At 37.9% G+C, this 144,179-nt stretch overlaps 1 protein-coding gene and 1 long non-coding RNA gene across 2 annotated transcripts; both read right to left on the bottom strand.

Moving 5' to 3' along the window:
* Nucleotides 1–72,589: 72,589 nt before the first annotated feature.
* On the bottom strand, nucleotides 72,590–98,130 carry LOC148130596 (uncharacterized). Its single transcript, XR_015749931.1, has 3 exons — nucleotides 97,277–98,130; nucleotides 77,065–96,912; nucleotides 72,590–76,494 (listed from the first exon to the last, which is right to left on the bottom strand). It is a non-coding gene; the product is annotated as an uncharacterized LOC148130596 (long non-coding RNA).
* A 212-nt stretch (nucleotides 98,131–98,342) lies between these two features.
* On the bottom strand, nucleotides 98,343–142,400 carry RBM26 (RNA binding motif protein 26). The gene is made up of 22 exons (XM_026681321.2): nucleotides 141,938–142,400; nucleotides 134,946–135,064; nucleotides 132,349–132,485; nucleotides 130,981–131,069; nucleotides 129,878–130,095; nucleotides 128,811–129,071; nucleotides 127,234–127,473; nucleotides 124,522–124,659; nucleotides 122,705–122,845; nucleotides 121,643–121,751; nucleotides 120,370–120,529; nucleotides 118,955–119,119; nucleotides 117,963–118,094; nucleotides 116,960–117,031; nucleotides 115,306–115,434; nucleotides 113,978–114,052; nucleotides 112,545–112,712; nucleotides 111,222–111,326; nucleotides 110,118–110,327; nucleotides 109,135–109,221; nucleotides 102,028–102,141; nucleotides 98,343–99,272 (listed from the first exon to the last, which is right to left on the bottom strand). Exons 1-22 carry the CDS (start codon nucleotides 142,006–142,008, stop codon nucleotides 99,183–99,185), a joined length of 3,030 nt encoding a protein of 1,009 aa, XP_026537106.1. The 5' UTR covers nucleotides 142,009–142,400; the 3' UTR covers nucleotides 98,343–99,182.
* Between the last annotated feature and the right edge of the window lie 1,779 nt (nucleotides 142,401–144,179).

Here is a 144,179-nt window from a genome sequence, read left to right as displayed (position 1 = left end):
TTTTTAACACAAATAAGTCCTCAACTTACAATAGTATGTTTACTGGCCATTCGAAGTTACAACGGCAGTGAAAAATGTGAGTTATGACCATTTTCACACTTATGACTGCTGCAGCATCCCCGTGCTCATGGGATTTACATGCAGATGCTTGGTAACTGGCTCCTATTTACGACGGTCGGAGCCTCCCGGGGTCACATGATCCCCTTTTGCGACCTTCTGATGAGACAGATTCGCTTAAGGACCATGTTGCTGACTTAACTTTTGCAGCAATTCCCTTAACAAATGCAGCAAGAAAAGTCGTAAGATGCGGCAAAACTCACTTAGCAAATTTCTCACTTAGCAACCGACATTTGGGGTTCAATTGTAGTCATAAGTCAAGGACTACCTGTATATAATAAACAGAGGTTGGGTCAGTTTGATTGCTAGATAAATAGACTTCCACCTTAGGGAGATTTTTATGTAGTATAGTATTTGCATCAAGCATAGATGGGAATGTTTATAAGTTATCCTCTTTTTTTGTATATATGCTTTTAAATTTTTTATTATTGGTATCTGATGGCTGTTAGGTGTTTTTTCTTTCTTTCCTTTATTTTGTACTAGCAGGGGACCCGTGCTTCACTATGAAACTATGTGATCGGGAAAGTTTTTGGGGAGGAAAATAAGGGGGGGGGATTCTGCCTCTGCCTACCAGCATCCATCAGTATCCATCTGGATAGCATCCTGTCAGTGTGTGAGAGAGTTCAGGGCTGTCTGGAAACTGAAACAGTATTTGCTGTGTGAGCAAGAAGGAGACAGCAAGGAGTCCGGGCGTGGCTTAGCTCAACTGCAGTTGGAAGAGATTTCTTTTCAGGTGGGGAGGGGGAGTAGAACTCCTTAGAATCAGAGCGTGTTAATAATAATATAGGAAATACTAGTGCTCTGATGGTCATTTCAAAAAAAATCCTTTCTTATTGAGCACCTACAAGCCAAGAGGTGTACATTTCAAGTTCGTAGGCTTTACGGTTCTGGAGATTTTGTGAAGACAGGTGAGTGCTTTTTCGCTTTTATATGTATAGATTTTAACTTTGAGGGGGAAAATAAAACAAAATTCTTCATAAAATTTCTTTTACCAGAATGTTTCATTCCTCCCAAAGGCTGAGCGTAGCACAATAACATAAAAATACTTTAGTTAGTATAATTTTGTATAACATACTCTGTGTCATATGAAAAAAATAAAGTGCCTCACAAGTCCAGTTTCCCTCATAGTAACAGCTCAAGCTCAGCCTTTTCCATAAGATTTTCTTGCAATCGATAATAAATCAGAGCAGGGGAGAAGAAGACTTCTCATGTTTGTAGCTATGTGTGGTGACAAGGTCTGTCTACAGCTACCAGGATTTTCAAGGATGCCCAATTGACATTTGAAAAGATATTTCAGTAACCACTATTTGGTTTCTGTATTACTAATTCAGCATTTGCCTGGATAACAGAATTGGAAGGGACCTTGTAGGGCATCTAGTCCAACCCCTTGCTCAAGCAGGAAACCCTGGCCTATACCTTTTCAGACAAATGGTTGTCCAATCTTTTTTAAAAATTCCAGTTGTTGCTGAACCCACCACTTCTGGAGGTAAGTGGTTCCCCTGATGGATTATTTTGTCAGGAAAGTTCTCCTTAGTTCTAAGTTGCTTCTCTCCTTGATTAGTTTCCATCCATTGCTTTTTATTCTTCCTTAATGTATTTTGGAGAATAGGTTGACCTCCTTCTTCTTTGTATCACCAACTGTACAATACTTTGCTTTTTAAGTGGATGTATATTGAAACATTTCAGCACCATGTATAAATCTAAACACAGTTAAAGTTTTAAAATGGCTTCATGTCATTTCTGGACATTTCCTCCTGCTCTCCAACGCATAGACAGATGTTCATAGTTGAAATACTCCACAAGCCTGTAAAAGGCTGCAAAAAAAATCAAAATTAAATATTTTGTTGTTGTTGTTCATGTTCTTGTTGTTAGAAACTTCAGACATAAAACTGAACTGCTGTTTCCACTGGTCTGGACAGAGTTTTTGAGTTTCTGTAACTTGTTTCTCTGATAGCCCTTCCAGCAAAATAGAGTTCATTTCTCCCCTTTCAACTCTCTGTCTTCTATATTTTATTTCATGTGTCCATTGAGGCAATGGAAGATAAAGCTATCTGCTTTCACTTGTAGCAGAGAGCTGTATGGAACCAGTTCACCTGTCTGTCATTCCTCATTAAATTCTTACCCTCTTCATTCATATTCTGATCTTTGCAAATGAACGTTTGCTTAATAAATGTTTCCAAGACTAACACTGCCGAGTGAAGATCCCACGCAGCAGTAAATTATTAACTCAGTCACAGGAGGGGCGCCATATATGACTTTTCAGAATGAGTTATTATGTGGATCATCATGTAATTATGAATTTTTCAAGCCATGATCGAGGAAAATTGAATATTTAATATTTTATGGACATATTCTGTACTGAGGATATCTTTCAAAATTTTATGATAATTTGGAAGTCAGTGAAAAGCAGAACAAAAGTTACAAAATAATTACAACATTGGAATATTTAATCATCACGACCGGGGTTGGCCATTTCTCAAATTGTACAGCAGAATTAAGGTTATGAACTTTTAAGCATGAGCTAGTCAAATGCCTGGGAGGTATATAATCTGTGTATTAAAATTATAAGGATGTGTTGAGTATTTAAGAAGCTGGCATTTATTTAATGGTATGAAGTCAGATGCACACAATTTGTGTGTGTGCATTTATGATTATGGAGTTTTTTTGTTGATCCCTTCTGAATATTTTTTTAAGCCCACTTGGGATGAACTACTTTCAGAAGAACTAGCTGCAATATATTGAACAACCAAAACAATAAAATAAAGAATCTGAGAAGGATTTTGTGCATGATGTTGAAACAACAATAAAATTGCAATTAATTCATGTATGAGAAAGATCGCATTATATTTTATGCTGATTAATATTTCACACAAATATATCCATTGCTTTTCTAGCCTTGGTAGAATTACAAAGAAGATATACTGGATCAGATTTTCCCCCTCTTTAATGTTAGAAAATAGTTTCAGTTGGGACTTCAATTTTTCAAGCTTTACTAATTAAGGAAAAACAAATTTTGCTGTGAACTTTGTGTGGCATCAAGGGTATCTAGCCAGTAAACACTCAGCTCTAATCTAATCTAATCCAACTACCCCAAAATTTAGGGATTACAGGGTCATTTTAAAAATGCCTATATAATGCTGGAAAATATTCAGATTTGTATCAAAAATGATACAAAAATGTTTAAAAACATGTCCATCAAATGTTGGAAATGTAATCAAACTCCAGGTACATATAATCACATGTGGTGGACGTATCCAAAAGCAAAAAAAATATATTGGATGAAAGCACATACATGGTTAGAAAAAATGTTAAGGCAGCACATATAAGCCAGAACTATTTTTATTAGGCATAATACCAGAAAAATACAATAAAGGGAATGTCTATTTAATATTATTATTATATGTTTTGACAGCAGCAACAATTGTATTTGCACAATACTGGAAACATCTACAGAAGAAGATATAATTTAAAAATAATAATAGACTGTGCAGAAATGGGTAGACTAAGCCTGAAGATAAAAGAAAAAGAAGACACAGAGTATTTTCAAACTTGGGACTTGTTTTATCAATTGTTAGATAATAGAGGTAGAAACTAGCATTATTATGTAAGCAAATTGACCCAGATAGTGTGCTGTTCACTAAGCACTTACTGTATATAAAGAGAAAATATATAAATAAATGGGGGGGGGGGAGATTTGTATCTTTGTCTCCCTGTAATGTTGTACACCTATTTTATTACAGTTTATTATTTATTATCATATATATATACATACATACATACATACACATACATACATTAATATATATATTATTATATTATTATATATCAGATAGTGGAAGTTATTTTTAATAACCTAAATTAATGTTGCATTGGAGGTAATTGTAACATATGGGTTATCTCAGTGGTCCCCAACCTTTCCGGTGGACCAATGAGGGGGGAGGGGGCCTGTGTGAGTGGGGGCAGGCGAGTTGTGCATGCATGTTTATCCACTGCTTATGTGGCCTGGTTCCAAACAGGCTGCAGCCTGGTGGTGGGCCACAGATCGGGGGTTGAGGAGTGCTGGGTTATCTGGAAGCATGAGGTAAAAATCTACCTCAGTCGACTGGAAAAAAAAATGAAATGCAGCACCACTGAACTTATTCAAAGAAAATTCAGGGAAAAGAAAAAAATATCTGAGGGAAAGAAAAGCTGTAATTTTAACTAATTGTAATGTCTTATTTCCTAGACCAGAAGACTCTTGTCATCTTACAGGAGGATACTATTATCCATTTTAGATGGGATTTGTTATCTTAGATAGGTGTGGTATGTGGTTAAGAAGTTGTATTAGAACTGAGTAAATCCAGGTTCAAACCATCCCTCCACCATGGAAGCTCAGTAGTGACTGCTAAACAGTTCTCTCAGTCCTTATTGTATTGTTGGTGTGGACCAAACAACAGAAGAAGGAGGACTATGTATTCCCATTTCAGCTTCTGAAAGAAAGTAGGGTATCAATCAAACCAAGACAAGAATGGTCCTAAAAGATTCCCTGGAACATGATTGAAGATGAACAAAAAAGTGTCTGGATTAAGTACGGTGATCTACCAAGAACATTTTGAAACATATGGTTCAAACCTATGTAAACATGATCAAATTGATTTTAAATATGGCCTCTAAAGTATAGCTTAATTAAAATTTAATTAGCTTGCCCTATGCCTACAATTCTGCACAAACAAATATTCATTTTTTATTTAATCGTTCATTCATCAATCATATTTCTAAACCACCCATCTCTTGGAAAGAGGGGCTCTTTAATATACTGTTTCTCAGTTCAAATCCTAACATGGCTCTGAATGTCTTTAATACACTAGACATTACAAGAGAGCCTGTCTGTCAACTGATGTCATCGGTCATTCAACGACAGAGATAATCTATGCAAGAGTAGCCTTATTTTTTCCCCAAAGCCTCCTTTCCCCTCCCCTGCCCCATATTCCTTTCTTTTCTCATGAATCTGTTAAATTATAATCTTGATATATTCAGGAATTTGCATTTCTTGAGAATTATTGCCTCTCTCAGCTGGCTGAAATGAATGCTCTGCAGTGTATTCAAGATACGTTATAATTACTTACATATGTATTGTCTGGAATATTCAACTTACTTCCCAAGGATATATTTCAGTTCCAAGTCTCCAGTCTTCCTAAATGTGGATGGAAGCAGAGGCTGAATCAACCAGATGTATTCATTGTCTCCTCGCAAGATGGGTAATTTTCTTTTGCCCATTGGGTACCCATTGCACGCACAGTGTGGATTACGCACATGTAATTTAAATTGATTAATTCATTAAAAAAATGATTAATTTGGCATACGCTCCTCATTTTCAAGTCTCCTAATGATTCAGGAGCGCCATTCTTATTAAGCTGAAGTTATCGAAATGCATCAGATGGCTGTACATATTGCAAAGTGTTACTAGTCCTGGCTTCTCTTGTTGTTAATTGGTACAGTGATAACTCTTAAAGGCTTAAAATAAATCAGTTGTGCACGACACATTTGTAGCTTTATTCTCCGGGAAGTAATATTTTACAATAATAAGAGATATCCCCCCTTTTCCATCAACAGTGGTGTTTCTATCTGGCAGAGAGAGGCAGCCACAATCCCATGATTGCACCTCCTGAATCTCTTGGCTGTTCTTTGTTGTGTGATAGAGCTACGTCTCCTATTACATATAGCCCAAACTTTCTCCTTCAGAGCCTGTTCTTTATACACAGCTTCTCTACCTTCAGGTTCTCTTCCTCTTGTTTTGGGGCTGTATTAAGGAACTTTGCTGTGTAGAATTGTAGTCTGCCATGGATTGTATGATGGGGAGGGTGGATAGGAGAGAAGAGGTTTCAAGGGAAACATTTCACTGTATCTCCATGAGACAAGGATTCAAAGTCAACCAACTGGGAACGAAATGCAATTGCATACCAACTTACACTCAAAATGTCCATTTGAGAAATGACTTCTTTAAATTTGATTGGACGTAGATGGGGCAGCAATGGGAGGCATCTAAGAGGAGAAAAAAATAGACTTGGGGATTTGGGCGTGAGGGCTTCAGTTCTGGCTTTGCATGACTGTACTTCATTTGACTTCTAGTAAACTATACCTATATCAACTAATGGAGTCAAGGATCATTTTTACTGAGAGGTTCAAGCTAAGGCAGGTCTGACAGCTATGCCCTTACCTTTTTTATTCTTGAAGAAAATATGGGACAAATGTATGTTTGGAGAGAACCCAGTAGAATATCCATCTCTGCTCAGGTTTCATTCATAAATTCCATGCCCTGATAAGCACTGTGTCAACCCTGAAGTGAACCTGGCTGAAGCCATCTTGGAAGCTTCCGGGTGCCACACAACAGTGGGAGGGGAGAAATAGTTAGATGAGGTTTTGTAGCCAAAACAATACAGTTTTCCTGTGGGAACCAAGGACATTCTCACAGGTGTCTGGCCAGAGGAGGAGCAAGTAACCAAGCGGCCGGCCAGCACATGGATTGGACAGCGTGACCAGTGACCTGGAGATGGGGGGAGAGCAAACTTTTACTTTTAGTTAGGTGAAAGCATTGCATGGTTGCAATGCAATTTGCGTCACCATTCCTGCTAATGAAGGAACTGACAGCTATCTGATATGGGCATTATTTCCTGAAATGCAATAAAGTTCTAATTTCTAGCTATGTTTGTCCTCATCTGTTTGGGAGTCCATAGTAGGTGCCCTTGTTTCAACTCATCTTCTGGCTCCTCAGACCCCACTTCCCTATAAAGATTCACCCATCATGCCAAGCAACTGAAAATAACATTCAAACCATGGCGCTTTGGTTGAGCTATTGATAAGCAATTTGTATAATTTGGATACAGGCTGTTTTATATTTTATTTTTCAATATATTTTTGATTATTCATTAGAGGGAAAAGCACTGGCTCTTTCAGATGCAGAACTGGGCTGTTCAAGTAGCTAACTAAATTGAAGAGGTCTCTGAAGGAAAGAAGGAAAGGCTGGGAATATGATAAGAAGACAGTAAACCACTTAGTGTTCCAGGTTTCCAGAATGCATTACTTTAATGAACAGTTTGGTTGCCAGCAACCGTACGGCAGCCTAGACTCCAATTTGAGAATCTGTGGGAATTTGTAACATATGTTGTTCATAATATCAAATATGGGGGGAAAGAACATGACCATCCCAGAAGTGCTATGAAGTTGCATTTTGTTAGATCATCCAAAATTGCATGGTGTGTTTAAGAGTACAAGAAATGTGAAGGAAGATCTGACCAAAAGAAAGGTATCTGGATAGTCCAGGGCAACCAGATTGTTATGGGAACCTCCATTGCAGAATGTGACCTCAGAACTTCTATCAAGGATTTCATATTGGAAATAATATATAGCATGTATGACTCATGCCCACTGATAGCTTTATCCTCCAGGTATCACCTATAAACACATCCAAGATACCACATTCCAAGCTAACAATGCAGTACTGCAAATTGTATAAATGAGTAACCTTTTATCTATCCTGAATTTCCCAATGCTTTAATGGAAGATCCCAGGTTCTAGAACTATAATACATTGCCCATATATGTTAAACATAGCATGTGTGTATTATAAATAAATATTATGCAATGATAGCTAGATGAAAGTTAGCTAGCCAGCCTGATAGCGAGCTTACCTAGCTAGCCAGATAGGTAGGTAGGTAGGTAGGTAGATAGATAGATAGATAGATAGATAGATAGATAGATAGATAGATAGATAGATAGATAGATAATCATCTAGCTAACTTCCTAGCTAGTTCACTCATTCTTGCTGTTGTGTGAGAAGCACCGAGACATTTCTGGGTTAAAGAATTAGCTGGTTGCTCAGGAGATGCCCAGTTGAAAGCTCCTTTCATGTCCCTGTTAAGTTGCCCACTGAAGTGGTACCCATCCATTACATTTAATGCAACTGATTAGTATCTTTCTAAATGAGGCATCTCCAACAAACCTACAACATTATTCAGAGAAATATATTCCTTAAATGAAACTTAGATGATACCCAAGGAAAGATGATACATGATTTATAAATAGTTAATATCAAGGCCCAAATTCTAATGCCACTTAAGAGATGGATGCAAGACACTTATATGAAAACCACCATGTAACAAATAAGAATATAATAGATAAATCTCCCTAAAAGACTTACTTTGTTATATATACACTCCTGTCTTATGATTGGTAGTGACACCTCGCCTGTCATGCCACAAAATATTCCACACAAATGTGAAAATTAGTCCTGTTAGATCAGAAGGCTTAGTTCAATAAATAATTTCACTGGTACAAGTGTCAGTAAAACTAGAAGGGCTATCAAACATATTTTAAATTGCATATTTGTTGGCCGTTGTTTTTGTCTATCAGATAAATATTAATATTTAGAAGTACAGCTATATTAACACAAGATCCCCAGACAGCACTAATCTATTTATTAATTTGAAACTTTAGGAACTTTTCTGTTTTAAGGCTGTCAGTTACTATATTCCCTTCCCTTATGGGTAAGGAAAATGATAATAGCTACCAGTTTGATAGGGTAGATAAAGATACCTTTATTTCTCTCCCTGGTCTCATTCACCCCCACATCTATGCATCTTCTCACTATATTTCATATTGTAGTGAAAACCCGGTCTTTTTCCATTCTTCGATGTGTTGCTGTGAAAATGTAAAAACTGAATAAAAAGAGGAAAGGTTTTAGAGAACATTTTCTCTTGTTTGAATTTGGCATTTATTGTAAGCTTGGTAAGATGGCTTTTCGCTATTCAAAGATTACTCCACACTCCACAGGCTAGAAGTAGTTTCCAGCCTCATATATATGTTACTCCTTAGAAAGTTGAACATGTTCCATAGTCTCATGCGGATTGGTTCCAGTTAGAACACATGAACATGATTTATTTTTATAACATACCTATTAGTGGCTTAGGTAAAAGTATTTGAAGTGGCATACAAGTTCTGCTCCAACATGTATAGTGTCCCAAGTGTAGCACCATAGAATAACTTCTTGGAATTACACCTGGAATATTGCATCCAGTTTTGGTCACCAAGATATAAAAATGATGTTGAAACTCTAGAAAGAGTGCAGAGAAGAGCAACCAAGATGATTAGGGGATTGGAGGCTAAAATGTATGAAGAACAGTTGCAGGAACTGAGTATGTCTAGTCTAATGAAAAGAAGGACTAGGGGTGACATGATAGAAGTGTTCCAATATCTCAGGGGCTGCTACAAAGAAGAGGGAGTCAAGCTATTCTCCAAAGCACCTGAAAGCAGGAAAAGAATCAATGGGTAGAAACTAATCAAGGAGAGAAGCAACCTAGAACTAAGGAGAAATTTCCTGGGTTAGAAAATTAATCAGTGGAACAGCGTGCCTCCAGAAGTTATGAATGCTCCAACACTGGAAGTTTTTAAGAAGAGATTGGATAGCCATTTGTCTGAAATGGTAAGGGCGGGTCGAACGGGTATCCCCAAAGGGTATCCTGGGGGTAAGGGGCCACGCCGCTCCCCCCCCCCCCCCCCCCCCCCCCCCTCCCCTCCCGCCGCTGCTGCTGGGACGGACAGGACACAAAGAGAAGGGAGGGGGAGCCGGCCTGTCCTCCCCTCCCCCACCGGCTCTTCCCCCCGCCTCATCTCTCTCGTCCCTTCGCCCTCCACCAGCCCAGGAAGAACTGCTTAAAGAAGCCGGGGGTGGCTTTTCCTGTGGCGCGCCTCCGGCGCCGTCCCCACCCCGCCAACGTCACCGTGCCCTTCCCTGCCCCCCTCTTAGAAACAGCCCTTTCCCCGACTCCAACACCGACTGTTTCCTGTTTGAGCATTGAGTTGCAGTAAAAGATCACCAAAGTCCCTTCCAACTTCTGTTATTCTTTTATAGAATTATGAAAGAAAGGAAAAGAGTATATTTAAAATTAGCTGGTTGCTTCTTTTTTACAAGATGGCTCTAGGCAGATTCATACTTCAAGTAGATCCACTGAAATCCCTAGGACTTTCAACTTAACCATTCTTATTGAGTGTGATGAAATGTGGGTGTAATCCAACAGGTGCAGCTGAGGCTGAGAAAAAATGAAATAAGGTCATCAATCTTCCAGATCAGCTTTGAAACACGAGTGGGGTGGAAGCTAAACCTATTTTATATATCAATCCCAGAACCTTTTTTCATACTAGAATGCAACAGGATATGTAAAGATTACAACACAATGTCTCAACTAACATTTTGTAGAAAGGTAAATGCATTGATCGTTGCAATAGCATCATATTAGTTAACTTGCTGATGTTGCTCTTATAAGATGAGCTTGTAACATTCTCATTGGATAATTTCTGAGTTGATTCCAATATCCAGTTTATTACCAAATACTAATTAGTTGCACCATGTGAGCAGAAGGCATCAAATGCTACCTACATCTGAACTACCTATTTTCAGTTCACAAATCAGACAGAAACAAATGTTTGGCCCCAGCTGGGTAACATGTCCCATTTAGAATTCTTTCTCTCTTCTTTGTTCTTTGATGTTCTGCAAATGAGTTTTAGAACTCCACTCTTCACACAATTCAATTTTACAAGCCCATTATCCAAGATATAATGTGGAGGTTAAATATATCAGGGCAGCCATTATGTGAAAATAATTAACAGTAATGAATAATGCACTAATTCCACTGATGAGGGATGGTTATATGTGTAATGAAGTGTTGGAGCAGCCCTGACAAATGAAATTAAAATATTTAAACATGGTTTTATGATATTACTTGGCTCATATAATTTCCTTTACCTACAATGAGCCCCTTCGATTATTGTCATTATCTTGGCAGTTCAGAAGGATGAAATAGTGGAGGTTAATGCGACAGCGATTAGTCACAAGGAAAATCCATCAGTGAGAATAGAACAAGAGTAAGGGAAAGGTCTCAAGACTTCCTCATTTCAAACATGAGAAGAATGATATCATCAACATCACTTCAATATTAAATGGCTGGAATTATCTTGTCACTCATTTACAGCCTCCAAAGAACTACTTATTTGTACCTGCGAAAGAAAGGTCAGCCATTCTTAATCATCAATAAAAAAACAAGCTGATGGATTTCAGCTATAAATAATACCGACAAGGCAGTCCACCAGGGGACCAAAAAGATGTTGAGACTCTAGAAAGAGTGCAGAGAAGAGCAACAAAGATGATTTGGGGACTGGAGGCTAAAACATATGAAGAATGGTTGCTGGAACTGGGTAGGTCTAGTTTGATGAAAAGAAGGACTAGGGATGAGATGATAGCAGTGTTCCAATATCTCAGGGGCTGCCCCAAAGAAGAGGGAGTCAAGCTATTCTCCAAAGCACCTGAGGGCAGGACAAGAAGCAATGGGTGGAAACTAATCAAGGAGAGAAGCAACCTAGAACTAAGGAGAAATTTCCTGACAGAACAATTAATCAGTGGAACAACTTGCCTCCAGAAGTTATACATGCTCTTAACACTGGAAGTTTAAGAAGAAAGTCAAAAGCACTTGTTCACTAGAAATAATTCAAGATTTTGAGGAGGTTTTTTTGTTTGATCTTGATTGAGAATGTTTATCTTTATCTGAAGTGCTTGTGCTTTATCCTCTACATTTTTTATTTAAAATGTTTTCATTCCATTTTAGCAATATTTTCCTTTAAATCATCTATTTTACAGCTCTTCTGACCTATAGAGTTAAGATTTTTTTTTAATAGGAAAACATACTTAGAGGAAAGTCTTACATTTGCTGCAGCAATGCTACACATATTTATTTTTATCTAGTATTTGATAAATTTTAATTGTCTTCTGACTTGTTTGATTCAAAATCAAAATGTTACATGTGACACCTTGAAAGAAAGTTACCTTGGAGAAAAGAAGGTAATAGAGAGATGTGAATGAATGAATGAATGAATGAATGAACGAACGAATGAACGAACAAACAAACAAATGAAATCATCTTCTTTATTTTCCAGGCTGCCAGGGAAAAGCATTGAAATGTATGAAGATTGCATCTCAGATGTGAAAATGAAGCCAGATTTGATGTTCTGCAAAATCTTTTACTCATTTGGATAACTGGAAATTCCTACTGTCAATTCATGTATGGCAATAAATAAAACACATGGTTTTTCTGGCATCTAGGATTAGATTATTAGATTACATGATCCCTTTCATGGATTGCCCCTGTGACTATGTAGGACAGATGGGAAGGAAACTAACCACCAGATTGCAAGAACACAAGCAAGCGGTCAAATAAGGAGACCCAAACTTATTGGTAGCCTCACATTCCAATGAACAAGGACACACATTCAGTTTCACAACTACTAAGATTGTTGGCTGAGCAAGTACAAAAATACCAGGAAAATGATTGAAGTCTGCAAAATGGGCCCCTTGTCAGTCAATAGGAGGGCTGATTTACCACCAGTTTATTGGGTATTTAGGAGCCGAGGTCTTGGCAGCACACAAGGAAACAACAGCCAATTGCCAGCTATCGACACATCAACCAACCAATAGGAAGGCACCACATAAATATGACTCATAGAATAGCCCAAAGTACATATTCCAGTAGACAGAAGTAGAGACTCCAGCATGAGTCTGAATGCTCAGAAGAGTAAACCTTTAGTCCTGGTGACTGACTCAGATTGGATTTTGCAACATTATCCTGGGAAATGTATATTCACCTTCATTTGTGAGGATTAGATCAAACCACGTGGTGATTTATTTCCTTCCATCACGGCATGGATATTTTTAAAAAAAATGCAGAAAAGGATATAAATACTTCTCTATCCCTTTCTGTCATCATCATCATCAATCATAGGACTTTCTCAACCAGACTTCAGTCGAACTGGATTAAAAGAAAATTAGACAAATGAAATCGGGAAGAGATTTCCCAAGACTTTTCTGGAGGTAGAAGAGGACAGAAATCTACATTAGCTATTTTCATATGCCAAATCATGAAAGTAAAATAAAAATTGGACTCATTCAGCTACTAGCCAACTGTTGTCTGGTCTCCTTGCCAGGTAAAGATCAATTAAGAAACATGCATGTCTGCTAGAACAGTTAACTACATTACATTTCCAGAGTTGTTCAGCTTGTACCACAGGAGTTAACTAATAGCAGTTTTCACTCTGCTACAAATACATAAGAAAATCTCAAATACATCTACAGCTCTCCATTCAAAATTGCCTTGTCTGAACAATAAGTTCACCTGTAAAATATCACTGACCAGGCTGAGCCCAAGAGAGGAATCAAATGCGTCATCAGTCATGAGTCCCTTTGCGCTCATAAGAGACCAGCCCAGCACGAATTCTTTATCTACCACTTAAATGCTTTGCCTGTTAGTAGTTCAGATTCTTGTAGAGAGCTTAAGCTTATAATAAATCTTTATACCCATTTGAACTGCCTGGCTCCCCTGATTTTCCTGGCGTTTGACAATAACCTGACTTTTTAAGAAGACACAAACAGTTTAAATGCAACAGCATAATTGCACTGGATAACCAGAGCAGTGGGCACAATCATTCAACAATTTATTTTGGTGGTTCTGATATACAATGATACGCAGAGATGGTATTCAGCAGGTTCTGACCAGTTCTGAAGAACCGGTAGCGGAAATTTTGAGTAGTTTGGAGAACCGGCAAATAACACCTCTAACTGGCCCCGCCCCCATCTATTCTCTGCCTCCCAAGTCCCAGCTGTTCAGCTGGGTCTTCTTTGGTTGCCCTGCACAGGAGAATGGAGCTGGAAAGCAGGTTAGTGGGGTGGGGAGGGAATGAGATTTTGCAGTAACCTTCCCCTGAAGTGCGGTGAAATGGAGATTTTACAGTATCCTTCCCCTGCCATGCCCACCAAGCCACGCCCACCAACAGTGATGGGATTCAAATAATTTAACAACTGGTCCTCTGCCCTAATGATTTCTTCCAACAACCAGTTCACCAAACTGCTCAGAAACTTCACAACCGGTTCTCCCGAACTTGTGCGAACCGGCTGAATCCCTCCACTGCACACCAAGCCACGCCCACCAAGCCACACCCACAGAACTGGTAGTAAAAAAATTTGAATCCCACTACCGATTATACCATGGTATTTTCCCCTGGAAAATATTTCAATCACCCAAATGAATAGCAACTAATTGTTGACTCTTATCAGTCTACCCAACCAGTGAGAAACAGAGCATCTAGATTGACCTTTAAATCTGCAATCATTTTATACTTCCTTCCTTAAGTACCAATGGGAATGTAGTTTATTCCTGGAAAGTAAGTTAGAAAATTGCATTATATGTTATTAAGTTGGATGCCTATCAATTTCATTCACTTAAATGATCTGAGAATTTGCTCCATTTTGTCGAGTTCTTTAAAATTGTTAGTGAATATGAATAAATACACTTTTCTTCACTTTACTTGTAATAAATGGAATGCCTCGTAATAAATCCTTACATTTAAAAATCATTTCTGACAAATTACTCCAATAAAATCAATGAGTGTCAGGCTCAGCTGGAGAAACAAATAAATTACAAACTATTGACGAGTTGGGGTAGATGTAATTGTCATTAAGGCAGAAAATGACACGTAGCTATTTAGGCTAAAGAAGAAATAGAAAGCCAGAACATCTGAGCTGAAAACAAAAATGTGACAACATTTCCTTAACTTGGGAGCAGTCAGTTTGGATATAGCTCGTACTTTTCCCTTAATGTATTTTATACATAAATCTGATTTGTATCTAATAGTTGATTAACATTTAGTACATTTCTTATATTCCAATACTTCCCAAGTTTCTCCAATTAAAATAAGCAAATAAGACATGAATGCTTAAAGGAACAGAGTGATATCTTTTGGGGTGAGCATTTCTTATTTTACTCAATGTGGTCTTGCTTTCAAACAACTTTCTTTGCATGGTCACATGGTATAAAATGTTTGAAAGGATTCTTCATTGAACTCTCACCAAAGGCTATGGCTAGAACCTTTCGAATTATATTGTTGGAGAAGACTCTTGAGTGCTCCTTGAAGATCAGATCAGTCAATCCTAAAGGAGCTGAAGCTCAAATATTCTAGCCATCAAATGAGAAGAGAGGACTCCTTGGAAAAGAGTCTGACATCGGGAAAGATGGAAGGCAAAAAGGAGAAGGGAATGGCAGACAATGATTTGGTTAGATAATGTTATAGATACAATGAACATAAATTTAGGCAAACTCTGGGAGACAGTGGAAGCTAGTGGGGGGACTGGTGTACTTTGTTCCATGATGTTGCAAAGTGTCAGACACAATTTAGTGACTGAACAACAAAGTTGAAAAATATCTGCTTGGAAAAATGTATAGCTTTTTCAGCTAAGTAAACAACAGTTTGCGCTCCAAAGGTGCTTTTTCAAGAGGCAACTGGACTTTCTGTTTTTTCTTTGGAAAGGTTTCGCTTCTCATCCAAGAAGCTTCTACAGAGCTGAAGAAGCTTCTTGAATGAGAAGCAAAACGTCTTCAAAGAAAAACCAGAAAGTCCAGTTGCCTCTTGAAAAAGCACCTTTCAGACAACCATCACCCGGATGACAGAGAATATCCATAAACAGTTTGGCCCCTTTCAAAATTCACTATGAAGACTCTAATGTGTGAATCTAATGAAATAGAGCAGTGCTTTTCAAAGTAGGAAACTTTAAGATGTTGTGGTGACTTCATTTTTCAAAATTCCCCAGAAAAGATGCTGCTTGGGGATTTCTGGAATTGAAGTCCATATATCTAAAAGCTGCTTACTTTCAAATTAGAACTGGAAATTAAGGGAAGTGTCTGAGTTTCTTGGCCTCTTAAATTTTCTCAGAAAAGTTTCCTGCAGAAGTATGAAAAGGAGCAAAGCTCAAATTTGAGAATGTTCTATGGGGTTGAGTAGCCTCTGGTCCTCTTGTTGAGAGATTCTTCTTCAAACTTGTTGAATCAACCAGATAGCCCTCACGGTACAGCACAATTACTAAAAATTCAATAGATGTTGTCTTTATCTAATACAATTACATGCTCAACACATACTGCGAGAGGTATTATGAAGAAATGATTATTATTGATTCCCTACCTTCAGCTAAACAAATGTTTTCCAATATAACTAATTCATATTATTGGTTTGATTTCTCAGGAGTAACGCTAAGTGTTTATTACCATGAAGTTGAAGGCAAGTTTGGTAGAAACTAGAATGATGACTTCTAAAAGTTGGCATACTGGTTCCAGAGAGACCTTCATAATAATAATTTTAAAAAGACTAAAGCACCAAACTATGTATACAAATAATACTTTTCTAGAAGCCCATTTTTATGATACCTTGGCTCTCTAAGCAGCCTTTTGCATAAAAACCACTTCTCCCTTTCTCTCTCTTGCTCTCTAATTCTCTCTTCCAATAACTAAATGTGACTTTTCATTAGAGCAGCCGTTTGGATGGGTTTCCACCCCCGGCTTGAAAGATGGTGAAACTAGCAAGCAGCCCAGAAAACCTGCTGCTGCCATTACCTTGATTAAGGCACAAAACGTTAAAAGCAAATTACTGCAAAAGTATGAAACAATTTGCCCTTAATGTTTCAAGTCATATCTGTAAAAAATATGACTTAAATATAGTTTTATTAATAATACATATTTTAATTAAACGGCTTGAGGTGCATCTTGCAGGGGGAAAAAATTGAATCTTTACTGGATTTCACATACTAGTGTGATTCATGGGCTGTAAATATGCAAAGCATTATGCCCATAAGGCAATCAAATTGAAGAGCTGATATGCAAGTTTTTTAGCCAAAAGAATGAAATTGGAGAGGATAAAAATAAAGACTGCCAGATTAGGAAATGCTTCACATTTCACTATTCCATTTCAGAGGGTGCCTCTCCCTTCCTGTAGGCAAGAATTGTCTCTGGTAATCTTTGGAAGCTATTGAGTAAGCATTTATTATTGCTTTCCATCCTCTCGTTGCAGAAGGCTCTCTGGTATCTGTACTTATGTAAAAGGACAATATCACAGAAGTGAGGCATAAAACCCTAGGAAAAGAATTATCATATCACTATTGCTTAGCATGGAATGCTTTTGCTGCAGCAGTAAGGCAGTGAGGCACTCTGGATCTGCTGATTCTTTAACAGAATTTGTGTTTGGTTTCTGGGAAACATTGGGAAGGAAGGAAGGAAGGAAGGAAGGAAGGAAGGAAGGAAGGAAGGAAGGAAGGAAGGAAGGAAGGGGGAGGGAGGGAGGGAGGGAGGGAGGGAGGGAGGAAAGGGAGGGAGGGAAGAAAAGGGAGGGAGGGAGGAGGGAAGGAAAAGGAAGGGAGGGAGGAAAAGGGAGGGAGGAAGGAAGGAAGGAAAAGGGAGGGAGGGAGGGGGAGGGAGGGAGGAAGGAAGGAAGAAAGGAAAAAGAAAGGGAGGGAGGGAGAAGAAGGGAGGGAGGGAGGAAGGAAGGAAAAGGAAGGGAGGGAGGGAGGGAAGAAGGAAGGAAAAGGGAGGGAGGGAGGGAGGGGAGAAGGAAGGAGGGAAGGGAGGAAGAAAAAGGAAGGGAGGGAGGGAGGAAAAGGATGAGAAGGAGAGAGGGGAGAAGGAAGGAGGGAAAGAAGGAAGGAAGGAAAAGGAAGGAAAAGGGAGGGAAGAGGGTCAGTAGAAGGGAGAGAGGGAGGGAGGAAAAGGAAGGGAGGGAGGAAAAGGAAGGGAGGGAGGAAGGCTCTTTCTTGAAAATTTGTTTTTGTAGTTTTAAGTCAAATAATTGCCTAATCATTTAAAAAGCCAAACCATATTTTATTCCCAAGTCTCAACATAATGCAACAGAAGTGGCAACAGAAGCTAACATATATCTCAAATTGATTAAGAATATTTCATGAAAAGTAGTGGAAATATTATCTACCAGGTGTTTTTTGGAAAAAACCATGACCACAACCGTAAATAATCAGAAGTAGAAAAGGGCAGAAGTATACATCTCTTCTACAAGAGGTATCATCCATGGGTCTTATTGGAAAAGCCAGCCCAAAGCATTCCATAAACCAGAGGTGGTATTCAGCAGGTTCTGATCAGTTCTGGAGAACCGGTAGCGGAAATTTTGAGTAGTTCCGAGAACCGGCAAATACCACCTCTGACTGGAGATTTTACAGTATCCTTCCCCTGCCACACCCACCAAGCCATGCCCATGGAACCGGTAGTAAAAAAATTGAATCCCACCACTGCCATAAACCCTTTTAGTATGATAAGATAACAGAAAACAAATCCTACTGGAATATCCACAAAGAACTGGTGGGACCATAAAATAGACAAAGGAAGAGAAAATAAAGAAGCTAAAGTAGTCCGGAACACACAACACTCCAGGCTTAACAACTGTTGTTAAGGCAGTGGTACCTTTTTATCTACTCACATTTGCATGCTTTTTGAACTGCTAGGTTTGTAGGAGCTAGGGTGAGTGCAGGAGCTCACCCCATGAGCCACGGTGGTGCTGTGGTTAGAGTGCAGTACTGCAGGCTACTTCTGCTGACTGCCAACTGCCTGCAATTTGACAATTCAAATCTCACCAGGCTCAAGGTTGACTCAGCATTCCATCCTTCCAAGGTCAGTAAAATTGTTGGAGACAATACGCTGATTCTGTAACTACTTAGAGAGGGCTGTAAAGCACTGTAAAACAGTATATAATCTAAGGGCTATTGCTATTGCTATTATGTGGCACTTGAGTCTTCAACCTGGGATGCCAGCTTTCCAGCCAATAGTGTCGTAACCACAGAGCCACCACTCTACCTCACTTGGACACCTGTAAAAATAAAAATGAACCTTACCAACGCACTTCAAAAAGTCTATCGGTACTTCCTCAACCTTAGAGAGTTATCTGAAGTCCTGCTTAAAGGGGGCTTGCTCCCCTTTCAGCATATTACTCCCAATTTTGTGCCTGAGTACAAAACTAGGGTCTTGGGTATGCCCTTTGGGGAAATTTAGCATAAATCAATAGCCCCTTCAGCAGAAATTGGCCGAGTATTACATCCCAATCATCAAATTTACAGCAAGTTTACAGGCAGGTTATTAGCTACCCAAATCAAGTGCATGTTTTAAATAATGCATAGCAATCTGATCGAGATGAGCAGGTTTTTGAATAGATACCATTTGTTTGTGTCATAGAAAAACCAGGTTCCATCAACTAAATGTCTTTTTCCCCCCCATTTAAATTTAATATGTGTTTAATTTCAGAGTGAATTGTGATCAATGTACCCAAATGAGTTTTAAATGTTTAGATATGGCTATTTCTTGGGATGGGGAAGGAGGACAACCAGCCTGAAATATCACTAATGCACTTTTAAACATACCCTTTTAAGTCTAAAATACAAAATAATAAAACTTAACTATAATATATAATATGTAGACTTTGATGAGAAGGAGCACGGGATCGGGAATCTATTTGTACTAATCCTCACCTATAATTTCCACTTTACTATGCATTTTCCTTATTGAATGACTTTCTGTCTCAATAGATAGTTTAGATTTTTTAATATTGTTACATCGAGAGATAAACACTTTGGTACATATTGGAGAGTAATAAATTGTGTTGAGCATTGATAAACTAACGCAATTACCCACAAGGTCACAGAGTCAGCTAATTTAGAAATATCAGTAGCAAGATTTTGAGTGGTTCCCCAGAGAACTGTGTCCACTTTATTAAAGCAGGAGGGTGAGGAGAAAATGCTACATTAGGATTGATCTTTTGATCTAATTGTGCAACTCTGCCATGCCTTCTTTGGCCAGAAAATGCTTTGTAAGCAAAGGAACTACAGCTCAGCTAATGGAGGAGCATCCCTTACATGCTAAAGGGATTCTGGGAAGCAAAAAAAAAAAAAGAGTGGTGATTTTGCACAATTTTATGTTCTTTGTTACCGATGGGAAGGATTAGTGCTGCACAATTCATCTTCCTATTCAACGTTCGTCCAGTCAACTCTCTGTGAACAATCTCAAATAACTAAATTTTGCCTTGACGTTTAGGTTAACTTTTAAAAGCTTAGAATGGCCACAACCTCCAGAATAAATTTATTAACTTTGATATAGAAATATTTCACTATTTTTGCAGTTGAGCATACTTTGTGTGCTAGCTGGTAGCCAAGTACCAGAAGATTCCTCTCTGATGAACTAGCATCTGAGTGAGTTGTATTATAAAACCTTTGGTGGCTGGACACCCAAAAACCAGTACAACTGGCCCAGCCTGTTAAAATAAGTAGGGAGAGTTGTTATATATGTGACACTATCTTTTATTGTTAATTGTTAATTTCTCTTTGGTTTAAATTGTTCAGTTTTTGTTCTATATCAGGGGTGTCAAACTCACAGCCTGATGCCGGATGCATCACGTGCTGGCCATGCCCACACCCAGTTTAGTGAAGGGGGAAAAAGTCACAATACATCACATGACGATGCTGTGACGATGAGAGTTTGACACCCCTGTTCTATATAAACCACTGAGATTAATAATGTACTTAATAAGAATAACAATCATAACAATAGTTATTGTAATAGTACTTAGACTTATATACCACAGGAAAAAAATAACAAATAATCCGAGTTGGAAGGGACATTGTAGGTCATCTAGTCCAACCCCCTGCCCAAGCAGGAGACCCTACACCACTTCTGACAGATGAGAGTCCAATCTCTTCTTGAAAGTCCCAACTGATGGTGCTTCCACAACTTCCAAGGGCAAGGTGTTCCATTGGCTGATTGTTCTCACTGCCAGAAAGTTTCTCCTTATTTCCAGGTTGAATCTCTCCTTGTTCAGTTTCCATCCATTATTCCTTGTCTGGCCTACAGCACTTTAGAAAATAGATTGACCTCTTCCTCTCTGTGGCAGCCCCTCAAATATTAGAACAGTGTTATCATGTCTCCCCTGGTCCTTCTCTTCATTAGACTAGCCATGCCCAGTTCCTATAACCATTCTTCGTATGTTTTAGTCTCCAGTCCACTAATCATCCTGGTTGCTCTTCTCCGTACTTTTTCTAGAGTCTCAACATCTTTTCTATAGTGTGGTGACCAAAATTGGATGCAGTACTCTAGGTGTGGTCTTACTAAGGCTTTGCAGAGTGGTATTAGTACCTCACTTGATGTTGATTATATCCCTCTGTTAATGCAACTATTAGCTTTTTTGGCTGCTGCTACACACTGCTGGCTCATATTTATCTGGTTGTCCACTAAGACTCCAAGATCCCTCTCACAGTTATTGCTATTGAGCCTGGTTTCACTCCACAGTGCTGTACAGCACACTCTGAGTAGTTTACAAAATGGAAGCTTTATTTGCATATGGCCTCCAACATTATAGCACTTAGACTTATATACCACTTCACAGTGCTTTACAGCCCTCTCTAAACATTAAAGCCAGTTTGTATTTTGTACCAACGGCAAACTGCCGAACCCCCTGGCTCTGGAGTTAACCTTAACAAATGGCTCTGTCATGTCCCTGTCAGAATCTGACTCAGAGGAGGAAGCCAAACAGCTGACAGGAAGTGTGGCTCCATTGGCTGTGGAAGAAATTGGGGAAGGGCAAAGTCTGGCTGGGCAGAGCAGGGAAGAGGTAGAACAAGGGAGAAGGCGTTCAGAAGAAGACCCAGGCCCACCCCCTCTTCATCCTAGGACATACAGGGAGGAACAGAGAAGAGAGCAACATGGGTTGCATGGCTTACGTGGGAGGAAAGGGCCCTGATTCCCTTCATTAGCTGCAGCTGGGAACAGTGTATAAAAAAAGGCAAGCTGTGTGCAGCAAGGTGTTAGGAGCAAATGTGAATTTATCTTGTATCATCGTGGCTTATCTGTGTTCCTGGTGTTTTCCCAACTGTATGAGTTTTGCCGTACTTTCAAGTCTAAAATTCCTTCTCCTGCCCCATCAAGCTAATTACTTGAGTTTGGTTTGTTTGGATTTTATGTTACAGTTTGTGTGTACCTTGTTTTGGACCTTGTTGATGATCCAAACTCTGTCAAGGACTTTGGAGTACTCATCTCTAATGATTTAAGTGCTAGAGCCCACTGTAACTACATAGCCAAAAAGGTGTTAAGAGTTGTTAACCTAATCTTACGTAGCTTTTTCTCTGGTAATATCACACTAATAACTAGAGCATACAAAACATTTGCTAGACCAATGCTCAAATACAGTTCATCAGTCTGGAACCCACATTATGCATCTGATATTAACACAGTTGAGAAAGTCCAGAAATATTTCACAAGAAGAGTTCTCCACTCCTCTACTTGTTGCAGAATACCTTATGCCACCAGACTTGAAATTCTAGACCTAGAAAACCTAGAACTACGCCGCCTCCGGTCTGATCTAAGTATAGTATATAAAATCATACATTGCAATGTCCTGCCTGTCAATGAATACTTCAGCTTCAACCATAACAATACAAGAGCAAACAATAGATACAAACTCAAGGTTAATCGCACTAAACTTGATTGCAGGAAATACGACTTCAGCAACAGAGTGATCAATGTCTGGAATATTCTACCTGATTCTGTGGTTTCTTCCCCAACCCCCAAAAACCTTAGACTGTCTTCTGTTGACCTCACCCCTTTCTTAAGAGGTCTGTAGGGGGGCGTGCATAAGTGCGCCAATGTGCCTACCGTCCCTGTCCTATTGTTTCTTTTATTTTTTTATTTTTCTTATATGTATCCATGTATTCATAACTATGTTTTTACTTATACCTATTATCTTGTAAGCAATTGACAAACCAAATAAAATAAATAAAAATAAAATGAATTTTCTACAGTTAGAGGCTGTTCCTGGACATTGGGGGCAAAGTTGGAGATAATAAAGGGACTCTTATTGCTTATTTGACTGTGTTGCCTTTGTGCCATGCCCCGGGTCATCACAGCTCTTGCAGTATTCATCTTGCAGATGAAGTAGAAGTTCACTAACTCCAGTGCAAGACTACTCAACATTGGGGAGACAGGGTGGCATAGATTCCAGATCAGCACAAATTACAGTACTGCATATGGCAAACTCTAATTTGGAATTTACAGTATGAATGCACGTATGAAAGAATGAAATATATCTACTGCTTCAGGCCCAATAAACTTTAATGACAATATAATAATATATGAAGTCCAAAACAGCTGTGAGAGCTACTGTCACAATACTTTGACAGAACAATTTGGACACAGATGGCTCTTAGTGTCAGTAGACATCCATATATATAAATTCTGTTAGGAAACAGAATCCTTCAGATTGCCATATTACTTACATAAGGAATTCTATATTTAGGGATGCAAAACTCCAACCTGGTAAGTAAAGAGATACAGAGACGCTAACTCATTCTTTCAAATCATTAAAGAGCATTACACGCTTTAAGGATAAAATATTAAGCGCAAAAACATTAAGAAAAAGTGCAATTACCTTTAATTAAAGTAGCAGATAAGCCTCGTTTGCATGTAGACGATTAAAGAATTAAATTAGATTATAAATTACTTCAATGGTTTCTTTTATTTCCCCTTTCCTGCCTTACTTTCAACTTTATTGTGTTACATTTGACATCACCTTCAAATAACTTCCAGGAACATACTGCTTCTATCTCACTTGCTCTGTTAGCAATAGCTGTGTAGGTATCACTATGGATCTATTCGTAAGGACAGTAGAGTCCACTGTGGTGCTTGACCACTGAAAATGGATGGAAGGAGAAATTGAGACTTGGGAGCTAAATGTCTTTTGCTTGAGTAGAAAGAAGCTATGAAGTGCTACAAGTTCTAAATGGGAGTATGCTATACACCATTCTATTTTCTCTTTCGGATGTTATCTAGTATGAAAGTTATGCTGGATATATTGTCGTGGAATGCCATTTCACATATTTTACTGATAAAGGAAAATATTTGAAGCTCAGGGTTGATAGCAAGGTTTCTTGCTTCTCTCTGAGCTTGGTTGTTTTCTTGCAGACGTTTCATTATCAAACTAGGTAACATCATCAATGCTAGTATGATGATGATGGAACCTAGTTTGGGTAATAAAACATCTCCAAGAAAACAACCAAGCTCAGAGAGCACCAAAGACCCTTCAATTCATATTTTAAACAACACTGCATATGATAGGTATCAAATGTAGGTATTCAAGGCAGTCAGATAAGCTGCATCATCAACAATATTCAAGCAAAAAAAATGGCATATCTATTAATAAATGCTTTCAAATTTTAAAGTTTATTTATTTATATAATATATAAATATATATTATATAATATATAATAATATACAATAGGATTTTATATTTGACTGTTAGATGGTTGACATGTACATCATATGCAATGCTATTTATTTTTAGCTCTAACTGTAAGAGATGGATATTGTGTGTGATCAAACAAAAGTAATAATCTAGTTTCTTTCTATTCTATCTCCAAATAATATCTAATACTATATATTAGACACTACACATCTTATATATAGTAATACTGCATCAGCATTTGGATGAGCCTCATGATTGCCACTCTATGGTGCCTTTTTCTCTTTCAATCAAATATAAAATTGCTATTCTCCTATGGTAAAATGCACTTCATGTTTTAGAAGATGAGTAAGAAATAGACAAACTGTTTAAAATCAGAGAGGAAAGTGTTGGAAGAAATATCCAGGTCCAGTTCCAAGCTGAGAGAAAGGCACTGGAAATAAAATGGAGGCTGAAGGCTTATTGGAAAGAAAGGTTCCCTTTATTGATGAAGTAGAACCATTAACCACATGTGGTTCTGGGCAACTGACAAAATGGAGTTTAGAGTGGGTGGGTTTTCATATCTTCTGGATTCCTATGGGGGCCATGTAGGGATCATGTAGGGGTCATAGCTGGCTCTATAGGCAAAAGAGGAATTCCAAATCTTAGGTGTTTGTCTGAGCTAATTTTGTCAACCTTTTGTTTGTTGTTTATCTGGAGTTTCCATCTGACCCAGTCTTTCTGAACGGATTACCAAATTTACATTTGTAAAAGCTTGCCTCCTCAGTTTCTGCTTGGGGCAGGGAAACTGGGGCTGGTTTCTGCCTCCCTTAATATTTTTTTAAATTTCTCCTTTAGGGGAAATACCGTATTTTTCGGTGTATAAAATGCACTTTCCCCCCCTCAAAAGTGGGTGGAAATGTCTGTGCATGTTTTATAGTGAATGTTGCCAAATCCCTGCCCACCCTCCGGCCCCCACCCTTCAGCCTCTACCTCCCAGCAATTTGCCTTCTTGCAGCAAATGGCAAACAGCCTGGTCAGTTTCAGCACAGCCTGATTTAGCACAAACAGCTGATTGCTGGTTGGATCTGCCTTCCAACTATCAGCTGTTTCAGGCTGCAGGGATCACCATCGCCTGTTCCTGCCACCGCACATCCCATTTTTGGCCTCCGCATCCCCATCACCTGTAATGGGCCGAAAATGGGGTATGCATTGGCGGCAATCAGCGAGGATCCCTGCAACCTGAAACAGCTGGTCGTCAGGAGGCAGATCCATCCAGCAATCAGCTGCTTGTGCTAAATCAGGCTGTGTTGAAGCTGAACCCGGCTGTTTGCTGTTTGCTGTTTGCTGCAAAGAGGCAAATTGCTGGGAGGCAGAGGCAGGTTTTTTTTTTTCTTGTTTTCCTCCCCAAAAACTAGGTGCGTCTTATACTTCGGAGTCCAAAAAATATGGTATTTTATTCTACCTTTTTAATATTTCCCAAAATATTCCATTATTCTGGGGTGGGGCTTCCTACAAAAGAGACAGAGACAGAGACAGAGACAGAGACAGAGACAGAGAGAGCGGGAGGGAGGGAGGGAGGGAGAAAGAGAGAGAGAGAGAGAGAGAGAGAGAGAGAGAGAGAGAGAGAGAGAGAGAGAACTAGAAATTGCCATGTTGTGACACATATTTTCATCAGAACAGCCTCCCTTCAGCTTCCTCAATAAATACTTTTTTGTTGTTACAAAATTTTCAAATAAAGTCTCCATTTACATGTGTTAATTAGAATGATTTATTCTAAATGGGTTAATTATAACTGCATTTGCATTTTAAGTGATTAGTTTTACAAGATTTGCCGACTTCCCATTGTAGACGCTGTTAGTCTCATTAGGATTTCAAGCGTTCTCCCATATGGGCATGGCAATTAATCTATTAAACCCCACTGACTCATCCAGTTTAGATAATTTTATACACATGCATGCAACCTCCTACCCCACCAAGTGGTGTTGTTGATGCCCATAATTTAATAAGTAGGGGGATTTTCCTATAGCCTTATGATTACAATGGAAATAGAATCCTTTGTTCCTCTTTTCCAAACTCCGCTTAATTCCTGACTCGTGATATCAATAACCTGAAATAAGTAGATTGCTTTGCTTAGATTTTAGAAACCAAGGAAGAATTAAGAATGATCATTCTAAAAGTAAAGCAGGAGAGTGAAAGGAGGGACTTCCTCTGAACATTAAGAAAATAAATATGATGTCTCCTGGAAATTGAGACAAATTTAAAGTAAAGAACAAGATGACAGTTGTTGTTGGCAAGTATAGCTTTGTAGGCTTCAGATGGGTACCGAGATTCAAAGAACAATAACCCTGGGCAAAGAAATTCAAAGCTTAGCACAAAAGATCATGACATTTCAGTTAAAACAAAAGTTAGAGTAGCAATAGCAATAGCACTTAGATTTATATACCACTTTACAGTGCTTTACAGCCCTCTCTAAGCTGTTTACAGAGTCGGCCTCTTGCCCCCAACAATCTGGATCCTCATTTTACCCACCTCGGAAGGATGGAAGACTGAGTCAACCTTGAGCCTGGTGGGATTGAGGGAATCAAACTCCTGGCAATGTGAACAAAGTTAGCCAGCAATACTGCATTCTAACCACAACACCATCATGCAGTGGTCCACTCAATGGCCTTCCCTGTGGTGATGGACACATACAAAGTATGAACTCTCCATAAGACAGGGAAATGTTTGAGTCTTTTGAACTGTGGTGCTGCAGGTGCTGTGTCACATTCCATGGACAGCCAAACAGTGATGATACCTGAAGACAAATTAATAGGTGATTTCCCCATGTAGCTTTAGTATGGGGGAGAAAGCCAGGCCCTTATTGACATTGAAAAGCCCAGAAACTACTTGACAGTTACTTCCTGACAGTTAGAACAATTAACCAGTGGAACAACCAACAGTGGAAGTTTTTAAAAAGATGTTGGATAACCATTTGTCTGAAGTGGTGTAGTAGGGTTTCCTGCCTAGGCAGGGGGTTGGACTAGAAGACCTCCAAGGTCCCTTCCAACTTTGTTATTCTATTCTATTCTATTCTATTCTATTCTATTCTATTCTATTCTATTCTATTCTATTCTATTCTATTCTATTCTATTCTATTCTATTTATTTCAGTAGATCCAGAATGGTAGAACTCAAGCACAGTGCAAAGTCGTATTATGTTCAATTGTACTGAATGCTACTAGAGATCTCACAGGGAGTTGACCACATTTATGGAAGTCTCTCTGCAGATTTTCAACATCTTCTTATGATTTATTTAGGATGGCAGGTCATAAAATGGGATTGTCCTCTCTTTCAAGGTTGGTGGAGTCAACAGAAGCAATATATATGTACCATGTGTTGTACTCAAGCTATAGTGCCTTCCCTGGCATGTGTAAGCTAAAAGAAGCAATGATCTAAATTGCAAGAGGCTGAACTCATATCGTAGAAGACCCTGCCTAGTTGCTAAATGGCTGAAACTCATGCTATTTTTTATCACCTTTACACCCTAGTTCAGAATTTAATAATCCAGTTTTCTCATTTGCTTCTCATCTGGGCTAGCCCAAGATATATTTCTGCCCAACACAGAGCAGCAAAAATAATTCCACCACCATCAAGTCCAGTAACTTAGTACACAAGGTCAACCAAATTCATTTCTTGCTGACATATAATCAACCTCCAGTCTTTTCAAGCATAGAGGAATGCCATAATAACTTAACAACTTGCTGCTTTTCCAAACAGGACTCAGTTGTCTCACTCAGTCTAATGTTGACCCATCTTGAACTCCATTATGAATTTCCTGTTGCTTTTATTAGGACTCCTATATCCAGGTTGCAGGTAAATGTTTCTATATTTCTTCCTTGCCACTGACCTGTCATCTGGATCTTTGCTGATATGGGAGCCTTCATAGTGTTAAAATGGTGTCTATAACTTGCTTGTGAACATCCAGAGCAGTCCGCGGGCCAAATGCATCATGTGCAGGCCACACCCACCCCGGCTCTGCAAAGGCAAAAAAACCCCATTGTGATACATCACATGATGTCACGTAATGCAAATGAGTTTGACACCTGTGATCCAGAGTGTTCTCATTGGCCCATTCCTATGTTTTGGCTGATTAGGATGGGATGGGATGGGATGGGATGGGATAGGATAGGATAGGATAGGATAGAATAGAATAGAATAGAATAGAATAGAATAGAATAGAATAGAATAGAATAGAATAGAATAGAATAGAATAGAATAGAATAGAATTCTTTATTGACCAAGTGTGATTGGACACACAAGGAATTTGTCTTGGTGCAAATGCTCTCAGTGTACATAAAAGAAAAGATACATTCATCAAGAGTTAGGAATCATCAGGTACAACACTTAATGATAGTCATAGGGTACAATAAGCAATCAAATCACACTAAGAAACACTCAATATAAATCGTAAGGATACAAGCGACAAAGTTATAGTCATACAGTCACAAGTGGGAGGGGATGGATGATAAGGAGGGATGAGAGGATTAATAGTAACAGTAGTGCAAACTTTGTAAATAGTTGGACAGTGTTGAGGGAATTATTTGTTTAGCAGAGTGATAGCTTTCGGGAAAAACTGTCCTTGTGTCTAGTTGTTCTGGTGTGCAGTGCTCTATAGCGTCGTTTTGAGGGTAGGAGTTGAAACAGTTTATGTCTGGGATGTGAGGGGTCTGTAAATATTTTCACAGCCCTCTTTTTGACTCATGCAGTATACAGGTCCTGGATGGAAGGCAAGTTGGTAGTAATTGTTTTTTGGTATTCAGCTTTGTTCGGGTATTTTCCCACATCATTATAGTTGTGCTTTTAAAGTTGTAGCAACGTTTCGGCAGAATCTCATCTGCCATCAGATGATATGAACACAATACAGAAGCCTGATGATATATATACATACACACACATTTCTGATATATATACATACACACACACACACACACACACACACACACACACACACACACACTTATATATATATAAGTGATATATATGCTCTTATATATACACTTATATATACACAATATATACATTTATAAGCGCCTTTCACCAAGTACTGTATTTTTCCATCTATAAGGCTCCCCCATGTATAGGATGCCCAACCCCCACTTTTCTTACCCAAAATTCAGAAATCAATATTTTAAAACATTAAATAGAAGACAGAGATAAGGTATTGGCAGTCTCGCAATCGCGGTTCTCCTCTCAGCCCTCCCCCTCCCCAGTGTATAAGATGCCCCTCCATTTTTAGATAAATATTTTTAAGAAAACGTATCGTCTTATACATGGAAAAATACAGTGATCACTTTAGTTCAGGTGACACTTTTGCTATAAGAAAAGAAGAAATCCTAAAGATGAACAGGAGAGATAATCCAAGCAGGTGAGCCTAACTACATATCACGCGGTCCCAATTTATAGACAATTATTAAGGGTGGAAACTATTATCATTTTTAAAGGTTAATAAAAACAGAGCCTACTGTTCTGAACTATTTGCACCCCGTTAATTAACTCTTGTTTTGAAGGCTGTGGGGAGCTAATTAATGGAGAAGGAACAAAAAAGCAAAGATGCAAAGAATTTGCAAAGCTGGGCAGCTGACGTTTGTCTTGTGAAATAATTGGGTTTTTTTCCTCTCTTTTATTTGTTTTATTTCAGCAAATTTAAATATTATAGTTTCTATATAGAAAAGAAATATAGGGATTCTCTATCCTTTCATATTTCCCTTCCCTCAAAAATGAGGGACCTGACCAAACAATGTTCATTAATCCTCAAAATTCCCTTGGAAAAATGTGGCTTCGTACAAAAAAATATTTGCAGGGAAAGGCATGAAATGGCACCACCACAGTTGAGAAATGATTGAAATCATTTATGGTGGACATGTGCAAAGCAAAACAAAAAAATTGGAATATGATTCATATTTTAATACAGAAAATTTTGAAAATGGAGATAAAGATGAAACCAAAATTCTTTCTTTTGGGCCTATTGGAAAAAGCCCTGGAGAAAAAAAATATAGAATTTTGTTACTATATATGTTGACAGCAGCAAGACTATTGAATGCACAAAAATGGAAGGACACTTCGATTCCTACTGTGGATGAATGGTTGCAGAAGTTGATGGAATTGGCTGAAATGGCAAAACTGACTATTTTGATTAAAGAAAAGAATATAAGTACTTTTGTTTCCACATGGAGACCGCTTCTGGACTTTGTGCTTGAAGTGGAAAAGAATGAAACTTTCATTTTGGGTTTTATCAATTAGGTTGATAGATCTTTATATAAATGGCTTGTTTATATTATTATGGAAAAGCAAAAAGTTGTGATCTGATGTTAATGCCTTATTCCAGTGGGCGGGGACCACTGGTGGTCCATGAGAAAATTTTGGTGGTCCGCAGAGAAATGTCACCCCCAAAGCAATCCCCAAAGCAATTAATCCAGGCTGTGTGGGAACCAAGGCTGCTCCGCCCACATGGCCCGTGGGAACACAAGGCTTGCATCACTTGCATTGCAAACAACATGAGGTAGTGATGGGAGGGTGGAAAGGGCGGAGGGAGGCAACTTGCCCCACATGCCTGGCCTGGCCACCAGGCTACTTCTTTCCGCTTCTATCTTCTTCTGCTTTTGGCTGCATGCAAGGAAAGCAGCAAAAGTCTCTCTTTCTCTCCTCTAAACTCTGCCAGAAATGAGTCTTTGGGATCCTGCAAGTCTTTCTGCCCCAAGAGGCTGCGCCGGCAAAGATTCATTTCTGGGGAGTTTGGGGGAGAGAAAGAAAGACTTCTGCTGCTTCTGCTGCTTTCCTTGCATGAAGCCAAAAGTCTCTCTCTCTCTCTCTCTCTCTCTCTCTCTCCCCCTGAGAATGGAGCTGGAGACGGTATCCTGTGATCCCAAAAAAAGAATGATTGAAAATGGGGTGGAGAATTTGGGGGGAAATGGAAAAAATGGGGTGGGGAATTTTCCTGCAGACTTTTTTCCTGCAGCCACTATCAGTCAAAATTCATATTAGTTGTCTGTGGGATTTAAAATTATGAGTTTGATGGTCCCTGAGGCCCAAAAGGTTGGTGACCCCTGCCTTATTCTACTGCAACAGAGAGAGTCGGAAGTCAATATTTTTTAATTTTTTTTCTTATCCTCCCTCACCTCTTTTCCCCTTTCTTTCTCCCCACCGTTTTCCTATTTACTTTCTTTCTTACTTTTTTTTAGAAAATCATTTATTTATTTTTTAAATACATTTTATTAAACATTTTCCAACAGTTTAAAAACATATTTACATTTTGAACAATGTTACAATATCATCAACATTCAGTATTAATTACTAAGTTATTTTTATGTCTATAGTCTAACCAGATATACCAGGCATCCCAGAACAGATAGTACTCCATTTCATTTCTATCTTTTAACTCTAGAGTCGGCCTGTCCATCTCTGCACAGTCCAGAATCTTTCTTATCACTGTTCCCTCAGATGGTATATTTTCCTGTTTCCAGTACCGTGCATACACAATCCTGGCTGACACTGCTGAGAGTGTTAGTTTATAGTTTTTCCCCCACATTTTTCCCAGTACTCTAATTAAATATTATATCCCAAATTTTTCACCCAAGCTATCATTGTTTCTTTTACAATTTCTTCTTCTTTTTAGTTTTCCTATTTACTTTTGTATTTTGTGTATTATTTTATTTTATAACCCAATAAAAATGTTAAATGAGAGAAATGGTTGAAAAGAATAACATTCTCTAACAGTTTCTTTTGGTCATCCTTAATCACCAGATACCTCTGAAAAGAGCAGCTGTCATATTCCAGCTAGCATTGTGCCAAAACAACCTCTTCCAAGTAAGCTATTGGAAGAGTTGTGCCCAATTTAATCAAAAGAAGTAATTTTAGTAATCAAATGTCCTTTTTTCTCTCTTTCCCCATGGACTAGTCACTAGTGCAATGTCTTCAAGGAGACAGCCTGACACAAGTCACTATAGAATTTGGATCAGAGAATGAGATTGAGATCAGACTTTAGGGAGATTTGCATGTGATGGCTTTGCTTGGTGACATCAATCTTGACATTCCCAGTTGCAGTCATTAAGCAGTCTACTGGGTTGTTAAGCAGATGAAAGATAACAGATAACAGATAATTAGAGTTGGAAGGGGCCTTGTAGATCATCTAGTCCAACCCCCTGCCCAAGCGGGAGACCCTACACCATTTCTGACAAATGGCTTGCCAAAAGAAAATCTCAGCTCTGTGTGGAGCTGAGTTTCCCTCCCAGAAGGCGGCCCTTTCACTTACCTTTTAGCCCCTTGAGATCATCAAGCAAAGCCATTACATGGTATATCCCTTAACTATGCTTCACTCCATGACTGAGATTCAAATCCCAATAATGATTGTAAGTTGAGGACTACTTGTACCAACTCTCTCTATTCTAGCAGGCAACCCTTTTAGCTCTTTCCCTCTCACCAGGCAATGCTTTTAATCCCCTTTCAGCTCCAAGATTCCCTCCGGGTAGGCAGCCCTTTCAACTCCCAATTTCAGCTCTGAGATTGTTTTCTAGCAGGCAGCCCTTTCCCCTTTCAGCTCCAAGATTTCCGCTTAGCAAGCTGCCCTTTTGTATTCAAGAGCTGCCCACCAAGTGGAAATCTCAGCTCTGCAAGTTTACAGTGTCCCTGGCAGGCAGATCTTTCAGCCAGTCCCCAAGACATTACAAAGAGTTCTCTCAGCAAGTGGCACCAGTTTGCAAACTTCCCTGCTGGCTTCCCCATTGATGTTCTGGGGAAGTCAGCAGAGAAGAATGCAAATGGCAATCACATGATCATAGGACATTTGGTAACCATTTGCATGGAGAGATTGCCAAACATCAAGTCCATCAAGTACCCTTTTCTGAGGCCATCGTAAATCCAGAATGTCAATAAACAAGCAATTGTAAGTCAAGGGGGACTACTCTCTCTCTCTCTCTCTCTCTCTTTCTCTCTCTCTCTCTCTCCCTCCCTCCCTCCCCCCTCTCTCTGTTAACCATTGTACATGACATTGATTCTCAGATATCTACACCCATCATAAAGGTAGACTCATGACTTGGTAGCCTATTCAGATATTACCTGAGTGACAAGTTTTCCATCTTACCACATAGTTCTATTTTTTTTTTTTTTTATTCCTCCAAATAATACACATTGAATGCTTGGTTGTCTCATAAAATTTGACAAGGATTATTTTGTAATTGTGGATATATCTGGGTACAAATCATCCTCTAGCTGATGAAAGGAAATAGGCTGCTGACTTCATTAAACAATAAACAATGAAGTAAAATAAATGCAGGGGAAGGGGAGCCATGATTTAATTTCAAATTAATTCTCATCATTACTTGCTTGGATAAAAATTGTGATTTTTTTAAAAAAGTGTTAGAAATTGCTGCCTGGAGAGAGCTTGGGTTGGGTTAATCATTTAATATATATATATTTTCCCTCTTGAGGGAATTTTAAATTACAATTATTTTAATCCATATTTCTGCTGTTTGCTTAGAATTGTAAATAATAATATAATATTTTAAATTGCTTCCTAGCAAACTGATTGATACAGAGATTGTGTTTAGTTCTCTGCCTCTTCCATGAAATATTTAAATACAGTGATTCAAAGTTTAAGGAACCTATAGATTATAATGGACTTTAGATATTTCATTTTAGAAAATACACTTTGATCCAGGAATATTAAAGAGTTTTCTTAGGGAACCAACAATTGCATCACACTTATACCAGAAGCACCATTGATATTACTGTTGCCCAAGGGACACCCAGTCGGGGACTCCTTTCATATCCACAGTAGGAGCTAAAGCAGGGGTGGGATTCTACTGGTTTGGACTGGTTCGCACGAACTGGATGTTAAAGTTACAGCTGGTTCAACAAACCAGTATTTCAACAGACTGCCTGGCCCCGCCCTTCCCCTCCCAGGAGTCTCAACGTGGCCCATTTTCAATGGAGGCTCTGGGGGGGAGGAAAACGGGCCTTTTGGAAGTCCAGAAATGGGCATGTTTCCAGATTTCGGAAGGCTTCCAGAGCCCGAAGGAGGCCATTTTCGCCCTCCCAGAGGCCCGGGGGAGGCCTCTGGACCCGTGAGAGAGTGAATGCCTTCCCAGAAAAACCAGAAGTGGCAAAATGGGCCTATTTCTGGCTTCCGGTGGGCCTCCAGCGGCCTGGAGAGGCTGTTTTTGCCCGCCCAGAGGCCCAGGGGAGGCCTCTGGACCTTTGGGAACATAAAAATGGCCTCCCCTGGGCTCTGGAGGTCCACTGGAAGCCCAAAACAGGAAGTTTCAGTAGGCCCTGCCCACCATGGCCCCGCTCACCCAGCAACCAGGCAGCAAACCAGTTGCTGGGATTTTTGAATCCCAGCCCTGGATGGGAGCTCACCCCATCCCACAGCAGCACTTGGGTTAGCAGCCTTTCTAACCTCCAATTTAGTGTTGTAACCAAGCAAGCCACCATGCTCCTAACCAATAATGTTGCCACAGGAGATGTAACCACATCCATTGCTATGTTTTCTTTTTAATTACTTGAGGAAAAAGCTTTCATTAGAAGAAATTATAACTATGAGGAATTTAAAATAAACTGAAGTACATTTCCTGGCCAGTTACTCTATTACATTCATTAGCTTTACAATGCTATTATAATAATCCAAAATTATAAAATCCTTAGCGGATTCAAAAATCTATATTTACTGTGATTGCAAACCAGGCAGTCCATTTTAAGAGATCCATGAAGAATGAGGTAAAGATACCCTTAAGTCAAGCATGACTCAAAGAAAAAAGCAATGGCAAACCACTTCCATCTTGTTGCTAAGACTTAGTTGGATATGACACTGTGATCACCAAGAGTAGAACTTGTCTCAAAGAAGTCTATCTTTTTCTCAAGAAAAAATATATTCCAGGGTATTTATCTGTTCTATTTTCATGCTTTTTCCTGTGTTTCTGGTGTTTGAAAGAAAAAGATCCTTCAAAGCATCTTACTCCCTATTTTTCTATTGCTGTACAAAGATAGGGAATATTCTTATTTGTCAGAATAGATTTTGTGAAGAGATTTAGACTGATCTCTCTCTCTCTCTGATCGGTGGTGGATAATTAAAATAATTATCTTTTAAAACATTGTACGACAGGATAAAATTAGATTAACTTTGTGTACTACTAGCTCTGCTTTGGGACAGATTGAACTCTGGCCGGTTAACTGAAGACATCCATTAACTCTTTTTGGGGAATTCTGTTTATGCATTGCCCCATAACACTCCAATTGACCCAGTCAAATATATTATGGGAAATGCACTCTGTGTATGAAATATGTGGTTAGGTACAGTACTGGCCCAGAAATCAGGGGATCGTGAGTTCTAGTCCTACCTTAGAAATACCAGAAAGAAAAGTGTTTGGAGTAACAAAGACTAACAATGGAATTTAGAGACAAAGAAGAGTCAATATATTATAATGTCTGGGATGCCTGGTATGAATGGTTTAAGAATAAAAAGAAATCAAAATGGCAATTAGGTATAGAATAAGAAACTATGTAAATACTTATATCTATATTCATATATATCTATATTTATATATTGTTGAAATTGTATAATGAAAGAAATGTATATATAGAAAGATGATAAGGAAATGTAAAAGATGTCTTAATGTTGATATAATGATGTATAAAGTTTTATTTTATGTTTTTAAATTTTGAAAACTAAATAAAATTTACTAAAAAATTTTAAAAAGTGTTTGGAGTATAAGGAGAAAGCATGCCAAGCTATGCATGAATGGTTTTTAAGGAGAGCTTTGAAAATAATTAAGTACAATGTTTAATTTTTTTCTTTTAATGACCTCTGAACAGATGATTTGCAAGTATAGAAAATTATGGAGAAGTATATTGAATGGGTGCAAACTGGATTGGTACAAGCTGAATTTTCTTTTTACATCATGTCTTATCTCCTTTGGCTTATAGTTTCTAATTCTTTTTCCTTGACTTTGTGTGACTTTATTTCCTTCAAAAGAGCACTGTGCTTTTTCCAGTATTTGAGGGGCTGCCACAAAGTGTGGGGGAAATCAACCTATTTTCCAAAGTACCAGAAGTCAAGACAAGAAACAATGGATGGAAACTAACCAAAGAGAGAAATAACCTAGAACTAAGGAGAAATTTCCTAACGGTGAGAACAATTAACCAAGGGAATGGGTTGCCTTCAGAAGTTGTGGGTGCTCCATCACTAGAGGTTTTTAGGAAGCAACTTGTCTGAAATGGAATAGACTCTCCTGCCCAAGCAAACAGTTGCACTAGAAGACTTCCAAGGTCTCTTCCAACTCTGTCATTTTATGTCTGTGTCAAACAATTAATTGCATTTTCCTAAATGTGCCCTTTCAAGAGGCAACTGGACTTTCTCCTTTTTCTTTGAAGAAAAACCAGAAAGTCCAACTTGCCTCTTGAAAAAGCACCTTGACCTGGATGATTGACAATCTCCATAGACCATTAATTATATTCATCATATCTGCTCTGTAGAGATACATAGCTGGCAGCAAACAATCTCAGAACAATTCAATAGCCATCAGCACATACTATTAACAACGAGATTTGTATTTTTCCGTGTTCTTTGCTACGATAAAAATTAAGAATAGCCGTTTCTTGTTTGCAGTATGTTCATATAGAATTATATTCCATCTAGTGTTCTACAAGGCATGACATGCACACCTAAAGAAAAGAAGTCCCAATTTTCCAACCGCTGTTGGTGTAAATGGATGAATATTAATTCTAGCACTGTCTTTTACACGTGTCACAGTAAACACCAAATAAAATCAATGAGATGTATGGAAGTAATGAAAAGATAGCCTTGTTCTCCCCAGGGAAGTTCCCATCATGAAGCCACTGGGATGTTCTTAGACTTAAATTTCATATAGGAATTGATTGGGAAGGAAAATTTAAAATTACCAATTGATTTTAATCACTTTAACTGAGTTAGTTTTTATGAATATGTATGGTTACGAGACGGTGCAAATGCCAGTTTCGGAATAATGCCATCAATGATAACTCAGTTTTTCTTTTGTGATACAAGGACAGGAGGATTTCACTTTGATACCGCTGTGGAATTTTGGGGAACACAATCTCATTTTTGCCCGGTCTCAAATCAGGGTGGGCCTTTCTGCCATTGCTTCCCTCACAAATATTCTCACCCCCGCAAAATAGGAGGCATGCTGTGAGGGTTCCAAGTAATAGACCTATACCAAGCAAAACTCCAAGGCAGAGTGAAAACCGACTCTGAAGGTTCCCATGGTTTTCACCTAATTAAAAGTGAAAGTTTTTCCCTCAAACCCAAACATTCAGTCACATGGTCCAATCAAGGCACTGCCTGGTGGCCTGGCAGGTGACCTGGTGACCTCCAGGCAGGTGTGTAAAACGTCCTTGGTCCCCAAGAGAAATTATTTTGTTTTGACTACACAGCCCCAACTATCTCTAATCCCTCCTTCCCTATCCCTCAGCTCCAGTCAGTGGTGGGATTCAAAAAAATTTTACTACCGGTTCTGTGGCCGTGGCTTGATGGGTGTGGCAGGGGAAGGATATTGTAAAATCTCCAGTCAGAGGTGGTATTTGCCAGTTCTCCAAACTACTCAAAATGTCCGCTACCGGTTCTCCAGAACTGGTCAGAACCTGCTGAATACCACCCCTGGCTCCAGCGTGGCACCACTAAATCTCCAAGATGGCTTCAGCCAGGCCAGCTTCAGGGTTGACACGTGCATTGTAATAGGCAGCAAGGAATGCGATGGCAGGTAGCATAATTCCCAGATTCCCAGGTAAGAAAGTAGTTACAGCAATAAGGAAAACTGAAGATTTAGAGGACATGGTCCTCGATGTATGACCACAATTTCTGTTGCTAAGCAGGATGGGTGTCAAATGAGCTTTCCCTCATTTTATGACTTTTCTTGCCTCAGTTGTTAAGGTGGTAATGCTGCTGTTAAGGGCTTCCCTGTTGATTTTGCTTGTCGGAAGGTTGCCAAAGGTGATCACATCACTCCGAGACAACACAACTGTCATAAGTACATGCCAGTTGCCAAGCATCTGAATTTTGATCACATGACTATGGTGATACCGCAGTGATTGTTTAGTGTGAAAAGGGATCATAAGTCACTTTTTTCAATGCCATTTTAACTTTGAAAGGTTACTGAACAAACGGTTGTAAGTCAAGGAATATCTGTATATAGAAAATGAGGTGAGGTATAAAATGAAGATATATTTAGTTGTCATTTAAGAGGCAGCAATCAATTGATGATGTTGAATTTGCTTGTCAGGGATAAAGGGGAAAGTTTCTTTTTCCTTACTATCATTTTAGGGAGGGATTTTTCCCTCTACATATTGTAGGTGTGTAGGTCTGTTCATATAAATATATTTTATCATATATATATATCATATATATCATATATATATATAAAATATATATATAAAATATAAAATATATATATAAAAAGTCTGACTCACAGACGGACACAATACAGAAGCCTGATGATGGCAGATGAGATTCTGCTGAAACGTTGCTACAACTTTAAAAGAACAACTACAATGACGTGGGAAAATACCGAACCAAGCCGAACACCATACATGTAAGTACCCTGAAAACTTAAGAAAACATATATATATATATATATATATATATATGGTATGTATGCAGGTCTTAGGATTCTTTGCTAGCTTTGTCTGTTTAATATAATTTTTAATAACATTATTAATGGGGGGGAAAAGAAATTAGCAGTAGCAAATCACAGTTGTCAGTAGAATACTCCACACTGTTATCTCAGCCAGCCCCAGCTCTCTAGCAGATATGAATTTAGTGTCAAATACTCTTTCATAATAAAACTCCCTAGGGGATCCTAATATCAGTGCTTATTACTCTTTCACATAAAGATAAAACTAGCCAAGTTCTTATTTGCCTCTTCAAGCTACTACAACAAAAATAAAAATTGGTAAGAAAGAAATCTGGTTAGAGATCAGATGGCAAGTCTTGTGCAAAATCTCAATCAATCAATCAATCAATCAATCAGAATAGAGCTGGAAGGCACCTTAGTGGTCTTCTAGTCTAACCCTCTTCACAAGAAGGAGACTTATACAATTTGAGACAGGTATCCTCTAATCTCTTCTCAAAAACCTCCAGCGAGAAGCACCCACAATTTTTGAAGGCAAGCTATTTCACTGGTTAATTGTCCTCACTGTTATGAAGTTTCTCTTCAATTCCAGGTTGCTTCTTCCCTTGATTAGTTTCCATCCATTGTTTCTTGTCTTGCCTTCTGGTGCTTTGGAAAATAAGTTGACCCCCTCTTCTTTGTGGCAGCCCCTCAAATACTGCAACACTGCTATCGTGTCCAGTGGTGGGATTCAGCCAGTTCGCACCAATTTGGGAGAACTGGTTGTTAACTTTCTGAGTAGTTTGGTGAACTCGTTTTTGGAAGAAATCATTAGGGCAGAGAACCAGTTCTTAAAATATTTGAATCCCACCACTGATCATGTCACCTCCTAGTCCTTTTTTTCTCTAGACTAGCCATATCCAGTTCTGCAACTGTTCTTCCTGTTTTAGTCTCCAGGCCTTTAATCATCCTAGTTGCTCTTCTCATTTATATTTATCTCATTTATCACCAGATTGTCCAAGACTTGAAAAGAATGCAAACAGTTTCAAATTCCTACTTTTCCTCCTCAGAAGCATTAAAAGGGGGGAAAGTGAGAGCGCCATTTTTTTTCCTCCTCAATTTGCAAAAGCTGCTGCAACAGGAATATATGAAAAACACAATCCCTCCCCTGTTCCTGTTGCATTCAAGAGTTAAGTTATTCTTGAGCATGACAGGGTGGTTGGGGGAGGTGGTGATTCAGTCAGACAAATTAAATATATTGGAGGGGACAAATTGAGGATTTTTTTTTCCTTGAGCCAACTTCAGTCCAATGGGATTAGAAATCGCTGAGATATTAAATCTCGAAAAGGGGATTTATAATACAAATGCTGACAGAACTTTAATTATAGCCAGTAGCACTACGGTGTACTTTAATGTTCCATGTTTTCATAAGGGCATATTCCAAAACTAGAAGAGAGAGCGAGATTAAATTGCTTTTAAACTAACTTCAAGCCATCAGACTAACTCAAAAGTCCTAAATACCTGCATTTTAGGATTTTTTCTAAGCAGGAAAGCACCAAAATCTTTCTTTTTATTCATGGATAAAGTTGAGTGGGGTGATGACTGCTCTGACACTGAACTACTCAGTGAGTTCTATCGCTTTGCAAATAGGAGTGTTTGAAACACAACTTCTTTAGGCAGCTTTGCTTGGAAGGCAGCAAGAGAAACAGGATCTTGTGGTGGGACTGTACTTGAGATTGTGTGCTTAACAAGAGGCTGTTGTATATTGTGTATACCAGTGTTTTCAAACTTGGCAACTTGAAGAGTATGGAAAACCACTTTGCATAAGAAAAAAACTAACATTTCTTTCTCAGGCTAATCGCTTGCATGTGGGGGATAGAATTGAGAATTGAGAGTAGAGTTTTCCACAGGATATGTTTTTTAAGAAAGTCAAGATGGCAGCCATGACAGCATAATCAAGCATTTAACAGTGTTGGTTATCACCTAAAACATGGGTATTCAAACTTGACAGGTTTAAGGCTGTCAACTCCCAGAATTCCTCCTCCAGTCATGTTAGCTCAGGAATTCTGGGAGTTGAAGTCCACAAGTCTTAAAGCTGTCAAGTTTGAATACCCCTGTTTGTAAATTTGCCAAGTTTGAAGACCCTTGACTTAAAAAGACCTTTAGGGATTGGTTATTGGGGAACTGCCTGTTTCCAGTTGATTTTGTTCATCTGGTGAAATCAGACCGAACATACTGTAGATCCAGTGAATTAAGTCTGTCCTCTGGTATGATCTCCCTCAGAGATCTGGATGGCTTCCACGCTGGTGATATTTAAGAAACTTTAGGAGAAGACTTTAGGAGCAAGCTGATACCTGAGCTCCTAAATGGCACCTATTTATGCATTTGTCCTTGGGCCGTTCATGATTTCTATTTTTTATTTTATTATTTATTATATTTTAACTTCTGCTACTTTTTCATTGTAATCCTCCCAGTCTTTGGGAGTTGGATGGCTTGTAAATGGTATGTTTTTTCTCCTGTTTGGTTGTGTTCAATTCTTGGAGACTGCTTAGACAATCCCCTGTAATTTTCTTGGCAAAGTTTTTCACAAGTGGTTTGCACCATTGCCTCCTTCCTGAGGCTGAAAGAAAGTGATTGGTCCGAGGTCACCCAGCTGGTTTTGTGCCTAAGAAATAGAACTCATGTCTGATGCCTCAGCCTCTAGACTCGTGATGGCAAACCTATGGCACGCATGCCAGAACTGGCACACAGAGCCATCTCTGCCAGCATGCGAGCCGTTGGCCCAGCTCAGTTCTACTGCGTATGCATGTGCACCTCCCGCCAGCCAGCTTATTTTCAGGTATCTGCCGCATATGCAGGAGATGTGTGTGCATGCACAGGGAGCAGAGGGAGTGCAAAGGAGTCACATGCGCATGCGCAGGGGTGGGGGAGCATGGAAGGTCACACGCATGTGCAGGAAGTGGGGAGCATGAGGGGGTCACGTGTGCATGCACAGGGGGTGGGGAGCACGGGGGGTCGTGCGCGCATGCACAGGGGGTAGGGGGAGTGCGGGGGGTATTCCATGCATTGCATTATGAATGCAGGCACGCCTACACACTTTCGGCATGCGATGACAAAAAGGTTAGCCATCACTGCTCTAGACCAAAGTGGCTCATCACACCAAATTGTATGTGCAATAAGATCTTGTGAAATGAAAATCACGATGACCTCTCTATCAATTCTTTGTTATGCCACTATTAATGATCAACTTTTGGGTTTCTGATCTTCTTGCTAATTATTCTTCCTTTGTAATGCAGACCTGGTTAATCCTTCAAAACAGAAGCTGTTCTATGTCTGTTCTTCTGTTCTGACCCATCTTTTCCAACAAATCAAACACAATCCAAAAGGAACAGAAACCTTGTAATGCTTTTGCAAAATAATTAGCTGTGATAAGCACAAGCCTTGCCAAACTGTGCGAGACTTGCCAAAAGATAACAGCCAAGAAATAATTTGCAATGCAAGAAGGTTCAAATACAAATTCAGGATACTGGAATGTCCATGAGGCTGGAGTTTCAAAACGTCTTTGTCTTCTGCAAAGTACGTTCGTTTCACAGCTGGCTTTTATCTTCTTGAAGGAGGGTCCATTACCCTGCAGCCTTACTCCCAACTCGCTTGTGCTGTTGTAGCTGCTCTTTCCTAGAAGCAATCCTGCATGCACGCACACTTGGCACAGGCTCCTCAGGAACCTCCTCATCGCTGCTGCCAGCCCCCACAATCTCTGAAGGCAGCAGTCCCCTTCCTAATGGTCCTGGCCCCTCATCTGAGTCCTCTCTCTCCTCAGCCACCCGCACCTGCTGCTGGCAAACCACAACACCTTCTGATGGAAAAACATTCTCCAGAAAACAGAAAATCGGACCATACTTACTGAAAGACAAATCCAATCCATCAGCCAGAAGTCTGCATCAATGGAACAAATCAGTTCAAAATGACTAACTGAATGAAAGGATGATAACTTAGATTTAGCAAACTGTCAATCTGGGTAAGCAAAGATAGTCTACAAGATGTTTCAAAGTTGCTGTAAGTTTGCCATGTGAAGCACTACGAATGTTTTTATTTTCCTCTCACTATACGATTTTTACAGATTGCAATCAGTAGCCACCACCCAACAGCACACTCAGATTACAGCACAGGGCTTAAAGCACTAAAACCTCCTCTTAATTTCCATCGATTCACTTTGCATATATCAAAGAACATTTTACGACACAACGTTGTGCTGATGTAGGTACAAGAAAGGCACTAAGCATAATGTATAGGCTATAGCAAGTGATTTATTGAACCGACTGGTAAGTATAAAAAAAAACAAGCAAAGGGCTAATCTGATTTATGGTTCTAATTTTGTTTGGTCACAGTTGTTACTTGCCATTTTTTTGTAGAACGGAGGAATTATCATGAACAATAAACTTCAAGGAATCATTACCTCTGGCATTTGTAAGTGTGCTTAAGTTGCATACTTAATTACAAAAAACAAAGATGTATTATTTTCACCCATTTTTATCCTTCCGCTGAAGACCAGACAATCACAGGGTATTTAAATATCCATTATTTAAAGGATAATATACAAAATTGCAATGTTTAGTCAATTAATCAGTTGGGTTAAATGATTGAGATTGCAATTCTATAACTTCTTATCAGAATTTGTTCCCCTGCTAAGTAGGGGAGTCCAGTTTGGGAAGGAAGGAAGGAAGGAAGGAAGCAAGGAAGGAAGGAAGGAAGGAAGGAAGGAAGGAAGGAAGGAAGGAAGGAAGGAAGGAAGGAAGGAGGGAGGGAGGGAGGGAGGGAGGGAGGAAGGAAGGAAGGAAGGAAGGAAGGAAGGAAGGAAGGAAGGAAGGAAGGAAGGAAGGAAGGAAGGAAACAATATAACTATTAATATATGGAAGAATTATAATGAAGTCCAACAGAACACCTTTCCTTTCTCTATTCTCCTGCTGGACTGAGAATGCAGAACCTTTATCCATTACTTAGTCATCATTCAGTATTAGTTTTATTCCAATCCCAACCCAACTTGAAACTTATTTCACAGGTTCTTTTATGAAGTGAAACTTTCTTAGAAATAAAACACAATGGGAATGTTGCACATACTAAGGACAAGATGAGAAGGTGCCTTATATTCTCACAGATCTTGTATCAAGAATTCTGGTGTAGGAACAAAGGTCCCTAATTTTCATTCTATTAATAGTAAGTTCAAACTAGCTGATATAGAAAACAAAACATAGAAAGGATCCAAGACAATCTTATTCCAAAAGCATCCTTCATTATGGAGTTTTAAAAAACAATACGAAGGAGAATGTCTTTTGACCACATAGCTTAGGAAACCCAAATGAATTTGGAGAATTTATCAATTTAACCACTCCAATTATTTCTTCAACTAATACTATCTTCAAACAACCCAAATAATGGCAATAACTGACTATGTTATAGCTAAAAGGAGGTGAAGGAGCTCAGTTGTAGCCTCATGGACATAGTAAAGTTCTCTGTGGAATGTATCAGGAACTGCTGATATGTAGATTCCAAATGATCTTAAGCACATGCCTACCATTTTCAAGGAGATACACCAGAAAATTCAAAAATCCAAGAAAACACTACTCCAGTTTAATGAAAGACCCACAATCAATAATAGCCCAATCAAGAAAGTACCAACTTAGACCATCAACAGCCTAATCAAGGAACCAACAAGAACACTCCCACTAACACTGACAGGGCAAGTCACTGGTATATAAACAGAGAACAAAACTCATTCCCTTCTAACACTGATGATAGATAGAATACCTTTATTGTCATTGCATTCCACAAATACAATGAAATTTGAAAGCTACTCCGGCACAGTGCCCCAAACACCACATCACAATCACACTAGTTTTAAAAATAATAATAATAATAATAATAATAATAATAATAATAATAATAATAATAATAATAATAATAATAATAATAATAGGACTAAATCACAAATGCAGTGTTTGATTCAAGACAATTACTGCCTTGGAAAAGAAACTGTTTCTCAATCTATTAGTCCTCATTTTAAGACACCTATAACGCCTCCCTGATTGTAACAGATCGAAATATAAATGTCCAGGATGAGAACGGTCTGTGGAGATTTTTAGTGCTCTAGAGAGGAGTCTGGTAATGATGTTACCTAGTTGGGTAATGAAAACATCTGCAGGAAAACAACCAAGCTCAGAGAGCACCAAGGGCTGCATGATTACTCATAATTATATGTAATTCCATTTAAGCAGTTCTGAATGTCTTCTAACCTGTTTACAAAATACAATTTTGAAATGTAGAAATAACAAGAAACGAGAAAAAGGAAGGGCAAAGTCTGAAAGTTCTAACCATAATAAAAGCCACATGCACCTTAAGCACATTTCAATAATACATCTATTTCTCAGTGCTCTTCAGAATAGCCCCATTCATCACGTTAAGCAAAAAAGGACAAAGGATGTTATTTCAAGGACAATCGTCAACAAGAAGTATGGTTACAGAATCCTTGAAGATGGCATTCTTTGGCAGAAGGGCTCTTACTATGTCTTCTCTCTTTTATTTTATTCGATGGACAAGCAGAAAGTCCTAATAATATCCAGGACTTAAGTAAGGCTTTAAATGTTCAGCCAGGAGCTGGAATGACACCCAGAATCTAAAATAGCCAATGCAACTCCCTCAATGCACTCAATACCTATCAGAGCACTGCATGCTTAACCAACTTCAGCTTTCTATTAATCTTCAGTTAATCTCCATGCACAGAGAGTTGCAATAATTCATATATAAGGTGACAAGGGCAGGGATTATCATTAGCAAAGCCTTCTATTCCAGAAATAGTTTCAACTGATATAATGCATGCAATTCAGAGGTGGTATTCAGCAGGTTCTGACCAGTTCTGGAGAACTGGCAGTGGAACTTTTGAGTAGTTTGGAGAATCGGCAAATCCCACCTCTGACTGGCCCCGCCCCGCTCTATTCGCTGCCTCCCGAGTCCCAGCTGATCGGCTGGGTTTTCTTTGGCTGCCCTGCACAGGAAAATGGAGCTGGAAAACATGTTAGTGGGGTGGGGAGAGAATGGGATTTTGCAGTAACCTTTCCCCAGGACTGGGGAGGGTTTGGGGATTTTGCAGTGTCCTTCCTCTGCCATGCCCATCAAGCCACACCCACCAAGCCACACCACGCTCACCATGTCACGCCCACAGAACCGGTAGTAAAAAATTTTTGAATCCCAACACTGATGCAATTGTACCAAAGCCCATCTTGATAATAGCCATTACCTGTTGCTGTAGCAGGAGCCACAAGCCCAGAGAATTTCCAGGTTGTGAACGAGATGCGTTTAGAGAGCTTCATCCTGCCCACAGCGAATGGTAGACTGTCTTTCCCCAAAACCATTTAAGAACTGGAAAACTAGTAGAACACAATGTCTCTCGTGTTCAGCTCTTCCAGCTAGCCTTGAAGAAAGGCTGTTGGTATTGATGACTGTTGGTAGATCCAGTGGTGGGATGCAACTGGTTTAACAACCAGTCCTGAGAGAGTGCACACACAGCGTTCAAAGACAGCCATTGGAAACTCAACTGCTTACTTTTTAGGGCAGCCCCGGTAAGCAGAACAGCTGAGGCACGGAAATCAGCTGTGCCGTGTGAATCAAGTGAGCCAGAAAGAAAGAAATATAGGACAAGATAGAGCGGGTGTGTGTGTGTGTGTGAGTGGACGTGGTCAGCTGATGATCAGAACTACCAGTTTGCTAGAACCAGTCCGAACCAGCAGCATCCCACCAAAAGTTGCACTTTCCCTGTTCCAATCCCAACACCAGTCATTCGTACGAGCAAACAATGCACTATTCATGCTTGAACCATAACAGAATCAAGATAAATAGCTTCTTCTGGAGCTTTTTTTTTTTTTTTTTACAAAAGTAGCTACACCACCTTCTCAATAACCATCTCTAAGAAGAGCTGTTCTGAACAGTTATCTAGATTCTAGAGAGGAATCAAGCAATGGTTTCTTAAACCATTACTTTCTTCAAAACAACCCCTTGCTTAAGGATGCATTAATGATCTCTCGTACTCATTATTAGCAGTCATTTCTAGACTTATACATTAATATGGAATAATTTTGAAATTATTTGGAAAAAATGTTTTGGAGTTTGTAGGAATGTAGTAAAAGCTTATCTTGAAAGCAGATTGTTTCAGGTTTTTCTGAAGACATGAAAAATTATGCAGTTGCATTAATTAGACTTCCTTCTTCCCTCCCTCCCTTCCTCTTTCTTCTTTCTTTCTTTCTTTCTTTTTTTCTTTCTTTCTTTCTTTCTTTCTTTCTTTCTTTCTTTCTTTCTTTCTTTCTTTCTTTCTTTCTTTCTTTCTTTCTTTCTTTCTTTCCAATTGTTACACTACTATTTCTCTCTTTTCTCCTCTTAATAACTGAAAACTAACAGGAAAAATTGTAGAAAGGAAGAAACAGGCACATTGTCTGAAAAGTAAATGTATTCTGGGCTTTCCATAAAGTTTCATGATTGAACTTTATCTGTTGCACAATAAGGGGCCAGTTCAGTCTTGAGGATTCATTTTAGTTGGTGCGGATATGGCTGTCCCTTAATTTTTTAATTACATTCTGTATGATTTGTTTTCTTGAAGTATTGCTTATAAATAAGTAATATTAATCATTAAAGAGGAGAACTAATAAAAACAGTTTAAAAGTTTACGATGCCAAGAAACATAATCAATGGTTCACTGTCTGTTACCAAAAAGTCAATATAAGAGCAAAGAGATATCAATGGCAAAGCGACAAATATAGGCAGATGGTCCTGTTAAACCATTCATGGTTGACATAGTCAAACCCAGTAGGAAAGTCAGAGTACTCTAAACATCTTTAAAAAAAATTCTGATTAATCAAACTAAGTACAGACAGCAGGTTGAAATTATATTACAAGCAGTGCAGCCATCCTCTTGTTTTGCCTTTCATTTAAAATAATTGCAAATAATGAGAGAGAACCAATATTAACCTCAATTTTGGGGCATGGCAAAGGACTGAATACCTAAAGATTCACTCTCTCACCATGTTTATGCTATCCCCATCTCAAACCTGTCACTTATTCTGTAACCAGGTGGCCAAGTGGTTAATTTTTCTTAAACACTCTGGAAGAAGGAGTGATTCTTGATGAATGTACCTTTTCTTTTATGTACACTGAGAGCATTTGCACCAAGACAAATTCCTTGTGTGTCCAATCACGCTTGGCCAATAAAGAATTCTATTCTATTCTATTCTATTCTATTCTATTCTATTCTATTCTATTCTATTCTATTCTATTCCATTCCATTCCATTCCATTCCATTTCTATTCTATTCTATTCTATTGTATTCTATTCTATTCCATTCCATTCCATTTCTTATTCTATTCTATTCTATTCTATTCTATTCTATTCTATTCTATTCTATTCTATTCTATTCTACAGAGGCTTAGAAATCCTACTTTTTAAACACTGCTCTCCCAAGAGCAAAATTGCCCAACACCTTGTGTTCTGTCTCTAAGGAAGCATTTTGGGAATGGGAAATCAGGAAAACTGATCCCTTATCTGCCTCGAAGAAATAATATCCTTTCCATTCCAAAGGATAAAAAGAAGAAGAAAGATGCCCCCGAAAAACTGCTCTTAATTTACTCTACACTATTTATCATTTATAGCATTTTCCTTACAGTGCGTTGAAATGCAAACTCATTCAGTAAACAAGCAATATATTTTTCTTTCTCGTACACTTGTTTACTATGAGAATTGGATGTTTGTAGTCATGGGGTGGTGCAAAGCTATTAAAAAATGAATCTGGCACCCCAACAGAAGTTTATATTGTATATTTCATCCTTTTATGGTTCAGCCGTGAGATATCTAGGCCCCTTTAGAGTATTTTGAGAGGTTTTTTTGTTTTGTTTTTGCTTTTCATTGTCTCAATTCAGCTCTGATAGAATTACAGCTGCTTATCGACGCAGCCATCTGGAGGGAACCTTTAGAAGTTCCCCCTCCCCTCACAATTGCACTCTTTTCATTGTGAGTTTTTAAAAGGTTTTCTAGGTTTTGTTTAAGTTGAATTTCTAAGACTGGATCAAGTTGCATTTCTCAGCAGGCTTATTGATGTAAGCATTGGTCATAACACTAAGATGGAGGATAAAATGCAATAAAACAACATCACAATGAAATAAAAATAATAATACAGATAATCGAGTGCTGTCCTGTTTACACACAGACACAGACACACACACACACACACACACTCACCAAGAGCCAGCACCAGTTCAACCCCAGTAAGTTCCACAGGAAAAGGCAAGTCCACCAGACAAACCATTTGTCCATAGGCAAAGGCAAGGCAAGGCAAAGCAAAACCATACAGCAGGGGCAAGTCCACAAGCAAAGGCAAATCCACAGGCAAGAGGCAAGGCCACAAGGCAAAGCAAGGCAAAGGGAAATCCACAAGGCAGGGGCAAGACCACAAGGCAAGGGAGGGCAAGTCCACAAGACAAAGGCAAGTCCACAGGCAAAGGCAAAGACAAGGCAAGGCAAGGTAAGACCACAAGGCAAGGCAAGGCAAGGCAAGGCCACAAGGCAAGGCAAGGCAAGGCAAGGCCACAAGGCAAGGCAAGGCAAGGGAAAGGCAAGTCCACAAAACAAAGGCAAGTCCACAGGCAAAGGCAAAGACAAGGCAAGGCAAGGCAAGGCCACAAGGCAAGGCAAGGCAAGGCCACAAGGCAAGGCAAGGGAAAGGCAAATCCACAAGACAAAGACAAGTCCACAGGCAAAGGCAAAGACAAGGCAAAGCAATGCAACGCCTCAAGGCAAGGCAAGGCAAGGCAAGGCCAAAAGGCAAGGCAAGGCAAGGCCACAAGGCAAGGCAAGGCAAGGCCACAAGGCAAGGCAAGGCAAGGCAAGGCAAGGCCACAAGGCTAGGCAAGGGAAAGGCAAGTCCACAAGACAAAGGCAAGTTCACAGGAAAAGGAAATGACAAGGCAAGGCAAGGCAAGGCCAGGCAAGGCAAGGCAAGGCAAGGCAATGCAAGGCCACAAGGCAAGGCAAGGGAAAGGCAAGGCCACAAGACAAAGGCAAGTCCACAGGCAAAAGGCAAAGACAAGGCAAGGCCACAAGGCAAGGCAAGGCAAGGCAAGGCAAGGCAAGGCCACAAGGCAAGGCAAGGCCACAAGGCAAGGCAAGGCAAAGGCAAGGCTACAAGACAAAGGCAAGTCCACAGGAAAAGGAAAAGACAAGGCAAGGCAATGCAAGGCCACAAGGCAAGGCAAGGCAAGGCCACAAGGAAGGCAAGGCCACAAGGCAAGGCAAGGGAAAGGCAAGGCTACAAGACAAAGGCAAGGCCACAAGGCAAGGCAAAGACAAGGCAAGGCAGGGCAAAGGGAAATCCACAGGGCAGGGGCAAGGCCACAGTTAAAGAGATATGATCCAAAAAGTCCAAGGAAAAAGACAAATACTAAAAGGGGTCTACCCCGCCCCTCAAAAAAATCCATTACAAAAAAAAGCTAGATGAATAGGTCACTCATCACCTTAGAACAAAATTAGCTGTCACCGCTAAACTAAATAGGGGGTATCTCTTATTTTGAATGTGTAAAGAATTGCACATGAACAGGGGTGCAATGGCTCAGTAGTGAAAGATGCTGAGCTTGTCAGCTTGTCAGCCAGGGTTCGAGATGTGAGCTCTGTGCAATGGGGCGAGCTCCCATTCCCTGCCCCAGCTCCTACCCACCTAGCAATTCAAAAGCATGCAAATGCGAGCGGATAAATAGATACCACTTCTGTAGAAAAGTAACAGCATTCCATGTGCCTTGGCATATAGTCATGCTGGCTACATGGCCCTGAAAAATGTCTTTGGACAACACTGGCCCCAAGGAATGGAGATGGGCCCCGTACCTTAGAGCTGGACATGACTGGACAGAGGAACATTTGCTTTTATAGTAAACATGACCTGAATTTGTACAACGAGGTCATGTTTAATTTTGTACCACGCAACAGTTTCTTTACTTAAGGACCCCTTGAAAGATACAATTGAATCAAGGTGGCTTAGATTTTTGCACACAGCTGTAAACGTTTCCCTGAAGTTGACCTTAATTCAAGGAGCAGAGAGAAAGAATGAGCCCATTAAAAAAAAAAAACAGTTTCATGTCACAGGAGGATGCGGAAGGGTTTTCTCTTCTGCATTTTTCCCTGCAGAAAACGTTCAGTATCCACAGGGAAACAAACTAATGTAGAAAGAGCGATGGGCTTGTTTCATCAACCAACCCATATACGCATATTTTAATACATTGGGTTTTCTCTCTCCACCCCTTCTTTTATAATGCCATTCCAAGTTTCCAAGTCTGTGGCGCTGTCAGGAAAAATTAATTTTAACATTGGCACAGAAGACTGACTCAATCCTTTTGCTTTAATTTACTTCTCTGCTAAGAGCTGAGATCGGATGTACCGCAGCAGAGGGAAAGGACAGCTGTACGCTATATTGTAGAAAATGACAGTGCTAAATTAATCATGCCCTATCTGGAATTTGAATTCTTTCGGAGATGCTCAAGACTGTATAAAAAATTTAGTGGTGAACAGTGAAAGCAGGCAAAAGAAAGCTTCAGAAGGCACTTTTCAATGGGCTTTCCTTTTTTTCCCCGTAATTTATATGCCAGCCACTTCCTCGGTTTATTTCCAAAGTCAATTTTTTCTTTCTTTCCATAATTCATTTTTTATTTCAATTTCTCTTACTGTGGCTGCTAATTGTCATTATAAAAACTTCATTTGTTGAGAAACGCTTCTCTGGGAATTTCTTTAAATCTTTTTTTCTCTTTATTCCATTCAGATAAAATGATATTGAACTCAACAAGAGAGAAATGATGTATTAATGGACAATGTGGCCATACCAAAAAAAAAAAAAAAAATTCTATCAATGTTATTCCAATTAATAGAAAGGAAGTGGTCAACTCCCTAGTGAAAATAGATGAATATCTGAAGAAACAAAATTTATCGAAGATTACAGAGGAATGGAGAGAGATTATTAATGGACTTCTAACAACAAGAAAAGTTTTTGAAGCTATTGAAAAAGATTAAACTAGGAAAGGTGCATGGACCACATGGATTTTCAGATTCTTATTTTAAATGTTTTCAGAATGAATGTTTACAATCTTTACAAACACAATGAGCTCAATCCTACAAGGAGGAAAAATGCCAGAGAGATAGAAGTAAAGACCAAGATTGCATTAAAACCTAAAGAGGAGCAAGATATAGGCTGTAGGCTGATATCATTATTAAATAATGACTACAAACTATTCACAACGATTCCAGATGACAGACTGAAAATAATTTGTCAAAGATTTATTCATGAGGATCAATGTGGGTTTTTACGTAAAAGACAGTTAAGGGACAATGCTAGAAACATGTTATACATTTTAGAATATTGGGAACAACATAATGCACAAAAAATAGCTTGATTTTCTTGGATAAAGAGAAGACCTTTGACAATTTGAACTGGGTTTCTTTGTTCAAGGTTTTGAAAGTTATGAATTTCGAAAAGAAGTTTATAAAATGGAGAAAATCAATTTACACTTCACAGAAAGCACAAATAATTGTTGATGGAGATCTAATAAAACCCTGGGAGATACAAAAAGGAACAAGATAAGGTGCCAACTCTCTCCCTTCTTGTTTATTTTGGTTTTTGAAATACTGAACAGATTATGGATGTAAAAATTTTAAAAAGAAACTTTTAATTTAAGGGCTCTTGCAGATAACTTGGTGTTTGTTCTGGAAGATGCTTTAAATCACATTGAAATATTAATTTAAAAAAATTAAAACAATTTTGTTCATTAGCATGTTTTCAGATTAGTAAACAGAAGACAGATGTGTTAACAAACCATGAAACTAGAAAATCAAACAGAATTGATGATTACAACAGGTTTTAAGATTGAGTAAATAAAATATCTAGGTATTAATACAGCAAGTATGTATTATATGTTATTTCAAAATAAATATGAAATAAAGTTTAAAAAGTTTTGTTAGGTTGGGAGAAATTACAACTTTGATTGCTGGGAAGAATTTCTGTGATAAAAATGAATGTTTGCCTAGAATGTTTTGTTTCAGTTTGTTTTGACAACTGATCTGGGGCATTTTAACATGTTTGGTGGATGTGTAAAAAAGCTAGAAAATTTTGGATTCAAATACACACAGATTCAGAGGATACTAAAAAAATAATCTTCAATTGAGATTAGGGGTTTTCTTTGGGGATTGATGGACAAAAGTTGTGGTACTTTGTTTTTGTACATGAAAAGTGCACCGAGATTATTTTTATACAAAGAGATGGAAAGACTCTGCATTGCTGTGATGGAGTAATGCTTGGTGAGGGAGATGGAAACTGCTGAGATATTAAACTAAAAAAAGGCAGGCAGGCAAGCAGGCAGGCAGGCAGGCAGGGAGGCAGGAAGGCAGGAAGGCAGGGGAGGCAGGAAGGAAGGAAGGAAGGAAGGAAGGAAGGAAGGAAGGAAGGAAGGAAGGAAGGAAGGAAGGAAGGAAACAAAGAAAGAAAGAAAGAAAGAAAGAAAGAAAGAAAGAAAGAAAGAAAGAAAGAAAGAAAGAAAGAAAGAAAGAAAGAAAGAAAGAAAGAAAGAAAGAAAGAAAGAAAGAAAGAAAGAAAGAAAGAAAGAAAGAAAGAAAGAAGGAAGGAAGGAAGGAAGGAAGGAAGGAAGGAAGGAAGGAAGGAGGAAGAAAAAGGAGGGAGGGATGGAGAGAGAGAGCAAGAATGAGAGAGAGAGAGAGAGAGAGAGAGAGAGAGAGAGAGAGAGAGAGGAAAGAAGGAGAAAGGGAGGAAGGGAGAGAGGGTGGGAGAGAGGAGAGAAAGAAAGAAAGAAAGAAAGAAAGAAAGAAAGAAAGAAAGAAAGAAAGAAAGAAAGAAAGAAAGAAAGAAAGAAAGAAAGAAAGAACAACCCCATGGCCAGGGAGATTCTCAGTCATCCAGATGACTGCAAGGAATATAAATCCTTCCCTTGCTCACCATTCCGTCAGAACTGAAGAAGCTTCTTGGATAAGAAGTGAAATGTCTTCAAGGAAAAAACAAGGAAGTCTAATTGCCTTTTGAAAAAGCACCTTTGGGATAGCCATATTTCACCACTCTAAATTAGGACCAAGAATATATACAGGGAGCTATAATGATCAAATTTTGACAACTTATGTTTTTTAAAAGAAAGATGGTTTAAAGTGGATAATGATAATAACCAGGATGAGCCCAAGGGAGGAGGGAGGTAAAACACATCATAAGTCACGAGTCCCTGCGTGCCTGCAACAGATCCTGCTCATTTTCTGCTCATTTCTCTTGACTGTTAGAAGCTCAGGTTTTGTAGAGAAGCTTGCCAATAAATCTTTATACTCATTCAAACTTACTCTCTCGATTTCCCTGGTGCTTGACAGATACCAATCTCCCAGGACACAAACATGCCCCGCAAAGACAACAAGAATGTAACATTAACCTTCCAGCCCATATGTGTTCTATGGAGGTGCAGGGAGTTTTAGCGCCGTACTTGTTTAGGACATCAGTTTGGAGAAACCTTCCTTAAGCCATCACCCTATTCAGATGAGACAGATACAAACTTTGCCAAATCGTCAGTAATTAAAAATAAGACTGATCTAAAGGAGGAAGAGAGATGTATATTTACCATTGTACATAAATGGCGAGGAGGTGGAGACCGTTGGTAGTTTTAAATTTCTGGGCACTTATATCTCGGAGGACCTCTCATGGACTATGAATGCTAACATGCTTATGAAGAAGGCACAGAAAAGGCTGTGCTTCCTGAGAATAGAATAGAATGGAATGGAATGGAATGGAATGGAATAGAATAGAATAGAATAGAATAGAATAGAATAGAATAGAATAGAATAGAATAGAATAGAATAGAATAGAATAGAATAGAATTCTTTTATTGGCCAAGTGTGGTTGGACACACAAGGAATTTGTCTTGGTGCAAATGCTCTCAGTATACATAAAAGAAAATTTGCATTCGTCAAGAGTCAAGAATCATGAGGTACAACACTTAATGATAGTTATAGGGTACAATAAGCAATTAAATCATACTAGGAACCAGTCAGTAGTGGTATTTGACCGGTTCTGCCCGGTTCTGGAGAGCCGGTAGTGGCGATGAGCAGCGGAGACCAAACCGGTTCTCTCCACTGCTCTGTGTTTGGCCCACCAGCCCACCCAGCCTCCCATACTCACTTTTATGGCCAGAATTCAAAGCACAGCTGCTTTGCATGGCACAGAATAATGCTGCGCGGCGGCAGCTGCTGCAGCGACCGGCATCGTGCAGGCTTGCAGGAGGCGAGTTAGAACGCCTCCACGTCTGCGCAAATGCCTCTGCGACTGCGCAAAGTGGCGCGCGCGTGCACAAAGTGTGTGCACGTGTGCAAAGCGTGCCCACCAAGCCACGCCCACTGAACCGGAGGCAACTTTATTTGAATACCACCACTGGAAACAGTCAATATAAATCATAAGGATACAAGCGACAAAGTTACAGTCATACAGTCACAAGTGGGAGGGGATGGGTGATAAGGAGTGATGAGAATGCTCAGGAAGGTATAAATCTATCTCAGCATCTACTTCTGTCCTACTACCACAGCGCCATTGAGAGTGTCCTGACATACGGCATTCTTGCATGGTACGGGAGCAGCTCTGTAGCAGACAAAAAGGCTCTACAGGGAGTCATTCAAACTGCCCAGAATATCATCGGGCTCCAGCTACCAGCCCTGGATGACATCTTCACCTCTCGCTGTTTGAGGAAGTTGCACAGTATTCTCAGAGACTCTTCCCATCCTGCTTACAATCTTTGTGAACTGTTGCCTTCTGGCAGAAGATACAGAACAATTAAAACTCGGACCACACATTTTCTGAACAGTTTTTTATCCCAGAGCTATAATTGCACAACAATAAACTTAAGGACCACCATCAGTGAGTGTTGGACAGTATTACTTGGTCTGTTGTGTGGATGCTTGTGTGTTTTTAGGAGGTGGGGAATTTTGGTGGTGAGGTGTTTGGGGATTGTCATGTATTTGTGCATGTTGGGTTTGGTCTCTGGGTGTTATGTGAATTTCGTTGTATGTATACTGTGTATATATGTACAATGACAATAAAGAATTCAAATTCAAAAGGATCTAAGCTTTGAGACCTTTGCAGCTAATACCCAGACAGAGAGAATGAAGTCATGAGTTTGTTTTTTTGCATTCTCGCCTTTCTCTTCCTCATCTTCTCATCTTTCCTACTTGTCATGAGTAAAACATGGGCAGCTACGTGCCTCTTCATTTCAACTTGTCATACTCAAGCTGGATGCTGACACTCCTATTGGTATCTGATGATTTATCACTCGTTTGTACTTTATGATTTATGATCTATGACATCACTTTTTTTGTTTGTACGTACACTGAGAGCTTATGCACCGGAGACGAATTGCTTGTGTGTCCAATCACACTTGACCAAAGAAAAATATTCCTATTCCTTTTTTTTTTAAATTCAGTCCCCTACATTTAGTATTGGAAACAGAGCTGGAGATAATTCCCCATTACATTGCTTTGCTGTTTTATCACTTTTTCATGCAATAGTCTTCCGCATCAGCTGCGTAAGGTGAATGGGAAGAGATGTGAATTATCCCCATTAGTGGCTTACTGCTGATAGTCAACTGCAGTTTGAATTAATCAGTGCATGCTTGGCTGCAGCAACAAGCCCAGGGAAGACACAAATGTGCAAATTTGCACTCCTGATATACCGCTGTCCTCTCTGCAAGAGATTTCAGATCAGAGCCAGGTTTCCACAATGCCACAAAGTTGGTGACCATAAACTTACCTTTTCACTGGCAGGCAGCCAAGAAGAAAAAAAACAGCGCTACAGTTTGGAACCGAAACTCTCCTCAAAATTTCACCTGAATTTTAACTGGCTGGGATGTTGGTGATATAAAAAGCACAACTAGAATTGCATGAGTGATGCAGATTTTTAAAAGAAAATAAGACGGGTTCGGTGCTCATCTATAAAGGTTTTTAAAAAACCAATCCTGTTATAGGTAAAGCTAAATGTTTCCTTTCTCCAGTTGCTTCCAACTCTAGAGGCCGGTCCTCATCTCCATTTTGGGGACAAGGGAGCCAGCATTGTCCAAAGACATCTCCGTGGTCATATGGCCAACATAGTCATGGTGGCACAGTGGTTAGAATGGCAGTATTGTAAGTTAATTCTGCCAACTGCCAACAGTTTGATTCTCACTGGCTCAAGGTTGACTCAGCCTTCTGTCCTTCCAAGGTCAGTAAAATGAGGACCCAGATTGTTGAAGATAATATTTTGACTCTGTGAACTGCTTAGAAAGGGCTGAAAATCACTGTGAAGTGTCTAAGTGCTATTGCTATACATATACCGCAAGGCACACAAAATGCTGTTACCTTCCCACTATTTATCTACTCACATTTGCATGCTTTCCAACTGCTAGGTGGACAGGAGCTGAGACAAGTAACAGGAGCTCACCCTGTCCCACGCCTTTCAGGTTTTGAATCCTGTCTGTCAGCTTTCCAGCTAACAAGCTCAGCAACTTTAACCTTGAGTTACCGTGTTTCCTCCCCACCCCGTTTACTGTTAGATCTATTCAGAACTTTAGCCACTGTTCGCTGCATGAAACATATATGTTATGACTTGAGACAGGTGTTAACTGACTTTTCCTTTCAAGTATTCCTTAGGAAAAACATATCTACACCAGTCAGATTGAGTCTCCCGATACCCTACCTAGCTGTGATGACCCAGGGCATGACACAAAGGCAACACAGTCAGATAATCAATAAAAGTCCCTTTAATAACTCCAACTTTGCCCCAATAACCAGGTTACCTTCTGGCTGGAGAAAAACTCTCCCAGGAACAGCATTTAACTGCAGGGAATCAAGTCCAAAACATGGTCAACAAAAACTGTAACTATGTCCAATCAAGGCAAAATGAAGTAATTTGTCCGACAGGGCAGGAGCAAAAATTCCAGACATGAAGGCATGGCAATAATTCAACATGGTTGGGAAGACGCCAGAAACACAGATAAGCAAAGACAACACAGGATAAAGTCACGTTTGCTCCCAGCAGTTACCACAGTCAGCATTCAGTTCTTTTAAACTTTCATTCCCAGGTGTGGCTAATGAAGGGAATCAGGGCCCTTTCCTCCCCCATAAGCCACGCAACCCATGTTGCTCTCTTCTCTGTTCCTCCCTGTGTGCCCTAGGATGAAGAGGGGGTGGGCCTGGGCCTTCCTCTGAATTCCCTCTCCCTTGTTCTATCTCTTCCCTGTTCTGCCCAGCTGGACATTGCCCTTCCCCTGCCTCCTCCACAGCCAACGGAGCCACGCTCCCACTCCTTGCCAGATGTTTGTCTTCCTTCTCGGATTCAGACTCTGATGGGGCATGACACTAGCCTGTTGTATTCTGGGCAGTAATGACAGTTTCTAGAACTCAAAGGATACACATAAGACAAAGTCCACAAGATTTACAGCTGATCCATGACTTACAACCATTCGTTTAGTGATTGTTCAAAATTACTGTGGCACTGAAAAAAAATGACTTCTAACTGGTTTTCACATTTACAACCATTGCAGCATCCCCATGGTCATGTGATCAAATTTTCGGATGCTCGGCAACTGGCATGGTATTTATGACATTTGCAGTATCCCGGGGTTGTGTAATGACTATCTGCAACCTTCGCAACTGATTTCCATTTCCATCCAGCAGTCAACAGGGAAAACTGGATTCACTTAGCAGCTACCTGATTCTTTTAACAACTGCATGATTCACAACAACTGTAGCAAAAAAAAAAGACGCAAAAAGGAGGCACAACTCAAGGGGTTGGACTAGAAGACCTCCAAGGTCCCTCCCAACTCTGTTATTCTGTTATTCAGAAGGCAGTACTCTGCACGTGTCTAGAAGGTAAACTGGGTAACAATCCTGTATTTTGTTTATTGTTTTTTTACATTTTGTTTTAAGGATTGGTGCCAAGCATTCAGCAATCTATTTAGCATAGCAAACTGTTTCTTAGCATATAAGAAAATCAAGAAAGGCCAATTCAAAAATAGGAAAGCAGATTTTCATAGCTCTTACCGAACTGCGTTGCTTTTCATTTGATTGTTGGTTAACTTTCCTTTTAATGGGCAGCGGCAGCTGCATTCCAAGGAATGACGATTCTGACTTTTTATAGCCTACATCCCTGATTTTGTGTATTGCATGGTCTCCCGTGTTACCAAGCAAGCAGAACAGCCTCTCGCTACACTGAGTTACGTGTGAGTTTCTGTGTGATATGGAGACTCACAGTATTTGATTGACAGATGTTAAATGTGGATGGCAGCAAAAAAATAAAACAAAGTCTGCGGTTATCCCACCATTTTCTATATTCAATCTAATGCTTATGCTTTTGTTTTTGCTAAAAAAATTAAGTAATTGCTACATTTTTAAAAAATGGGACATGGAAAGATGCAAGCAGTCTTATTTATAATAATCCATTTCAAAATATATGTCTGTCTATCTGTCTGTTTGTCCATTCGTCTGTCCGTCTGTCCATCCATCCATCCATCTACTGTATCTATTTATTTATCTATCTCCATCTATCTATCTCCATCCACCCATCTATCTACTGTATCTATTTATTTATATCTATCTATCTATCTATCTATCTATCTATCTATCTATCTATCTACCTACCTACCTACCTATCTATCTCCATCCATCCATCCTACTCTATTACATATCATACATATCTATCCATCTATTTTTAAACTGAAATGCAGGATATAATCCAATTAGTGCACAGGTTAGACATTCTGCTTTTTTATTTTAAAACAAAAATGTAGTATGGTACAGCATAGCGTTTGAAATAGGTTATCATAATGAAAATTTGGATAGGTAGAAAATCGCATCTACTTATTCAAAGACGGGTATAATATGATTTCATATGCTGTATATTTTACTTCCCATTTCTTATCAACCCGAGAGGGGAAATCAAATGTTGTTGATCAACCTGCAACATTTTGTATCTCCTTAATATCATCCTTCTGCTTAGGATTCTATCTCCTTCTGCCAATACCATTTCCTTCAATGCAGCTCTCAAGAGTAAATGAAATGATCACTTCAGATGTTCTTTCCCCAAACGCTGAAGCATGTTGAGACTCTACAAAGAGTACAGAGAAGAGCAACAAAGATGATTAGGGTGCTGGAGGTTAAAACATATGAAGGCTGCAAGAACTGAGTATGTCTAGTCTAGTAAAAAGAAGGATTATGGGTGACATGACAGCAGTATCCCAATATCTGAGGAGCTGTCACAAAGAAGAGGGGGTCAAGCTATTCTCCAAAGCACCTGAGGGTAGGACAAGAAGCAATGGATGAAAACCAATCCAACCTAGAACTAAGGAGAAATTTCCTGACAGGAGAACAATTAATCCCTGGAATGGCTTATCTTCAGAAGTAGTGGGTGTTCCAACACTGGAGGTTTATAAGAAGAGACTGGACAGCCATTTGTCAGGAATGGTATAGGATTTTCCTGCTTGAGGAGGGGCTTGGATTAGAAGACATCCAAAGTTCCTTCTAACTCTGTTATTCTATTATTCAGAAAAGAGCACTCTGCACATGTCTAGAAGGGAAGCCCAGTTTAAAGCTTCATTAAAAACTCTACAAACTTTAAGGGAATGGTGTTCTGACCAAGGCTTCCAAAACCGTAATTATGCACATGCTTATTTTAAAAACAAGTCTGCTTTTATTGCAATGCTGGGAATTATTTTCATTCCCAGCCAGTAATGAATCTCAAACAATCCCTCAAGATAAGCACCTACCTTTCTTTCCTGTGAAGTGCTGTCAATAACAGAAGTGTCAAATGAACTAGAAAAAAAACAACAACTGAAGTACAAAGAGCTTCAAGAATGAACCTGAACCAAATGAATGACTTTGCTTCCTGCAAAAGTTTCATCATCTTGGCCTGTCCTTTATACCTTATGGGAGGGGCAATCACCTCCCAGCCTTACTCCCGAGTCGCCCCTTTTGTCTCAGCTGCTCTTGCCTTCTAGCAGCTGTGCGCACATGCGCTCTGGGAACAGGCTCCCCTGGGTCCTCTGCCTTGCTGCTGCCAGACTCCAGAGGCTCCGGAGGCAGCACCCCACTCCCAGATGGTCCTGGCCCCATCTCTGCATCAGATGCAGGATCCTTGTCTGAGTCCTCTCCAGACTCCCTGACTGGTCCCCGTTCTTCCCCATTGTCCGATTCCGCTGCCATTTGTGCTGACGAACCACAACACTTGGTGTTATTCTGCACATGAGAACAGAGGGAAATATTTCCATCTGTCACAACACTGTCAAACTGTCCCTTTTGAAATAGTTGATTGGAACGGGGAGACAAAAAATCAGAACAGGAGACAGTTACAATCACAAAAATATAATTCCAATCAATCAAAACAGGTAGTATGTAGCTTATTTAGCCATATGCTACCTATGTCTTAGGATCCTGAATTTAGAATCATATACAAAGTTTATTACAAAGGAATGGGCTGAAAAAGAGCATTCTGACATCCTGATTGATATGGTTAGGAAGTCGGATAAAGGAATCTGAGACCAAGAATTGATTTCTCCCCTCTGTTCTGATTCCAGGGTCTTGGCCAGCAAATAGTATGCTTACAGATGAATTAATAATGTCTCTACAGTTCAATTATAAAGGAGGTAGCAAATTGTAATTGGACAAGCTGTTGTATACAACCTTGTGCTTTAGATGAGTATCCAGAAGGAAAAGTAAAATTTGGTCAACAGACATAGGTCAATTTATTAGGGAGCAATATTGAGCTACAACACAAGATGGAAGTTTGTAGTGGGGAGTCAAATGTATAATACTGAATATTCAATATTACTTTTTCACATTTACATTAAAAAGGAATGTTTCCATAAAGATATATGCCCTGTATCTTACATTTTTCTCCACTCCTATCTGATAATAACATGAGAGAACAGCAGAATATATATATACCCATATTTGTGGGGGGGGGAAATTCTCTGATGGGTTTTACGTTCAAAGGCTTAAAAAGAACTTGGTATTTTAATTGCTGGCTTTATTGATTCCTTATGCACAATGCTATAGCAATTGATGTTATTCATGACGCAGAGGTTAATTAGATACTAAGTAGGTGGTTCATTAAATACAATTTTGTTTGTACTGGGAAATGCAAGGTGTAAACCCTAGGCTTCAAAATCTGTGACCATAATGTACTTGATGTGCAGTGAGAGAATAGAATAGAATAGAATAGAATAGAATAGAATAGAATAGAATAGAATAGAATAGAATAGAATAGAATAGAATAGAATAGAATAGAATAGAATAGGACAGGACAGAACAGAACAGAAAAGACTAGACTAGACTAGACTAGACTAGACTAGACTAGAATAGAATAGAATAGAATAGAATAGAATAGAATAGAATAGAATACTTTATTTGTCTAAATGTGATTAGACACACAAGGAATTTGTCTTTGGTGCAGAATCTCCATTATAATAATACCAATAAGGGGGACAATAAAAAAGATAAGAAGGATAATAATAATACTACAGATGCACTATCTGGGTAAATATACAAATTTACCCAGATAGTATGTCTGTAGTATTATTATTATTACAATAGACATTAAACTGTACTGTGAGAATTAGGTGTTCAGCACGAGGGGGGGAAAAACTGTCCTTGTGTCTAGTTGTTTTGGCATGTAATGCCCTACTGGGGTGTCCCAAGGGTGGTGGTGGAGTTGTAACAGTTTATGTCCAAGATGTGAGGGGTCTGTTGAAATATTCTCAGCCTTCCTTTTGACTCGCGCAATACACAGGTCTTCTACGGAAGGCAGGCTGGTTGCAATTGTTTTTTCTGCAGTTGTAACTATTCCTTGGAATCTATATTGAACTGCATGTATATAATTCAGTTTTGGATCCAAGTAAATAAGAATGAAATATTTGATTAGGAGAGGAACATTCCTGAAGAAATATGTTCCATGGATTTCCATTTGGAGATCAGCTAAATTCCACCTTGCCATGAAATATATTTTTTTAGGAAAGCACAGGAGGGAATCCAAATGTTTTAAGCCATAATCATATTTCTGTGCTACAGTAACGGGCGCGTGGCAATGCCAATCATTGGGCAAGAGTGCCGGGAAAGATGTGAGCTGGAAAAGCATCATCGACAATAATAACAACAGAAATGTACATTGTGGATATATAACCATGGCTTTGTTCACTAACAAGAGGCTTTTTAATTATACATGGACTCCACAAACAAGTGAGTTGAGAGAATGTTCAATTCACCAAGGCCTCCTTCCCTACGCTTGGGGCTCCTGGTTCGAAGCATTTCTGCTGCTATTGAAACAGCTGTGCTGTTTCTGATTTGGTCATGGATAGTTTTAATGGTGGCATAAAATGAAGGTGGGGGGAGAGGGAAAGGAGGGATTGTTATCCTGCCAAATTCACACAGTGCAACTAGCCAAGCTCAGCATCTATAGCACATCCGATAAAAAGTCCACTTCAGTTGGCACCTGCCGGTTACTGTTATGAGTTTGGCCAGTAAATAAAAAGCTTTGATGCAACGACAAGGAGAAGACTTAGTAATGCCATAGAAGGAAGAGTGGGCATTTCTAGGAGGAAGAGAGAGATGTAGGGAAATGTATCTCCAAATACTGAAGGTGGCCAATCTAGGAGCGTAGGCTGATCTAGGGTACGGTCAGAAACTAGATCGGTCCCTCAGGAAGATGATTCTGTCTGAAAGTCAACGTTTCTGTTGTGGCCTGTTGGCCACTAGCTCCTCTGAATCAGAGGAGGAAGAGGTGTTGGAGTCAGGGTCAGCATCAGGGCAACCTGGGAGCTCTGAGGGGGAAGAGGAGGGAATGGAGTTGGCAGAGAGAGAGAGACAGAGGTGGAGCCTGGGCCATCCATCAGCCCTCAAATGGAGAGTCAACAGCCCTCAGGTCTGGAGGTGGCTGATGAAGAGGAGGAGGAACAGCTGGGTCCAGTGCTGGATGCACGTCTGTGCAGAAGGCAGAGGAAAGGAGAGCAGTGGAAATCTATGGGCCAATCCAGGGAAAGGAAGAGCCACTGCTGCTAGCGAGGCGCCACCCTAGCTCTGGGGATAAAAGGCAGCAGGCAGAGATGAATAGGTGTGGCAGACAACTATTCATCTTCCAGCCGGCTAGACTTGTTATCCTGCAAAAGAAACTTTTTGTTTCTTTTGCCTGCATTCCTAATAAAGGCATCTTTTCAGTTCGTGTCAGAAGGTTTGTTGTGTTTTGGGGACTGGAGAAGAAAACATACAATGAATGGTTGCAGAAACTGGGCATGGAGAGTCTAGCGAAGAGAAGGACCAGGGGAGAGACATGATAGCAGTCTTCCAAGCTGTTTCCTAAAGCACCTGTAGGACAGACAAGGAATAATGGATGGAAACTGAACAGGCTGGATCAGAGGTATTCAGAGGTATGGAGCAAGCAAGTGAAACGTAAAAGATAAAACAGAGTAACAGAATTGGAAGACCCTGGAGGTCTTCTCATCCAACCCCCAGCTCAAGTAGGAGATGCTGTATTATTCCAGACAAATGGTTGTCTAATCTCTTCTCAAAAGCCTTCCGAAGAGAAGCCTTTCCACTTGATTGTTCTCACTGTTAGGAAATATCTCCTTGTTTCCAGGTTGGTTTGTTCTTTCATTAGTGTCTATCGATAAAACATCAACAACATTTTTAGTATTTTATTTTCTCACATGAATGCAGCTCCGAACAAATTTGATCTGGATGAAGTCTCGGCGAGCTCATTGGAGAACTAAAACAGTATCATGGACCAGAAATCATTATTTCTAGATGAGATTGAAGATATCTGGAGGCTGTAACACTGCCCTCTCTTTCCAGAGCTTTAATGTTGGAACAGGTTTCTTATTTTTGGTTTCACCATTTGCTTATTAACACAACAGTCACACCAAACAATGGTTTGTGGTCTTTACTGTTATTCTTAATGCTAAATGTGTTTTTAAAAAAGACCTTTCTGAGAGGCTGCTTAGTAATAGCTGAAGCAGGAAAGGGCACAAGTCACTTCTCTATAGGAGAAAGGAAACTTTCCTGAGCCACGGTGGCGCAGTGGTTAGAGTGCAGTACTGCAGGCTACTTTTTTTAATTAATTAATTGATTAATTAATTAATGTCAATTGCTTACAAGATAATAGGTATAAGTAAAAAACATAATTATGGATACATGGATACATATAAGAGAGAGAGAAAAATAAACAATAGGACAGGGACGGTAGGCACGTTGGTGCGCTTATGCACGCCCCCTGCAGGCCTCTTAATGAAAGGCTTGTGCTGTCTGCCGGCTGCCTGCAATTTGGCAGTTCAAAACTCACCAAGCTGAAGGTTGACTCAGCCTTCCATCCTTCCGAGGTGGGTAAAATGAGGACCCAAATTGTTGGGGGGCAATAGGCTGACTCTGTAAATCACTTCGAGAGGACCGTAAAGCACTGTAAAGTGGTATATAAGTCTAAGTGCTATTGCTATTTCTATTGTAACATGAGCAAGGGAATGGACTATCGTAATTTTTGAGGAGGTTTAAATTGACATCTTCTACAGTAAATCACCCGAGACTGTTCTTTGGAAGAATAATGGTAAAACTGAAGTTCCAATACTTTGGTCACCAAATGAGAAGAGAGGACTTATTAGAAAAGGTTGGGAAACATTGAAGGCAAACAGAGAAGAGGATGGCAGAGGATGAAATGGTTAGATAGTATTATGGATGAACATGAATTTGGATAAAATTCCAGGAGACAGTAGAGATAGGGGAACCTGGCATGCTATGGCCCATGAAGTCACAAAGAGTTGGACGCAACTTAGTGACTGAACAACAACAAAAATGGACGTTACAAATTTTGGGATGGGAGAGGTGTTAGAACTCAGACAATCCTTTGCTGTCTATGGAATTACTTTTGGTACAAACCTTTTGGGACTCTAATTTAAAAATTAGAGACAAGGAGGAGGAGGGGGAGGGGGAAGAAGAAGAAGAAGAAGAAGAAGAAGAAGAAGAAGAAGAAGAAGAAGAAGAAGAAGAAGAAGAAGAAGAAGAAGAAGAAGAAGAAGAAGAAGAAGAAGAAGAGAGGAGGAGGAGGAGGAGGAGGAGGAGGAGGAGGAGGAGGAGGAGGAGGAGGAGGAGGAGGAGGAGGAGGAGGAGGAGGAGGAGGAGGAGGAGGAGGGAGAAGAAGAAGAAGAAGAAGAAGAAGAAGAAGAAGAAGAAGAAGAAGAAGAAGAAGAAGAAGAAGAAGAAGAAGAAGAAGAAATAATTAGATATCTCTCCTCTAATGGAAGAGAGAGAGAGAGAGAGAGAGAGAAAGCGACCAACCAACCATTGAATTACATTGTTATTTATTTAAAACATTTGTTTTTAAAGAAACTATCCCAGAGGGACTCAGAATAACACAATCCCATATAATAAAGATCATAAATTAATAAAACATAAAACACTAATAGCATTAACCAAACCACAGCAATGAAAATTTTATCCAGGCAGTTGTAAAATCAAAGCACAGTTTAACTGAAACCTGGAACATAACATAATTGATTATGAAATCAGATGGGGTTTGCAGGTTTCCTTCTATAAAATGGGCAGAGTTCTCTGCAATATCTCAGTAACTATATATAAATAAATATATATATAGTGTAACTATCTTTCCCCTCTCTTCCTTAAATAGAATGACAATGATGCTTTAGAGTTCTTCCCGACAGCTGAGCTACAGTTTTCTCATCAGTCCTGCAACGAGCAGAAAATTACACCAATACAAATTTTGCTGCCTCCGCTGCCAATGTTGGTCCTCCCACAGGAAGCATGTGGTCAGATGGTAGCGTCCTTATTTATGGTGCGCAGAGAAAATTAAGGAAAGCGATGGTTTTGTTTTCCTCCTGTCCTACCAAATGTCAGCAGCTGACTGGAGAACATCCACCCATCTCTCTCCTTAACTGGGTGGGTTGATGTTGGGGAGGAGGTGAGTTTTGACAGATGACCAAGGAGATTTGCAGAAAGTGTAAAGTTAGAAAATGTTGGAACGGGCCAGTGCAGGCAAGCACACAAGAGTTGGGTAGGAAGAATTCAGAACTCATTCAGAAAATTCAGGCAAGCTGCAGTGGTTGGAGAGTAAACAGAATTTTGCAAGGAAGGTTTGCAGTGGCTCTTTTTAATATCCTTCCTTGGCCCCACTTCCTTCACATAACCCCACCGATTGAGCAGGGAAGCACTGTCAACAGGCAAGGAGAGGCATCGTTAAGGTCTCCAGTGTGCTTTGTTTCACTAGCACTCCACGAGAGCTGCTTTTAGATGTTTATATTTTATTCAGAAAGCTTAATTGGGAGGATTTTATGGCGCCTGATTAAACTGTGCACAACAATAGGAAAAGTTTAAAAGTGCTGGCAAATTGTTGCTGGCAAAAGTTAGTCTAGCAGCCAACTGTGCAAACAAAAACAGAACAAACGCCAGAGCCTGCACATATAGAAGATGAGATAATAGAGGTTTGACAGCCTCACATTTAGGTTACACGTGACACCTGTCTTAGAATAACAGAATAACACAATTGGAAGGGACCTTGGAGGTCTTCTAGTCCATCCCTCTGCTCAAGCAGGAAACCCTATACCATTTTAGACAATGAAGCCTCCAGTGGTGGAGCACCCACAACTTCTGAAGGCAAGCTCTTCCACTGTAAGATTGTTCTGACTGTCGGGAAATTTCTCCTTAATTCTCTCTTTGTTTGGCTTCCACCCATTGTTTCTTGCCTTGCCTTCCGGTGCTTTGGAAAATAGGTTGACTTCCCTTTTCTTTATGGCAGCCCTCAAATATTGGAACACTGCTGTGATGTCATCCCTGGTCCTTCTTTTTACTAGACTAGACAAACCCAATTACTGCAACCATTCTTTATGTTTTAACCTCCAGTTCCCTAATCTTCTTTGTTACTCTTTTCTGCACTCTTTCCAGAGTCTCCACATAGTTTTTTTATAATATGCTGATCAAAACTGGATGCAGTATTCCAACTGTGGTCTTACTAATGTTTTACAAACAAACAAAACAAAAAAAGGGGAGGGTGGTAAAAATGGTAAAAAATTGGAATAGACTGTTAATGCTCAAAATGCAAATGTAAAAGCACATTCTGTGCTTTAGTTGTTTGTTACCTTGATCATTCCAGTGAGGAGAATTTATTCACCAACTATGTTCCTTTCATTTGTCTGCATTTCTCCATTTCTCAGTCTTCAATTTGAAACCTAATCTTTTTCTGTCAGTGAATCAGTCTTTAAAAAGTATCTGCAGAAATATTTTGTTGCAAATGTTGTATATATACTGCTTCCAACATAGAGCAAATAATAGATTTCTGGTATTTTATTTTCACCGATACTCATTTATGTTCTGGGTGTGTTTTGTGTGTTTAATTAGAGAACAGTTTTGCAAATTCATACCTATCCCCCATTGTGTGTATAATATTGCAATCCCATTTGGTATCAATGCCATGAAATGCTTAATTGTTTATTATTGCATCAAAAAAAATTACTATTTATTTGTTAAGCAGTCAGGATTTGATCAATCCTATTTAATGCTGGCTCAAGCTGCATGGCTTTTGTAGGCATTGGAAGCAATCTGAATCCACTCTAGATTTTGGAAGATATGAAACCATATAGATATAAAACCAATCTATATTTGCATGATGGTTATTAGTTGAGTGTATCTATTAAAAATATTTACTTGTTGTAAACCCAAGCAAGGTGGCATATCAAGCAAGCAAGCAAGCAACTTACTATCTATGGAGATTCTCAGTTATCCAGGTCGTGGTTGCTGCATTTTCAAAAGGCAATTGGACCTTGTTTTTCCTTGAAGATGTTTTGCTTCTCTTCCAAGAAGCTTCTTCAATTCAGTTCTGAAGAATCTTCTTTGATGAGAAGCTAAATGTCTTCAAGGAAAAATAAAGTCCAGCTGCCTTTTGAAAAAGCACCTTTGGGACAACTGACTGACTAACAGGGGAATCAGTTTAGTGCAGCTCTTAAAAATTAGATAGGTAGGTAGGTAGATATTAGATAGATAGATAGATAGATAGATAGATAGATAGATAGATAGATAGATAGATAGATAGATAGATAGATACTGTACATGCTGCATTTTAGTATTTAGACATGAGCATTTTAGTTTTTTATTGCCAACTAATATTATCCTGTGAATTAGTTTTAGCATTCACATTCCTTTGTATCTAATTATTCCCTTCATAGCATTACCATGATTCCACGTTAGTGATTTTAGAAAACAACCATACTTTTTTTAAAAAAATCTATGCTTTATAACAACTTATACAGTAATTATAGCAGAAACTGCTGGTCAGTGACCATAATAAGGTCCAATCTTATTAATCAATCTTAAAATTGTTTTAAAACATAAATTAAGTTTATCCTAAGTACATTGTCAACCCTCCTACTTCATTTATCCTTCTGCCTATGTTTTATGTATGTAAGAGAAAGAATTATAGAAAAAAAAATGAACTACAATAAAACAGCTGTTCCCCTCCATAGGGCATCTGCATTTTTGCCCTGTGTAGTGCACCATAAATGGTGATTTCTATTAGAAAAACCTGATACGGACAAAAGATAAACCCCCATTCCTGATGTGCCACAGGGGAAAAGTTTATATTATTATGCCTGGTGTTTTGTAAATATAGAATAGCCAGCCACCAATTTTCCTTGTGTTCTTTTACAGTATCATAATCAACCTTCCATTCAATTCAGCATGCTCGGACTTGTTTCCTGTGCTACCCTGCTTTGTTGAAATATGAATAGGCTTAAACATAATTACTAAGCAAGAAACAAACCAGGATTTATAACTCACCCAAAGTTGAGGAGTCAATTAGAAAGCAACATTCCCACTGTACTAACCTGTGACAAGATATATTTACTGGAAGTAATTGCGTCTTGAGATGATAAAGTGAACTATTTTTGGAGGCAGCTTAAAATAAAACTCTTTAATTAGTAACCATTATCTGGTGAATAAAAGATTCATTGGTACCAAAGCTTTATGTCAAACTAAAGAATGCCTTTGATTCCTACTGGGACTCCAAATGTAAAATTTAAAATGGGAATTAATGCACTCGGTTCATTCACGAGACTCCGCAAACTTATTACTGGGTTAGGTGGTTTTCTTATTTTTATTGTGGTGTTCTTATTTTTCAGGTAGGATTTATTTCTGGTGTGTTTCCTTACACAATTTACGTTCAGCAGGTTTTAATATGATAAAAATGTGTACTATTTATTTTGAAGAGACCAAGGGAATGTTTCTCAAATTACATGCTTTGAGTTTTCTTTGCTTTTCTGCAGGTATTTGTGTTTTTCTCCAAAAGTACTAGCATGAGAAAGCTAATATAAGGCTGGAGATCATTTAAAATTGGGTACATGTTTTAGGATAAATTAGTTTGAGAAAGTTCATCATTGGGAAGTTTGTGCTTCTTTGTCACAACATTTATATGATGTATATTCTCCATGTCAAAACCATTAAAAAAGCAAAAGTTAGAATACTTTGGACATGTGATGTGATACCTGGAAAAATATGGCGTATTTCACTTAATCCTCCAGGGGGAAAAAACAAGGTCAGAGCAGAAGAAAAACATCATGGCTTCAAAATCTAAGGAACTGTGTCATGCCCTTGGTAGAGTCGGACTCTGAGGGAGAGGAGGAACAACCGACAGGGAGTGGAAGTGTGGCTCCGGAGGTTGTGGAGGAGGCTGGGGAAGGGCAGAGGCCGGCTGGGCAGTCAGAGGAAGAACTAGGCCCATCCCCTCTGCATCCTAGGACACGCAGGGAAGAACGGAGAAGGCAACAACTTGACTTACAAGAGAGGAAGCGGTCATGATCTTCCTTATTGGTTGCAGCTGGGGAGACTAGTATATAAGAGAGACGATTACAACACAGTGTTGCCAGAAACAAAGCGTGTGTTATTTTGGGCTGAAATTATCTTGGTTGACGTCCCTCCGACAGACTGCCTTGTTATCTTCTTGAATTTGGTAATTACTTATCCTGATCCATTGTGGAAATTTCGTCGTTGTAGTTTGTTTGGTTTTTTAAAATTCACCTCTATCTGTTCATTAAGTTCAGACTGTATTGTTTTCTTTTGAAGACTATTTTTGAGTACGTTTAATCTCCAACTGAGAATTATTGAACAGTGGGGCCAAGTTGGAGGCATTAAAGGACATTTATTTACGTTTTGGATTTTGTTACGCTTGTGTTACACTCTGGGTCATCACAAACTGGTTTGGACAAAACTCAGCAGCATTTTTTCGTGTGGCTGTTGATAAAAATAGGATTGCCAACATGATCGCCAATGCCTGATGGTGGATATGGCACAAGAGGAAGAAGAAATATTCTCCATATTATTCCAAAGCTTCTTAACTCACCAAAAAGGATTGGAGGCCATATCCCAAAGGTGCTTTCTCAAAAAGGTACCATGACTCAGATGATTAAGAAACACCATAGACATTGGACGGCATAGGTTAGTAGACACAAGAAAAAAAAATAGAATAATTTATTCATCTGTGGATGTATCTAATTTAGAATCAGTACCATACTCAAAAGTTACACTTTCCAGTGGTGAATTATTTCCACAGCATATCATGCATTTACACATAATTTGTATTGATCAGAAATAACGTTGCACATAAAGTTGTACAAAACAAGTTATTCTGATTATGGAGATATGTATCTCAGCTTCAATCATAGCTGAAGAAAGAAGCAACATGCTTCCTTCTGGATCTATTGAAGAAACCTTTTCCTAACCTCTCCATTAACTACATTACTACATTTTGAGGAATGAGGGTTGGGGAAGTCCCTGCATAGAGGAGCAAATAGGATGATTAAGCGCCTGAAGACTAAAACACATGAAGAACGGTTGCAAGATTTGAGTATATCTAGAAAAAAGGACTAGGAGTGGCATGATAGCAATATTCCAATATTTGAGGGGCTGCTGCAAAAAGGAGGGACTCAACCTACTTTCCAAAGTGCCAGAAGACAAGAAACAATGGATGGAAATTAATCAAGGAGAGAAGCAACCTAGCATTTTCTAACAGTGAGAACAATCAACCAGTGGAATGGCTTGCCTTCAAAAGTTATGAGTGCTCCATCACTGGAGGCTTTTAAGAAGAGACTGGACAGCAATTTGTCTGGAATGGCCTTGAGCAGGGGAGTGGACTAGAAGACCTCCAAGGTCCCTTCCACCTCTGTTATTGAGTATTATGTATCTTATATCACTCAGTTAGCTTTATGTCTCACATGGGAGTAGAATTCACAATCTTCTGGTTTCTAGCCTCATCCCTTAACTACAACACCAAACTGCCTCTAATATTATTACTACATTATCTAGAAGATAAAATAAACTGTGCTAGGAGAGATTATCATCATCAGAAAAAGGAAGGCAAATATATTTCACAAGATAGTACTTTTTTTTAAGCTAGTTATCTCGATAGAGATGCCTCTTTCTTGGATGGTCCAAGTAATGAACTACTATTTTGAACAATTTAAATAGGAGGCTTCTAAATGCCATGTTAGGTTATTTATCCCCAGAGCCAAGTGCTGTTCACTCTGTTTGGCAGCTGTTTCCCAGGATATTGCAGCTCATTAAAGTGGTCTACTACAGCTCTTTTGGCATGGGAAATTCTTTTGTTTTTCTATTTCATCTTGGCTTGTTCCCCCCCACCTCTCTCTCTCTCCCTGTCAAATATCAGTTCTTTGAATCTTCATTTTCATTCCCTCCCTGCCTTTAATTCTCCTATTTTTCACTTTTCAAAATAAGAGGTTGGGGTTCTTAGCCAGTGGTGGGATTCAAATCATTTAACAACCGGTTCTCTGCCCTAATGATTTCTTCCAACAACCAGTTCCCCAAACTGCTCAGAAAGTTAACAACCAGTTCTCCCGAAGTGGTGCGAACTGGCTGAATCCCACCACTGTTCTTAGCCAACAATAAAGCATCACCTGGATAAAAATAGTGCATGTACATTCATGTCCACACTCAACATACCTTTACTATGGTATACCACAAGCACTCCTTATACAGAACATTTAACCGCAAACACAATACGTAACCAAGGTCACATATAAGTAACCAAGATCACATATCCTTGTCTGATCCCTGCATAGGATTTAAACATTCTATTTATTCTCACCCATGCTCACCACATTTTATAGTCATGGAAAATATTCCATAATTCAGGCCTACTTGCCTTACCATATGCCATCTCTAAATCAACAAGAATATAATAAACTGTGTCTCAATGATCCAGTCTGCACCCGGTCTAAAAAGCCACATTGTTCTTCCCAAATTTTTCTCAATGTCACTTTCAATGCCATTTCATTCAGAATTCTACAAAACACCTTCCCAGACACATTTAAAGCAAAGCTTTTTGATATCCTCTCCACCACAGAAAACAATATTGATTCCCCACCCCCCACCAATTATTCCAGTTACACCAGTTTAATATTTCTCCACTTACAACTTCAGCCTCACCTTTTCCCGACACTCTCTTGGTATTTCTGTCCCTTGATTTCTGAGACATTAGCATTTAAAACATTTTATTGTCCTTTTTGACATATCACCATTATTTCCATACTACTCTCAGAAATTGCCACATTTTACTTTTATCCTGTTTTTATTTTTAATTCCAGGCATTATGATGAAACTGCATCTTTCAGGATGACATGACTTTGTAGAACGCCGTATCCAGACACCTGAAATCTAAATAATAAACAGAATGCAGAATAACAGAGCTAGAATGGACACTGAAGGTCTTCTAGTCCAACCCCCAGACCCTATACCATTGTGGACAAATAGATGCCAATCTCTTCTTAAAAACCTGCAGTGATGGAGCACCTACAACTTCTGAAGGCAAGCTGTTCCACAGATTAATTGTTCTCACTGTTAGGACATTTCTCCTTAGTTCTAGGTTGGATCTCTCCTTGATTAGTTTCCATCCATTGTTTCTTCTCCTGCCTTCAGGAGCTTTGAAGAATAGATTGTCCTTATGATATCCCCTCAAATTATTGGACAACCTGGCAATTTATTTGCAGGTCTTAAATGGAAAGACTGGTGTCAGTGTGCCACTCAACAGCTACTGATGGGATTATATCGATCCTCAGTCTAGACCTTAAGGTTCCTAGCTTTATAAACTAGCTTCTTTTTGTAAAGTGTCTCAGCTTTATGGCCCATATTCCCATCTGTGGTGAGGCAGTTGAAGAATGTATTAGAGAAGGTCCTTAAAGACTCTTTAAGGAGAAGTTATACAATTGGCAAATGTGACATTGCCTGGAAGGTAGCAACATCTCCATTCAGCATTCTTAAGAATATAATCTTAATAATGGGGCTTTTCCAAATTTATACTGGAGGTAGTAATTTTGTGAATGGGCATTAATTTGCTTACTCATTGTTTTGTTGATTACCAGGCAAAGTTGATCAGATTTATTGCAGAAGATTACCACAAAGGAAGATCCAATGATATTCTTTTCACAATGGAATTCAAGGATAACTCCGGGTGGAACTTTATATGGTATGCTATGTTAATTCCACTTTAATTATCTATAGACTGCAAGATCAATTTATAGAAGTCAATACGCCTATGAGATTGCATTGTTTTTTATATGAATTTTTGGAAGGTACTTCTTAGTTGTTTCAATTTCTTGCTTTCTAATGTGGAGTAGAAAATCATGAAATCAAATGAGTCCATGGACTTACACTACAGGAAAGGAGACATGCCAGAATCTGTCTTCCTGAAACACCTATTTTCTGTTTCTGCTAAAGCTCATCCTAAGAATCGAGCAATATTGATCTCTTATATATGTAGATCTGAAATATTTACCTTTTCCTTGAAGCAAGTCATCCAAGCTTGGCTGTTTTCTTGCAGACATTTCGTTACTCAAACTAGGTAACATCATCAGTGTTAGCACTGATGATGTTACCTAGTTGGGTAATGAAACATCTGTGAGAAAACAACCAAACTCAGAGAGCACCAAAGATCCCCCTCATTTCACTCCTGAGTTAGAAATATTCTCCTTTATGGGCAAGGTCATGCAATATTTATTGCTGCTAATTTTTAGGTAGAGGATGTGTCAAAACTCAGAGCAGCAGGTATATAAAAGGTTGATACTGATAGATCTGAACCTACTGTATAGCTCAGATTCTGTGTCATTTGTTAACAGTATTAAACAAAGGCATGAAGTTTTTCCCCCCCTAGAGCATTTAAATGGACTAAGTGTTATACATAATTCAAGATATAAATGCAAGCTTTGTCCCTAGGCTTATAACTCACACATATGCAAACACACAATGTAAACCGAAGACGAAACTAGTAGATGAGGAGATGTTTTGGGTGCTGCTTGAGATCAGAGTGTTTCTTCTTCTTTCTTAGCTGAATGGAAAAGTTGTGCTACATTTTTATCAACTGGCTCTTGATCCAATGGTCAGCTATGGAGTCAATTTGTCCTTTCCATTACAAGGATGTTCTTCTCATTTGGCCCCAGCACTAACACCTAAGCATCCTTCATTGTATATTGTATTCTGGAACCAGTTATTATATTGTTTTGTGACAGATGGAGGCACGGAAATAACATATTCTATTAAAAATACATGAAAAAATATGGGTGAAAAATCCTGCCTTGTACATTCATTTAAGATAGTCAAATTAGGATTTGATCCAGTTGAGTGTCATCCATAGAACAGAATCCAAATCTTTAATTTACTGAAATAGTTAGCCAATTTAATTTTAAAACAAAAGTCAATTAGTTGAAGGAAAAATACTTCCTTAATTTTTATTTTTTTTTTAAATATGAGCTACAGTTCATCCTGCTAAAACTGTGATCCATGACAATCCAAAATACTGCTATACAGGTAATCCTCAAATTACAACAGTGCATTTAGTGACTGTTCAAAGTTACAATGGCACTGAAAAAAGTGACTTATGAATGTTTTTCACGCTTATGACCATTGCAGAATCCTTATGATCACGTTGTCAGCTTTGGAAGCCATATTGAGATCCGATGCTCCCATGCTGCCAGAATTGAGACTGGGAAAGAGGGAGGGGGGAATGTATTGGAGTATGTCTAGTTAGATATAATAACATTCTTTTTCTGATTCAAGGTCAGGTTGTTTTGTGCATAAGTGAGAGAAAGTCTTAACTTGGGACAGATGGTGATGATGGGTGCAGGGGACGGATTTGTAGTTTTTACTTATTGCAAGGAAGCCCAGAACTTTCAGATTCGGGACTCCACAGTTGTGCCAGTTACTATCCAAATAAAAGGAACCATTGAGAAATGCCTGTCTCAGAGTTATTGGTGGAATGGAGTTTTGCTGGAACTCTGACACACGTGATCAAAATTCAAACACTTGGCAACTGACTCATATTTATTTATGACCCCATGTGTCCTGGGGTCATGTGATCCCCTTTTGTGACCTTCTGACAATGGGGAAACCAGATGGATGCCATAAATATTTGCGCAATACTTCCTGAATGGGCACATTTAAATAAAAATAGCCATAGAAATTTTGTTTTGCCAGCTTTGATCTAAAACTAGTGGAATTCTTAAGACAGAAAAATGAGTACTTCTGAATACTGTGATACCGTCTTCATCTCTGAAAGAAAAATCAAAGAAATATGAATATGAGATTGTCATATGGATAATCAGCATAAAATGTCAATTGGACCACACATAACATTATGTGAAAGAAATACAGTATGTTATATTAAAAAAAAGGCTTGCCTGGAAGCACCCAAAGTACTTAACCAAAACTCTCTTGTTGAGCAATTCAGTTGTCAGAAATCCATAAGCTTGTTCAAGAAATTAAATAAATTTACTTTGTTCTGTCTTTTGTATAATTATAGTTGGTTACCATTTTTTAAGGGCCACCATACAGTTCGTCTTGCTCATTCATGTTAGTGCTTTCGTAATTAAGGAGAAATTATTTCCTAGGGAATATCAATGCAGGTTTGAATGCAATGTGCTGAACGCAATGCAAAATGCAAATGCCTGTCACCATGCAAAAATGAAGAGCAATATTCTAAATATAAGCCAAAGGAAGTTGGAACATTTTAATCGGATTGCCTGCATCCATCCTACTTCCTAAGTACTGTAAAGTAAAAGTTAAGGGCATCAGTCTGAGAAATTAAACCTTAGAAATCCAACCTGTTTTCTGACTGGTTACATTAAGAAACTGCCTTCAAGGCAATTTGTAACAAGAACATCAGTGTTTGAGTTGGCCTAGATATAAGGCAGAAGCATTGTGATCCTTAGAGTCGTGTGACCTATGGATGAGACATAAGCAGTAAGTAAGAAACGTGACTCAAACATTCAGAATTCTTCAAATTGATTTGTTAGAAGAGTTTATAAACCTTGACTATATATCCCAGCCTTCTCATAAACAGACTACCATTCATCTAAAATATAAAATACAGATGTGGCTTCCGTTTCATAGTTTTCTGTAGAAAATCAATATTAACACAGGACATTGGCTTTAGATTGGAATGACATGAATTTGCATTCTTATTAATCCGTTAATCTTGATGAATAATCGTTTTCAGTTTAATGTATATTCAGTGATAGGAACCGAACAGAAAAAGATTAGGATACCAGTATTTTTAATCGTATTCTGACAAAAAAAATATCTATAAAAACTGTATGTTGTCCTTCATTTGGTGTATTTCCTATAATTCACTATTATTTAAAAGGCAACATGTAGGCTTAAGACTCACGTATCCTTTTTAGTTAGATCTATTGATCAAGAGATTAAACATAATTGGACTTATTTTAAGCATGTTATGTTTCTGGTCCTGTACTTTTCCTACAAACGTGTTGCAAAGAGCATTTTGCCCTTGAAATAATAACACTCCAGATTTAACAACTGTTGTTAAGAAAGGAAAAAGAATGACTGTGCCAAACAAAACAAAAATAATATCAATAGTAATAACCACTTTGAGCACAATTTAAAAACATCAGGAGCACCACTTGAATACCATTTGCATTGACAAAATCACCATTAGTCAACATCTACCTATCTCAGGTTGAGGAGGAGGAGGAGGAGGAGGAGGAGGAGGAGGAAGAAGAAGAAGAAGAAGAAGAAGAAGAAGAAGAAGAAGAAGAAGAAGAAGAAGTCGTCAATCATTTTAGTGGACTTCATGCTGGCCAAATCTTTGATTATCAAATGAATTTAAAATAATTTCCATTGCTGTTATAAAGTTGCAAAGAAAATTCCCCAAGTAATTGGTGTTGACCAATGTAAATAATGCCCGTCCTTTTTATTTACATCTGGTTCTTCCCCTGAACTGCCTACTGGGTTGCATGGAAGTCAGAGCCTAGGAAAAAAACTGAATCCCCATCTATCAGTATTAATCTCACACTTTACTGAGGCGCCATCCATTTATCTTTCCGACACAAATTAGAAATTCAAGAGTTTTAACAAATGAGCCTGCAAATGTAAACTTATTAGGCCATATATTTTTACTACACACTGTGCAGTGCCCTCCACAAAGCTGTCCCTTCAGAGAGTGTTTTACTATTTTGTGTTATTGATGGCAGCTAACTAATCACATTTTTAATGTTGTCTTTGGGGAGGGTTGTTTGAGTGCATGGGCAAACTAAACTACCCAGAATAAATCTACCTTATTAAATGGTTGAAATTATGTGTCTTTTACGATGAAGAAACTCCCGAGCATTGTTACATTTGCTAACCTGCTTTTTCTCCCCTCAGAAATCAGAGACTTGGATTAATTAAAATAATACATCAAAACTGGGGATTGTACAGAACATGTCTGGGTATGTGAGAATAGACAAGAAAAATTGGTTAATTGGTCTCTTTATCCCTCTTCGCATGCCACCTCTATTGTAACCGGAGAAAGCCTTAAAGCTCGCCAAACTAACATTCTAGCCAAAGGAATAAGGCGTTCCAGCAACCGTCCATTCCAATCAGTAACTCTGAGACAAACATATATCAAAAATACCTTTATTAGGATAGTAACTGACACATCTGTGGAATCCCAAATCTGAAAGTTTCCTGGCTTCCTACAATTTCCCAAACTACAAATCCATCCCACCTTGGCCGTCATCACATCACAGGGCCCAATCACGATCCGTCCAAAAGTAAGATCCTAATTTCATCCTGTGCCATACTCAATGACCTTGAACCAACAAAAGAATTTAATTTTGTCTACTTAAGAGCTTCAATTGAATCCACCCCCTTCCCACTTTCTCAAGCTTGTGGCGGCATCAAGCTTGTGGGAAGCATCGTATCTCATTATGGCTTCCAAAGCTGACACCTAGGAGGCTACAACTTCTTACCTTCAAGACCAGGATGTCAAGTGGTAAGACCAACTTGGCATCTTTCGCAGAACAGGAGACAGGATATTAATTATTTTTGACTTTTCACATTATGGTAGTATAAAGCGTTCAGAGGAGAGGAAAGTTGACTGTCTTGTTGAGGTTACTCGAGTCTACAAATCTATGTCATGCAAGGGTTTGATTCTTCAGGGGACCATGTTGGTTCTGTAAAGATGGATCAGAAGGTTGTACCTTGAGGTTCTTCAGCTCCTCCTTTCTGACCTTGTACTGTCTCGAACCTGAAAGTAGTGCTGGAGCTTGTTTGCCCTTTGGCATTGCTGGATTCAAATCCAGACTGCTATTTCAGACAGAGTCCATCAATAGCCCTTTGGATGGCTTGGGAAGAGAATTCTTTCTACATTTGAAAAATGCAATAAAGTTCTTGAGGAACTGCTCTGCTAATTGCAAAAAGCTTGCACTAAAAACTTGGTGTGTGTGTGAGAGAGAGGGGGGGAGGGATGGAGGGAGAAGGAGGGGGAAAGAGAGAGGAATTTAGCATATTATTTCAGCCTTTCTCAATCTGATGCCTTCATATTTTTGTCTTGAATTAATATCTAGGTTAATGAAGGCTTCCACTCACCACCATAGCTCCCAGAATAGCCTCATACTCTTCTCTTCCTGAAAGTAAGGCCCCTAGAAGAAAGTTTAGCTTTTTATCCCCACCTTTCCTGCCATAATATGCCTGAGAATTTGGAATTTATTTAAATAGCAATCAGAGTTTACTTTGAAGATGGATGTTCTGTTTTTGAACAAATTACTCTCAAAATGGCTAGCCAATGGATAGATAATACTAAGCTTCCCACACAATTTGGGTTTACACATTGTGCTCATATGGCTTGTTTTGCCTTGGCATGGCCAAGCATTATAATCCATGCATTATAATTTCAAACAATCACTTATAGCTTATGATCACAAAGCCAGCCAATTGTGGTTTATTCAGCAAACCTCAGCTTATTGAAGTGTAGAAGCGATGTTCATGGCTGTCACACATACAAATCCCGAAGTCCTCTGCTGGATGGATGGGACTAGGTGAGCTACTTTCTGTTTCTACAATTACAGGGCAGCTGGAAAAGTATTTTCTGGAAAGAAATATTTCATTGGTTTGGATGGGGTCATGATGACCTCCTTTTTACTTCAGTGCTTTTAAAGACAGATGTAAGTAGCTGGATCCTCTTGGTCAGCATAGGGTGTGCTTCACTTCTGTTGTCCAGGGAAGCCATAAAAATACTTAAAAAACAGAATAAAAACAACCTCTTATCCATGTTGAGACTAATTCAATTTGCAGTATTGCAGGCTAACTCTTCCCACAATCTGGAGCTTGATTCTCACCGTCTCAAGGTTGACTCAGCCTTCCATCCTTCCGAGATCGGTAAAATGAGGACTCGGGTTGTTAGGGGGTAATATGCTGACTCTGTAAAACCACCCTGAGAGTGCTGTTTTCCACTATGGAGTGGTATATAAGTCTAATCAGTTATTGCTATTGCTATTTTATTGTTGAGTGTCTCCGTGATCCAACCACATCCTTATAAAGTCCACTGTAGAAAGTTTAAATTCTTCCAAATCATCCTGAGATCCTGCTGGTCAGAATTTATCCCAAACTATGCACATATTAACTCCAAGAAATGGATGCCCTTGCCTCAATTAAGAAAAGCACAAATGCATTTTTAAAATCTTTTTTCAGTCTGAGGCTCAGTCATTTTTGAATTGCATATTGTGAAAGCTGGAAAGCTTTGGGTTCTATGGCCTATTATCTAGCTCTCCCAATTGACAAAAATGGGAGTGATTTAAATAAAATCGATCTTACTATCCCTTACTCTTAGTGTAGCATTTAATCGACAGCTGTGATTAACAAGGGAATCATGAAGTTAGTTCAAGATTTTTAAAGATACTATTAAAAAATGGGAATTTAGCAAACCAAGCAAAACTTGAAACAAAGAAACCTTACCAAGTCAAACTTTTATAAGAGGACACTTGTTATGAATACAATCTTTGCATACTTTTTATATCCCTTCAAACAGGATGCTTAATAAAATTCTCTTTTCAAATAAATTCAATGTAAGCCCAGATCATTGGATAAGTTTTTATATAAATCTTTGTGACAGCAGCATCCATGAATGTGTGTACTAGATTAAAAATGTAAAGGTTTTGTGATTTATCCAATAGCTGGATTAGTACTTTGTAATTTTGCTATCAGAGTTATGCCATATTTTTCAAATTCATATTAAGCCATGTGAGCTAATGAGTTAACATTATTACGTTCACAAAATGACACAGAAGATGCAACATCCCTTCCATCTTTTTTTTTGCAATTATTATTTTGGTGGTGTGATTTACCTCTGATCGTTCAGCTTGGAGACTAAAGACGCATCATGGCCGTCTTCAGGGGTGGGATGCTACTGGTTCTGCCTGGTTCTGCACAACCAGTAGCTCTGAAGAGCAGCAGACACCGAACCGGTTCTGAGTTTGCTGCTGCTTGGCCCACCCACCCACCCCTGGCTCTTACCTGTCCTTTATTTCCTGCTTTTTCAACCTCAGCTGCTTTGCGCGGCACGGCTGAGGTTGAAAAAGCAGGAAAAAAGACTTTCCAAACGCTGTGCACCCACGGTTTTCCAACTGTCCAGGCGGCACAGCTGTTTTTTTTACACGCGCATGTAGCAAAACTTAGTCACCAAAACGGTAGTAACACCGGTTGAATCCCATCCCTGGCTGTCTTCAATTCAAAAAGACACTCATTTGGCAGGCCAAGACAAAGAGGCAGTCCCGGAACCAGGGAAATCTGGGGCTAGACAGGAGACAGACTGTATCTGTCCTCAGTGTGGAAGGGATTGCCACTCTCGAATTGGCCTTTTTAGCTACACTAGATGCTGTTTTAGGACCTCTTTTCAGAGCATGATACTATCGTCTCGAGACTGAAGGATGCCACTTCAGTTTTGGTAATTTTTGTTTGTAGATAAGTTTCTTCCTGGTTTTTGAGTAGATTCTTTACTATGTATTTCCCAAAAGGTTTTCTAGCAATCAGCTGATTGTTCCTATGACAGCAGATTCCCTGATATCAGAAGAGTTGTAGGATGAGGAAAGAAAACCATCCTCTCAGTGGAGGCTAGAGTTATTAAGAAAATTATTAGGACCCAGTAAGACTTCCTGAAGTGGAAGATCTGATGTTTGTTGGAGGGCTAAGATCTCAGAACTTCTAATGGGAATGGGATTGTCTGTAGAAACCCTTCTTTTTTTTCCAGAAAAATCTTAAGTGCTAATTCCTGCTAGCACGTCAATAAATTTCTGTGGTACAGATAGTCCTCAACGTATGACCACAGCTGATCCATAAATTTCCATGGCTAAGCAAGACAGTTGTTAAGTGAATTTTGCCCCGTTTTAAGACCTTTCTTGCTAGTTAAGTGAATCACTGTGGTTAACTTAATAACACGATGGCAAAGTGAATCTGGCTTCCCCATTGACTTTGCTTGTCAGAAAGTTCACATGACCCTGGGTCAGTGCAACCATCATAAATATGAGCCAGATGCCAAGGTCCAAATGTTGATCTTGTGACCATAGGGATGCTATGATGGTTCTGTGGAAAACGGTCGTAAGACACTTTTTTCAGTGCCTTTGTAATTTCAAATGGTCACTATATGAATGGTTTTAAGTTAGGGACTATGGTACCTGTAATTTAAGTTATTTGAATATGGATGCCTTTGAAATTACTAGGACAAGGTTCAAATGAGTTGTTAATTCCAATTTAAGTTGGATTTAGCTAACTAGATGTAGATTTAACCCTTGGAATCCAGTCTAGGGTTGGCCAAAGATTTACATTGTAATTAATACTGAGAAGGTAGATTATGGATTTATCTGAGGTTTAGTATAATCAAAACTACTTCCAGTTTTTGTTTTTCCATCAATTGCTTCCCCCAAGTTACAATACACCAGAGGTGGTATTCAGGAGGTTCTGACCAGTTCTAGAGAACCGGTAGCGGAAATTTTGAGTAGTTCAGAGAACTGGCAAACACCACCTCTGATTGGAGATTTTACAGTAACCTTCCCCTGCCACGCCCACCAAGCCACGCCCAAAGAACCGGTAGTAAAAAAATTGAATCCCACCACTGCAATAAGCCCATCATAACAGCACATTAAGCACACAGGGTTATAGCAGGAGAGAAATAGTAAAGCTTTATTCTAGAAGTAGAACACCAGCACAACAACATTCTGATTGCATTCTGGTCAATGACTGCAATACAAATTTCCATACAAATTTTGTTAAAACGAATCACTGCAGTTGTTAAGTTAGTAACATGGTGGTGATTCATCAGATCTGGCTTCCCCATCCTCAGGAGGTCGCAAAAAGTGACCATCACATGATCTCAAGACACTGCAACCTTCATAAGTACCTGCCAGTGACCAAGCATCCAAATTTTGAGCATCCAAATGTTGATCACATAACCAGGGGGATGCTGCAACGACCGTAAGTGTGAAATACGATAAGTCACTTTTTCCAGTGCCAATGTAATTTTGAATGGTCATTAAACAAACTGTTGGAAGTCAAGAACGACCTGTATTTCATAACAATACTGTCATGTTACCATTTTCGTCTAGCCAGTTGGACCAGGTTTCAGGTCAGGTTAACTAGGAGCTACTTACAAGCAAGCAAGCAAACTTTCCATGTAACTTGGTGTGGAACTTCCAAGTTTTTAACCAGTGAAGAGAGTTCCAACCATGAGTAGATTTCTAACAAAGAATCAGTCATAGTCTCCGTAGCAATCAAGCTGCGTGTGTGTGTGGAGGCTTTTCATTTTCATACTCGGTCAGAGAGAGTAAGCATTGGGGAGGGAGAATATTTGCGCAAGTGGACAGGGGCAAATGAGAAAAATCGCAACACAACGCACAGGGGTACTAGTGGAAGCGAGAGAAAGCATTGCTGTTAATCAAATGTCAATAGTTGTCTAATAGGAGGGTAAGAGGAAACTGCAGGCTTGAGACCTAAGGGAACGGAACAAAACAGTTTCCCACTAATATTTGTTCAAAAATTAAATAGATTGCTAGACTTGGTACATATCTTATGTCAGTTCTGTGCAAACACTCTGTCGGACAATTTCATACTCTGGACAAGAAAAAAATAGAGTCCATCTTACACCTGATTAGCTTTCAGAAACTCAGTTCATTATGGAAACTAAAATTCTGCTACCTGAGCTGGAAAAATGGATGCATGCACAACTCAAATGATGGCATCGCTCGTCTCTGAACAACAGTTAAAAATCCAGCCCTTACAGGTATAATATCTCCATTTTAATTAAGTTCTTTCATTTAAGCATGGGTTTTTGAACTTATAAGGAAAAGATAAGGTGTTTTTTCCCTAACATTGCATATTCTCTATAGCATTGTACTTAAAAGTATGGTCTGGCAACTCCTGGAGATCCTCCAGACCCTTTCAAAGTAATATGTTTTTAAAAATTCTTAATTTTAACTTATAACACACACACACAAGGGACAGGATGAAACCTGCTTCATATATCTAGTATACACTGAATTACTTACCAAATATTCTTAGAATTAGCAATTACAGATAAAATATTATTTGTACATGTTTCATATATACATGTCCAGTGGATTCAGTTCACATAATGAACTCAATTAAAATGTGAGGTAATCAAGGCAAGAACTTCAACTTGCATCCATCTGAACATACTTGTAAGTCTTCTTGGGCTTGTGACTGCTGTTTTATTATGTTTCCTGAGGAAGGTGTAATGAAGACTCTGACTATAGAACATAGCAATATGAAAACAGCATTCCTTAAAATTTGCTCAAAGAAGCAGATTGGCAATGATCTCTTTTAGCTGACTATGAATGAAAGTACCGGTAATACATCAATAGTACCATGTGGAAATTTGCAGACTCATAACCATTTTATGCTGTATTTTTCATAGGAAAAAAAAAAACATTTTGGAGATGAGAGACTTAAAGCTTTAAAGAGATCTGTCACACTTCTATAGAAAATAATATATAAAGTCAAGCCGATTGGAATTCAGAATTCAGAGAGGGAAAACAATCCATTTATTTCAAAATAACATAAGATAGAGGAGTGAGGGGTGGAAGAAGAGAAGCAACTGGGTTTCAGCACACAACTACAAAAGAAAAAAAAAATCAATTTAAGAGGATGTGTCTGCAGTTGTCTTACCAGGTTTTTAATTATGTGTTTGTTTGCCATGGTGGCCTAATTTAGTCAAGTAGATGAGGCAACATTAAAAGCTAGTAGGAGAGGTAAGTAATCCCTTGGGCGACCAGCTTGTGCATATAGTTTAGAAGGTACATGCATAGTAGCAGAAAGCTACAGCAAATTTGAGATGGGGGCCCACATGATGAACAGCAAAAAGCTAGCAAATCAAATTTTTCACAATTAGTTGAACAACAACTGTGACAGGTTTGGCGCTTAGCATTTTCATTTGTGCACTCAAATTTGGTTATCTGTCCTCTTTTATGCAAATGTGATGTGACAGGAGAAGCTGAGAGCACTCAAGCAGGCCGATCACTCACAACAGGAGCTGGAGTCATACAGCTGAGAAGCTTGGATTAAATGGACTGAGCTGATGGAGAAGTGACAAGAAACAAGTCCTGGAAACCTCATGAACTCATTTAAAACTTCTTCAAAAAAAAAAGAAAAAAGAAAGACACATAACTTACGATTATAATCTTTCATATTCGTACATCAAAAACACAAAGATAAGAAAAGGAACGAAAATCAATTCAAGTCTGTTCTTCATTAAACCCAATACATTGTTTTAAAAATTATAATAATTGGGTTATGCTTTGCTTTAAGAGTGGCTTTTGTGTATCAATGTCCAAAGAAACAGATGAAAGAAAAAGATTGTGAACAAAGAAAAACATGGCAACTTAAGATTTACTAAACTATAATTTGTAAAGCAATTCACCTTTCCTCTATGTATACACAAATAGAATTTGCCAAATAAATCTCAACAGCACTCAAGAGAACACACATGCTACAAGATCCAATTAAGCTGGGAATTATGTTCCAGTCTAAAACCTCTCTATTCAGAAATTAAGCGTAGAAATTTAGCTAAGAACTGCTGTGTTATATATTTGTAAAATTTTACTTAGGAAAAGCTGGTGTAATTTTGTTTGAAAATTATAGGCTTATTACTTGCATTCTTTTATTTAATAAAAAAAAATTCTCTTGTCTATTTGTAAGCATCAATTTACATACCCTATTGTGTGGCTACCAACTCAAATATGTTCTAAAGAGAGGAACTGAGTTTCAGATGGTGCAATTTTACTGGGGCAGATACATCTTCAAAAATAAGTGACAGACTACTGCCTATTTCTCCAGCTTTGGGAGTTCTAGCTGCATCCTGAATCTATCCCAAGACTGCTCTCAGATTCATTGTCAAGATATTATCTTGAATTCCAGCAACCATTTTTGTCTTCCATCTCTTTTCAAACATTTTGGTTTGTTCATCATCACTTGAGAATTGTCTGGAGAACAAGGCAGAACAAGACAGTTCAAAATCTTGCACACTGTTATCTGACCCTGAATTTGCCTTAAAGAGTAATTACAACATCCAAATTAGGACAACATAATCAAGTTTGGATTTAATTTAATAAGTAATGGGGTTTTAATAATCTACTGGAAAACAATGTTTGCTATTATAATTTATATAACACCAATAATCTTTCTCCAATTGTGGGTGTGTTTGCATGTCACAAACATTACCAGAAAAGTAGTTTTAATAAAATAATATAACATTAATTTAAAGATTTCTGTACTTAAATTGTTGAGCCATTTCTAGGACCATAAAAATGATACAAATTCCATTTGCTTGCCTCTAACGATACTGACAGGTATTCATGCCCCTTAGACCTAGAAGGCATCAATGAGTATTAATAAGATACCTGACACCAGGGGTGGGTTTCTTCCGGTTCTGTCCACCTCTGTAGAACTGGTAGCTCTGAAGAGCAGCAGACCTAGAACCGGTTCTATGTCTGTTGACGTTTTTGCCTACCCACCCACCCACCTGGGCTCTTACCTGATCTTTATTTCCTGATTTTTTTCAACGTCAGCTGCCGAACGAGGCACAGCTGCAGTTAGAAAAGCAAGAAAAGGGGGCTGTTTCAAAGGCTGCTTCTCTGCAGGCAGCTGCTGATGCAGGGAAGCTCGTAAATCCTGAACCGGTAGTTAACCCTGTTGTATCCCACCCCTGCCTGACACCTTCCAAAGATGCCTTTGTTGAATCGTAAAGATTCAATATTTTGACCATGAAGAAGTGCTCCAAAAGGGTTTCTCCTGCAAATTACATAACATAGTAGCACTCAAGAGACTCCGATTTGCAGGTCATAAACTTCATATGAAGAATAATTGAAGTCCCAAGATGGCAATGAGATGGATCCCCTTGATGCCAAATGACACCCTTGAAATACAGGGCGAAGAATATTCATAGACTTAAAGACTTTAAACATCACATGGGAAGATGATGATCTACTCACCCAAATCTGACATTACTGGAGATCCCTTGCTGCCCAATATGCTACATAGCATGGGAGGATCCAATGCTTATTGGAAAAATGTTAGGACAGACTTGGGCAGTGTACAGAGAAAACAAAGCAGATTTTATTATACTTGAGAACTCAACAATATGACAATTGAAAGACACTGTGGTCTTACTCTCTACTGTGAACCTTTTCTTCTTAACTTAGATTGCTTTTGTTACTGAGCGTCTAAATAATCTATCTTTCCCATAACTGGAAAAGTAACTCTAGCTAAGGGAAACAATGAAAATTTTCAGATCAGAGTATCCAGTGATTTTGATAGGCAAGTAAGGAACTGAAGCACTGTTTTCATATCTAAGCCGAAAACAAGGACAGAGGAATTTTAGGAGTTGGAGAACAGAAAAGAATAACTGAAGGTCTGAAGGGACCTTGGAGGTGTTCTAGTGCAACCTCCTGCCCAAGCAGGGGATCCTACACCCATGACACCTATGGCATGCGTGTCAGAGGTAGCACGTAGAGCCTGCTCTATGGGCACGCGCGCAAGCCAGCTGGTCTTCGTGGGTGCTGGAGCACCAGAAAAATGGCTGAAAAAATATGTCATTTTCCGGGCCATTTTCAGACTGTTCTTCGGACCATTTTCAGGCTATTTTTCGGGCTGTTTTCAGGCTGTTTTGGGGAAATTTTGGGGCCATTTGGGGGTCTTTTTCAGGCCATTTCCCCCCAAAACGGCCTGAAAACAGCCCCTCAAAAGCCTGAAAAACGGCCCAAAAAACAACCAAAAAAGCAGGCATCTGCATGCCAGTCAGCTGGTCTTTGGGTTTCTGGTGTTCCAGCGCGCACCCATGCACACACATTCCGGTTTGGCACTCAGTGCCGAAAAGGTTCATCATCACTGCCCTATACCATTCCAGACAAGTGGCTGTCCAGTTTTTTCTTAAAAGCCTCCAGTGATGGAGCCCCCACAACTTCTGAAGGCAACCCCTTCCACTGGTTAATTATTTTTACTGTCAGGAAATTTCTCCTTCTCTCTGGGTTGCTTCTCTCCTTGGTTAATTTTCAACCATTGCTTGGCCACTCCAGCCTCCAGATTATTCTTTGTTGCTCTTTTCTGCAATCTTTCCAGTGTCTCGATACCTTTCTTTTAATAATATGGCGATCAAACCTGGATGCAGTAGTCTAAGTGTGGATTTACTAAATCTTTATAAAGTAGTACTAATACTTCCTCAGCACTAATAATTTGTGATCTTGATTCTATCCCTCTGTTAATGCAACCTAGCATTATAGACAGAAATGAAAATAAAAGGATGCTTGAATCTGCCCATCTTAATTTTTTAATTACATAAACTATTTTTCTATAGCATGCATATTAAGTATGAAAAATAATTTGAAGATATACTGACTTGACATAATAGCCCATAAAGCTGGAGCTGTAATTTTCCTTCATTGCAAAAATCAATCCAAACTACAAATTAAAGTTCTGATGCTTGCTATTTTTTTTCACTGGAAGAGAAGGGAACATGTTTTAATGCATCCCTAAGGAAAATCCAAGACACATTAGAAACAAATATTAAACACACAAACAACATATTGTTGTATGTTTATGGTTATTTTTAGGTACTTTGATTAATCTATGTTCTTCTTTAATGAATCTGGGGAAGTTTTGTGCAACTCTGCCTTTTTCTCCTGTTTTCTATCTCAGATACTGTGATGATGAGATGATAATCTGTCTCATGAGGATGAATGGGATAACTTTGCCATCAGCTAAAAGTTAATTTCTTCTTCTTACAGTAAATCTGCTTTGCAGGACCATATTAAGTGACAAGCTTATCTTTCAGCATCCTGATTATCAATTGAAGTTTCAGAGGAAGAAAAGAAAAAAAAACTCTCCTCTTAAACATCCATAGGGTTTTGGAGTGTGCTAAGTGGAAAAAAAGTGTTTTTAGTTGGTTAAGAAGCAATAAAAATGAAGGTGCCTTATACTCCAATCCATCTATCAAAGGAATTGTGATTGGAACAATGAAATTAGATTACAAATGTGATTACAATGAGAACCTACTAGAAAGGTTCAGAGTGAGAAGTCATCTAGTGCTTCTTTATGATCTCACCTACAAAATGTAGTCAAATTTTGACTTCTCTTTGATTTCTGAAAGTGGAACAACTATTATTACTTTTTAAAAACACTTAGATTTTAAAGACATGAGGAATTTTCCCATGTTTAGTTGAAATTGCCTATGTTACTTGCAGCCCGTCCTGCCTCCATTTAATTAGCATTTAATCATCATCAGCTATACAACTAAGACAGTGATAACTATGAGTCCAAAGATAGTACGGTAATCTGCATAGAATATACATAAACACCACAACAAAGAGCAACAAAGATGATTAAGGGGCTGCAGGCTAAAATATATGAAGAACGATTGCAGGAATTGGTTATGTCTAGTCTTGTGAAAAGGACTAGAGGCGACATGATAAGAGGATGTCAACCTGCTTTCCAAAGCACCTAAAGGCAGGACAAGAAGCAATGGATGAAAACTAATCAAGGAGAGAAGCAACCTAGAAGCAAAGGAGAAATTTCTTGACAGTGAGAATAATCAACCAGACTTCAGAACTTGTGGGTGCTTCATCACTGGAGGCTTTTAAAAAGAGACCGGACAGCCATTTGACTGAAATGGTGCTTGAGAAGAGGGTTGGATTAGAAGACCTCCAAGGTTCCTTCCAACTATGCTATTCTATTAAATACACAATTCCATTATATGAAAATTGAATCATGTTTAGTAAATTAGAAAGAAAAAGATATAACTATGTGCTTACACACTAGATCTTGCACCTTAAGAACAGCCATTTAGTATCAATTATTCTGTAGGAAACAATAGGTAAACAAATCTTCAACTATGTAACTACTCTTGAATCATCTGGAACTTGTCCCTTATGTTCAAAATAATTAAACCAAGGATTGAATTTTAGTATCTATTGATATTTGCAGAGGAAACAGAACTATACCATCCTCAAAGATGAAAGACCAGCAATATAAATACTATTTATAAAAAGACAAAAGTGAGTAATTTGAAATGATGAGAAGGCTCAAATAGGAAAAGCAACATAACCATAAATATCAATTATGAGAACTTAATCATGTGTTCATTTTACAAAAAAGCAGGTTGTTTTGTTTGGAAAGGTCTGTGTAAAATTCACGATTATTATTATACATTCTAAACATTCACCCGAGGAAAAAAAAAATAGAGAACAGAACACAATCAATTCACATCTTAAGACATTACCAAATTTTCCTTAAAGTTTCAGAGTTGACTTTGGTCTTTCAACTGTTAGAAAGGCTGTAATCTTAAAGATGATCACAAAACCATTACTTCACATGCACTTGCACATTAATCACATAATTAATAACTAAATCCAAACCTTTGTAATAGGCAAGTTACAACTGATGTTGATCTAAAAAAGACTGCAGCAGGAGTGACTGATTATAGGAAGAACTACAAAGAATGTGATTGTAATATTGGTTTGGTATTACATGAACAATTCTGCATTTAACTTCTCATGCTTGTATTTTTCCCTTGTACACTGATTTTGCTACTTCTTCCATGTTATTAGCTGGTCTTACCTGTCAAAATTGATAATTATTTTCCTACAAACTAGGAAATTAATCACAACAGAGGAAGGAGCAAAACATCCCACAATTAATTCATACAAGAATAAGTTAATGCTTGCCTTCACACCTAACAGTTACTTTATTCTATACCACTGAAGTAACATTTATAAAAGAGAAGTTGTTTCTATCAGATAAGTACAGGAACATAACACCAAATTGGGACACTTACCTTAATATTTATTCTTTAGAATATTTTAAACAACATTATGAATGCCTGTTAGTGAACTAAAGAGTTTTCACATATATAGCAATGTCACTCTTTTCATCTGAAACTATTGACAAACACCCATATGTTATTTATGTAAAAACTGAAGTGCACACAATTTCTTTCAGGAATACAAATAGCAGCACTTGTCTACAGAGAGAAGCGTGCTGGTGGGTTAAATGGTATTGGTGTCTCAGTCTTACTGGGACAATTTGAAATGGGACAGAAGCAGTCTCTTCTGGATAATTTACTGTAGTCAAATTGGCATGTGGGATTTTATTTTACTATTAGGCAGCAACTGGTAGGCAAAGTCACATTATTAGAAAAGAGAAGAGAACAGGGAACGAAGAAAAGAAAATCACAAGCAAATATTGTACTGTTAGCAGACTACTGCTAAAAATTTAGAGAGTGTCAAATAACAGAATTCTCCATTGCTCCACTATATATGTCCAGATATACCGCTTCTCAAACGCAACAGGAATTTGGATATTGAATTGGAACAGGTTGAAAAAACAGAAAGAGATGGAGAGAAAATATATCCCAAATAAATCCTTGCTTTACGAGGCAAGATTGCATGTACTGATCTTATTCTACTTGATCAAACTAATATTTAGAAAGGTACATATATACATATACATATAAAATACACATACAAAATAAATAAGTCTGGTGCACGAGAATTTGGGGATTATATGTCAAAAATCCTGCTATGTCTCACTTTAGGAGAAATGAGTGAAGACCACTGTAACCTCAAATGATCTTAAAAGAAACAATAAATAAATACTTTATTTATACTATTTACAGTACCTTTTCCATTTTACTTCCTTTTTTTCGAATTTAAGATGGTCAAGTAAAAATGGAAAAGGTACTATGATTCTGTACACTAGGGATGGCAACATACAAGATATCTTAGAAGACATGAGCTACTTACAAAAAACTTGTCACACCAAAAAATAATGTTGGATCAGCACTGCCAAGCCAGAAAATGGCAGGAAATGATGGAATATCTGTAGAATACAGCAAACAACTAAAGAAGAATCAGTGAAAGTTCTAATTAAACTTATGCCAGCAAATAAGGTTGGAAGTTTGCACACATCTTAGCAATGCACTATCCCTGGTTCACATAGTGCCACCTTAAAATAATTATTTTGTTCATTATCAATGATCTTGTTCAAGATTAATCACATCTTTTCAAATGCAATTTCAAGAGAAATGATTACCATGTATACCGTTCCTTGGTCTAGTCAGTAGTGTATATATAAAGGTAAAGGTTCCCTCACACATATGTGCTAGTTGTTTCCAGCTCTAGGGGACGGTGCTCATCTCCGTTTCTAGCCAAAGAGCCAGCACTGTCCGAAGATGTCTCCGTGGTCATGTGGCAGGCATGACTAAACGCCGAAGGCACACAGAACGCTGTTACCTTCCCACCAAAGGTGGTCCCTATTTTTCTACTTGCATTTTTACATGCTTTCGAACTGCTAGGTTAGCAGAAGCTGGGACAAGTAACAGGAGCTCATTCCGTTGCACAGTGCTAGGGATCCGAACCGCGTCAACCTTTCTGCTCAACAAGCTCAGCGTCTTAGCCACTGAGCCATCGCGTCCCAGTATACATATATACATATATACATATACATACATTACACACACACACATTATATACTGGAAATAGTTTTCCTTTATGTTAAGTTGAAACTTAGAGCAGTGAGTCCTACCTTTTTTAAAAAAGGAAAAGAATAAACTGTAAGTGGAAATATTAATTGCGAACACAAGTATAATAATGAAGAAAAAATTAGGAAGTATATACAAGACAAGAATTATCCTCAAAATGAATCAACATATATTTATCTGAGATTTTAATTAACTATTTAATCTCCCAGATTGCAGAGATTATATTTCAACCTTATCATCTAAATATGAAAATGTTCTGTTAAAAGCTAGATGTTGAAAGCATCAAAAATTGTACAAATAACTAGTAGAAAATTTTGTAAATAATCTTTATATTAAAATAAAAAATATTTAAAGAGCATTACAACATAAGGAACTAATTTTTATTGCCAAATATTGGCAAGTAAGGAATTTTTTATGGTTATTTAGAATAAAATGCAGATCATTAAGGTGAATGGTATGGGTAAATAAATCTTTTTAATCAGAAAATAGGCAATCATATTAGTCTATTGCAACCAAACAACAAAGCATCTGTGGGTAAATTTAGCCAGAAGACATATAGACAATCGCATATAATTTTGCAGATTGGACAATACTTTTGATTATTAAATTTGTGTCATTTTTCCTCAAAGCATGAAAATGTTCATTTTGTTTTCTTTATTTTCATTTCAATGACTGCCTCACAATTTGACCACCATGCTGGAAAGCATTCTGTGCAGCTCCTATTTTCTAAGATGTTAATATGAACATCCAAAAATAGGAAAGAAGTGTCCGTATGGTTTATGTGGAAAAAGCACGAAAAAGGAGTAAAACATTGGAAGCAGCTGCTAAATAGAAAAGTCAGGTTTATCGTAATTGGGAGATTATGAGCAATAAAACTGTGACAATTGGAAAACTTGTTGTTGTTTTTTTTAAAGGAAAGTAGTTGTGAGCTCTCTCCAGAATGAAATGCTTTTCTACGATTCACTGAAGTGTTTTGAACTTCTTTCACTAACATGCATGAAGAGTAATTACATGATTTTAAGGCAGGTGAAGCTTGCATTTGCTATGGGTTATTAGTACGAGTTCCATTAATAATTTCGTGATTATGGTCTTAAGCAATGATGGATCCCTGAGAGGAATACACTGGCTTAGATAAAAAGTTTTTAATCGAGTTCTTTGTAGGAATGTATGCTGTATTTTGCATAGCAAAACATAAACATTCATTTGTTAGATTGCAAAGGTCTGATGATAAACCGATACATAAAAGAAAATGAAATAGTTATGTAGACAGTGCCCCCTAGCCTCCAATGTGCAGGATTTATTTAAAAAATACATGTAGCATTTATAAAGTGTAGGCTTTTTATTTCATTCTCAAATATATTACTAAAAATCATTACTTTTGCTATAACAGAAAGGCTTTCCCCCCTAATTACAAAAGTCATGGAAAGATTAAAATTATTGAAATTAAATATTCTTATCTGCTTTTCTATTTTCATATAAGCTGCATAAAAGGTTATACTGGATGGTGATGAAACCTTTCATTTAGGAAAAAATGTTGCTAATATGAAAGTCAACTACTAGGTTCATTAATATGTTTTTATCAATCAAGTATATTTGAGTTGTTTTAGAAATTGTTTTATCACTTGAAAGAGAACTGAAGATGTCCATTTAAATCAAAAGATTAAGATCTTTCCATTTACTTGTCAATAACATTTAGCATTTTTTCTCAGTATGGTGTAAAACCAAGAGAAAAATCATCTATCAATAGTAAAGCTCTCAGACTTGTAACTGCAACAATGCAATACTTTTTTCATATTAGCCTCAACTCTGTAAACAATATATTTATCATTCTTACACCCTTAGCCTCAAAATAAATATTTCTTATGCCTGCCCAAAAACAGACCAAGGGTAGATAACCCTTCATCCTATATTTGCATTTTGGAAAACATTTTGAATCTTTCTGCCAACTTTAGCAGGAGACTAAAAATATAAAAACATCTCTTTAAAAAGCCTGCTTCAGCAATACAAAAATATATACTTTTAGATCAATTCCACGTATTTCATTCAATGCATGCATTTTTATATCAAGCTAGTAAAATACAACTGCCAGATATGCTAGACTTTGAAGTTTATAAAAACTCTAATAACATTATAACCTTACCATTTTCTCCCCTTAAAGATATTGTGAAAAGGTTTATGAACAATGATAGTTGTGTCTTTTGTGCATTGAACAAGAACTGGGTATTTTGAAAGAAAATAACACAATAAAAATTATTAGAATTAAAACAAGCAACTCCTGGTAAGGTAAATTAGCATTAAATAAGCAAAATGAAAAATGTGGTTCCCAAGACTGAAAAGGAAAAAAAAAAGCAGATTGCTAAACACATTTTGTAATAAACTGTAACTGAACTTGATTAATGGTGTTTTTTAAATCTCTTTAAAGATGGATCAAAAACCACCTGATTCAAAATGTGGCATGTCAAGAGTTTTACTGTAGGCCATTTACAATCGGCCCATATAATTCCAACTCTATAATAAATTTATAACATAAAATAAATGTTTGCTTTTCTATCACACTGCTGTTTAACTGCTATCACTAATCCGGCTTGTGCCATGCTTTGGGCTCAAAGGGGGAACAAAATGGCTACTTACCAGCAACTCCTTATGGGAACTATTTCTTTTTCTGGGTTCACATAGCTACCCTCCATGGCTGCAATATGTTCATGGGAAAAGACAAGAAACTGCCAACAGATATATTTAAATAAATAAAAGTAAAAGATAGACAGACAGACAGATAGATAATCTGTCACCTTATTTTTGTCTGCAGGTGTATATATGTATATGTATCTCAAGGATCTTTCTTCCTCCAGTTTAAAAATAAATTAATCTCTCTAAAAAATTTTTTTCCTCCAAATCTTACACACTGTATAGCCCTGATGAGTTGATCGCTCAGTGCTGTTTATTATTGTTACAGGTAGTCCTCAACCTATAATCATTAATTCAGCAATAGTTCAAGGTTTTGGTTAATGAGAGTACCAGAGATTCAATTAAGAAGGTACCAAAACATTTTTGCAATTAATTGGATCCAAAAAATAAAAAAAATCCAATCAGGGTTCACAACATTTAACAAATGGCTATTTTTAAGGGTGCATGTTTGTTTTCATTTGGATGTTAACTTGGATAAGACAACTCTTGAGAAGAAAATTAGCAACATTAGTAAACTAGTCATAAGTCAAATTTTTTCGGTGTTGTTTTAACTTAGAACTGTCACTGAATGAACTGTTGTAAGTTGAAGACTACTTGTATTTGTCCTTGACACAAATAATTATGACAAATTGTCAATAAATGCTGCTTAATACTACTGTTCTTTCAAAACAATCCATTTTCCCACAAAAGATATATAATTATACGTACCTGATTTAAAATTAAGCCTACCTTTTTCAGGTTTTTTTTTCCAGGAGCAAAGCATTATATGGCCATCCATTCATTTAAAAATTAGAACAAAATATTGTTCGCAATGTTGAAGCAAATGCTTGGTTCACTGGGATAATGCAGCCTAAATTATCCATGGTAAGCTGCATTGACTACCATTTTCCCAACATTGCTTGGGGAAGATTCAAATTATGGGAAAATTTTGCAGTTGAATCTTTCTAGTACTTCTGTGCTGAAATTACCTGAAGAACAAAAACATCTTATATTGCTGTCTCGTTTATTTCAGTGTTGTTTGCAATAAAATGCAGCAAATATAGCATCTAAAAGCATTCAAAACTTCAAGAAATAAACATAGAGGCATTTCAGGTCCAAGTAGTCATTTATCATGGTGTGTTTGTTTTTCATTGCTCCATAAAGAGACCATACATCTCTCACTTTCTGAAATTTTATAGAACTGTGGTTAAATTCATCTCTTGCCAGAATGAGATACTTCTAAGAGGTAACTCAGGATCTGTTAAATTGTATAACAATATAACACCTTAGTTATCGGCAATCTATGGATCAGATTCCATTAAAAAAAATCAATTAAGGGATTCTAGAACCTACTTCTATTAAGAATGCTGGACTGTATTTCAGTCTGCAGTGTAAATCTTGAAATATTGAAGATTACACGTGGTCCCTTTTTTTCTTTTGCCTAAAAGAAAATAGAAATAGTCTCTTATAATGAAACACTCAATGTATTCTATGAAATACATCAGTTTTTGTAATTAGAGTTATTAATTATGAGCCAACTTTTCTTAAAGCATTGGCAAAGGCAAGATTCTTAAATCTCTCATCAAATCAATGCTCAGGCCTGTTCTTGTTTAGCTTCAGCAAGGTCACTATTATACAGCACTTTAAAATTCTCATCTTTGGATATACAAAATAGTAGGACAAAATTTGATGGCTTGGAATCTAAGTAAAATAATTTAAGGAAATTAATGGAAGTATATTCTATTCCTTCCAGTTTAGTTACTTATGATCTTTAGAAAAAGTGCTATGACTAAGTCAAGAAATATTCCTGGACTATATAGGAAAGAGGATATAGGAAATTGTAGCAGAAAAGCAGGGTTCTTTGCTCCCCTCCCCCAAATTTGTATAATCTGTTTTAGGATCCAATCCAATATTAAATGCTATCATCCCTCTTACTCTATATAATTTGGCACCTTCTCGGAAGAAGGTAATAAACAGATCAAATAAGACAAACTCAAGTCACTTATCAGGGTCATTATAATATAAAATACAAATCAAAAAGCCTTAGTAAAGAGCAAAGGAGAGCAACTTCCTGCTTAAACAGTTTAACAAATACAACGTTTAACAGAATTAGGATAAATTATGTTTACTTGATCTAAAAAGCTTCAAACTATACATTATTTCGATAGGAAACTCTATTTGGATTCTTTGAACTATTTTAAGTGATTAATAACTAAAAAAACAATACATACCAGTTTTGCAACTCATTTTATTATATATCTTTAAGTTCAAGTCTTCTTCGCAGGAGAACCTTCTCTTCGATTCGCCGGGCACAAGGAAGATTTGCTTCAATGCATGAACTCCATCTGACGTTAGATTGCCAGTTTAGCAGTTTAAAGTGTGTTTTAAAAGATTTTAGCGCACTAAATATATATATATATATATGTAAACTGAGGATATGGCTTCAATGCCTTGTTTTCTGTATTGTTTTATTCATTATGAAGTGAAAAAATGACAGTGATTCAGCTCTTTTCTTGACGATTGGGGGGTTGGGATTGCCACTTGGAATGGTCTCTTGGAATTTTTTTTAAATCTTTTTAATTTTTTCCCTGCCATTATCATGGGCCATGGGTATAATTTCATTATTATTGCTTTTTTTTCTTTTTTCTTTTCCAAGACCATTCCATTTCTTTATTTTTTTAACATCTTAAGGTGATATATGCAAAGCAGTCATACACTGTATCGTTAAAACTCATACGTAAAATACGGTCACAAATCCAACAAAAGGCTAGTACATAGTAAAGCCTAAGCATACTACTATGCAATATTATGAATACATAACTTTAGAGACTTCAGTTTAGTACTGTTATCTATTATTTCCGAAAACATTCACAAAGATCTTAAATGCAAATTTTCATTCCATACTTGGAATAAAACAAACAAACAAAGAATATTCTATGTTATAACAACGCTTGGTCATTTTGATGCGTGACCAATTATTTTTAAATTACAAAGAATCCAAAGAATTCTGTAATGTTTCCATAGAATAAAAACATTGCATATGTTCCTAATACGATGTCTGTAGCAATCATTTACCGAAATGTAAATGCAACCTGAACATCAATCACTCAAAATACAGGATCAATCAGTTGCTCGTTTCTTATCTGAAATCATCCACCTCTTTCCATCCAATTGTCTTGTAGTACAAATATTCAAAAGTTCTTTAGGAAATGTTAATGCAATGTAACTAAATCTTTAGCGCTGTCTCTGATCAGTCGAATCATCTTCTCCACGAACGAGATTCATTGTCATCATCGTCTTCATCATCATCTTGAAGCAATGAGTCATCTACCAAGGATTCTTCCTGAAACTAAAAGAAATATTTAATAAGACTCTGCTGGAAGAAACACATCCATTAGAATATGAGATTATGCAAATCTGCACCTTGAAAGGATAGGCAAACACAATTTTTCTTTTTCTTTTTTTTTTAAAAAAAACATCATTAGTACAGGTAATCCTCAACTTACAACAGTTCATTAAGTGACTGTTTGAAGTTACAACGGCACTGAAACAATTGAGTATTGCAGCATCCCCATGGCCATGCAATCAAAATTCAGACACTTGGCAACTGACTATTTATCATGGTTGCAGTGTCCTGAGATTCTCTGACAAGCAGAGTCAATGGGGAAGCCAGATTCAATTATCAACCGTGTTACAAGCTTTACAGTGATCCACTCAACAACTGTGACAAGAAAGGTCGTAAAATGGAACAGAATTCATTTAACAACTGCCTCGCTGAGCTACACAAACTTTGGGCTCAATTGTGGTCGTGAGTCAAGGACTACCTTCATTTATTTCATTCAAACTGAAAAGAGATCTTTGGACACCAAAGAATATTTGGTGTGTGTTGGGGGGGGGGGTGTGTGCTTCAATTATTTCTGTCAAGCTGTTATGCTGGTGTAAGTAGAATAATGAAATGTGAAGAACAATTCAGTTTCTATCACTGAATTTACCCAAATGACCAAATTATTTAGGTTTTCACAGTCGAAGAATTGGTATCTAAAGCATGACTCAAAGGAGAAGGGCAAAAATACGTACAAACCTACATGAAGCTTCAAGACTTCTTCTGCATGGATGCACCAAAGAATGAAACTTTATATATTATATAAACGAAATTATATAAATTCAGTGACATCTCACCTGTGTATTTATCCATAGGGAAAAGCAATATAGCATTCCTAAGACTACTATTATATTTTTTGGAATACAAAATAAGAGTTGGATGGGAATTTGGAGGTCTTCTATCCAACCCTCTGTTCAAACAGAAGACCAATACTATTCCGGACAAATAGTTGTCCAATCTCCTCTTAAAAAGTGATAGAACATCGTATCTTCTGGAGGCAAGCCATTCCAGTGATTAATTGTTCAGACTGTTAGGAAATTTCTGTTTAGCTTTTTGATTTCTCCTTGATAAGTTTCCATCTGTCCTGCCTTCAGGTGCTTTGGAGAATAGGTTGGACCCCCTCTTCTCTGTTTTGGAAGAATGTTATGTCACCCTTTGTCCTCCCTATTCGTTACATTGGACATGCTACAATCGTTCTTTGTATGTTTTAGCCTCCAGTCCCCTAATCATCTTTGTTGCTCTTCTCTGCTCCCTTTCTAGAGTCTCAGCATCTTTTTTATATCACGGTGACCAAAACTGGACACTGAACTGTGGTATATGGAAAGGTGAATGAAACATGTGGGGAAACAAATCTCCAATTTATATCCTCACAGTCAGGTTGTTGCACACCTTTGGAAGTCACACTGCCTAATAATCTTTCTATACATTTGAGATACAAGGATTGATCTGTGTGAAAATAAATTTACACTCTATGGAAAAGATAAGGGAGAAAAGAACCTGAATTGTCTGAAAACTGATCTTGTATGGTGTGTTAAATGCACCAAAATTTCCTTTATCACAAAAAAATAAAATTTAGAAAAATATTTAAATAAATACATGTAGATTTTCTGCAATTCATATGAAATACTAGTTTCGAAATAGTCAATTTTAAAGAAAAAATTACAAAAGTAATTTCCCAAAGATGAAATATACATCTTTTAGTAGGTGCTTACACAAAGGCCAGAGATTAAGATTATAAATAATAAAATAAATGATGTGACAATGGAACAGCAACTCAGATAAAATTTATGGTGAAGTCAGTGGAATTCTGCACTCATAATTTACCCCCCAACTGATATTTCTAGAATCTGATTATTTTAATACTCATATGTAACTTTATTAGCAGTGGTGGTAAATTTTTATTTTTGTAAAAACCTGCAATCAAATCACGCTAAAAGCTTGAAGAAACTTTGATTGTAAATCTATTATGTATATAAATTTATTGAAGAGAAAAAAATTCTATTCTCACACAACTTGTTACTGTAACTAAACTGTAACATAAGGAACCAATATATACAGTATAAGAATATTTAGGTTTGATTTATTAATGTGACGTTGTAACTTCAATAAACGCTATACATACCACCACAATGTACAATTCTAGTAGTAAGGTCATACCCCAATTTTAAAAAACTATGCTAAAACGTTATACAAATACCAACATTATGAATTTCAGAGCTTTCAATTTAGTACCATTATCTATCATTTCTGAAAAGATGTGTCGGGAGTTACAATGGCCACTAAGACTGCTGGGATTGCTGTCACTAAGATATATGATCACATGACATCACACTATATGTCAACATCACTTAGCGATGGAAGCCCCAGTCCAAATTGTGGTCTTAAGTCGAGGACTACCTGTGAATGCCATGTTTATATGTTTCCTAATATCCATTTGTTATTAAGATAGCATTCTCTTTAAGGCAGGGGTGTCCAACCTTGGCAACTTTAAGACTTGTGGACTTCAACTCCCAGAATTCCTCAGCCAGCTTTGTCCACAAGTCTTAAAGTTGCCAAGGTTGGACACCCCTGCTTTAAGGGATACTGCTTTCTTAAATGTAAAAAGGGTGAGCACCTCTCTTAATCCGGAGTATGCCTTCTTCAAACATTTATGATTGAGAAAAGACGTAGCCTGTCCCAGAACAAACAAAGTTCACACTCCTTCATCTCCTTGTACACTTACTTCTTCTTCATCTGGCTCAGTATCTTCTGTTTCCATGGCTGACATATTTGTTACTGGCTTGTTCCATGCTAACTTCAGGTCTTGCCCTTTAAATCGAGATCCGTGGATAGCGGCCTAGAGGCAAAAACATTTTTTAGAAAAAAACACACATATGTCTGCTATAATCAACTACTGAATTCACTGCACAAAGGGAAGAGAACCAAGGACCAGATGAACTGTGAGCAGGAATAGCTCACAAATATCCCTATGTGCCTAAAGGACTGCATTTAGCATGCTACGTGGCAAGGCATTTTAAAGGAAGTGGAATATCAAGAGCCCTATGATATCCCACGGGGTGATGCTGTTCCAAGAAAACAATAGTAAAAAAAACCAGAGAGCAAAATGCAGTTCTTTGCCATACTTCTACTGACTTTATTATTTCTATATCTATCTTTTAATAGAGATAAAATAAGCCCCCATCTCTGATTACAGAAATTCATTAAATGCAAGATAGGCTTAATGTTCCACTGAATTATTTCAGAGTTTATAATCAAGCGTATGAAAGTACTTTCCATTTTTACAACCCTCCCTTATATTGCAATGATACACACACACACACACACACACACACACACACACACACACATATATATATATGCGGTACTTACATGTATGGTATTCAGCTTTGTTCGGGTATTTTCCCACGTCATTGTAGTTGTGCTTTTAAAGTTGTAGCAACAGAAGCCTGATGATAGCAGATGAGATTCTGCCAAAATGTTGCTACAACTTTAAAGCACAACTAATGATGGAGAAATCTGAACAAGCTGAATACCATACATAACATACATATTTTCTTAAGTTTTCGGGTATTTATATGTATGATATATGGTATTCAGCTTTGTTCGGGTATTTTCCCACGTCATTATAGTTGTGCTTTTAAAGTTGTAGCAACATTTTGGCAGAATCTCATCTGCCATCATCAGGCTTCTGTATAGTGTTCGTCTGTGAGTCAGACTTTCACAGCCGCTTCTGTTTTAAATTTGGTGCTGGCCTACTGCTGTGCCAGAATGGTTTTTTCTTCATCCTGATTGGTTGGGAGTCTTGGTCTTTGTTTATTAGTCTTGGAGTTTGCTGTGTTCTGCTTGATTGATGTTTCTAATATCTTCTGTCTGTTTTGTGGCTTTTTTTGTCTTGATTGGCTGGCAACATTGTGTTTCCTGTATTGGAGGCTTTTTGTGCAGCTTGGTTCCGAGTAAATGGATTGCTATCATTTGTTAGGAAGCTAGGTTTGATCTGGGTGCCTGGTTGGGGTGTGTTTGAGCTGGAGGTATCGGGGGGGGGGTCTGTTTGTGCCCAGGTGTTTGCCTGATTTGTGGTGTGGATATTTTTTTGTTTGTGAGTGCAGGCTTCCAAATAATTGACAGTCTGGAGGAATCATCTCTTCTATTCATGCTTTCAGGTCTTTTTTCAATCTCTATGGCTTCTCTGATAATTTTGTAGCTGGGGTTTTCTATAGTGGCTAGGGTTTTGGTGCCATTGAAGTCGATGCTATGACCTGTGGTTTTCATGTGTTGGACTAGTGAGGAAGTGTGTTCCAGCTTTTTGACTGCATTTTGTGTTCATCCAGGCGGGTACTTATTCTTCTATTGGTCTGTCCAATGTATGTGGCAGGGCATGATGCATAGGGGACTTCATATATGCCTTTGTTTTCCAGGTCAATTTTATCTTTGGGGTTTCTTAGGATGGCTGCTATTTTTCTGTCTGTTTTGAAGGCAGTCTTGATGTGATGCCTGTGTAGTATCTTACTGATTTTGTCTGTAGTACCTCTTATGTAGGGTAGGACAGCTGTTCCATAGGTCTGTTCATCTTCTAGGTCTCCGTTATGTCTCAATGTGTTTTTGTGGATCAGGCCAGTGATTTTGCTTTTGTGGAAGCCGTTAGCTGTCAGTACTTTAGTCAGGGTGCATAGTTCAGTCTTTATGTGTGTCTTGTCTGCCAGGCATTTGGTTCTGGTGATTAGTGTTTTGGCCACGGAGTTTATCTGTGCTGGGTGGTGGTGGGATTGGGCGTTGAGGTAGCGGTTGGTGTGTGTTTTCTTCTGGTATATAGTGTGTCCTAGTGTGCCATCTATTTTTTTTTTTTTTGCAGATTAGTACATCTAGGAATGGTAGTTGTTTGTTTGTTTCCGTTTCCATGGTGAACTTGATTTTGGGGTGTGTGCTGTTTAAGTGTGTTAGGAAATTGTTTAGCTTTTCTTTTCCATGGGGCCAAATAACAAATGTGTCATCGATGTATCTTAACCATAGTTTGGGTTTGTGGGTGGCATTGGCTAGGGCTCTGGATTCGAATTCTTCCATGAACAGGTTTGCAATGACGGGTGACAGTGGTGATCCCATGGGGGCTCCTTCGATTTGCTTGTATCCTTGTCCTATGTGTATGAAATATGTGTTGGATAAGCAGTGTTCTGCTACTTCCATGAGGTGTTTGGTTGGTATTTATTTTTGATGATTTCAAGAGTTTCTTTTATCGGGACTTGAGTGAATAGTGAAACCACGTCGAAACTTACAAGCAGATCTTCTTGTTCCATGTGTAGATCTTTGATCATTTCCAAGAGGTGGTATGAGTTTTGTACATGTGAAGCTGCTGCTTCAGCATGGGGCTGTAGCTGCTTTGCTAGGTATTTGGCTAGGTTTTGTAGTGGTGCTCCTCTGGAGCTGACTATGGGTCTGAGAGGTATGCCTTTTTTGTGTATTTTGGGGAGGCCATATAGTTTGGGGCATCTGGAAGATTTTTCTCTTGGGATGATCATCTGTTGGATCTCTTTGCTCATGTGGCTGGTTATAATTTTCTTCTTGGTTATTTTTTTCCAGATATGTGGTTGGGTCTGTGTTTATGGGTTTGTATGTGGAGTCTTGGAGTAGGTCTGTCAATTTTGTTTCGTAGTCTTTTCTATCCATTACTACTGTGGCATTACCTTTATCTGCTGGAAGTATGATTATGCTGCTGTCATTCCTTAGGGCTTGCATGGCTTTTAGTTCCTCTTTGTGCAAGTTGTTTTTGGGTGGTTTGCTTGTACATAGAATGTTAGAGACTTGGTGTCTTATTCTATCAGCTTCATCTGTATTTAATTTAGTTAGGCTGGATTCCACTCCACATATAATGGATTCTGTGGGGATTTTTTTGGGTGCTATAGCATAATTGAATCCTTTGGTTAGGACATCTGTTTCTGTTTTGGTGAGTTCTCTGTTGGAAACATTGTATACTAATTGTTTCAGGTGTTGTTGTGAGTTGTTGGGGGCTTTCTTGTCATGTTCTAATTTCTTTAGTTTCTTCAGGAGTTTGTCATTTTGTTTTATCTTGTCCCAAAGTAGAGGGTGGATTTTGTTGCTCAATTCCAGGTGTAGGGTTAGGAGATCTTTGTTTAACTGATCGAGTTGGAATCTCTTCCTGTGGAGCTCGTTCCTGAGTAGAACCATTTCAGTTCTTTTCAGGATGTTTAGTAGCTGCTGTGGTGTGATGAAATGTTAATTTGAAGCAGGTCAGTGTTGCATTGTTGTCTCTGTAGCTGCGTAGGAATTTGAGGCCACATAATATTCCTGCTCTTTTAACTTCCAGCTTCGCGTAGGTTTTGGTCTGGCTGTTTATTTCCTCCTTGTAGAGGTCTGATATTTGTTTTCTTAAGTTTTCGCGGGTATTTATATGCATGGTATTCACATTTGTTCGGGTATTTTCCCACGTCATTATAGTTGTGCTTTTAAAGATGTAGCAACGTTTTAGCAGAATCTGGAACACACTTCCTCACTAGTCCAACACATGAAAGCCACAGGTCATAGCATTGACTTCAATGGCATCAAAACCCTAGCCACTCTAGAAAATCCCAGCCACAGAATTATCAGAGAAGCCATAGAGATTGAAAAAAGACATGAAAGCATGGATAGAAGAGATGACTCCACCAGACTGTCAATTATTTGGAAGCCTGCACTCACAAACAAAAAAATCTCCACACCACTAGCCAGGCAAACACCTGGGCACAAACAGAACCCCCCCCGAAACCTCCAACTCAAAAACACCCCAACCAGGCACCCAGATCAAACCTAGCTTCCTAATAAATGATAGCCGTCCATTCACTCGGAGCCAAGCCGCACTAAAAGCCTCCAATACAGGAAACACAATGTTGCCAGCCAACCAAGACAAAAAAAAAAAAAAAGCTACAAAACAAACAGAAGATATTAGAAACACCAATCAAGCAGAACACAGCAAACTCCAAGACCAATAAACACAGACCAAGACTCCCAACCAATCAGGATGAAGAAGAAACCATTCTGGCACAGCAGTAGGCCAGCACCAAATTTAAAACAGAAGCGGCTGTGAAAGTCTGACTCACAGACGAACACAATACAGAAGCCTGATGATGGCAGATGAGATTCGGCCGAAATGTTGCTACAACTTTAAAAGCACAACTATAATGACGTGGGAAAATACCCGAACAAAGCTGAATAACATACATACATACATACATACATATGTAAGAACTTCAAATTAAAGTTCTCAAATGTTGCATCACATTGTATGAGACTTTAGCCAACTGTTACTGAATAATTTCCTTATTTGTGTTTTTCCACAATACTGATATATATTAATGTCAATAAGACTGTAATCCAAAACATTGCATCTTGATAACACAATGGGTTGATAAATAAATAAAAAATAAATTTCATGAATCTAATTTATCTTGCAGTAAAACATTCTATTTTCTGCAAAAGTCTGCCAACTGAATTGTTAAAAAAAATAAACCTATGGGATATTCATGCCTTCAAGTATTAGATACATTAAGTGCTTGCTTTGGAAATAGTACCTCCAAATTAAAGTAACATGAACTAGCATAAATCAGTGTTAGCATCATTCTGAAATAATAACTGCCATGGTCAAAAAAAGATTTATGGTAGAATCTGAAAGTACAGCATAATGTGAAATGTGGAAACAATTACATGTCCAATGACATCTGAACATGAATTGTGTGATATTAAAGTCCCTAGGCATAAATTTTAAATCTGTACATATAAATTTATGATAAATTTTAAAAGATACCACAAACCTATTAAAATGCAACTCGGGAGACTTTTTTGTACATGGTCTTGTCACAACATCACAAAGTGGGATTTTAAAGACTGAGTATATATGACATTTGAGCTTTTAAAAAACATGGTAATCTCTGAAAAAAATTACAGCAACATAAAAATGTAACATTTCACAACTAGGGAATCATCCCAAACCCAAATGTATGTGATCATAAAATTTAACCTTTTTTCATTCAAGGCAGTAAAATATTCACTACCATTCCTTCGAAGAAATCTCACAAAGCTGAAACTAACTGAGAAATGAATTTCTACAGTCTGTTTTTCCATAGAATGAAATCTAAAATCATTAAGGTTGGAAGGAACTTTGAAAGTTTTCTAATCCAACCTCCCAAGTTAGGAGTCCTCATATCGTCCTGGACAAATGGTTGCCCAATCTTTTCTTGAAAACCTCCAGTGGATGTGAGCATCTACAACTCCAAGAGACAAACAGTTCCATTACTTAATAGTTCTCATTATCAGGAAACTCTTTATTTCCAGGCTGGATCTCCCTCTGACAAGCATCTGCCCATTGCTTCTTGTCTTATCCTCAGGTGCTATGGAGAATAAGTCAACATCCTCTTCCCTGTGGCAACCCATTTAAGTATTGGAAGACTAATATCAACTTTCTTCATACTCTTATCTTTGTTAAGCTAAATATATCTAGTTCCTTTAGCCGTTCTTCATACAATTTAGCCTCTAGACTCCTTATAATTTTAGTTGCTCTCCTCTGCACACTTTCTAGGGCTTCAGCGTCTTTTTTTGTATCACGGTGATCAGAAATGGAGACAGTATTCCCAATGTGCACTATAGTGTGCACCAGGGCATATAACGTGGTACTATAACTTCACTTATCTTGATACAATTCTTCTGTTTAGGCAGCCCAGAACTGTGTTGGCAGCTGCAACACATTATTTAAGCAATGGTCCACCAGTGCACCTAGACCTCTCACAGGCAATATTCTTGCACTGCCTATCTATTCATCTAGTTTTTCATGTCCAGGTGCAAGATTTTACTTTTCTCACCACCTTCAAGTTATATTTTCAAAAAATATACTGTGCATTAATTCAGTTTATTGACAAGTAGAGACTTGTTTATTATCCTTCATTTTTAATTAGGCTTCCCTATCCACAGGATTATATCTGTGGCATAATAAACTTGCAAATGTTCAACATTGGAGCAAACTGTGATTTGACATTAGTAAATAAATTATTAAATTCATATGATCATATGCTATGCTTTTATAGCTCCAACTTTAGGGTACAAATCTTTCCAACTTGAATTTTTTCCCAAAGTATCTTTAATTTTTGGAAGATAAGTGATTAAATATATTAAAATCAGTAACATTATTAAAATTAATAAATTTTAATATATTCTAATTTTAGAATATTCACAAACTGGTGAAGAATGCAACAAAAATATCTGACATAAGTTGCCTTAGAACTATTAAGTTTCATATTGAACATTCTTGAGTCTTGATTTATTTCAAATAAAAGGAAAATGGAAGATATTCTTCATAGACGTTGTTTCCTACTACCAGTGCTCCAGGAAACAACTAAATGAATGATAGAAATTATATATTCAGAAATATTCATAGACAACGTTCATTGTGCCTCTCTTCTGGTATTTCAGATTGTGATGCAAACATCTGAGGTGATTGCCCAGAAATACTATTTTATTAGATCTGTTGTATTTAATTAAATGATTTAAGCTAGAATAATATTCAATAGAACAAATGCTGCAAATGCAACTGCCCAAAATGAAGACTTTACATAATTTTATCTATCCCTTCCTCCCTCCAGTGCTTAGTATAAAATACCCATAGTTGATACACAGAAGATATTTTTGCAAAACTTTCTTGAAAAGTTTTAATAACTGTCTTAAAACTGAAAGGGATAGGAGTTAATCAGATTTTGGAAGACTGCAATGCTCCAAAGACAGGACACATGAAAACATTTTACTTTCAAATATAAACATACTTGAAGTGGGAGAAAAGGGTGGGGAATATACTTACTGCTTCTGCTTCAGCTCTTGTTTTAAAAGTAATCACTGCGTGGAGAGAAGAATCATCTATCTGGTAGTCTTCAATTTCACCATATTGCTTTTAAGAGGAAAAAAGATTCTCATCTAGGCAACGTATTTGATAACTTTAAGCTAAAAACATTTAGATACAATTTGCACTGACAATGATCCCAAATCTAAAATAACTGCAGAACTGTGTTTTTTTTTTATAAAAGTTAAGTATTAAAAGGAAACTGAATATAAGGCAAATTTAAGCACGTGTTTCTTTAAAAAAAAAAAAAAAGCAACCACCACCACCTTACAAGATAATGTTATCGGATGTTCATTATATCCCTCCCTATCTGGGTAATGAAATTTCTGAAAGCAAGCAACCAAGCTCAGAAAGCACCAGGTTCAAAACCAAACACACTCTTTCATCAGAATGATCAAATAAACAGGATGCAAGTGCCACTTCTGGGATTTATGATGTCATGATGTATGTATCAAAGGCACAGACTTTATATCATGGAGTATGAGTATGAATCTGATCCAATCCTATCCAATCCGTTATTACAAATCAGTAACCAAGATATACGCGTCTTTATTTTCATCCTTTCCTTCAACCATGTTGACAACCTGCCATTTCTTATCCTGTCCTGCCCTTTTTCCACTCTTACAGAAAAATAAGGCAACAGTTGTCTTGTCTAAAGAACATCTGAAGTTGTTCAGTAAATTTAACTTGGCCTGAATATTTTATCAGTTACAATGAAAATGTCAGAGATAACACACACACACACACACACACACACAAATCACACAATGTACTAAGATTAGCAGAACAGTCAGACAGGTAGTCCAAGCTTCTAGGATGAGAAGCGAAAGGTCTTCAAAGGAAAAAACCAAGCAAGTCCAGTTGCCTCTTGAAAAAGTACCTTTGGGACAACCATCACACCCGGATGACCGAGAATCTCCGTAGACAATCAGACAGGTACATACCGCAAAATGAGGAAGGAGATCTTCCCTGTCATTCTCCATAAAAGCTGAGATTTCAAGGGCTCGAGGACGATGATCCACCACGGCGTGAACAGAAAGATTTCTTCCTCGACCCCGGCCTCGAACTCCCCTACCTCTCCCACGAGATGCACCTCGACCTCGTGTGTGCATTCCTCTCCCACGGCCAGAGGAAAGAATGCCTCGTTTTGCTGCCTAGCGATAATTAAAAAAATGTTCGTAGAAACCCAAATGAGATATATACTCTGTCTGCATTTTCAACTTTAGAACAATGCTCTGCATTATGTAATTTATAATTATACATATAGCATTATCGTCTTTGAATTGTAGCTGGCTTGACTCTGTTCACTGGGTGACTTTAGGGCACTCTTACTCTCAGATGAACTTTCCCAGAGGTCTCTTGATGTGAGAAAAATTAGGGGAGGGAATGCTAATTATGCCACACTGAAGGAAAAAGAGGGTTCAAATCTAACCACATACTTTGTCATTAATAGTTTAATTCCTTGATAATATTTTCTTAGAAGAAAGTGAAACTAAAGCAAATATATTCACAATATGCGTGCCCAAATATACGTGTCACAGACTGAGCCAAAATTCAACTGAATGAACTGCAAAGGTATGTCTCTCTCTGTGGTAATTTTTTAACACTTGTCTGCTGCATAATGGATGGCTTACAGAATTAATGAAAGAAATACCAAATTGTGCTGTTATTTGTCACTTAAGATTCCCTTCATAGAACAGCAGGACCCACATCAAGCTACATTTAACAAAGAACTGTTTCTGTTTATATATATTTCTAGTAAGAAAAAGGGGCAGTGAATCGTAAAGACCTGGGAAATAGGTTAGGGGCACTTCAATACTTCTGAACACCAATAGCACCATCTATGGGTACATTGTAAAAATGCCTGCTGTTGATAGCGACTTAGGTTAAAGACAAAATTGTTAAAAGACAAGTGAACAGTAATATGTAAGTCTAAGACCTCCATTAAAGAAAGTTTAAGCTGATTTCTGTTTAAAACAATTCTTGCGTTATGTAGACAAGAAGTGAAACATCTGCAATGTTAACCAGCAATGGTGAAATATACTTACTTCAAGCTGCAGTTCTGTATATTTTCTCCTTAATTCAGTAACTTCTTCTCCAGCCTGCATTTTCTTATATAAGTCCAACTCTGTATCCAATAGTTCTTTCTGCATCTAAAAAGTTATGGAAGCAATTTGGTTTGCATTTTCTAACTCACATACAAATACCGGAGGAAATAACTAGGATTCCACGCGATATAACAAGGATGCTGGGTAGAAAAAGAAGTCTCCAACAGAGGTTACACACATTAGCAGAACACTAGCCATAATTTGGTTTTTAATCAGTTTTAAATGAATTACTTTTATTTTTCCAGATTCTGAATTATGATTCTATACTGAAAATTAACTTCATACAAACTATTTGCTTGCTTAGCAATATTACTTCAGACTGCTAAGCAACCAAATAATTTGTCTGGAGTTAATTTTCGGCTCAAAAATTTGTGTTGAAAGAAGAGGGGATATTTTTTCCATTGTTCTCCCAAAGGCAAGAATGAATTGTAAACACTTATAAAAATATACATACAGTCGTGGATGTTGAAAACAAAACTAATTAAATAACAAGAGTTTAGAGAGATCTGAAAAGAACAAAATGGGAGCCAGTGTGGTCTAGCACAGTGGTGACTAACCTTTTTGGGCTCCCGTGCCAAAAATTGTACGTGCGCTCGCGTGCCAGCACCCAGAAGGCGCACCCCCACACCTCCTGCGCATGCTCACGCAACCCCCCACGCTGCTGCCCCCTTACCTGTACTGCGCCTCCCAGTTGATTTTTGGCCCGTTTGAGGCCTTTTTCAGCCTCCAGAGGCACGAGAAAAGCTTCTGCAGCCTTTGCAGGCCGAAAAATGGGCCTGTTTCACCACTTCCGGAAATACAGGAAGTGACGAAACGGGCCTATTTTTCATCCTACAAAGGCTACAGAAGCTTTCCTCAAGCCTCTGGGAGGCCGAAAAAGGCCTCAAAATGGGCTGAAAATCAGCTGGGAGGCGTGTACATGCACAGTGAGGTAAGTTTGCTTGCGGCTTGCATGCTGGCACAAATGGTTCTGCGTGCCACCTGTGGCACGTGTGCCATATGTTCGCCATCACGGGTTTAGTGATTAAGACGCCAGGATAGAAAGCAAGGGACCATAAGTTCAAGTCCCGTCTTAGCTGTGAAAGTCAGCTGAGTGACTTTGGGCACTCTCTCTCAGCCCAACCCGCCTCACAAGGTTGTTGTTGTGGTGAGGAAAATAGAAGAATGGAGGTATGCTCACCACCTTGAGTATTTGTAAAAATAATAAAGGCTGGATAAATAATAAAGGCTACATTAAAAAATAAAATTTAAAAATCTGTATACCTGTGTCCTTGTTTTCATGCTTTTTACCGGAGTGCTTGTTGAGGAAACTCCTTTCAATTCATCCTTTAACTTGGTGATACTGTTGGTTAATGCCTCCAGAGTTTTCATGATTTCAGCTTTGTCTTCTAACTTCATATTTTTATTTTTCTCCAGTTTTGAAATCAGCATCTAGTGGAATTATCGTGTTAGTTACAGGAATTTTTTACGAGTAGTTTCCCCACACATAAAATATATAAAAATATTCATTCTAATACTAATGTGCTCTACGCTTTTCACAGCGAAATCCTGGATCCAATTATATGTTTCAATTTTTAAAAATTCATACCTCTCAACAATATAAAAAGACAGAAAAAGTCAATTTACTACCAAGATCTATGTTATTGGCTTACTTTCTCAAAAATATTTGTTTGAAAAATTCATCCACAAGAAACAAAATGAAACTAAAATTCTTCTAAACTTATCTTTGCTAATGTCTTACTCGTATTGCAAAAATATATATGGCACCTTACTGAATATGAATATAGATAGTCCTTTAGCAATTGCCTCATCAATGATTGCTCAGTTATGAGAAATGAAAAATTAACTTTGAAACTTATTCCCTTGTGGCATCTTTCTCTCATGTATTTGTCAATACACTCAGTACACGTTTTCCTGTGTCTGACATATTTTTCTTTCTTTCCCCCTCACAGGCAGGAAAGATTGCCTAAATAAACTAGCTCTGTGCTGCTTTTCCTTGCAACACAATATGTGTCCCTAAAAAGTGCTAAGTGCAAGTTAAAAAATTCAGTTCTAGGACTTTAATTAGCTATTAGACCCATCCAGCTGTGCTGCTGCCTGACACTGACAAGATTCTAATCAATTTTATATTGATGGCTTTTTTGCCTTCTTGGCAGTTAGTGGTTTGTAGCTACCAACTTGCTAGGCAAAGAGTTGGCCCTAATGTATTTAGACCTGTATTTTCCATTGTATGCCTGCTTACTCTCTTGTAATCCCTTCCTCTCCAATAAATGTTAACTATAAACATCAATTTTTCTTGCTAATAATCGCAGCGTTGGGATGAGCATTCCAAAGGGCGGGAGAGTGAGGGAAAAGGGCTGTAAGATTTGCCCTTTTGCCCTGGTTCCTTTTGAGTCAAGTTCCAGAAACTTTCCAGATTGTTTGGGCTCACCCAGTGGCTTGGGGCTGTATCCGTTTGACACTGTAAAGCAAAGCAAAGCTGAAATAAAATAGTAAGCACAGTTGCAGTCATATGACTTTTCACTTAGTAACTGCTTTGTTTGATGACTGAGTTACCATCCCAATTGCAGTTGCTAAATGGGGATTGATTCTCTTTCTTTGTTCTGATTTCCATTTAACTGCTTTTACAATTCAATTTTTTAATGACATAAATCTACCCTTATATTTTATATATTTTACTGTTATCATTCTATTACCTTTTGTGTTTCAATATGTTTTTCCAGGATCTCTTGTTTTTTCTTCCTCACATCTTGCTGAAGTCTTAATGCCTCCTAAAAATATAAAAATTCCAGGAAGCATCTCAATACCTTTGCTAATACCACAATAGCTAAAATGCTTCCAACTTTGTATGTACAGGCAGGTATATACATACACACGTACACCTGTACACACAGAGATAAAATTTTAATTCATTTTTTTTTAATTTAAAAGAATCATTATATATAGAAAAAAGCCCAAACCATATTATATTTTCACTAATAACACATAATTATCTAACAATCACGTATCTGAAGAGGGTATTCGTGGCTAGACATTCTCTTCTGGTCAATGTATGGAATATTTGTTCAACTTATATGCAGAAACTCAGTAATTTAAAGGCATCATTGGAGGAAACTTGAACAAAATCATCTATATTCAAGTCCTATTATTGTAAGGGTCTATAATTAAATTGAGATTTGAAGAACCCCTAAAAATCTAGCAAAAGAAAAGAACTGTCCATAATTCAAACATGTATTCTTCAACATGGGATTGCCATCATGGTAATATCATTGTGGAATTTGTGGAAAGATTGGCCACCATGTCCCTTCTCTGTTTCCCTAGAAGAGCTGCACAAAGCCACGCCTGGATTGGACATACAGTTATGAGGCCACTGCTATATGGAGGTTTTATATGTAATTACATGGATTGTGTATGTGTTTACTTTTCTTCTGTTGTGTTCTCATTATACACTAAATAATAATAATAAAACCAGAAAGTCCAGTTGTCTCTTGAAAAAGGCACCTTTGGGGGAATTGTGGAATTGTAATAGCATTTAATATCTTCCTATATCTCAAATATATATCTTATATCTCAGTGTTTTATTGTATTTCCCATTGTTTGGGATCTAGAAAATATATAAATATTATTGTTCAATTATGTATCATTGAATAGCTAAAATTAATCTTGAAATATAGCAAAACAAATGTCACTTCTAATATATTGGATTTTTCAAGATAAGTAGTCCATGAGGAAAAACAAACAGCAAATAACACCAGGATTTTTATTCTATGTGATAACTGAAACCAGAGTTTGTAAATTATTTGTAATCATGATTGTAAGCTACGATTGGGAGACCACACAAATGCACATACATATATAGTTTCACATAAATATATTTGAAATAAGCATATATTTATATAAACAGAAATTCATAGGAAGAAAGTAGTCTTTGAATGCTCCCAATTTCCTAATCATAGTTAGAAGATTATAAACAATATGCTTCAACAAGGAAAATGTCCTTTACCCACAATCACATTAAATGTACCTGTTTTTTCTTCTGTGCTTCACTGGAATCTAACAGGGCAGTATTAACAACAGGCAAAATTTTCTGAGCTGCCTTCAAAGCAGCTGGATTGTATACTGTTTTTGTCAAGCCGGTAGAAGTTGACAATACCTGTAGTAGAAAAATATTTAATTAGTACCTAATGAAATAGAAACTCTCACATCAAAGGCATGTTACCTAGACTCATCGAAGTGTTTTCTTAGCAATAAAATACAAAAGATTGCTTTTACCATCTTCTATGATATTTGAGATCATTCTATCTTACAGTCTACCAGTTTCCTAGAAGTCTTCCATGTTAATACAAATAAGATCTGCCCTCTTATAAGGAAAAACCATGGTCTCAACAAACACTGAGAGGTCAAAGGTTTATTAATAAAATAATAATATAATAAACATGTTTATTATAATTACTAATTACTATTTTGAATTCAAAAACAGTAAGACTGGGAGTTAAAGGCAATTTAACTGAAAGCTAAAGTATAATTTTAAAACTTGTAAAAGCAGCAGTTACAGAGTGCTGTTGAGTCAAGATATGATTTTCATAGAATCAGAAAAACTCCTGGTTTCCTCAACGTACAAAAAATGGAAATTTAAGAAAGGGAGTTGTCTTATTTATCAATCAAATGTACATAATTGGATATCTGATTATTTTTTCTTATAGCTCCTTCCATATTATAATATATGGAAGGAACTGTAAGAAAGAGCTAATGAATTTTGTACATTAGAAGGGCGTATTGAAATTATGAATTGTGGCTGTTAAAGAAGTTTTCAAAATAATCAGTTTCAAGAAAGGCCTTAAATGTCTGTTTTGATTAGTCTCTGGTTTATTTTTCCTGTGCTAATTCTCTCTTACCTGCTTCTTTTTTCCCTAAAGCCTATGGACATATTATCCAACTTAAATTATCATGTATCACTATATGAGTATTGGACTCATCAAGTCAAAAGCATCTAAACTCACAAATAAAAGGCAGCAAGCTTTTAATTTGTAGTTTATAACTATATACCCACACTATTCAGTATCTACCTCCTCTATTATCCAATATGCAAATTCCATTAGGTAAAATAAAACTGTAATGCGTATGAGTATCATCCTAATACTGAAAGTCACATAACCACGGATGCCAAGCAAAGAGCCGGAACCATTAAAGCAAAATATAACAGCTTAGCAGACATCATCTGGGTGCTTTGAGCTAGAACTCCCATAATCTCTTCCTAGCAGCGATGCTGACAGAGGTTTATTAAAACGTTAATCCAAAAAGGTGCTCTTGCCAAGAGCTTTAGGAATGTGACAGCATACCACAGCAATTTCCTGCTGCTAGCTTCACTACACCAAAGTCATTTTCTAATGTCAAGCAATTTCATTTCCTCTGCACTAACAGATGCTGCACCAAATTTAAACTAGTTTTGTTAAACACCACCTCGGCATGCAAATCCATGCCGAAACAGCAACAATTTAGGTTTCACTGATGATGTCAAGACGAGCATGGTTAGTAGCATTTCAACTGCTGTCGTGTCAGAGCTGTTATGGTTTTAAAGAAGCTGACAATTACTTTGCATTTATAACACCTGAACATCTGTTTTGAAGCTGACTCTGATTAATTAGGTGACGGTTTGCTGAGTATTATAGTTTCCTTACCTTTTCTGTAGTTGGAGTAGGTGGTTTAGGCACAAACCCAAGTCTATCCTTTACAGACAGTTTGGTTACATTCTAGGTGAAGGGAAAAAGGATCTGTTTAATGTTTGTAATACATGTTTTTAAGTACATTTTGTCTCACTTTTAAGGTAGCTATCGAAAACCCAACCAATTCCACCAAGATAAATAGAAGATTGTAGAAGGGTTTTGCAAAACGCCCATTCCCTTCAACTACAGGATTTGGGGGCATAACTTCAAAATGTACAACTTTCTGCTGGATCAAATACCAAACTTGGAAACAAATCAAACTGCAAGCTGATTTAAAAACTAGTGAGCATACAGTGCAATAAATAATGGGACAGGGCCTATTTAGATATACCATTTCCATTTGCCGTGTAAAAAAAAAAAAAGAAGAGCAAAAAGCATTGATTCATTAAATCTCACGATGGCTGCTCAAAAGCAAAGTTTTGGAAATGTGTCATCTACAAGAGTTTGGCAATACAGGTAGTCCTCCACTTATGATATGCCACATCCCAGACTGAAATGTTTTACGTTTTGCTTACATACCCAACTTTCTAGACTGGCCTTCCCCTACCACAAATTCATATAACATTTGTTTTACTAATGAAGTTGCTTTAATTAATATTTCAATGAGCTTGTGAGCCATTATACCCTTTTTTTCCCCAATGGGGAATTTTCAAAGATAAATAAATAAAAACTGACTTGAGTATTAAAACACTTTAATTCTTCAGAGACAACAAGATTAATCCCTTTAAACATTTTTGGCTATTCATTAGAAAGAACTGTAATGAATCTGTAAGGCGGCCTTATCAATTCAAATGTGCCACTTTACTAAACGTGGGAATTAAACATAAAACTCATTTCAATCGTTTTTAAAAAGTTCCGTTTCCCATTTACACTGAATAGGTGCTTCTAACAGAGAAGAAACTACAGTTTGGTTTTGCAGACTAAGAAAGTTAAAAGGGAAATTAAGAGTCACATTCACCTGAACGGTTTCCGCACTGGCACTCTGTGCTTCAATTGGTTCAATGTTACTGGCAGGCACTGGACCTAATCGTTCCTTGACTGACTGCTTCACAACTGGTAAAATGGGTTGCTGGACTAAAGGCTGTATTACCTTAAAAAGAAATAAAAATCTTCATAATAGTTCATAAATATTTCAACTCGGGAGTATGACTGGCTTCTAGACATTTTACCATTATTCCTTTTTTCGTGATGCTCTCTAATCTGAATGCTATTTTGGCATAATTATATTTTCAGTAAGTTTTATAAGGCCATAGTCCTGAAACTACTCAATTATTTAAATCTAAAAACAACAATTTAAGAATAAGTGTTCTTTAATCTTTCCTGTTTATGTTAACAATTTTTGTGCGATTGTAAGAATATCCTCAGATTATCTTTCCAATAAATAATTATATGGGTCTATATAATACTTCAGAAAGGGATCAGATGAGTGTTTCAGGTTATCACAAAAACATACTCAAAGTTTAAAAATAGTATTTTTAGAGCCATGCATGCTTAAATATGTGTTCCACAGAGATGGTTGAACCTCATGAAATATCTTTGTAACATTCATTAAATAAAGCAATCCTATTTTTTTTCAGGCTTATATATAACAGAGGGGGATGTTTTAATGAATAGCAGAGACATTTTCATTATAAGACTGGGAGAACTCTGCATTATGCACAACATTATTATTTAAATGAAACTAGGAAGGGCTAAGAATATCTTACAAGAACAATCAGGTACTAAAATGCTGTATTAGCTCCAAATGACTCATTTTCTTATAGTAAAAAATTCAAATACATGAAATAAAATATTTAACTGATCTATATTCATAAGCAAAATTCTTATTCAAATAAAAAAAATTCTTAGTATTGATTTGGAAAATCCAAGGTTCAAACTTCTTGAAAACCATGCTAAAGTAGGTACTTAGCTTAAAAGAGCTATCCAAATTAATCAAATTTTATTCTTTACCTTCGGAACTGAAGTTGTAATTGGGGGAGTACTGCCTTCTCTATGCCAATAGACTTTGATAAATCGATTATTTAAGACGGCTTCTGTACTTGATATTGCTTTTTTAGCTTCCTCGTGGGTAGCAAACTGGATGAGGGCACCTTCTGGATCTCCCTGGTAGGCAACCTATGATTTTTGAAGGAAAAGCAAACACAATGTAGAGAAATGCAGAGTCTTCTCAAAAAAGCACAAGACTGTTTAGGAATGTCATACAGAGAATATTCAGAACATTATTAAGCCACCTGGGAGTTCAAGCAGACTTTATTAGAAATCTCATAAGCAACCTGGTCTAATTTGTAATTTCTAGTCAGGAAGTGGAGAAGAATGTAGTTATTCAAAATGTACATTTCTGGGCATTTTACTGAGTATGTTTTTGGCACAAACAAATCAAATTTTCTTGCAATTTTTAACCACCACCCTCCCCACCAAAAAAAAGAAAGAAAGAAAATGTGCAATCCCAAATCATAGACTTTTAACAGGGTACAAATGAACCAAATATCCCATTACACAAATATTTAGGAGAAGGCCTGCCAAATGAACCTTTATTTTTTTAAATTGCAGTACAGTAAATTGTAATACAGCTAGTCCTTTACCTACCACCTCAACTGAGCCTAAAATTCACAGTTAAGTAAATCACTGCAGTTGTCAGGTTAGTGACACGGTTGTTAAGTGAATCTGGCTTCCCGATTGACTTTGCTTTTCAGAAGGTCATAAAAAGGGATCACATGTCCTTGGGACATTGCAACTGTCATAAATACATGCCAGTTGTCAAGCATTTGAATGTTGATCTTGCGACCATGGAGATGCTACAATAATTGTAAATGTGAAAGCAGCCATAAGTCACTTATTTCAGTGTCTTTGGAGCTTCAAACGGGCACTCAATGAACTGTTGTAAATTGAGGACTATGTGTATAGATTATTTGAGAAGAAAGGAACTAGTATTGTGCCACTTTACAAATACAGAGATAGGCAATCCAATTCCTTTCAAATGTTTAGAATTCAAATTCCCATCAGGCCCTATCAGCAGGGACAATTGCAAAGAAATGTGGAATAATTAGGCCAAAATATCTGGAGGAAACAATGTTGCTTATTCTTGCCTCAGGGTAACTGCAAAAGATTTAATTCTGTTCCAATATTTAACTTCTGATTAAAACTCTCTATTTAAACAGAAGATATATCCATGCTAAATTTTCATGACTTTAAGTATTAGAAAAAATACACTGTCATGATCCATGATTCAACTAGTAAAGAATTTCCAATATATTATTTTAACAATATGGTCAAAAGGTTTACAGCACTATTTCTCAACCTGGGACATTTGAAAATGGGAGGACTTCAACTCCCAGAATTCTCCAGCCAGCCACACTATCGCCTACCTGCAAATTCACTAAATTTCCAAATTTGCTGAAGTGTTCATTTAGTTTGCTGATATTATTAAGCTCTGTAGGAATTCTCCTCAGTTCAAGTTTTGTGTTTTCATTCCCAAATTGCATCTTCTTCTGGAAAGCCGGACTATTTGTTCTATTAAAATTTTGTCTGGAAAAAAAAATTCAAATGCTTAAAGTTACTAATAGAAATCAATTCACAAGAGAATAGTTAAAACGTGGAATTAAATGATAAATAATCTGAAACTCAATTCCAGGAAGCATCTATTTTAAACACGATTGTGGAACAAGAAAAGCGTCAGTATATCATTATCGGCAACTATCCAAATAGGGAAAAGCAAAGATCAATTCATCATCACATGCCAGCCTCTATCATATATGCCTATATAATATAACGATCATAAATGAGTAACATTCCTTTAGATTCCCATGTTTTCCTCTACAGAAACCTCTACAGTGCTAGTTTAAATATCTTGCTAAAGATTTAATCTTATAGTATATTAATGTATATTGCAAATTGAATAAACTAAGATTAATTCAGTTTGGAATGAGGAAGTTGTTGACATGTATATTAAAACTGGATGGAAATTAATCAAGGAGACAACCAACCTAGAACTAAGGAGAAATTTTCTGACAGTTAGAACAATTAATCAATTGTCCGGAATAGTACTGGTCTTCTGTTTGAGCAGAGGGTTGGAGTAGATGACCTCCAAGGTCCCTTCCAAGTCTGTTATTCTATTAAAACTGTTCTTAATTTGGAAAGCAGTATTTGGACATGTTTTCATGCAACAGAAACACCTGTATTACTCAAGTGAACTTATATGATAATGTGATTTTCTTTTAATATAGATATACAAATGTTGAGTATTACAGGGCCCATATAAAAATAATTCAAAGTGTTGTTTATTTGATCTGCATCTACAGTGTCCACAAGTATCCATCAAAAACAAAAACAAAAAACTCAAGATAATGGTTGTAAAGCCCTGCTATTTTACATGAATACATGATATTAGAAACACATACAAAAACATAGACTTTAAGTTGTTGCAGCTGCTATTTTCACTTTTTTTTTTTTTGACTTTCAAACTTTAAATCAAGTGTAGACAATATTTCTGTACTGAACCTAAATTCCACTTTTAAAGTCAAAATGTGGGGGGGGGGAGGGGGATTAAGAGGAGGGGGTCTTTTGAGCAGCAGAGGCCAAGACAGCTGGTTCTTCATTACTCTGTTGACTTTGCTGTCAATAGAGCAAACAACTGCTTACTTGTCAAACCAATTCTTCTTTGCTGCAAGTCCATCGCCTGCGCCGATAGTTCTCTTCCGGGACTCTGAATCCACTACAATCCTCATACTGCTTTTATTGGGAGGTTTTTCTGGAGGAAGAAAAGAATACACTGATTAATTTTTAAAGGGTGTTTGTGCATTTTATAGTAGAATTTTCTCTCCTGATTACTGTCAACCGACTTACTATATTTTCACAGCATATTAAATGCAGGACTTCTTTACATCCAGGTCCCTTTGATTCAGTGTTGGTCCAAGATACACTAAAACCACATGCTTCAAAAGGAAATGCAAGTAACCCTAGAGGGGAAGTACAGCCTACACTGCTTAGAAAATGTAATTTCTGTTCAGCTGTAGATATTTATCAGATGACTTGTGTGTGACCTGAAGCCTGAGAGGGATTTCTTTGGGAAAAGGGCATCTCATAAAGAAGTACAGACAGTCCTTGATTTTTAACAGTTCATTTAGTGAACGTTCAAAGTTACAATGGCACTGAAAAAAGTGACTTGTGACCATTTTTCAGTTGGACCTTTGAAACATGGCCATGTGATCAAACTTCAGATGCTTAGCAGCTGGTTCATACTTATGACCACTGCTGTGTCCCAAGGTCATGTGATGCTTTTTTCAATCTTCTGAGAAGCAAAGTCAATGGGGAAGCCAGATTCACTTAACAACCAGCTTCCATCAGGTATCCTATTCTATCCTTTCCCCCACTGTTCATCTGATTAGGAGCTTCCAACACCAGTTGATTAAAGGTGTGGAGTTTCAATAGAGAGTACAGGGTAAATGGTTTATTACTTTCCCATTAACTTTTTTAAGTCTTGCAAGCACATGCTTAGTTGACTGGGAAAAATGCAATTATGATGAGGATGGCACCACTAGAAATGATCCTTGCAACTTCAGTTCCTACCACATTTCCCAATTAGTAAAATGGTGAGCATTTGAGAGGAGGTACAAGCCTTGGTGAATAGAATAAACATAAGGCCTTCTAGAATCACGTGATACTACCCATTTACATTTTAAAGCAAGAAATTTTTCATGTTACCTCTTGGTGGCAGGTCCATATCACCTGAGGTCAGTCCTATCAAATTTGGTCTTTGGGCATGGACTCTGTGTCTATACATGGGTCTGGAAGTGCTGGTTATACTTGGGGCTTCAGGATTGTAGCCATCTGTGTCGTATGTTTCTGGCAAAAAAAATATATTATCTAATCATACAATTATAGAGAAACTTAAACCATACTGCAGGCATGAAAATCAACCCTTAAATGATTCATATCAACAATTTGGTTTAGGGGGGGGAAAGGCTATTTGGCACATATGCACAAAAGTAATTGGATTTCTAAGCTGAATAATTTTGAATTAAACTGAAAAGTTTTAAAAGAGTGAATTGTTATCCTAATAAACAGATGTATGCTAAAAGCTGTGCGAAAAACAACTTTTCACACCTCCATCATAGATATACTCTTAATACAATTTATATAGGATCAAATCAGAATTAGAACACAAAGTAATTTTTTCATATATTTTTTACTACCCCAAAGTTTTTTTCAAACTTTTTTCTTTAAATTTTGTAATATACAGTAAACTCGTTTGGGAGCTTTAATTTCAAAAGCTTTTGACCTTTTGAGGGGAAAATACATTTAATGCTCCATTAAGTCTGGGAGCCTAGTTTTCACAATTCTTTTGATCTTGTGTTTGATTATAAAACTGCATCCCACAGAGTCTTATTAAAATCATAGACTCTGCACTATTTTAGTTAGCTAGAATGATCCTTTTTGACACTCAAAAGTGCCTTTTTAAAAATAAAATATATATGATGGCATTCAATCAAGGTACAATCAATCCCAACTGTTTTACCTCCCTCCGTGAATTGAAAATCTCTAAAAGTTTGGGGATATTTTGGAACCAACGTAACAGGGGAAAAAAGACTGTAGAAGAGAGGGACCAATGATAAGTCCCACTTCAAGAAGGGTCTATGACAATTCGCTGCAGCCAACCCGCCATGGCCATCTTGATAACCCGCTGTGGGACAAGAGTTATATCAATATCAAAGAAATGGTGGAATAGAATGATTAAAAAAAGGATTGCAAAGGAGGGATAGAATAGCGATAGCACTTAGACTTATATATCACTTTATAGTGCTTTATAGCCATAATGTGAATGGCAAAAGTTAAAATAATTTTTATTTATTGTAAATAATGAAATAAATTGTTAAACTGTCCCACAGTGAGTTGTTTCCCAGAGAGTTGGCCATGGTGAGTTGGCTGCAGCAGCTTGGCCATGGTGAGTAGTCCCATTCAGTGGTGAGATTCAAGAACTTTTACCACTGGTTCGGTGGGTGTGGCTTGGAGGGCATGCTTTGTGCGCCCACATACACTTTGTGCAGGCGCAGAGGCATTCCAACTCACCTCCTGCAAGCCTCCACTCTCCCGGTCGCTTCAGCAGCTGCCATGCCACACTCTGCTGTGCCGCACAAAGCAGCTGCGCTTCAAAAGCAGAGGATAAAGGCGAGTATGGGAGCCCGGGCGGGCGGGTCGGCCCAACAGCAAAGAGAACCGGTTCGGTCTCCACTGCTCATCGCCGCTACCAGCTCAGCAGAACCAGGCTGAACTGGTAGAATACCACCACTGATCCCATTTACACCAAGACAAGTTCTTTGTGTGTCCAATCACACTTGGCCAATAAAGTATAATAATAAAGTATTCTATTCTATTCTGTTCTGTTCTATTCCCCTCTGAGGGGATGGACTACTCCTCACATGGTGTTTTTCCTTCCAATGTTCTAATACTCCACTGCACGTTATGTGTAGAAATCACTTTTCCTCTTTTATTTCTTTGAGACAAAAAATCCAGTACTACACCTGTGAAGAGAGAGGGAGGAGCAGGTGGCGGTTGGTGATGAATACCCGTGGTTACAACTGTAGGAACAGAGCTGGTAGCAGAATTTGGGGGAGCATCCATGCCAGAGGGCTGCAATGGTGGTAGTGGAGGTGGTGGTCCTACCAAAAATAAAAAAATAGTGGTTATAAAAATGGCAAAAAAAAAAAAGCAACCACATACTGCACAAAATAAAAGATCTGGGCTTCTTGTCTTATGAAATCTTCTGCACCTTTAGAAATAGACTAGATCAGCAGTCCACCACTTTTGTGGCTTGGTGGCTCAGCTGAGGAGAGGAGAGAGGAACTGGGCCACACAAGTGGCGGTCCGGCACACGCATTCACAAGTGCCCACCCATCTGCCACTCTTGCAAGTTGAGTGCGCGCACACACACATGCTCCAGCCAGCCACTCGCTCAGATCAATTCCAAATAAGCCATGGCTCAGTAGTGGGCTGTGGCCTGGGGACCCCTGCACTAGATAACCCACATTGGGTCTTCATTCCAGGACTATTTCCTTACCTAAACAAGGGAAACCAAATGACCACGAGTAGACTAAATAGCAGTGGGAGTGGGAACAATTTTTGAATTCCCTGTCAACTTCCCCATTGGCTTGCCTTGCAGGAAGCTGACAGGGAACACTGTAAATAACTATTACCTGAACACAACTAGGCGCAATAGCACGGAGGCAACCAGAGGTTTTTACAAATTTCAATCCTACAAACATCATGGGTTTTGGATGCATTTCTAAGTTAGCCTCTTTGAAATATCTTGACCTTTGCCCTATGATGTTGATTATTGCTGAATTAAACGATTACAAATAATCAGGCATAAAAGTTTTAGAAGTATATAGCAGTATATCGGTAGCAGTATGAAGTAAATAATGGCTAACATGTTTTGTTTCTTTGAGATGGTAACAGTATCAGGATAGATAAAAATCATTTATTAAGAAAACTTGTCTACAATCACTAGGGGAAGTATCTGTTGTATCATGTTAATGGGCCATAAAACAATTTTCTTTTCAATGTAAAATGTGGAAAAGAAAAAAAATAATTGCAGCAGTTCTAATTACAAATTATTCTCGTTAATTCCAACTTTTGTCAGCTATATAACTATTTCAGAATACAAGTGTTAGAACTGTAACTAAAGGAAACACAGATTATATCACACATTTTTTTAAAAAAAAAATACACTAAAGTGTGCTTTGCAATCAATCTAATTTTAATTTTTTAAAGCTTCATCTGGATCCTGAATATCTAAAAAGGTATCTCCCTTCTATATATTATCATAATGAAAATGTGTGTGTTTGTTTGGGAGGAAACGGGTTATAAAATGTACAGTAGGAGTATTTATCTATTTATTTCACACATTTTATTGACTGCCAACTTTTGTATACATAAGGCAATTAACAAAACTCTAAGAAAACTACATTCATAAAACTAGGAGCAATTAGTACTAAATAATCATGCGTAAAGCAGCTGAAATATCATTAGGTTCCAAAAAGCATAATAAACAGGGAACTATAAAGAAATTTCCAAAAGCCTGGGACATTCAAGGCATTCTATTACTCAGCAGGCAAAACATCAACATCAGGTATTTTATGGGTGCCCTACCAACTTCACTTCATGTGGTATATGGTCCCTCACTAAGCCTCCCTTACAAGAATGCATGGAGTAAAACAAATCTTGCCAGGAGAATCCTGAATGTAGCCGAGAGCCAAGTTACATAATGTTTGAAAGACAATAACACACACTTTGAATGGGGCCCGTAACAAATTAACAACTCATGGAACACCCACGCCGCAGGTGTTACAGGGCTGAATTTATTAACTGTTCTTGATCAACTAAGCTTCCAAGTTGTCTTTCAAAGACAATCCACACACGCACACACAAAGTATTGTGGAAATCTAATCACAAGGCGACATGGGTATAGTTTACTGCTGTTAAGATTTCCTGAACCAGGTACCGTAGGCCTGCAATATTAAGAGGACTGGATGAACACCCCACTTTCATTCAGGTCCTGATGAAAGACATCCAGCAGAACAATGTTACTTCCATCTCATGACCTAGCCTGAACCCTGATTGAAAAGGGTCCAGAAAATCTCTTTCCTACAGGATTTTTTTTTTAAACTGAAGAACTACAATCTTCCCTGATAAGTAAAATTTAAAGACTGGTACCTGGGATTGATGTTCTTAACTAGTCTCTTGCCTCTACAGTGGTTCAGCACCGATGAGAAACATATAAATCAGAAAGTGAACTGACCAGACTCATCCTCTCCCTAAGGCACAATGTGACAGACAATCTCACCTATCTATGTCTCAAAGGTGCTTTTTCAAAAGGCAACTGGACAATTTTTTTTCCCTTGAGGAAGATGACGTTTCGCTTCTCATCCAAGAAGTTTCATCAATCACTGATAAAACTTCTTGGATGAGAAATGAAGCGTCTTCTTCCTCAAGGAAAAAACAGTGCCCAGGTGCCTTTTGAAAAAAGCACCTTTGAGACAATCATGACCTGAATGGCTGAGAATTTCCATGGACATCTCATCCATCCATGTAGAAAGGCAAGCACATCCGGTCTCAGCCAAGGTCTCAAGGGGGGGAAAAAATCACCACTTATACCCCTTTCCTAATCACAGTATTATCTGGACGCACAATGTGAAACATTTGCAGCCAGCAGATTTGTGATTTACAGAACCTACCTGTTACAGGTGGAAGACTAGGTGGTAAAGGGCCTGGTGGTGGGACAGGCGGTCTAAGATTTACAGGAGGAGGAGTAAGAATAGGTGGCGGAGGAGGAAGTCCCGGAGGAGGAGGGCCTTCGACAACCGGAGGTTGTGCTGGAAAAGGCAGTATGCCTGGAAGGTTCACATCTTCTACAACTACAGGGTCACTTCCATGATCAAAGGGACACATATCTCCTCTCATACAAAAACCTTTCTCTGAAACAAGGAAAGCAAAATAAAATTAGGAAAGCGCGTAGTATTCTGAAACTGCGTGGTATTTTCAATAAACATTACGAATATAGCTATGCAATAGCTGAATACATTACAAAGCAATGAATTTTTTTATACCTTTACACAGCAGTATGTGTAAAATATTAAAGACAAAAATATCTGAGAATATTTAAAATCTTTGATCATTACTATCTATGGGTTTCAAGGAAAAAAAAGGAAAAATATAAAATACAGATAGTCCTTGACTTACAATTTATTTTTTTCATCTTCCAATAGTTTTTTTTTATTAGTTTACAAAGTAGCATACAAAGAAAATACAAAAGTAAACAATAGGAAAAATTGGGAAGGCGAACTCCCTTTGGTACAGTAGATTAAGACATTACAATGCAATGAACTCTTTTATACCATTACACAATAGAATATAAAACCAAGGTGAATAAAAATCGATGATTTTTTAAAAGAAATAAAAAACGGATTTTTTAAAATCTAAATCTGATATTTTTAATCAAATTTATTTTAATAAGATGCTTTTGGAGTAAAAATCTATCTAAAGATAATTTTCTATTTTAAGATACATTAATAATTTAGTTTATTCAGCATGAAATGGAGCTGAGATATGTAGCATGGGGCTGTATATTCTGCAATATAGGGACTGTCGGTGAGTCAACAGCAGGTCAGAAGAGGTGCTGCGGGACAGAAATGACAGTTGCTCTTTAAAAATTATGATTTAAATTGAATTAATTTAAATCAAGCCTTTTTACTAGTGATTTAAATCATTATTTAAATCGTGATTTAAATCGACTTGATGTAAATCAAATCTAAAGACCAAATCATCTAACGAGAATATTTAAGATCTTTGATCATGAATATCTGAGGGTTCAAGGAAGAAAAGGAGAAATATAAAAATAATATAGATAGTCCTCGACTTACAACAGTGCTTTAGTGACCGTTCAAAATTACAATGGCACTGAAAAAAGTGGCCGTTTCTCACACTTATGACTGTTGAGGCATCCCCATAGTCATGCAATCAAAATTCAGATGCTTGGCAATGGACTCATACTTATGATGGTTGCTATGTCTCGGGATTATGGGATCACGTTTTGCAGCCTTCTGGCAAGTCAATGGGGAAGTCAGACTTGTTACTAACTTAACAACTGCACTGAACAGCTGTGGCAAGGAAGGTCGTAAAATGGGGCAAAACTCACTTAATGAATGTCTCACTTACCAATAGTAACACTGAGCTCAATTGTGGCCGTAAGTCGAGAACTTACCTATACATGCATCTTTATCTTTAATACTTGGGTCAAATTTTCTGGGCTTACCGTCATAGTCTCTGCACCGTTTCTTTGGTAGTGGGGGCCTTCCATAGGAATTGTGGTCCAACTGTTCTTCATGAAATTCTGACCAGCTTTCAGTAGTACTATTTCCATGGTGAGCAGGAGCGATGACAGTTATAGTGCTACTTAGTGTAGGGACAGGATAGGGACCAGATGAAATGTTTGTTACAGAAGAAACCGGAGGGTAACTGTTTTCTAACGGCTCCGTTCTGTCCAAGTCATACTTCGGCTTCCCCAGATCTCTTTCTATAAAACAATATTTGAGAACTGTGGAAGGTGACAGAATAACATAAGCAAAACAGCAACTATTATGCAGGCTAATCAATTCTCGCAAAATAAACCCTCCAAAATTGAATTAATGTGACCAAAAAAAAAAAGCCTCACAATTAGTGAACATTTCAAACAATATAATAAGTTCTAAAATATAAATGCTTTCTATATAAATTTTATAAATTCAGTGGGCATCCACTGCTTTCTATGAATTTGAAGACGGCACATTTTATCCTGAGATAGTCAGGCATTTTTAATTACGGTAACAGACAGTGCTTGTCATGGGATATTATCTGGTTTTCTGGGAATGAATGCACCCAAACAACGTTCCATCACGGTGGTCTCTGGACAATGGAGCCAGAAGACGAGGCAGTCAAATATAAATTGGACTTAAAATTTTAGGTAATTCCATTCTATTTGCAATTTGCAGGAAATGGGAAAAACCATGTTAGGCAGCCGCCCCCAACTTTTGGAACACCAGGGACAGGTTCTGTGGAGATTTTCTGTGGACTGGAGGGGGCGTGGTTTCGTGTACTGCCTACATCCTGCAGATGGGGCTTTGCTTGTTTGTGTGGCTCAGCTTCTGGCATGCCGTGGCCTGGTGCTGGTCCCCGGGGCTGGGGACCCCCGATGTAAGGGAAAGCTAAAAGCCTAAAATCTGGTCTATATCTCAAAGAAAGGGCAAAGAAAGTCTGAGTGGACCTTCCTACGTGCTATATCTATAATTATAGTTATTTGAATGAAGTACACTGTGCACATTCATGCTTAAGGTTAATAGTTACCTCTGCTTCTTGTTCTACTTCTACTGCGACTCCTACTCCTATCTCTATCTCTGTCCCGCAACCTTTCTTTACTCCAGCTTCGACTACGGCTCCTGCTGTAGCTTCGGCTTCTTCCCCTCCTTCTATTGTAGCGGTCTCTATAGGATTCTCTTCGTGGAGGATTCCGGTCATAATCTCTCTTGCGAGAACGGTCGTCTTTCTTCCTTTCATCCCTGCTTCTAAATATTTTGGACAAGAAAACTTTATAAGCATAAATTTTATATATTCTAAATGGAAAATTCATATATAAAAAGGCTACTTATATCAACAATAGTAGAAATATTTAACCAAAACCTAAGATAATCATAGAAAATATTGCCAAAGAGGTTGCTGGTAGGAATGCAAAATTCATCAATTTGAGAAAGGAATTTTCCAGACAACTCTAGAATATTCCAATTCAATTTTGGAACATGCTATTGCAATGAGGGTTCAGCAATTTCTGGAAGTAAATCCTTCAAACCAAGAGTGGTACAAGGTCTTTCAGATGTAGGTTCTTTACAATGTTCCATTTTCAGACTGATGAGTTATAAATACTCCAAGTTTCCCGTCCAACATAGATAGATAGATAGATAGATAGATAGATAGATAGATAGAGCTAAAGACAGATAAGACAGACAGAAAGATATATATAGATAGATGGAGATATAAAAGCACTAGATATTGTCTATGACAAAATAATGAAAGTAGCAATGTTACTTTCTTTACTTACTTTACATTTTTAACATATACAGTACTGGCTAATTTTGTACTGGCTAAAGCAGTACAGCACTATACAAAAGCAACCCACCCACCCCCCAAGTTCAGATAGTGGCACTTTTCTAAAATGCAATTATTCTATTGCGAATAAGTTATATGTCGTGAAAAGTGCTTGCTTGTATGTCTATTAAAAATGTAACTTTAAAAAGTTTTGATTTTTAATTTTTTGTTTAAAACACAGATACTTGTTCATTTGTACCTCTGTAAACCTTATGATACTGACATAAACCAGTATCTTAGCATTTATATAAATGTCCTAAAAATCAGAAACCTATATCAACTGCAAGAATGAGAAAAATAGGTGTTACCTGGTGTCTCGGTATCGTGAACTTGACTGAGGAGGACTATGATTAAGTCTTCTAGAGAATTTTTTCTCTCTTTCTTCTTCCTTAATTATCTTGATAAAAAGGAACATGAAACAGATCTTTTTTCTAACAACCAAATGAAAGATAGTGAAAATGAAAGTGCCAGAAATAAATCTGTGTGTTTAACCACACTTGGCCAAATAAAATAAATATAAATATGAGGGAACTGTACAAAGTTCTCCTAGGTTTGCTCACAAAACTTGCACATCCTAACTTATTTATCCTACAGAAAATACCATATCACAACAGTAAGTTATAAAGCATGAAGGATATTTTGTGCTGTTGTGTTCTATTAGTATTCCTTACCACCTGTTTCTCATAGTATTACATAATGTGATATATTTTAAATTTTATATCTCTACCATATATGTTGTCAGGACTAACTATTACTGAAGTCTAGAAGACATTCACAAGAAATATCATAGTTTTAACAAACTGCCATTCATATATACTAAAGTAAGAACAGCAATGTAAAATGTAGATCAGGTTACAAGACACAGATAGTTCTTTACAACCATTTGTTTAGTGATCATTTGAAATTACAGTAAGTAAGAACAGCAATGTAAAATGTAGATCAGGTTACAAGACACAGATAGTTCTTTTACAACCATTTGTTTAGTGATCATTTGAAATTACAATGGCACTGAAAAAAACTAATTTATGACAAGTTTTTCACATACCGTTGCAGCATCCCTGTAATTATGATCAAAATTTGGACATTTGGCAACTGGCACAGTGGCTCAGTGGCTAAGACGCTGAGCTTGTCGAGTAGAAAGGTTGGCAGTTCGAATCCCTAATGCCGCGTAACGGAGTGAGCTCCCGTTACTTGTCCCAGCTTCTGCCAACCTAGCAGTTCAAAAACATGTAAAAATGCAAGTAGAAAAATAGGGACCACTTTGGTGGGAGGCTAGTGTCTTTGGCGTTTAGACATGCTAGCCACATGACCATAGAGACATCTTCGGACAGCGCCGGCTCTTTGGCTTAGTAACGGAGATGAGCACTGCCCCCTAGAGCCAGAAACGACTAGCACATATGTGCAAGGGGAACCTTTACCTTTATGTATTTATGAGAGTTGCAATATCCTGGGGTCATGGGATCACCTTTTGCAACCTTCTGACAAACCAGATTCGCTTAACTTGTTACTAACTTAACTGCAGTGATTCACTTAGCAACTGTCAACAAAGGTCATAAAATGGGGCAAAACTTACTTAACATCTATCTTGCTTAGCAACAGAAACTGTGGGTTCAATTGTGGTAGTCAAGGACTACCTGTATAACATAAGCTTAAGAGAAAATACGGACGATTATTACCTCTTCTTTTTTTACTTCTTTTTCTTGATGCTGAAAGAAGTCTGATTTCAGGCTTCCTGAAGACGGCTGTTCGGGTGGAGGTAGATAGCTCTTGGTATTGACGGCATCAAATAATTTTTCTACAAATATCTGTGTCTCTGAAATGAAACCCAAACAGTATACAGTACATAACAGGCAACTTAAGAAACATTCTTAAGGGCTATTGTTATTGAAATATTAACCTTTTTTTTTTTTACTTTATCTATTGGGACAATTCTATTTCCATAGAATCAGTTCTAGGATTTCCAGCTTTGCAAACAACATATATAACTTTATGTTGGTTCTGCAATGAGACATTAAATGTTTCTAGAAATACAATAATAACAACACATTCAGCTACTTTGGCACACTGGATAGCATGCAGTACTGCAGGCTACTTCTGTTGACTGCTTAGAGAGGGCTGTAAAGCACTGTGGAATGGGACTTCCGGTGGCATTTCTGTTGACAACAGATCAGAGACCGCGATCGTGCGCGGCTTTGATCCGTGTTTCCCTTGTTGGAAGGGTCCCCACAGGACCAGAGTCATCTGACTCACCTTGGAGGGGTGGGAGAAGAGGGGGAGACCACTAGCTGGGTCAAGGGGAGCTGCAACTCCCCTCCCTAGCTAGATATTACTCCCCTGGAAGACAGGGAGAAACGGCAGTCTAAAATGGCTGCCCTGAAGACGGAAAGCTGCTGGGACCATAAGTTTTGTGCTGGAGCGGTGAAGTGGTGAGTGATGTGTAACCAGATAAAAGAACTGAATTTTTTTCTTAATAACCCTGAGAAATATAAAGAAAGTGCCCTCACGCAAGAGTATCACAGCGGTGAACAGAAAATAAGAGGAAAGTACTAGGTAAACAAAATTGGGGTATAAAAGTTACAAAGAAATTAGAGACTAAATTTTGAATAATATAAATTGGCATTAATTAAGCATTGGATAAAATGCTGGACTTGCCTGGAATTGGTTATTAAGAAAATTAATTGTGGAAATGATTGGAAATTAATGTTTAACATAATTAAAAGAGAAAAGAACTTTGAAAAGTAGAAAGTGATACAGAGCGCCATCTAATGGTCAAAGACATTTTTTTCCTAAAAAAATCTTATGGAAATTTACTGGACTCATAACTGTTATGAAACAAAAGATAAATAAAATAATAAGAACCCCGGAAATTAAAAAAAAAAGAGGGAGAAACTCTACTAAAAGGATATACAAATGCAATTTCCTGGGACTGTTGTGTGTTGATTCTGAGAGAGACAGAAGGATTAACAAGAGAAACAAAGATAAAAGGAGACTTTTGGCAAGGATTGCAATAAAAGACTTTGAATATTAATATTGGAAAAGAAAATAATGGTGGTGGCAGAAGAACAAAGAAATTCCAGCGAGGCAGAGTTAAAGGAAGAAGAAAGAGGCTCAGGTAGACATGGAGAACAAGAAACACTGCCAAAAGACACTAAAGAAATTAAAACTATGACATTGATGACAGAGTCAATAAATAAAAGAGAAAACGCTCCCAGGATTAAACAAAAGAAGAAAAAAATTATACAAGAAGAAACTTCAAAAAAGAGAACAGGAAAGGTGGGGAGGGGGGAGAAAATGGGCGAAATGTTAGAAGGAAAGAAGATCAGGGAAAGTTAGAAAAGGGAAAGTTGGCTAAAATTAAAAGAAATAATAAAGCCAAAAAATTCAGAGATAAGGGTTAGGGATTCTATAAGGGGGATACCACATGGAATATACGAGAATATTTTATTATGATTAAAGTAGGGGAATGGAAAATACCATGTGGATCCTAAATACATTGGTTTTATTATATTTTTACTCTTTTTAGATTGTTTATTATATATCGGCTTAGAGAAAATTAAGGACAATAATGATGTGTAATATAAAATAAAATAGGTGGTAAGCTGAAAATAGAAATAAAGAATTGAAACGTATGTATGGATGAAATGATATTGAACTAATGAACTGAAATATGAATTGCAAATTTATTTAAAGATGAGTGAAATGGATAATAATATGAGTTAATATTATATAAGATTAATGGAAATGAAAATATGACTATGTACAAGTGCTAAAATCTGGAAACATGTTGCTCACGTGAAAAGTTGTATAAAATTTAAAAAATAAAAAACTTGTTACAAAAAAAGCACTGTGAAATGGTATATAAGTCTAAATGTTATTGCTATACTTAGGCAATGATGTTCTGAAGCAAAAGCAATGTTTTAGAATACTTAAGAGGTGGAAAGAGGTCCATTCTGAACAGTCAAGGGAAGGAAAAAACACATACTAATTGCCTGAAAGTTGTTCATTTTTATTCTAGGCAGTTGTCTAATAACTTTTCAAAACATATTATTTGGAGAATCCAAAAGAAAACCTCATGGTGAACATTTGCAAGAGCAGCATTCAAACATCAGTCAGTTAAAGCTTATGTTATATGTCATACTGTAATTTTTATATATCTACGGGGAATGAAGGCATTGGTAAAATGATTTCCAACTTGTAATTAAAGTGGATTAAATCTTAAATGAGATTAGAATTTGAAATTAGGTCCTGAAGCTTTAAATTTACAAGAACTTACCCTTCTGAAGAAATACATCCAGTTGATCCACACATAGTGCTTTAAGTTCTTTCTCACTTTTATCTTTTTTTACCAAAGCAAGAACATACTTAGCAAGAGCTGATGGATCCGCATCACATCTACAAATGAAGAACACAACTAATTCATAAAGGTATTTTTAAACCTCACTTCCAGGTAATAATTATGTCGAACATATTCCATATGTGTAATGTTTTGATGCAAATTATATTTAACAAAATCAGGTTTAATTTATAGTCATAATGTATTTCTTAGCTATCCCCTCCGTGTTGAATTTTATTCCAAATATATACTTTACTTTTTCCTACCCTTTCTACTAAACAATACTTTTTTAAAAGCTCCTTTCAATTGAGCACTATTATAGAATTTATTCTACCAGTATGTATTATTATTATATATCTAGCAATTATTTCTGTAGTAAGTAAACATTTAAAGGAGCAGAAAAAGCAAAAGTATTAGTTCCAAAGCCCCCCTCATCAGAAATACACACCAAAGAACCATTCAATTTTATTTTACTTCTTCAAGAAAGTTGTAAGCTTAAGGGATGTACACTTAAAGATTACTTAGGATGCTGAATTATGGAGAGGCTTTTATCAAAGTAACATACATTTGAAAGGCAGCACGGCACTTCTGTAATCACAATAAGGAGTTTAGCCATCTGTGAATATAGTATCTCCAGATATTTTTCCTAATCAAAAATTTCTTCAAATGTTGATGGGATGACAATAATACTTAGTTTAGATTCAACAATCTTGTTTTATATTAATGCTTCAACTGAGAAACACAATGTTCTCAATGTATCTTACAAAGATTCCATCAACCCACTAATATTAAAGTCATGAGTAAGCAGACTTCAAAGGTGATTTCCAAAAAAATGGAAGCATTTTCAAATATATCAGAGATATCTGGAAAGCTGCATGTTCTTCTAAATTAAAAATTAACTTTACAATACTTTAATGATATCTCCTGAACCATATCCTTTCAGGAAAAAGCAGTTATAACAAAGAAGCAATATTTAATACAAGATTTATGTTAAACATTTAACATAAGGTTATAGTCTAAATTCCTTCTATATCTAAATGACATAAATGTACTTCAGGGCTTTTTTTTCTCTTTAATTTGGAGTTGAATTAAAGACTACAGAAGCTTATAGATCTTAAAGTTTTTAGGTTAATATTTTTAAAAAGCAAGTAAAGCTTTTATTGGTGTAGGTCCAAATTATCTGATGTATATTTTGCACATTATAATGCAAATGAATTATTAATAAATTCTTTTATTTTCAGATTGAATTTTAAATGAAACGAGTCAGGCAAAGCCATAAGTACAACTAACCATAGCATGATGTATGAATATGACTGATTTCAACTGAAAAGATAAGGAAAATACCAGGTAAGATTTAAACTTCAATTTGTAAATGACTTCATTTTCTGACATATTACTCCTTAAAACTAATACCTGCAGTTTATTTCTAATATGAACTTTGTCAAAAGTGTCTGATAAATTCCAACATGTCTAAGTTGAAAGAAGTTTTTTCAAATATATACTTTTTTCAAATTATACTATTTGAAAAAGCCTCATAAAATAACTTCAAATATATGTGTCTTTCAATCACAATTTTAACTAACCATACTGATAAATCTATGGTCCTTCAAGTCTTGCTGACTTACAGCTTCCAACATTTTGTGTCACTAGCTGTTTTTGCCCTTCCATTCAATCATGTCTAATTATCAGAAATTGGATAAGTTCTGCAGTTTTATTTGCAAGCTTTTTCAGAAGTGGCTTGCTATTATTGCCTTTCTCAGGCAATTCTTTAGGACATACTGGAAATTGTAATTCACAGGATCTAGAGGTCCATCACTTAAGCTGCAACCAATTGGAGCTGAGCAACCACAGTATGTCGCTCTATTAAGTTCTGAAGTTTATGAATCAATGTGTATGAATGAACATGCATGAAAATGAAATGTCTGAAAATTAAACAAGTTCTGATGTTTGTTAATTGATATGCATGGAAAATCTGTTTACTCCTGGTGTAAAAAATACATTGGTATCCAAAAATTCATTTATATGAAAAGTTTCTTCACTACTTCATTGACAACTTGTCAATGAACAGCTTAATCAACAAGTTAATAAACAGAATAAAGAAATGCAGAAAAGAAACAAAATAGGTAATAGCTGCACAGTTCAATTTCTGGCTCTAATTGCTATATGTGTACCCAATTCTCTGGTCTGCACACTTTTTTTAAATTTCTGATATTAAGTATAAATGTTGCAGTGGTGCTATTCTACCGGTTCGCCCCGGTTCTAGCGTACCGGTAGCGCCGAAGATCAGCGGAGACTGAACTGATTTTCTCTGAGGAGCTGCTGTTGGGAACCACCCACCTGCCCAGGCTCCGGTACTGACCTTTATTCCCTGCTTTTGAAGTGCAGCTACTTTGCGCAGCACAGCAGATTGCCGCGCATCAGCTGCTGAAGCGACAGTGAGAGTGCAGGATTGCAGGGGATGAGTCGGAAAGCCTCTGCGTGTGTGCAAAATGCGTGTTTGGTGCGTGCACGCAAAGTGCGTGTGCATGCTAAGCACGCCCACCAAGCCACACCAACCAAATGGTGGTAAACTATTTTGAAATGCACCACTGAAACGTTGGCAGTATCAAGGAATCAATTCAGTTATTAATGGTTGATTATTCTTGTCATTTGAGGGATCCCAAAGCATACCAGAATTCTTCTGAATGTATCAGCCATACTATCTCCCCATAAATGTAAAAGCTGTTGTAAGACTATCTGGCATCAACATTTGTCACTCCACTGATCCCTAGGGTTGATCTGACTATTTTCTTCCCTCACTGCTCCATTAGCATCCTTCTTGAAGCTGCATGAGGGTGACTATCCCAGGCAATACGATATCAATTTTTAGTCAACAATAGCTGTGCTCCACTGCTAAAATCTCCAAACAGCTAAAAGAATTTGATCTTAACAACTATCTTGAGAGTATATAAAATATTTTCTGAAAACGGGAATTTCATTTTGAAACCTTGCTACTCATTCTCAATTTCAATGCTGTTACAGATCTTTTGATCTATCTCTAGATATTATTCGTAAGTACTTCTTTTGCTTACTATAATGTCATTTTTTATGGTTCCCTGTTTTTTTATTGTTTTCTCATATTTTCAGTGGAATTTTGATTCCAATATTACTGGCTTTTCCTTTTTTTGTTATATTTTCACTTACACTGTACCACTTTTATTTCCCAAAGATACAAAAGGAGTTACAATTAAAGTATTGTCTTACTCATATTCCCTTTATAATGATTTACAAAATCCCAAGGCATTTAACAAGCATAAAGAACACAGTATTTTAATGAGCTTGTTTCCACAATGTCTACATATAATGAAAATGTTCAACCATCCAATATTAACAAATAAAGAACATGATGCCAAAGGAGGAAGTTACTTTGAAAATCCCCCCCAAAAAAATAATTTGAAAAAAGCCAAAGCAGAAGTTCAAATCAGATAGAAATGAAACACCCCAAGGAGCAGTGCAATAATAAATCAACACTTTAACAATACAAAAAGTGTTTGCCCAGCCTGCATGGATAATATCTCCAGAGACATTTCCAGCTTGGGAGAAAGACAGCAAACAATAGGAAAGATTATTCAGAATGATACATCAAAACTTATTTTTGCAGTAAATGTAGCTGATTTGCTGCTGGATGAAGAAAACCTTCAGCCTGATGAAAGATAAATGGCATTAGGGCAGCCATTGTTCTTCACAAACAGTTGTGAAGATTGATAATAAAAAAGTCATCTCAACATGTGGTATTTAAAAGTTACTTTAATATACATACACATGCATGCACAGAGAATATATAATGAGCAAATTAGAGCTAACTAAATTCATATATAGGCTCTCCCAAAAGTCAGATCAAATCATGCACTAAACTGAATTCTGAAGAAGACTGGAGGTTTTTAAGAAGAGACTGGATGACCATTTGTGTAAAATGGGATAGCGTCTCCTGCTTTAGCAGGGGTTGAACTAGAAGACCTCCAAGGTCCCTTCCAGCTCTATTCTGATTGATTGATTGAAGAAAAGCGAAACAGTCTCAATTACTGTACAGATCAGAAGTCACCAACTGGTGGTTCGCGATAAAATTTTGGTGGTCCGCAGAGAAATGTCCCCCCCATCCCAAGCATTAATTCAGTTCAGTTAGAGATGGGAGTATTTCAAGCTATTAAGCATTTACAATTTTGTTATAATTAAACAAGCATATATTAAATATATTAATTTTGTTATATTAAAATTTTGTTATATTTTGCATTTTGTTATATTAAATAGGTGCATTTCATATTAATAAAACAGAAGTTCTCTGATCATTATTTTACAAATGTATCTATCTTTTTTTAAAAAAATTATATTAGTGGTCATGAGTTTGGTGGTCCCTGAGGTCCAAAAGGTTGGCGACCCCTGATACTGATAGTCCTTGACTTACAATCATTATTTAGAGATCGTTCAAAGGGACCACAGCACTAAAAAAGTGAGTTATGACTGTTTTTCACTATTACAACCGTTGCAGCATCAACGTCATGGTCATATGATCAAAATTTGGATGCTTGGCAACTGGCTCATAGTTATGACTGTTGCAGTGTCCCATGGTCATGTGATCACCTCTTGAGACCTTGACAAGCGAAGTCAAAGGGGAAATGAGATTCATTAAACAATCATGTTTCTATTTTAACAACTGCTGTGATTCACTTAACAACTGTAGCAAGAAAGGTAGTAAAATAAGGCAAAACTCACTTAATATCTTTACACATATGTATGTTTCCTAGTCATATAGAAAGAAATATCTACAGATGGTTTCTTCAGTATATTTGTCATTGATTGCTTTTATGAGGCTCTGGTTACCAGAGAGCCTGTAACTCTGCAGGATCTACCAAAATAAAAGAACACTAGGAAAGCCAACTGAAAAAGCAAAACATGCAGATTGACATGTTTTATCTCAAACTATTTATTATCACAATTGCCAGCTAAAACCAACAAGAATGACACATGTGCTTCCCTCCTGGATCATCTAAGTGGCAGAAGCAGGCTTGATCAAAGGAATTTATTGCTATTTATTGCTATTTCAAAGATTATTTCTATGTACTTGTAGCAACATGTATCTTTGCAAACAAACAAGAGTTTCACAATTGAGAAGCAGCAAAAACCTAGTTGCACTGGAAATCAAGCAGGATCATGGTGTCAAAACTATAGAACATTGGGTAATCACACACTTTGAAATCGCAATAAATGGTATTATTCTTTTGACCAAGCCTGCTTCTACACTTAGATGATCCAGGAGTAAAGCAACTAACTAGTTCATCTAAATGTCAGGAGGTCAAAGGAATTATATCATTTATTGCTATTTCAAAGCAATTACCCAATGTTTTCTATAGTTTTGACACCATGGTCCTGCTTGATTTTCATTACAGCTAGATTTTTGCTGCTTCTCAGTTGTGAAAATGTGTTGGTTTGCAAAGATCCATGTTGCTACAAGTACATAGAAATAATCTTTGAAATAGCAATAAATGCAATAAATAGCAATAAATTCCTTTGACCAAGCCTGCTTCTGCCACTTAGATGATCCAGGAGGGAAGCACCTGGGTCATCCTTTTTGGTTTAGGTGGCATTGTGGTAATAAGGAAATAGTTTGAGATAAAATGTCAGTCAATCTGCATGTTTTGCTCTTTTTTTTTCAATCTGGCTTTCCTAAATGTTCCTTTTATTCTATTTTGGTGTATCCTGTGGAGTAACTTTGGAGCCTTATAACATCACTCCATGAAAAACATACTGAAGTACCAGCTGTAAAGATTTCTTACATAATTCCAATCCATGCATTAATCTGCAGTTTAATTTTGACATAAACAGGTAAATTTTTTGAATGAGCTGAACAATGTTGTCACAGTTGATCAGTGGGGTTATCTAAAACCTTCATACATCACCCTCCCCACCACTTTACACCTACGCATCCACGTGAAACAGGGTCTCAAAGAAGAGATTGGGGGAGGGGGTAGAATTACACATGGTCACGTTTGAATACAAACCCTGCATGTGAAGGAGAGGGGAACTTCCTTAGAATGGATTAAAATAGAGCTGGAAGGGACCTTGGAGGTCTTCTACTCCAGCCCCTTGCTTAAGCAGGAGACCCTATACCATTTCAGACAAGTGGCTGTCCTGTCTCTTCTTAAAGACATCCAGTGATGAAGCACCCACAACTTTTGAAGGCCAGCCGTTCCACTGGTTTATTGTCCTCACTGTTCGGAAGTTTCTCCTTAATTCCGGGCTGCTTCTCTCCTTGATTAGAGTCCATAGTTTCTTGTCTTGCCTTCTGGTGTTTTGGAAAATAAATTGACCCCCCTCCTCTTTGTAGCAGCCACTCAAATACTGGAATACTGCTATTCTGTCCCCCTACTCCTTTTTCCTAGACTAGTCTTTTCTCTAGACCTTTCTCTACACAAATCCCTCCTAGTCTTTCTTTTCTTTAAACTAGTCCCTAGTCCTTTCCCCTAATCTTTCCTCTAAACTGGTCTCCACTAGTCCTTTTTTCCTAGATATCTTTTCTCTAGACGTTTCTCTACACTAATCCCTCCTAGTCCTTTTCCCTAGACTAGTCTTTTCCCTAGACTAGTCCCTAGTCGTTTTCCCTAGTCTTTCCTCCAGACCGGTCTCCCCAAGTCCTTCTTTTCCCTAGACTAGCAAACCCAAATCCTGCAACCTTTCTTCATATGTTTTAGTCTCCAGGCCTTTCGTCACCCTCAACTGGATAGCAGGGGTCATTGAGTTCTCCCAGAGGCAGATCCCAGCCTCCTTTTCCAGGGACGCACATACACACCATATAGACACCCCCACACACACACACACGTGTCCGGGTGCACCCACGCGAGCCCCTTATAAGGGGGCTCAAATGGGGTGGGTGGAGCGGCTTGGCTGGGTTTACTCACATGGGCTCCAAGGTTTTGCTGAGCCAGGATTTCAGCGCCTCGAAGTTTTCTATGATCATTTTAACCACCATCCAGAGCGGCCCCAGCCCCGCCTCCCCGAGCAGCAATGGCAGCAGAGGTGGCGGCCGCGAGGGGCCCGGGGCCCCAACCAAGAAAGGGGGCGGGACCTCAGCAGCGACAGTTGACGCGACACTCCTCGCCAACAAGCGGGCCGACCGCAGGGTCGGCAGCTGCCGGACGCCTAACCACCTTGGCCGGGTTTGTGCGTGTGTGGTGTGAGAGAGAGAGAGCGAAACTCCGCTCCGTGGCAGCGCCTCGCGATCCACGGCTTTTGCCAAGGCCGCCGCTTACGCGCTTTTTTTCCCCCTTCTCTCTCTCTCCCCCCCCCCACTCCTCGTCGGCGGCAGCGACTACGGAGATCACCGCGCCAGAATAACTTAAGATGGCGACGCGGAGCTGTCGCGAGAATTGGGGAAGCCTCGCGAGAAAGAGGCGGGTGGGGGGAGGAGGAGGAGGAGAGGCCGGCGGGCGGAGTCAGCGGGGAAGTCGCGAAGGGCTGAGGAAAGAGAGGCCTGAGAGCCGTTGCTAAGCGACGGCCGCTCTCGTAGGGAAGGTGCAACCTCATAAAGAGTCCCCCCCCTCCGGGGTGCTCCGGAAGAGCGACCAGTGGCCTTTTAGAAATCGCGCTAATGGAAGAAAACTATTCACGCTTTAAATGCATGCTAATCGGCATCTATTAAAATGAAATTTCGTTGCATTCAGCTTTCGAAAGAATATTATGCATATGGCCACATATTGTCTGACAAAAAAAAGAGCGAGGGGGGAACTGGACGCCTGAAAAGTCCTATGTTTGCTTTTTTAAAAAATCCCGCCCCTTGGGTGTAATTCTTAACGCATAAATAAATAAGGCACAGGCTTCACGGATCTGCTGAAACCAGCACTAGTCCATTTCCTGAATTTCAATAGTTTGGAATCTCACAACCACTTTTAGAAGAGAGAGAGAGAGAGGAAGAGAAAGGAAGGAAAGAAGAGAAAGAAAAGAAAGATAAAAGAAAGAATGTTTTATTGGCAAAATGTGATTGGATACACAAAAGGAATTTGTCTCGGATGCATAACGTGCAAGCAACATATCATAAATACAATGATAAATCATACATAAAACACTCAGTGATAGTCATAGGATACTAAAGCAATCAACATAAATCATGAGATATCTAATATATCCTAAGTATAAGGAAATAGACTTATAACAGCCCTAGACTTATAACAGTTTAGTGATCACATTTAGTAACTTTCACATTTAGTGAAAGTTATGGCATTGAAAAAAAGTGACTTGTGACTCTTTTTCAGAGTTAGGACTTTTGCAGCATTCCCATGGTCACGTGATCAAAATTCAGATGCTCGGCAAGTGGCATGTATTTTTGACAGTTGTGATGTCCTGGGGTCATGGGATCCCCTTTTGTGACCTGACAAGCAAAGTCAATGAGGAAGCCAGATTCACTTAACAGCCAGGTGACTAACTTATCAACTGCAGTGATTAACAATTATGGCAAGAAAAGTCATAAAATGGGACAAAACTCATTTAACAAATGTCTCACTTAACAACAGAAATTCTGGGCTCAATTGTGGTCTTAAGTCGAGAACTACTTGTACATCTAATATTTAAAAGGTTATTTCTGATTCTGGGGGTTCTCTACAATACGAATACTAATATCCTCTGTATTTATCTTATATTTAAATCATATAAAAATGTAACATAGTTCACGATAATAGAAAAATCCACTCAAACGCTAATTTTTGTCTATCCCATAACTAGCTGTAATGGATTGTAAAGAGTTCAATAACTCATTTCTACTTTGTTTTTAAATATTTTAATGACTGCAAGTGGCCCAGAGCTGCTGAGAGTTGGACAGCATATAAATGCAATAAATTATTATTATTAATAGTCATTCTGTTAAGCTTCAAGAAAAAAAATTGAGTTCTGTTTTGTAACAAAATGTTTCTAGCTGTTTTTTTAATCATCTATCAAGCTGAGGTGTATGAAACAAGTCTATTCACTTGCTCCTATTGTGTGGAGATCAGCTACTTTTGATTGCACATTCTCATGTCACAGGGCATATCCATTCTATGGTTAGTCTTCAACTTACCGCCACCATTGAGCCTAAAATTTCTGTTGCTAAGTGAGACTGTTATTAAGTGCTTTCCCCCCCTTTTATGACCTTTCTTGCCACAGTTATTAAAT

The sequence above is a fragment of the Notechis scutatus genome, chromosome 5, assembly GCF_049901735.1.
Source record: "Notechis scutatus isolate UNSWTSFEM ecotype Mainland chromosome 5, rNotScu1.2, whole genome shotgun sequence".
In the NCBI taxonomy this organism is placed as follows: Eukaryota; Metazoa; Chordata; class Lepidosauria; order Squamata; family Elapidae; genus Notechis; species Notechis scutatus.
Note: the sequence above shows the minus strand (reverse complement) of the source record. Positions and strands in the feature narration are given on the sequence as shown.

Bases quoted from the DNA above. Each gene is read 5' to 3' on its own strand.
- RBM26 (XM_026681321.2), bottom strand. From the start codon at position 142,008: ATGGTGGTTAAAATGATCATAGAAAACTTCGAGGCGCTGAAATCCTGG. The intron at 132,486-134,945 runs GTAAGTTCTTGT...GTTTCATTTCAG, and splicing joins GGATGTATTTCTTCAGAAGG to AGACACAGATATTTGTAGAA. The intron at 99,273-102,027 runs GTAAGTGTACAA...TATTTCTTTTAG, and splicing joins CTGAGCCAGATGAAGAAGAA to TTTCAGGAAGAATCCTTGGT.